Raw genomic sequence first — 144179 nt, 5'->3', positions numbered from 1 at the left:
AACAAACTGATAACGATCAGTTAAATAAGACCTGATCCAAGAGTGGGCTGTTCCCTTAACTTCAGAGACATTTTCTAGTCTATCAGGTGTGCTTTTATTCAGTCTTTTAAACATTTTAAACAGTCACCTGCAGAGTATGTAAATGCACTTCTCTCTTTTAATAACAATGTGATGGAGCAGAAGAATTGTGGACATTTTGTAATCGGTATCAGTTGTTTAGGCTGATGTTTTTTATGCTGCAGCACACATAATGACCCAAAAAAACATGGTCAAACACTGACATTCCATTGTATAAGAAACTTACTGTTATCTAGCAAAATCTTCAGGCAAACTGACTGTTTTTAGCTTTGTTTTTGTTAAACTGACTCCTTAAACATGGTCTTTACAGGCAGACACCTAAGCAAGGTGAGAGAAATCTAAATAATCGTTTCCAAGTAATTTTGATGAAATATTTACAGTACCATTACTACGAATGAGTAAGTGTGTCCAAACTTTTGCATACTGGTACTGTATACAACAGTTAGTTCCAGTCCGCTAATTTGTTTGGTTGAGTGGCATTCCAAGAGTGCTTACATTTCCTATAACTGCATTGAGATATTTCACGGTAGGCATTACCCCAAACATCTGTGCTCACCAGTTAAAAATTCCATGTTCTAGACTGAAACCGTTACTACAATAGTGTTAGTGACATCAGGCGATATGGTAAATGACAAGCTTGTCAGTTGAAGATGGCAAAGAATAGGGATGTCAATTTTACCAGAAGCACCTTTAACAGGAATGTACAAAAACAGTGTGAGTTAGCTAGCCATCTAGCTAATGTGCTGTAAAGTGAGTGTGGCTTCTTCAGGATTCATTTCCTCTAGCAGAGCAAAAATAAACAGAACATTTGACCAAATATTGTCTGAAATGTCAGTTACTTGATATTAATTTCTTGTTTTTGGAACTGTTATATTAAATTAATATTGAACTCACAACTATGCACATATTCTGAATATTCCAATGCACATGAACATTCCAATACTAGTATTCAGTTGAACTCACTGCTCAAAATAACCCAGAAACCAGAGATGGTTTTGCCCGGATATTTCAAGCTATGACCCATATACTGTATGATGAAATCCATGTTGGGTAATCTGCAATCACAGCAATGTCAGATAAAATCTCCAGATATCCTCCAGATATGATCCAGATTCTTGCAAGGATTATTTTTTAATAATAATAATAATAATAATAGGGGGCACGGTGGTGTAGTGGTTAGCACTGTTGCCTCACAGCAAGAAGGTTCTGGGTTCAAGCCCAGTGGCCGACAGGGGTCTTTCTGTTTTGAAAGACGTTCTCCCCATGTCTGCATTGGTTTCCTCCGGGTGCTCCGGTTTCCCCCGCAGTCCAAAGACATGCAGGTTAGGCTAATTGGTGGCTCTAAATTGACAGTAGGTGTGAATGTGTGTGTGTGAATGGTTGTTTGTCTTTAGGTGTCAGCCCTGTGATGATTTGGTAACTTGTCCAGGGTGTACCCCGCCTTTCACCCATAGTCAGCTGGGATAGGCTCCAGCTTGCCCGTGACCCTGCACAAGATAAGTGGTTATGGATGGATGGAGGATGATGATGATCATAATGATGATGATGATAATAATCTCTGGATTCTTGAGGGACGGCACAGTGGTGTAGTGATTAGCACTGTCACCTCACAGCAAGCAGGTCCTGGGTTTGAGCCCAGCGGCCGGCAAGGGCCTTTCTGTGCCGAGTTTGCATGTTCTCCCCGTGTCTGCGTGGGTTTCTTCCTGGTGCTCCAGTCTCCCCCACAGTCCAAAAACATGCAGGTTAGGCTAATTGGTGGCTCTAAATTGATCATAGGTGTGAATGTGAGTGTGAATGGTTGTTTGTATCTGTGTCAGTCCTGCAATGACCTGGCGACTTGTCCAGGGTGTACCCCACCTCTCGCCCATAGTCAGCTGGGATAGGCTCCAGCTTGCCCGCGACCCTGTACAGGATAAGTGGCTACAGATAATGGATGGATGGATGCTTGAGGCTTTGGCACAATGACTGCACTCTTCCTCATATGATAATTTTTTGTTGATTGTTCCTCACTGACATCTTGCTGAAAGTAGGTAATTGTAAAATTAGATGGAACAATTCATTTTGTATGTTTTCCTGATCTTTAATTATTACAGACAGTTATCACCTGGTTGAGTGTATTAGACACAGTTATGTTGGTGTTTATATTGCCATGATGAAAGCCTTCTACAGAGGAGATTATTTTGCCACAAAATACACTGATCAGACCAGCATAGCATGGATATACATTCCTGCATGACCAACATTCCTGTTCTTGGCTGGCAGGAGTGGAACCCAATGTGGTCTTCTGCTGTTGCATGCTGAGATGCTTTTCTGATCACCACTGTTGTAAAGAGTTGCTATGATTTGCTATATCCTTCCTGGCAGCTCAGACCAATATGGCCATTTTCCTCTAACCTATCAACAAGGCACTTTTTTCCACCCACAGAACTGTCATTCACTCAATGTTTTTTTTTTTTCACACTGTGGCAGCAAAGGTGTGGGCAAGCATCAGCTGCGAATGAGGAGTCAGGAGTTACACTTGTGTCTAATTACTGGCTGTCTTTTCGGGGAGAGTGGGGTAAAATGAGTAATTTTTTGCATGTTTCATCATTGCAATGTGTGTGAAAAGTTTTATTATGCAATCTTCACATCAAACAAAAATTCAAATTCTTCTCTATCTTCTGTAGCCAAAAACTTCCAGATAACTCATATGGTTTAAGATATATACTCCCTTCAAAAAAGTTGGTCTTGTGGCACAACTTGCCCCTTGTGCAGGATAAGTTGAGCATAGGTGTGGGTAAGTTGAGGCATAATACATATTCAAAGAAGAAACCTTTTATTTCCTTTTAACGATGTAGGATTATACTACCCAGATAAAATTCAGCTCAAACAAGATCAAACGAGGTCACACCACTAACTTTATAACTTTTTTTTTATAAACAGTTGAACATTTCTACTCAATATTCCTTGCTGAAGGGCTACTAGACAGGTAGGCCTATGTAACATATTTCCCTGTATAAGTCTGTAAAATGGTAGAAAAAAGTAATTTAAACTAAGGTATTCCTTTTTAACCACTAAGGTAAACTAAGGTATTACATTAAACTAATGCAGCCCATGGATTCAGTATCGCACTGTTTCAAGTTGCAGGGGAAGATCAGACTGGTAACATAAAAACTTTTTTTCCTGAGAAACAGTCGAACAATATTGCTTAACCAAGTCTGTAAAATAGTAAACCAATGGAATTTAAACTAAGGTCGTTGTCTTATTAAGATAAGGCATTACACTAAAAAGGTATTTATTCAATATTCCACTGTTTCAAGTTGCAGGGGAAGACAAATTGCCTCTCTCTTCTTGCAGTCCCTCCCACAGAGGAAGGTTGTGGCAATTTCTTCACAACATCCTCTATTGGAATCATAGCCTCATCCCTTTCTTTGAATGTAAATGTAGGCCTCTTGTCAGGCCCATGAGTGGTATGGCTCCTTTGAAGGAACTGTGCTTCAAGCTCAATGTGGTCAAGCTTTTCCACCAAACCGATGTAATGATTTTTTTTTCCCCAGCGAATTTGGCTACCACAAAATCACCAACATTCAATGTTAGGTCCTCTTCATCATTGGTAAGGTCAAGGCTGTCATCAGAACTGTCATTTAACACAACATTTCCAGTGCTTTCCTCTGAACTACTGGGTTCAGGGATCTTCTTTCTTGCTGGCTTGCTTGCTCCTTGCTTTCTCACTTTGAATTTCTTGTTTTGACTTTGACCTACTTCCCTTTCTAGTTCTTCCTTTTCCGGGTTGTCCATCAATATCCTTGTTCTAACCCTCTTTTTTGCTTTGCTTTTGTTGCTGGTGCTTTGGGCAGGGGAATGATGGTCTCAGGAGACCTATAGCCACTGGAATGTTGTGAGTGTCATCAGAATTAGTGCGAGAGGGTGACTGGAGCTGTGTGACCGAGAGGGGAAGTACAGGCGCTGGCTCCTAAAAGCTAAGGTTTGCAGATATGGCTGGTTCCTCAGGGTCAGGGCTTGCCGATGTGCCTGGATCCTCAAGGTTAGGTCTGTCTGTCACCTCAGATGGCTCAAAATCATCATCAGTCAGTATGTTTACATGCACATCCAAATCGAGCTGCTGTCGGTAATCGAGCAAAGGGTCCCAGCAGGGGTGCCAGAGAAATCCAATCCTACATGCATACTGTGAAATCGAGCTACTGAGTGAGGTGCATTGTGCACCCGAGCCACAGGTGGCGCTACACGCCCCATCGTGTTGGTACACTTCCGGTTGTCATCATGAAGAAGAGCTATTCAAGGGTATAAACAAAGGGACTACAGGCGGAAATTAGCATGTACTGCTTTAACCTGGTACAGACATCTGTCCTTACCACAAGGATAATGTTTTGTACACTGTCCCTTTTAAAAATAAAATAAACTCTAAACTCTAAGAAGAGTGTTTGTAGTTTGTATGTACGAACAGAAGTGTTCCTAATAAAGTGGGCGGCTAAGGTGACGTGTCATGCCGACCGAGGCTGTTGTGTTTCCCGCTTGTGGTCTCGTCACTCGTCACTTCCGGAAGGGGCAGTGCTGAAGTAAGTAGATCGAATACATAGCTCGGTAAGGTTTACATGCACTAAGTAGCTTGGCAGAAATCACATAATCTAGGTCGTGTAGCTCGATTGCGAGAAATCAAGTTCGGTTCAATTTCAGCCTAGCTAAGGTGTTTACATGCCATTTAGAACTTCGATTTCAGACGAGCAACGGCAGAAATTCGATTTTCTCTATGTGCATGTAAACGCACTGAGTGAATTTATTCCTGTCGTAGGGGAAGATTCCTGTTGATTCAAACCTGGATAAGATAAGTGGCTCAACTTGCCCCAAGCCTAATGGCTCATCTTCCCCCGCAACTGCCATCTTTGAAATGCCTCTCAAAGATAAGTAGGCTAACATTCGTGATTTTCTTTCACCCTCTTATTATACCTTGGAAGAGCACCTATTACTTTGTATTGCACCTGAATTTTGATCTATTCCAGTTTTCTCAAAAAAAGGTTAACTCTGGACACAAACAGTCGGAGAGCAAAAAATCACATATTTACACATATTTTACTTACCACATTTTCCATGTGCTGCCCTTCTCCACAGGCTGTTAGAAATGATCCTCTCTTCCTAAAAATGCAGTCCCATGATTAAATTTGTGTACCGTTTCCTAGAAATAAGGGGTGGCTCATCTTACCCTTATGCTCATCTTACCCCGTTCTCCCCTAATGTGTCTCTCTGTGTGTCTTTCAAATGACCAGTAAAGAGAGAGTGAGCTGTGTTCTGCAACCTGTGTGTGCACATCTGTTTTCGTCACTGAAAAGTGAGCATTAAAAATGAAGTGCCCCTTGAATTGTCATGCCTGTTCCCAGTCCCTCATTCTCCCACCTCAGGGAATTGTTACACACACAACATTCTGTGTAAACTCCAGAGAGTGTTGTGCGTGAAAACCGCAGGAGATCAGCAGTTTCGGAAAGACTCAAACCAGTCCATCTGGCACCAACACCCATGTCACAGTGAAAGTCACAGAGATCACAATTTTGCTCATTCTGATTTTTGATGTGAACATTAACTGAAGCTCTCGATTTGTAGCTGCATGATTTTATGCATTGTGCTGCTGTCAAAGGATTGGCTGATTAGAGAACTGCATAGAACAGCAGGTGGATGGGTGTTCCTAATAAAGTGGCTGGTGAGTGTGTGTGTGTGTGTGTGTGTGTGTGTGTATCATGAATTATATATTATACATACATACACACACTTTGTTTTGGTAATGTGATATTTATTTATTTATTTTTAAGTCTCTAGACACAAGTTTTGTGCCACGGGAACATTGGACAGCACCATCTCCGTTTCTGTAGCCCTCGACCTCACGCCTGTTACATAACTAGGGTTACGGGGGGGGTAGTCCTCTGGTAATCGTGGTAACAGGCCAAAAATATAATACTTTAATACAAAGAACCCCAAATGTTTTTGGCCAAGCAGCCCAAATAGACATAAGTCAATGAATTGATCAATTAATCAGTCAGTCAGTGATTTCTCAACTCATACTGGTCAGAAGGTTGGCAGTTCAAGCCCCAGCAACCGCCAGCCACCACTGTTAAGCCTTTGAGCAAGGCTCTTAACTCTATCTGTTCCTTTATCATTCTGATTCCAGCTTCCTAACAAGCTGGAATACCGGTATGTAGGGTGGGAATTAATAAATAATCACTGTGCTGTAATGTGTAGTCTATGTGACAAAGGCTTCATCTATGTATTGCTAACTGTATTGTTTTAAATATGATGAACTTTAATATTGCAAAGTTTGGACAGTCAGCACATTAGGAATCATCTTATCAGTTTAGGAAATGATTTGTATGAATAAAGCTGGACAATGAAGTGAGTAATGATTCTTGTCTGTCCGAACAGCCTGGTCAGCCTAACCCTTGCAGATTGAAGAAATAATAAGGGTTTTTTTTTTCACTGAAGTGTTCTTGGCTTGTCCATTTTTGAGGAAGTGCAGCCCAGAATATGAAGATGAAATTTACACCTGTGCACCTATTAAACGCTGCTGTAAAATATTAGAAATGGTCAAGCAAAAAGCTTTGGGCAAAAGAGGAAGTGTTCAGTACTGAAGTGATAAATCAAAATCTAATTATATTAAATGAGATACCTTATACCTTTTTCATTTTTTTATATTATTCCCTAAGATGCAAGCTGTTTTACTGGGAGGATTGTTTTTTTTCCTCATGGCATTTTAGCATGGTATGACAGCATGAGAAAGCAGAACTATATATTTTTAAATGTATAATAATAATAATAATAATAATTATTATTATTATTATTATTATTATTATCACATCACACACACATCACATTATCTCTAGCCGCTTTATCCTTCTACAGGGTCGCAGGCAAGCTGGAGCCTATCCCAGCTGACTACGGGCGAAAGGCGGGGTACACCCTGGACAAGTCGCCAGGTCATCACAGGACTGACACATAGACACAGACAACCATTCACACTCACACCTACGGTCAATTTAGAGTCACCAGTTAACCTAACCTGCATGTCTTTGGACTGTGGGGGAAACCGGAGCACCCGGAGGAAACCCACGCGGACATGGGGAGAACATGCAAACTCCACACAGAAAGGCCCTCGCCGGCCCCGGGGCTCGAACCCAGGACCTTCTTGCTGTGAGGCGACAGCGCTAACCACTACACCACCGTGCCGCCTATTATTATTATTATTAATTAATTTATTTTTTAAATTATTATTATTTTAATTTTCACACAAGCATGTCAGGGACAGAGGTGGATAAAGTATCCAGCTTCTTTACTTAAGTCAAAGTACAGATCCTACTTGTCAAATGTCACTCCGATACTAGTGAAAGTTGTACAGTCAAATTTTTACTTAAGTTAAAGGACTGAAGTACTTTCTTTTAAAAATACTTAAGTATTAAAAGTACATTTTCTGTCAATGCATCATTGTATTATTGCCACAATGCTTACAATACCTAATGCCATTACCAAAGACAGAAATGTGAATTCACAAAATGAACGCATGCTGTGCAATCATGGTGATTTAACGTTAAGCTAGCTAGTCAGTGAAGCTCCTCCTGACATGCTAGCAAACGCTTTTCAAACTTGAAATCATACTGGGTAGCTAATGCAACTAGAAAAGAGAGATTTCTACATTCTGTTTATTTGGCAAGATTATGCTAAACATATTTCTGAAAGGACTTCAGATAAGTTAACATTATTCAGGTTAGCATAACTCCATTTTTACATGCTGACTAACAGTGTCCAAGTTAACTAGCTATGTGTTAACGTTAGCCGTGGACAAGGCTACGGCAACTTGGCGGGCAAATCCATTGAAAGTCATTTGATTAACCAGACTGCATAGCTATTGCAACATTATCACTAGCTCTAAAAACACAGACAACTTCATTGCAAGCTTTCTCTTGGAATAAGACATTTACATACCTGAATATGCTCCCGCAGGTTGGATGGCAAGTATTTGTAGGCCGTGATGTGGTTCGTTTTCAGCAAAGAAAGCAAACATTTAAAACAAAATGAATCTTTAATCCTTCCAGAAAACTGAAACATGGGTTCTAGCTATAGCCCTGAGTGCGTGCATTCCCCAGAAGAACCGCCTCCTTTCATTCTGCCATCAACTGATCGTGTTTAAATAAAGCTGCTGAGAAATCACTGATCTTGATTTTATCCAGTCTATGGATGTGACGTGACCCTAGTGATTACTGATGGACTGTCTCAGTGTCACCTGTGAAAGGAACATCACATTTTAGAAGAGAAAAGAAAAAAACATTCACTTTCAAAGCTGCTTCATAGTAATGAGGACCTTGATAGAAATGTAGTAGAGTGAAAAGTACAATATTTGTCTTTCAAATGTAGTGAAGTTAAAGTCATAAGTTTCCAAAAAAAAAAACACTCAAGTAAAGCACAGATACTCAAAAAATGGACTTAAAGGTCATAGGCAATGGTCGGAGATGAAACGTAGAATATCAACTTTATTGTCTAGAAGAACGACGCAAAAAGCGAATTCAATCTTCCTAATGTCTAATTTGCACCCTAAAATTGAACAAAACGGTTAAAATATACTGTTTTGCTCAATTTCCGAAGGTTTGTTTACATCTCACTTATGCACACTTTCACCGCCAGGGGACCGTCATCGTGATGTCATTTAAGCCAAACAGACTGGGAGCAGCTCTGTGTTTACTTGCTAACCGAGCACATGTGTACGGACTTTGGTCGTGAGAGGTTGTGTAAAATGTCTGAAAGCGATAGCGATTTTGAAGTAGGAACTCTCCAAATTGAATATCGAGAGCTGAAACCATATATGTATGAACCTATGGCCATTGTGAAGCAATCGGTGAATGTGGCTCACTGGTTTGACCATCCGGCCTCGGAATCGGACAGCGACTCTGATCACGGTGACCCCGGACCTCAACAAGACTCACGCCCAAACGATTTATCCTGGTAGTTATGATAAATTCCTACTTTTGTCATAATACTAAATAAAAGCCCTTTTGAAGAATAATTAAACCGCCCTCCCTAGTGGATATAGGTAACGATTACTTAACAGTGTGCCAGTAGTCCACATTAGCCTGTCATCCGCGGCATTACACTACCATATGTATAGCCTACTCTAATGCCGCTTTTCCACTACAAACGCGGCTGAGCCGTGCCGTGCCGAGTCGAGCTGAGTCGAGCTGAGCAGGGCTGTTGGAGTTGCATTTCGACTACAACCGCGCTGAACCGTGCTGGCTGGAAGTGGGTGGACACATTGGGTGGAGTTAGTGAAAGTGGGTGGACGTCACGTGATGTCGTTAAGCAGCGCAAACAGTGACATCAGTGACAGTGGCGGAACAAGTCAGAGCCGGGCCGGGGGCGGGGCAAATGACCGGGCCCTTTATTAAAGCTTATCATCACATCATTTTAGGCTACAAAATGTCCGCAACTGCGGTGTTTACCAATTTCAACACTACCGGGTGCAACTATATGTTATTTAGTACATCAAGTCCTTCAAACGAACATGTAACTCAGAAACAAAAAACATTAGGATACTGTACATGGCTCATAATAAAACATCAATAGCCTATACTGCGCACATTATTTGAAGGGCATACAAATGAGCGCTCAGAGTGGTGACAGGAAGAGTCAGAAATAAAAGGAGGGCGGTGCAAACCTCACTGAATGCACTGTGTTTACCAATTTCAACACTACGGGGTGCAACTATGTTATTTTGTACATCAAGTCCTTCAAATGAACATGTAACTCAGAAACAAAAAAACATTAGGCGACATACTGTACATGGCTCATAATAAAACATCAATAGCCTACTGCGCGCATTATTTGAAGGGCATACGACGAGCCTTGCGCTCCGCGAACTCGTCCACGATGCTCTGTATGTCACTGATTCAGTGATCTTTTAAGCGGTAGTCTCACGACCCGGATAGTAAACAATAAACATGGAGGACATGGAGTCGTTAGTGTTGCTGGTCTTGGTGCTGTGGCTTGTTGTCACCGACAACGCCAACAGATACTGGCAAGAGCGTATAGATGAGGCGAGGTGCATAAGGCTTCAGAAATTCTCGTAATTCGTAATTCTTCTTCTTCCGGGTTTGCGGTGTTTACAGATCCCAGCGCGCTCGCGGGGCGTGTGTGGGCATGTGAGGACACTCCTCCTCACCAATCAGTGCACAGGGGAGTGTCTGCTCACGCCCCCAACCTCACTCGGCACGGCTTGGCTCGCTTCAGCCCCACTCCAAAACGGTGCGAGTTTTAGGGGCTAAGCAGGGCTGAAACGAGCTGAGTCGTGCTGGTTTTTGGTAGTCGAAACGCGAGCCGTGTCGGGCTGAAGTGAGCTGAAGCGAGCTGAAGTGAGCTGAAAAAGGGTAGTGGAAAAGGGCCATAAGAGAGGAACTATCCCTTTGTCTCATTTCCACAATGATTGTACAGGATCCCTCAGGTTTCCTGACTTGTCAATTGCAAGCAAAAGTAAAAATGTTTACCTCCAATCTTTTCCTTTTTGCTTGAGTGTTGCTCGTCCATTTCTTCTTTGACTGCTTGATTTTGTTTCACATGCACAATCCACTCTCTCCACCTCATCTCCTCTTTTGGAAAAAGCCAACCCACTCGCTCCGCCTCTTCTTCTTTTTCGGAAAAAGCCAACCCACTCGCTCCACCTCTTCTCCTTTTTCAGAAAAAGCCAACCCACTCGCTCCACCTCTTCTCCTTTTTCGGAAAAAGCCAATCCTCTCACTCCGTCTCTTCTCCTCTTCCAGAAAAAGCCAATCCACTCTCTCTGCCTCTTCTCCTCTCTTGGAAAAAGGTAAAAAACTTCTTCCTGAACCGGTCCTGTTGTTACAGTTCACTGCACAACAATAAGGCATGGCTTTTCTTTGGAAATTCCTGAACGCATGTCTGCACTCAAGTTGAACGGCAATGCAAGTAAATGGAAGTGGACTCAACTCAAGCAGTTTATTTGTCTTGAATGACGTCATGCGCCGAGTGATCACGAAAATCACCGAACAGAAATTCGCCATGATCTGCGCTAACGTATTTTAATTAGTACTTATGAACAATACTTCTTGGGACCAGAAGAAAATTACAGAGGTTTTTTTTTAACATATAAAGTTTCAAATGTGCATAAATTGAAAACCTTTGCCTATGAGATTTAAGTACAGTACTCAAGTAAATGTACTTCGTTACTTTCCACCTCTGGTCAGGGAATAATATTAAATAATTTAAAAGTGCATGGTATGTCCCTTTTAACACTGTCAATCAATTTTACAATAGGCAACAATAAAAACTGCCACAGTCTCAAACCATATGAGAAATACTGTTTTTGAACTGAATTGTCTCTTGGAAGAATGAACATGTAGACATCTGTCCAATCTTGATGAAAAGCTTTGTTTTTGCTGTCCACATTTCTCTGTTTTAAGTATGCCTTTTGAAATTGCTTCTCTCTGACGATTTCTCCGACTGCTGACTCTTGTCTCACCCCTTTGTGTGTATTTCGGTCACTGGTTCAAGTCCTTGACTTGAGAACTTCACAGATGATTTACAATGCATACAAGGGGTCTGTGAATTTCCTGTGCTGCTAAAGCAGTGATGTAAAAGCAAGGAAAGCTGTGTTGTTAATGTGTCCTGAATAATTTATTGGTTATAAATCCAGGTGCAGATAAGACTGCATCTGGGTCTGGACCTGGACCACAGTCCACCGATTATTGTCCTTGGCCCAACACCCATTCTCTCATTTTAGTCTTACATTATTTAAGATCAAGTTCTTCCAACAGACAGACATTCAACTAACAAAGTAATAATGTTAACAGTTTTGTCAATCCTGCAGTCAATAATGGCAATAATTTCTAGAAAATTAACATACATCTACGACCTCAGTGTTAGCTCGTGCTAAACGGCCAAAGAAACACATAGCCAGGCTTGTAGTACTCGAGTCCAGGACTTGGACTCGAGTCCGACTCGTGCCCTAATTTTAAACACTCGTGACTCGACTTGGACTTGAGCACTAATTTCTCGGACTTGGACTCAGACTTGTGCATTAACTGCATTAGGACTCGTAAACTGGAGACAAGGACTCTGATTTTTTTTCTTTATTTTTGTAAGATATTTATATCCACATCAATTTTTGGACTAATTTCGTGCAAGAGTGTCACACCTGCATGCCTTGGCACGTGCATCAGATAGACTCTCAGGCACATTCCGGACAGCGCACGTGCCAAGCAGACTCTCTCACTCATGCCATAAATGACTTGCACCCGCACAGGATTAAGGCACAATCAGCACACGTATATAAAAACACACTTACTTTGTGAAGTATTGAGTTGCATTGCTGACACATTGCAGAGCCTTATTTCCTTGTTTGGTTTCCTGATTCCTGATTTCCTGTTTCTCATCTTTGATTCTGCCGAGTCTACAATAGCCTGTTTGTTCCTCGCTTGACCTATTGCCTGTTTCACAGTTTTATGATTTTGCCTACTGTTCTGGATTGTTTACCTGTCTTCACTTGTATTAATTAACACATCTTCTGCACTTACATCCGTCTCCCAACCATCTCTGACAGAATACTTCGCACTCCCTGACAAAGAGAATGCACATTCACCTGTTCATACGTCATGTTCAGGAACAAACTAATGTTAATGGCGCTGTAACAGCCACCGTCAAATGTTGCGGTTGGAGTCTTGTTCTTGGACTCGACTCTTATCAATAGTGGACTCGACTTGAAATTTTTTTAATGACTTGGACTTGACACGGACTTGAACACTGGGGACTCAAGACTGGACTCGGACTCGAGGTTTAGTGACTCAACTCCAACACATTGCATATATATATATATATATATATATATATATATATATATGACTGAAAACAAAATTGTTCCTAAGAGAGAGCTCAATCCCAACTGACAGTGGAAAAACTGCAGATGAGGAAAATGGAAGTGTGTGTGTGTGTGTGTGTATATATATATATATATATATATATATATATATATACACACACTTCCATTTCCCTCATCTGCAGTTTTTCCACTGTCAGTTGGGATTGAGCTCTCTCTTAGGAACAATTTTGTTTTCAGTCCTCCATTGTACTGGCCCAGGTTGGTAAAATAGTCAGAGTGGTTAGCACACATGAACAGGTCTTTGCCAACTGTTGCTGGGATGTTGCCATTACAAATAAAATCAATCCTCTTAGCTCTTCTATTCTTTGAGGTTAGGGGTTGAGGTAACAATATATACTGCTCTGTGCAGTCAACAACAGAGCGGTTCTTGTGCTTAGCACACTTAGACATAATGTCAGTGGATCTGCTGCTTGCAGGAAAATAAATGGCACACCTTCACGAAAAACAAGAACTGATAAAAAAGTTTTTCTTCTTCTTCTTCACAGTATGTCTCCTTTAAGACTGACCTGACAGAACACACACACACAAAATGTAGAAGGCATTATTATGGCTAATATACCATTAGATTCAGCTGTGTACAGAATAAACTACCAGCTATAAAAGTGTGTAATTAATCTGTAACTGACTGAATGTTACAAATGTCCTGTTTAACCAGCACTGTTGCTACATTATGTCTACATCAAAAAAAAAAAAAAAAAAAATGCAGGAATTGCATGATGAAGTTGTATCAGCATGAACCAAAATTTTGAATGATATACACTCACTGAACACTTTATTAGGAACACCTCTACACCTACTCATTCATTCAATCATCTAATCAGCCAATCATGTTGCAACACTGCAATGCATAAAATCATGTAGATACAGGGTGGCAGCTTTGGTTAATGTTCACATCAACCATGAGAATGGGAAAAAAAAAGTGATCTCAGCAATTTTGACCATGGCAGAATTGTTGGTGCCAGATAGGCTGGTTTGAGAACTGTTTGAGTATTGTCACTGATCATGTGCATCCCTTCATGGCCACAATGGATCAGTCTTCTACAGGCTACTATCAGCATGATAATGCACCATGAAGCAATGCGAAAGTCATCTCAAACTTGTTTCATGAACATGACAATGGTCTGTCCAGTCACTGGATCTGAACACCTTTGTGATGTGATAGAATGGGAGTTGCACAGCATGAAAGTGCATCAAAAAAATTTGCAGGAATTGCATGATGAAGTCATATCAGCATGAACCAAAATTATCAAAGGGATGTTTCTAACATCTTGTGGAATCCATGCTACAGTGGTGCTTGAAAGTTTGTGAACCCTTTAGAATTTTCTATATTTCTGCATAAATATGACCTAAAACATCATCAGATTTTCACACAAGTCCTAAAAGTAGATAAAGAGAACCCAGTTAAACAAATGAGACAAAAATATTATACTTGGTCATTTATTTATTGAGGAAAATGATCCAGTATTACATATCTGTGAGTGGCAAAAGTATGTGAACCTCTAGGATTAGCAGTTAATTTGAAGGTGAAATTAGAGTCAGGTGTTATCAATCAATGGGATGACAATCAGGTGTGAGTGGGCACCCTGTTTTATTTAAAGAACAGGGATCTATCAAAGTCTGATCTACACAACACATGTTTGTGGAAGTGTATCATGGCACGAACAAAGGAGATTTCTGAGGACCTCAGAAAAAGCGTTGTTGATGCTCATCAGGCTGGAAAAGGTTACAAAACCATCTCGAAAGAGTTTGGACTCCACCAGTCCACAGTCAGACAGATTGTGTACAAATGGAGGAAATTCAAGACCATTGTTACCCTCCCCAGGAGTGGTCGACCAACAAAGATCACTCCGAGAGCAAGGCGTGTAATAGTCGGCGAGGTCACAAAGGACCCCAGGGTAACTTCTAAGCAACTGAAGGCCTCTCTCACATTGGCTAATGTTAATGTTCATGAGTCCACCATCAGGAGAACACTGAACAACAATGATGTGCATGGCAGGGTTGCAAGGAGAAAGCCACTGCTCTCCAAAAAGAACATTGCTGCTCATCTGCAGTTTGCTAAAGATCACGTGGACAAGCCAAAAGGCTATTGGAAAAATTTTTGTGGACGGATGAGACCAAAATAAAACTTTTTGGTTTAAACGAGAAGTGTTATGTTTGGAGAAAGGAAAAGACTGCATTCCAGCATAAGAACCTTATCCCATCTGTGAAACATGGTGGTGGCAGTATCATGGTTTGGGCCTGTTTTGCTTCATCTGGGCCAGGACGGCTTGCCATCATTGATGGAACAATGAATTCTGAATTATACCAGCAAATTCTGAAGGAAAATGTCAGGACATCTGTCCATGAACTGAATCTCAAGAGAAGGTGGGTCATGCAGTAAGACAACGACCCTAAGCACACAAGTCATTCTACCAAGGAATGGTTAAAGAAGAATAAAGTTAATGTTTTGGAATGGCCAAGTCAAAGTCCTGACCTTAATCCAATGGAAATGTTGTGGAAGGACCTGAAGCAAGCAGTTCATGTGAGGAAACCCACCAACATCCCAGAGTTGAAGCTGTTCTGTATGGAGGAATGGGTTAAAATTCCTCCAAGCCGGTGTGCAGGACTGATCAACAGTTACCGGAAACGTTTAGTTGCAGTTATTGCTGCACAAGGGGGTCACACCAGATACTGAAACCAAGGTTCACATACTTTTGCTACTCACAGATATGTAATATTGGATCATTTTCCTCAATAAATAAATGACCAAGTATAATATTTTTGTCTCATTTGTTTAACTGGGTTCTCTTTATCTACTTTTAGGACTTGTGTGAAAATCTGATGATGTTTTAGTTTATATTTATGCAGAAATATAGAAAATTCTAAAGGGTTCACAAACTTTCAAGCACCACTGTACATAGAATTTAGGGTGTTTTTAGAGCAACAAGAGGCCCTACGCTGTGTACTCTCTAGCCTGGGTTTAGCCAGGCTCTATTTAGTTGTACTTTATCATCTCATTTGTATGGGTGAATTGTTTTCCTTGGCTGTTTGTTGAGTGTTGGTACTTCAACAGAATATTACATTAAGCACTATTCTGTCACTTGTTCAGCTGGCAATAGAACTTTCTTGTCCAGAAGTTCAGCACTTCTTGTACTTTTCGCACTTGTTGTACGACGCTCTGGATAAGAGTGTCTGCTAAATGCCATGTAATGCAATGTGTCATGTCATGTAATTTGACCATTCCTCCAGGTAAGAAGTAAACCATTGCCATGCTGTGAGATGAATTTCAAGACTCATAAGGATGAACAAAAGAGTGTTGTGATTAACTGTGTTGAATGCTGTTGAGATGAATGAGGACTGTTGAGTATTTCCTGTTGAGTATTTGTTGACTGTTGAGTATTTCCTCATGTTAATAATTTGCCATGTCAAAACAAGTGAATTTTTCCTCCTTCTTTCGATGTGAAGAGAGGTAAGTAATTTATTATATATTTTTTTCCCTCAAAGTTGCATTTTGTGGCTTCGAAGCTAAGTTTTAGTGTGCTGTTTCTAGAACCCAACATCAAGAAAACATGGACGAAGCAGCAATAATGGAAGAGCTGGTTTCTAAGCTACCTAAAACTAGCAATGGTAATTATTTTTTGTTACATAATGTACTCAGGCTGCCAGTCAGTGTGTGACCCCTCCTTTGAAAATCCTAGCTACGCCCCTGTTGAGATACTGGTGACCACCATTATTCCAATATATTCCCTCAATTGGTGTTTTGATGATGTTTTTGAAATGCACCATTCCAACATCCCCCATCTGGGAGATTGGGTTGAGGTCGAGTGAGTGTAAAATTTATAGCATATGATTAACATATGATTTACATCATTTTCATGCCCATCAAACCATTCAGTAAACCCTGTGGATGTGGCTGGGGTCATCCTGGAAGAGCACTTCATGTGTCATAACATTTCATTCTAAGGATCAAATTGATCCAAACCATGACAGCAAATTGGCCACTACTGTCAAATCCTATATTATTTCACCAAATTTCAAAAGTATATTTTTGTGAAAACAGCATATGCTGCAGAAGCATTAACTTCCTCGTATGTTGGTTATTGGCTTGACATACAGTATACAGTGCCTTGCAAAAGTATTCATACCCCTTGAACTTTTTCACATTTTTCCACCTTACAACCACGAACTTAAAAGTTTTTTATTGAGATTTTATGTGATAGACCAACACAGAGTAGCACATAATTGTGAAGTAAAACAAAAATGATAAATGGTCTTCAAAATTTTAAACAAATAAAAATCTGAAAAATGTGGTGTGCATTAGTATTCAGCCCCCTGTCCTCTGATACCCCTAAATACAATCCAGTGCAATCAATTGCCTTCAGAAGCCATCTAATTAGTTAATAGAGTCCTATTGTGTGTAGTTTACTCTCAGCATAAATACACTTGTTCTGTGAAGGCCTCAGTGGTTTGTTAGAGAACACTGAAGAACAAACAACATCATGAAGACCAAATAACTCACCAGACAAGTCAGGAATAAAGTTCTGGAGAAGTTTAAAGCAGGCTTAGGTTATAAAAAAATATCCCAAGCTCTGAACATCTCAAGAAGCACTGTTCAATCCATCATTCAAAAATGGAAAAAGTATGGCACAACTGCAAACCTACCAAGACATGGCGGTCCACCTAAACTGACAGAGCGAGCAAGGAGAGCACTGGTCAGAGAAGCAGCCAAGAGGCCCATGATCACTCTGGAGGAGCTGCAGAAATCCACAGCTCAGGTGGGAGAATCTGTGCACAGGACAACTATAAGTCGTACACTCCACAAATCTGGCCTTTTTGGAAGAGTGGCAAGAAGAAAGCCATTGTTGAAAGACAGGCATAAGAAGCCATGTAGGGGACACAGCAAACATGTGGAAGAAGGTGCTTTGGTCAGATGAGACCAAAGTTGAACTTTTTGGCCTAAATGCAAAGCACTATGTGTGGCAGAAAACTAACACTGCTCATCACCCTGCACACACCATCCCCACTGTGAAACATGGTGGTGGCAGTATCATGCTATGGGGATGCTTTTCTTCAGCAGGGACAGGGAAGCTGGTCAGAGTTGATGGGAAGATGGATGGAGCTAAATACAGGGCAATCCTGGAAGAAAACCTGTTGGAGGCTGCAAAAGACTTGAGACTGGGAAGGAGATTCACCTTCCAGCAAGACAATGACCCTAAACATACAGCCAGAGCTACAATGGAATGGTTTAGATCAAAGAATATTCATGTGTTAGAATGTCCCAGTCAAAGTCTAGACCTAAATCCTATTGAGCATCTGCGGCAAGACTTGAAAATTGCTGTTCACAGACACTCTCCATCCAATCTGGCTGAGCTTGAGCTATTTTGCAAAGAAGAATGGGCAAAAATTTCAGTGTCTAGATGTGCAAAGCTGGTAGAGACATACCACAAAATACTTGCAGCTGTAATTGCAGCAAAAGGTGGCTCTACAAAGTATTGATGCAGGGGGGCTGAATACTAATGTACATCACATTTTTCAGATTTTTATTTGTTGAAAATTTTGAAGACCATTTATCATTTTCATTTCACTTCACAATTATGTGCTACTCTGTGTTGGTCTATCACATAAAATCTCAATAAAAAACTTTTAAGTTCATGGTTGTAAGGTGGAAAAATGTGAAAAAGTTCAAGGGGTATGCATACTTTTGCAAGGCACTGTATCTAACTCAGCTCAGCCAACTTAAAAAAAAAAAAGACTGATTCAAAGATGAAATATCAAGCAATTTGAAAATGTTTTTCCTTCTGCATCTTTATGACTCTGTTTAACTCCCTTTGCCTGTGTGGAGTGCTACCTCATTCTCCTTACCACTTTACAATGAAGATGGATGACAACAGACCATTAGTGTGCTTGCTCTAAAAAAGTAATCACCAGCTGTCAATCCTCTGCTGGAACCCAGTGATGGTAAATCACTCACCCCCCACCCCCAGCCAATTTAATCCTCCCACAGTTAAGTTGAGTCTGCATTCACTAGTAAAGCAACACTACTCTCTCTCTCTCTCTCTCTCTGATTATGGATCAGCCAGAGGCAGTGTTCACACTGTAACATGAAGGACTCAGGAGAGTCATCAAGATCCAAAGGTGGAGGTTTATTGAGCTTTCAGCAAGATCACAGTCAGAATCCATAGTCATCATCAGGAAACAGATAGACAAAGCCATTGAAAAGCTAAATTTGCTAGCTTTTGACAAAAGGGTTAAATGAAAAACAAGGAGCTTAGTGGGGAAAAAAAAAAAAAAAACAGCTATGATCTACATTGCAGCTTCAGGAAATGCTTTCCAGTGGACAGGGTTGTGATGAATCTGAAGACTCTCCCATATCCCAGGAACACAGGGGGAAACTCAGGAATAGACCTGAGATGGAACACCAATACATCACGAGGCACCATGCACTCACATACAGTGGTCCTTGAAAGGTTGTGAATCCTTTAGAATTTTCTGTATTTCTGCATAAATATGACCTAAAACATCATCAGATTTTCACACAAGTCCTAAAAGTAGATAAAGAGAACCCAGTTAAACAAATGAGACAAATATTATACTTGGTCATTTATTTATTGAGGAAAATGATCCAATATTACATATCTGTGAGTGGCAAAATTATGTGAGCCTCTGCTATCAGGATCTGATATGACCCCCTTGTGCAGCAATAACGGCAACTAAACATTTCCGATAACTGTTGATCAGTCCTGCACACCGGCTTGGAGGAATTTTAGCCCATTCCCCCGTACAGAACAGCTTCAACTCTGGGATGTTGGTGGGTTTCCTCACATGAACTGCTCACTTCAGGTCCTTCCACTACATTTCGATTGGATTAAGGTCAGGACTTTGACTTGGCCATTCCAAAACATTAACTTTATTCTTCTTTAACCATTCTTTGGTAGAACGACTTGTGTGCTTAGGGTCGTTGTCTTGCTGCATGACCCACCTTCTCTTGAGATTCATTTCATGGACCAATGTCCTGACATTTTCCTTTAGAATTCACTGGTATAATTCAGAATTCATTGTTCCATAAATGATGGCAAGCCATCCTGGCCAGATGCAGCAAAACAGGCCCAAACTATGATACTACTACCACCATGTTTCACAGATGGGATCAGGTTCTTATGTTGGAATGCAGCGTTTTCCTTTCTCCAAACATAATGCTTCTCATTTAAACCAAAAGTTCTATTTTGGTTTCATCCGTCCACAAAACATTTTTCCAATAGCCTTCTGGCTTGTCCACATGATCTTTAGTAAACTGCAGATGAGCAGCAATGTTCTTTTTGGAGAGCAGTGGCTTTCTCCTTGCAACCCTGCCATGCACACCATTGTTGTTCAGTGTTCTCCTGATGGTGGACTCATGAACATTAACATTAGCCAATGTGAGAGAGGCCTTCAGTTGCTTAGAAGTTACCCTGGGGTCCTTTGTGACCCCGCCGACTATTACACGCCTTGCTCTTGGAGTGATCTTTGTTGGTTGACCACTCCTGGGGAGGGTAACAATGGTCTTGAATTTCCTCCATTTGTACACAATCTGTCTGACTGTGGATTGGTGGAGTCCAAACTCTTTAGAGATGGTTTTGTAACCTTTTCCAGCCTGATGAGCATCAACAACACTTTTTCTGAGGTCCTCAGAAATCTCCTTTGTTCGTGCCATGATACACTTCCACAAACATGTGTTGTGAAGATCAGACTTTGATAGATCCCTGTTCTTTAAATAAAACAGGGTGCCCACTCACACCTGATTGTTATCCCATTTATTGAAAACACCTGACTCTAATTTCACCTTCAAATTAACTGCTAATCCTAGAGGTTCACATACTTTTGCCACTCACAGATATGCAATATTAGATCATTTTCCTCAATAAATAAATTATCAAGTATACTATTTTTTGTCTCATTTGTTTAACTCGATTCTCTTTATCTACTTGTAGGACTTGTGTGAACATCTGATGTTTTAGGTCATATTTATGGAGAAATATAGTAAATTCTAAAGGGTTCACAAACTTTCAAGCACCACTGTACATACCAAGGGGTGATTTAGATTCACCAGTATTTTATAATCACCATGTTAGAGACAGAACAGAGTGTATCTTGCAATCCAAAGGACATCTGTCAAGGAGACAACACAAAGTTGAAAAGAGGGTAGGGGAGAGAAAATGAGTGTGTGAGTGTGAGAGACAGACAGATGGACACATAGCAGAGAGAGAGAGAGATAGAGAAAGAGAAAAAGACTCTGATGGCAATGAATCATGCATGACTCAAAGCTTGACTCTCTTTGCAGTAAGTTTTCAGTGCTGCTGGATATCAAGTTGAGATTTTATATTTCAATTTTATTGAAAGGCCCAAAATATAACTGGTATTTAAATATTGCTTATTTTACCATGAATATAGCAAACAAATAATAAAGGCTCCTGTCTACCAGTTCGTGTCCTGTGAACCTCACACTGAATTTGTCACACTTAAGAGTTTTTGACACAAAATTATCAAATACACAACATGTGTTTAACTAGCCTTAATGCTAATGGCAAGACTGCAATAAATATTTTATTGATTTGCTTTTTTTCATTTATTTCAGTCTATAATTTGAGTAATGGCTCTCCTTTCAAAGTGGGCTCATCAACCAATAAACAAACAAATAAATAAATAGAAATGAATGAGAGAACTGGATATTTTTCCCCAATCATCAAATGTCCAGTTTTAGTGAGTTTGTGCCCTCTCTAGCCTCAGATTGTGATTCTTGGCTGACAGAAGATGAACAAAGTGGTACCCGATGTGGTCTTTGGCTGCTGCAATCTAACCCCCTCAAGGTTTGGTGTTTTGTGTGTTATGATATTAATTTTTAAAGAGTGATTATTTGAGTCCGGCAAGTGGCCTAGTGGTTGGCGTGTCCGACTCTCGATCGTGAGTTCTACTCATGGTTGGGTCATAGCATAGACCATCATGGGTCATTCCATGCCAAATCAACAAGAGGTTATGCTCGACCATCTCAGATTTCAATGAAATTTGGAGGGCTCAGAGATACTATTAAAAGAAGTTAATCCCCAAAACTTGAGCTTCCTATCACCAATAGTTTCAGAGATACAGGCATTTGAATTTTTTGAATTTTTTGTTTTTTGCTCAAAACATACATATTTCAAAGTGCAATATAATCTTTATTATGCAAGATAGAAACCTAAAATTTTGCAGAGAGACTCAATGTCTTGTACTACAAGCTACAACTTAGAATTTCAATGGTCATTGTATATTAGATGGTGATTTTAACAAGGAAATTAAAAAGACAAATTTGCATTTTTTGCATTTTTAACTCATTCTGGAAGCTTGCCTGTAACAGTAATGCTTAAACTAAGAATGTTATTCAAATCTACACAGAAATATCTACCAATTTCAGTTTTACCAAGTCTCCACTATTCCTAGTTTATCTGTAATAGGGTTTTGAAATTTGCCGATTTCTAAAACATGCCATTTTCAGTAGCAATAAATCCAATGTGGGATAGCAGTTAGGAACTTGTAATTTTTTTTTCAGTAATCCCCAAGACCCATATTTTATATTTCCAAATTTTTGTTCTGTGTCTCTCAAGTATTTTTAAACTACAGGGGTTTAAAAAATCCATTTTCACCAAATTCGAATTTTTGATATATTTTCAAATAACTGATATTTGAGGGTTAATAAATGCTTCAATAAGGCTCAAGTAGGTTAGGAGACATGTTTCTTCCTCAATTTTAAATAAAATTTCAATTAATGCTCAGTATTAATTATTTGTAAATTGATTTTAATCTAAGACTGTGTAACATTAGCAATCAATGACCAGCTATTGTGTACCAGTCAACAGCCAGCCTTATCAATATCAACACAGCACAATAGGTGACCTTTGATATCAGAACAGGTGGCTCATATCTTATAGTTTTAGAGTCTGTAAACTGCATACATGTTCAGATAACATTATATTGCTTGGATTATATTAAATACATTGTAATACAGAGCACTGAGAAAATTTACCAATGCTATTAACTGAAAGTGTTTCTTTGCAAGGATTGGATATTTTGAATAGTTGACTAGGGAATTTAATTGTAGTTGCTTTCAATTTGAGATCAGTATAAATGAGTTTGTTCTTAGACATCTAGAAATGGCTGAACTTCCTCCCTGTTCTATAGGAATTGGACTAAAGAAAGATTCTGACTGCCATAAACTAACATACAACAGAAACTGTAAGTTAAGTGACTTATATGAAAAATGACTGACTTCTTTAGTTTTTATATCTATATTTACTGAAAAATGTGAAATGTTCATATATTATTTAGCTTATTTCAAAATGATAATATTTTTAAAACCATATTTCTGTGACATGAACACAAGTAAAATGTTTCCTTATCTATACAAATCATTTAGTTGTATTTATCAGTCCTTAATCATCAATAAAATGGAAATAATATCAAAAATTCGAATTTGGAAAAATGGATTTTTTAAACCCCTGTAGCTCAGAAATACTTGAGAGACACAGAACAAAAACTTGGAAATATAAAATATGGGTCTAGGAGATTACTGAAAAAAATTTACAAGTTCCTAACTGCTATCCCACATTGGAATCCATGCTACTGAAAATGGCATGTTTTAGAAAATCGGCGAATTTCAAAACCCTATTACAGACAAACTAGGAATAGTGGAGACTTGGTAAAACTGAAATTGGTAGATATTTCTGTGTAGATTTGAATAACATTCTTAGTTTAAGCATTAATGTCACAGGCAAGCTTCCAGAATGAGTTAAAAATGCAAAAAATGCAAATTTGTCTTTAATTTCCTTGTTAAGATCACCATCTAATATACAATCACCATTGAAATTCTAAGTTGAAGCTTGTAGTACAGGACATTGAGTCTCTCTGTGCAAAATTTTAGGTTTCTATCTTGCATAATAAAGATTATATTACACTTTGAAATATGTATGTTTTGAGCAAAATGCAAAAAAATAAAAAGAATTCAAATGCCTGTATCTCTGAAACAGTTGGAGATAGGAAGCTCAAATTTTGGGGATTAACTTCTTTTAATAGTATCTCTGAGCCCTCCAAATTTCATTGAAATCTGAGATGGTCGAGCATAAATTTGTCAGATATTTGTTGATTTGGCATGGAATGACCCTCATTAAAATGGTGCCTACTGCCATCTGGCAAGGCATGCTGCAATACAGATGCGAGTGGGGAGTCAAACCCTTGTGGTTACCAGAGGACTAGCCCCCCACTGTAACCCTAGCTTTCTATGTAATATAGGCAAGAGGCCGAGGGCTACGAAACGGAGATTGGCACTGCCAAACGTGTCATGTATGGTGCGGGAAGGACTTTGACTTTTGATTAAGTTAACATGTCCTTCTTGTTGGCTTGACCCAATCTTGCCATTCTGCTCTGACATCTCTCATCAGCAAGGAATTTAGGCATTTCCACCCACAGAACTGTTGCTCACTTGATGTTTTTTGTTTGTTTGTTTTTTGCACCATTCTGAGTAAACTCGAGAGAATGTTGAGCATGAAAATCCAAGGAGATCAGAAGTTATAGAAAAACTCAAACTCGTCTGTGTGACACCAACAATCGTGCACTGTCCAACTCTTGGACATATATATGTCCGGGATTGATGCCTTTTTCATGCGTTGATAATCAGAACATTTTCCTGATGATTATCTGTTTTCAGGTAGAAATAATTAGGTGTAAATAAATCAACAAACCCTTAATTATCTAAATTGCAAAGGCTTATCTGTATCCAGTGCCGTATAAAGAAGCAACACTAGATAGAGGCTCATTGTCCTGAGGTTGGCAAGATAACTTCATAATAACTATTCAAGACCTATAGATTTTATATCACCTCCTTGTGGTCTCCTAAAGCTATTTTTTTCAGACTACATTAAATGGAAAGCCAAATGAATTTATTGGAAAGCACACATAGTAGGTGTCTAATTTACATGTCAGCTAATTTTTCATATATTTATACCTCAAAAATATATTGATAAAACAATGTATCTATCTATCTATCTATCTATCTATCTATCTATCTATCATAGATAGATAGATAGATAGATAGATAGATAGATAGATAGATAGATAGATTCTTGATATTTTACAACATCCCTGGCAACAGTTCTAACTTTCAAAACTGCTCAAGCTTTTGTCCCCAAATGTCTGCTAATACCAACACAAGAAATCATGAAGTTGATTTTAAGTGCACAACTCTTAGCCTTAATAAAATGAATATAACGAGGTCAACTGTCTTTGATAATAATGCCATGAATAAATATGCCTTGGTAAATATTCATATTTTCTGACATGAACAGATGGCTGTTTCATTAACAACAGCAACATTGCTCTGACGCTCATGTAAACTAAACAGAGGTGGGTAGAGTAGCCAAAAATTGTACTCAAGTAAGAGTATTGTTACTTTAGAATAATATTACTCAAGTAAAAGTAAAAAGTAGTCGTCCAATTAATTACTTGAGTAAGAGTAAAAAGTACTAAGTGAAAAAACTACTCAAGTACTGAGTAACTGCTGAGTAATTGATCAGGATATCATAACAGGCAGAGATTTCATATATATTTCACACAAACTGTGTGTGTGTAGTTCTGTGTATTAACAATAACAAGAAGCTCAAGGCAGTCTGCACATAAACCATAACACTGTGTGCACGCGTGCATGTTCACTCCATGAAGTAACTGTTCAGCTTTAACAGCAGCTGAACATCACACGTAATATCTCCTCGTACGAAAAAGACTGGAAATAATCCTGTAAGATGCGATCAATGATGTTAATCCTTTCATCTCCCAAAAAGTTGTTTACTGGCTCCATCTCGCAGAGGAGTTAGCAAGTGGAAGTAACAAGCAAAAAGGTTGCTAACTAGCTGCCAGTGCCCAGCTTGGCTGGGTGGTGGTGGGGATTGCTAGCAAGCGGTCAAGCTAACAAGCTAATTCCCTTCCTTTTGTGAACAAGCACTTGTAGACAAATAATAAAACAAATCTCACAGAAAAAAAATCACCTAAAGTCTTCACAAATCCCTCTAATCCACAACAAATACAGTAGCTTGAAAAATGGAGATTTCACAAACGATATGTTACGCGTTTTCACTGTTTCCCACAGACCAGGTAGCAATTTGTGGTGCTCCACTGTGCGGATGAGGGAATCGTGCACGGTGGTGTCGTGGCAGTCGGTGGAGTCGGTCATTGGGGTGTATGCAAAGTGTTTACACCGGGCGGTGTTCAAACACACAGTATTTTTCTTCAGAGTCACCTGCTGGGACTATTTTAAAGCTACAAGAAGCATTTGAGATTATTCAGTTCAATCTAAATTCTTTTAAAGTTCTTTAAGAGAAGACAGCTAAAACAATTTTTACCAGAACCCTGCCTGGTTTCATTCCTCGACCCAACTTTACATTACAGGGCAGGCTATAGTTTGCTGGGCTTGATGTTGGTGGAAAACCTGTCTTTTGAATTTATGAAAATTACTCACCAAAATTGAAGTTAAAGTTTAGCTTTTACTAGAGCTGCACCGATTGCAGTTTTTTGGGCCGATTCCGATTTTCCATGGAGTGTGACCTGCCGATACCGATTTTGGCCGATTCCAATTTCATTTTTTCAAACCACTTCACAGCACACACAAAGACTATTTTCTTTTTATCTTTTCTTTAATAGAACATTCTGCCAGATTTTCAGTAATAAATTTTCAACACCTCAAAAGGTTGAAAACAAACAAAAAGACATTGCTCTTTGTAAAATCTTTCTTCATGTTTGGTATTAACATATTAATTCCTGACATAGGAAATTCACACAAACATTTCTTTTCCCATCCAATATCTGGCACAAAAACAACTTCCCCCTCATATATTATTTGCCAACTGCTATGGAACACACTTTCATAAGCCTATTTAGATCTGAAAACTTATGCCTTATAGAACAACCCATTACTTCATTCAGTATCAAAATACAAAAATAATTTCCAGTCATACTTATACCACAGCCATTCTATCATATTTGTCAAATGTGTATTTGTAGAGTAATTTCCAGTGGAATCAAGTGCAACCAAGGTTGTAAAACAAACAAAAAGAATTTTCTCTCTCTCCCTCTCTCTTTGTACAAATCTAACTAGATGTTTGGTAACGTATTAATTCCTGTAATGGGAAATTCACACAACCACAAACATTTTCTTCTTTTCACATCCAATATCTGGCACAAAAAAAAAAATCACTATATTTGGATATATAATATATCCAAATATAGTGAATTTTTTTGTTGTTAACGGCGTGCGCGCCAGAGCTCGTTAGGCGCGCAGGACTGACACTGTTCTGCGCAAGCGCAACACAATCGCACTAGAAAGAATGTTCAAGCTGCCAGTGTAGCTGCAGTCTTTTTTTAGTTGCGAATTACGAGTATTTCCACTTTCATCTCTATGTGATACACAAGTTTTGATCGGCAGAAAATCGGCATATTTTAATTTTGACCGGCCGGTCGCCGGTCACGGCCGATCACGTGAAAATCAGCCGATTCCGATCAGCAGCCGGTCAATCGGTGCATCTCTGGTTTTTACCTTAGTTTTTTGCCTTTTTGGTGGCAATCTTTCAATCATTCTTTAGTTGACATTCAAGGAATAGATTGCAAAAAACAAGCTGGAGGTTTTTATTTTAAATATTGAACTCAACACTTACCTCAACCAATACTAAAATGAAATCAATAGTCTAATGTAAGAAAATAATAATAAAATAAAATATCATAATCAGATGTAAGAAACCATTTAAGGTAACACCAAGGCAACTAACAATAATGAAAAAGCATTACCCTAATTGGTGCAAAGCCTGCATGCCCTATCAGAACATTTAATTCTGCGTGGCTTCCTGAAAAAAAAAAAAAAATCAAGTGCCCTATCGTAAGGGAAGTCATTGCTGAAGTGGGATAAACGGGATAATGCAATAAGGCCGGTTCCTCGCGGCAAGCTGCTACTGTATGCATCAAAATTGGTTTATAGCCTGACTCAGGGATGTCCGTTTCCTGTAAGCCAAGAAGGCTATGATAAAGCTCATCACGAGCATGACGTAGGCTACCTTTTAAAATAAGGGGTCAGAAGGCGAATCGGGAAGGCTGCGTTATTTTTAATTAAGCTGGGCATACACTGTGCGATTTTTTTTCAATCGCGGTATTCAGCTGCTGTTCACACTGTACGAGTGAATCGCAGGGGTAAACAGCACGCAGCTTACGATTCCTGTTCTCACACTATACGATCCGATGCTCGGATCCGATACTCAGGATTTCAAACAGGTTTGATTTTCATCCGATCGATCGGGAGGAGGTCGTGAGGTGTTAATCGCTTGTCGTTACCCCATGTATACTACATGATCTGAGACGCACGATTGAGCCAAAACTCGGCCTGATCTTCAAATTAGTCACACGAGTGAAAATAGTGTCAAAATCGGGCCAAAAATCGCACAGTGTATGCCCAGCTATAGCCTAACAGGTCTACTTGCAGTCCGGGTATATGCGCAATGGCAGGCCTGTGGACACGTCTCTCTCTCTCTCTCTGTGTGTGGGTGTGTGCGTGAACAAGAAGAAAGAGCACTATGAATGAACAGAACGATACGCTTCAGAATATATATATTTTTCAAAATCGCGAGTCTGATTGTGTGGCGATAGGAATCCATTGTGTGGTGCTGCGCAACACAATGGTCTATGTATGGGAAACCCTGGTTTTGTTATTTAGCAAGTTTTCACCAGTTTTCCATTCCCAGTTTTTGACCAGAGCCGTGTACAACTGTAACGCTGTTGAGGAGCTGACATTAGGCGAGCAACCTTATTTTCATGAGCATTTTTTGGTTTCACATCAATAAAAAGTGATTGTTAGGAAGATTTTTTTTGTAGTTTTATTTCTTGGTTCTCTGGTGTGTGTGTGTGTGTGTGTGTGTGTGTGTGTGTGTTATCTTGCCGTCTGAGGCCGCAGTGCATCAATACATTTCGACAAAACAATGTATTTTACAGTTATTTATGATGTTATAACAGGGCTAACGTCTGCCTACGAAGACAGCCAAAAGCACATAGCCTACTTACCACAATGTGTTTCCTCAAATTCGACGTTGAGTTTTTATAAGCTGAAACGTCCACTGGTTTGGGGAGACACATGTGACACCGCATAACATAACTATTAGTTTTTGTTGTTTGGAGCATGAACATGGTTTGTATGTGTGGCCAGGGGTGTGCCTCTTCGGCTTGATGAGAAACGCTGGCCGCTGTCTCTGCCATTTTTCTTCTGCTTCCGGGCTCTTTTCCACCTGGGCCCTGTACTATGAACGGAGGTCAACCTACCCAGAAGTAACCCAGGGTTCCCCCGCTAAACCGGGGTTGACAAAACCTGGTTATCTTGTTTGGGGTTAAACGGTACTACGACGCCAGTTATGAAGTTGATTTGTTGAACCTGTGTTAACCTAATCAGGGTTAATGCGCGTTCACGTTAAAGGGGAGGTTATCAGCACAAATCACCACTGTTCACAATGGCACGGTCGCCGTACTTCACGGAGGAAGAATGCGCTGTCATAATGCAAAGCTACGAGGAGTTCAAAACAACATTAAGAGCAAAATCTAACACAGCGGCTGCCAATAAGGAGCGGCAAGCATGTTGGCAACGAATTGCCGATCGGGTAAATGCGTAAGTACATTCTCCCTTCTACATGTTCCAGAACAGAAGTATAGGATGAGAGAAAGCTTCATGATCAATCACAAGTCACAGAAAATGGTCCTTCAACGTGGCCCCAGTCATATATAGCTTGTTTAATGTCCGAAAAATCCTGAATAAAATTTGGCATGGTAAATTCATGGAGTAGCCTACTTAAGCTGATATGTGCACAGAGTCACATGAATTAGGATGACTGACTGTTCAGTCCCTTTGACTAAGTTGGTGTATGTCCTGTGAACATTTCAGAGGCAACAGCAGTGCCAAACGCACCTGGCAACAGGTGAAAATGAAATATAAAAACATCATTCATAATGGTGTGTGTGTGTGCGCGCGCGTGCAAGCAAGCATGCATTTGCCTTTTATTTATTCAAGTTTTATCTGTTTGCCTAATAGTTCAAATTGTTTTGTATATAGTTTATAATGTTGTTGTGTGATATTAATGATAATATTGTGGGAAAACTACTTTGCATGGACGTTCATTTAATTTATTCTATCGTCATTTTGTTTGTTCTATTTTTGTGTATTTTATTTATTTATCTGTTTGTCTAGTTGTATCTATTTTTCTAATAATAATATTTTTTTGCATTAATAGTTTGTTTTTTCCTATTAAAATAATCTTATGTTCTTGTTATAACTTTATCTATTTATCTGACTGTTTAGTTGTATCTATTTTTGTTACAATTTCAATATTTTTAATATAGAAAGTTTGTTTTTTTTCTATTAAAATGTTCTTGTGTGATAACTAGTTCTTGTGTTATATTTATTGTAGTTGTATCTATTTTGTATCTCAGACTTAAATATTTTTGTAAAACAAGTGTTTTTCTATAAAATATTCTTGCGTTCTTGATAACTATGTTCTTGAGAGGGTTCTTTTTTTTTTTTACAGAAAAGCTGTTCTGCATGGGCATTCATTGAAGCCCTCATTGTTTTTTAATGGTTATTTATGAGCGTTTAGGGGTTACAATAATGTAAGTCTAGGTTGCTTTATATAAAAGGTATGTCCAGAAATATTGATGTCACTGTCTAAGCAGAGGGATCTGGCTTCTTTAGACGCTGTCTTCTTAAAACTGAATAAATATTTAAAAAGAGCCAAATGAGCCAGTCTTTTGAACGGCTCTTTTCAAAGAACGGATCACAAAGATGCGGATCCCATCAAAGATCCATAAATCCCATCTCTAATCTGTGCTCTGATATCGCACGGGTCATCCAGGTATGCTGGCATTGTCTCTAGAGGAAATGTCAGTGGAGAGGTGGTGTTTAAAAAGGGTGTGGTTAATCGGAAACCTTGGGTTAACCAAGAACATAACCTGAGACGAGCAGGTTTGAGATGCAGCGTAAATTGCCATGGCAGCATACCTCGGTTTGAACATAGCCAACTTTAGTAGTATGGGTTAATCGGGAAGTTACGCTGCATGTGATCAAGTTACTCTCGAAGTTACCCTGGTAAGCCAGAAAACCCGCTTCGCAGTACAGGGCCCTGGACTGCTCTTGCCGCAGGAATTTTGTGTGCGGGCGCGCGCGGCGACTTGGCTCTGTTTGATTGGCGAAACGGAGTTAAACCATAGCTCCTCCCACTATGGCTCTGGCTGCTACATTTGATCGGTGAGATGCGGTCATGTGACAGAGCCTCTGCTGGAAGTCTCGACAAAACATAAACAAACAGATCACGCATCGCACAGATCAATAAAAATAAAATAGCGAGTAACGAGCAGAATATAGCCCAATGTAATAGAGTAAAAGTACCGCTTCTTCTTCACAAATATACTCAAGTAAAAGTAAAAAGTATCCTGCATTAAAACTACTCTTACAAGTACAATTCATCCAAAAAGTTAATCAAGTAAATGTAACGGAGTAAATGTAGCGCGTTACTACCCACCTCTGAAACTAAACGTACCTGTCTGAGTGTCTTATGAAGTTTGATGGAGTCAATCCTGTGTCTTTAATTTTCTTCCCACATTCTATATACACAACAATCCTCCTGTTCCCACAAGGTCCAGGTAATCATGGAAAAATTTCTTGCTCACAAGTTATTAACAAGTCCATGTCAAGTCAGGAGTCATAAAGGATGAGTTGCAAGTCAAGTCTGATGTCTATATTTATGTGACTTTAATGTGACACAGACTTGAGTTGCCCATCTGTGGTTCACACTTGCACAAGTACTATGATTTTTGAAGTATATTAATAAATGTTTGTAATTGTAACATCAGGAATGATCACCTTTTTACACACACACACACACACACACACACAGGACTGTGCAAAAGTTGTAGGCACTCTATTTTTTTCATACAAACTTTGTTATTGATTTCTATTTTATGACTTCTACATTATCCAGTCAGTACAAAAACATTTTAAAAGTTCCAAACATTCATTTTCCAGCACACAATTCAATGTTAAGGGGAAAATAAAGTTTGTATCTCTCAGTAACAGCACAGAAAAGCAATGTTCAGAGTGGCATTCAAATATCGCCGCTCCGGATTACATTTCTCAAACGCCACAGTGCCCCGCCTCTCCTGAATTCTAGAAGCACATCTATTCTGCATCATAAGACTAAGTAAAGCTCTACTGAAGCTCTGCAAACACTCACCTCTGTGCGAAGTATTGTTCTGTGTCCCTGTGCCTGATAATACCGAGCATTATCATTCATTACTCTGCCTGACTTTGAGTACTTTTGACTCTTGTAATGGCAGGCTCATTTACGATCACATAATGAGGGAGACAACAACAAAAGTAAGTTTTAAGAAATTTATTTAAACAACAAAAACCATGTCTAGGGATAAAATACAGGAGTGAGGTTATGCGTGAGTGGATACAAATAAAGAAGGTCAGTATATAAGATTGTGTTCAAAATAACAAAAGAATGAGGCACAAGGAAAAAGAATAAGAGCTGAAGACAGAGAGAGAGAACAAGCAAGTAGTGCCAGTCAAGACAGAGAGAGAAAGAGCCTAGTGAGGCCATAGGCGCCAGCTCCTTTATAGCCCCAGCTGACATTACAGGTGTACCTAATTAGATAATCAGGTACCAGGACCCAGCCCTGCCCATGCACTGACAATGCTGGGCCTGAAGGGGGCATAGCTGGGCGTAACACTCTCGCTTAAGTTTATTTTGAATGATGACTACTTGCCTGCCCTCTGATATACTGTTTGCAAATTGATTTAACCTTGTCTAACCCTAATCATGTCTTTCACCTTGCAATTTGGATTAGGACTACAGTTTGCGATGCACACATTCTCCCCTATGCCTGCATCTGTAAGTGCCTGCACCCTGACAGGATACATTGACTCAATGGATGCAGCAGAGGAAGCCAAGCAAACAGCTCTCAATGTGTAGGGGCATTTGTTGGGAGAACATCAACAGATGTTGACTGAAGTGAATACTCGTATGTCTCAACTTATTGATGTTGTCTCACAGGCCCTCCTGACACGTCTGGGTTCTTCCACAAATGCAGCCACCATGGTGCCTTGACCTGAGAAATATTCCGGGGAGGTTTCCAAGTGCAAGGGTTTCCTTCTTCAGTGCTCATTGTATTTTTCAACCCTCACCAGCATGACTGAAGAGCAGAAGGTTGCTCAATTCATTAACCTCCTCACCAGCAAGGCTATGAAATGGGCTAGCGCAGTCTAGGAATGTGGCGATGAACACACTGCCTCCGATGATCGCTTTGTGAAAATGTTTAAACGAGTCTTTGGCCATCAGCCTGAAGGAGTAGAGGTTGGGAAGAGACTGTTCATGATCTGATAGGAGAGAGGACAGTAGCAGAATACGCCCTAGAATTCTGCAAGGTAGCAGCTGGAAGCATCTGGAACGAACCAGCATTGAAAACAGTGTTCTGGCAGGGATTAAACCATGAAGTGCTCACTGAACTGATGTGTCATGATGAACAATTCATGCTTGACTCACTTATGGATCTGGCTACGAAGTTGGATCATCTGCTTCAAAACCAGCCTTCAAGCTGGCACTCTCCAGCCATCTCTGCGTCTCCACAGTCCCCAACACCTATGGAGATCTCCCATGCCTGCACTCTACATTCTGAATGAGAGAGGAGACATCACAAGAAGTTATATTTTTACTGTGGGGAGCCTGGTCACCTGCTTGCTACTTGTCCTGTCTGACCACCCAAGCCTAGACGAGAGGGTGCCCATTAAGCTGAAGCCAGTTCCACTAGCCTGGTGAGTCAAAAACCTATTACATGCATTACTTCAAAATTCACATGCTGCTGAAACTACCAGACTTGATCCATGTCCTTTCTGCCCTCATAGACTCAGGGGCAGAAAGCAACTTCATCAGTCTTGTGACCATCCAAAGGCTCAACCTACCCACCGAGAAACTCCAACAACCTGTGAGACTACAGGCCATCGACAGTGGTCCCACTGGGGAGAGACTGGTCACCACTTGCACTCTCACACTTAACATTCAGGTCAGTGCCCTTCATATTGAGAGCATTGTTCTGTTTGTCACTCGCACAGCTCATCATGCATTGAATTTCCCTGGCTCCAAACCCATGACCCCTTAATATTGTGGCAGAACAGAGAAATCGTCTCCTTCTTGTTTTCAACAATGCCTGCAGCTCCTGTACATTTCTGTGGCATCCATGTCCATCGAAAGTCCTGCACCTGAAGGAATAGAGCAGGGGTGTCCAAACTGATCCATAAAGGGCCGTGTGGCTGCAGGTTTTCATTCCAGCCTTGCAGCAGCACACCTGACTTGGCTCATTCAATCAACTGAACTGTCTTCACACAGTCAAATACTTGCAGCCACACCCACCCTTGATTAAAGGGTGGGTGTGTCAGTTGATTGAATAAGCCAAATCAGGTGTGCTGCTGCATGGCTGGAATGAAAACCTGCAGCCACACGGCCCTTTATGGATCAGTTTGGACACCCCTGGAATAGAGCATATCCCTGCCTGCTACCATGACCTGAGAGAGGTCTTCAGCAAAGGTAAAGCCAGTGACCTCCCTCCATACTGACCCTATAACTGCACAATTGACCTTCTCCCTGGCACCTGTATGCACCACCATGCAACTGTATCTATCCACTCTCCATCACAGAGCAGGTGATGATGGAGGAGTATGTTCAGGAAACTTTACAACAAGGGTACATTTGTCCTTCCACTTTTCTGGCATCTGCAACCTTCTTCATAGAGAAGAAAGGAGGAGGCCTCTACCCTTGCAAAGATTACCATGGCCTAAACCAGATCACAGTCAAACATCCTTATTCATTTCCTGTAGTGCCCTCTGCTCTAGAACAACCTGGGTCCACCAGTGTGTTCACTAAACTTGACCTTCTCACTGCTTATAACCTCATCAGAATCCATGAAAGCGATGAGTGGAAGACCACCTTTAGCACAACGTCGGGTCACTTTGAATATTAGGTCATGCCTTATGGCCTCTCTTGCAGTCCAAGCATTTTCCCATACCTGATCAATGATGTCCTGAGAGACATGGTGGGTAAATGTCGTAGCATATCTCGATGATATTCTAATCTACTCCCCTGACCAAGATTCACACCTAGAACATGTCAAAAACAGTACTAAGCTGGCTCCTCAAGAATCATTTATATATCAAAGCAGAAAAATGTGAATTTCATGTTCACCAGATTTCATTTCTTGGGGATGTGATCAGTACAGAAGGTGTCAGCATGGACAATAACAAGGTATCAACAGTTACTTCCTGGCCAACTCCCACAACAAATCAAGGAACTACATTTTTTGGGCTTCGCAAATTTCTATCATTGATTCATCAGAAACATCAGCTCCATAGCATCACCTCTCACAGCCCTGCTAAAGAAAGGTCCCAAGCATTTGCAATGGAACTAGGCCGCCAAGGAAGCCTTTAAGCATCAAAAAACTGCCTTCACTTTAGCCCCCATTCTGCAACATCCTGACCCAAGCATCCCGTTCATGGTGGAGGTCAACACATCAGAAACATAGGTAGGAGGAGTGCTATCGCAACGCTCTGGAGAAAGACCCAAACTACATCCTGTTGTCTTTTAAAAATTAATTAATTTATTAATTTATTTATTTTACTGTTTGAATATATTTCATGACAACGTGTACAGTGTGGCAAGACAATTCACTGAAATATAAAGAGTTTTCTACAAAGCCAAAGATACAATGTGTTGAACACAAGTCTATCTTTCAAATGCAAATCATTGCTTCTAGCACATTTGGACTCATAAACATGTTGAGTCAAAACTGGAGTAGGCATATAACTTTCTTTGTGCCAAGGTTCCTTTCTTCTTGTTGCTGCTGCTGTTGTTGTCAGTTCTTATCATGAAAAAAATGATGAGTTTTAGTGAAGCTGAACATTTTTTTTTCTAAGCCCTTTCTGAAATGTATGAATTTCGACATTTAATTTTCAGTCTAGTTATGCTTGTACAGTATTACGCAGAAACATGATTGCTATTATGACATACAGAGCTGCCATTTATCTAATTCCTAGTTACAGGCTTTTTGAAATCTCTGAATTGACAGTTCTGATGTCACGTTATAAAAAGTAAACACAACTGAAAAATAGCAACTGCTTTCACAGTTAAAGGCAGAGTAATAGGATTTAACTCAATTTAAATCTTTACCAATAGCATCCACATGGACTGAACTGGAAATTGTAATCACGCTAGGGACAATAGACTATTGATTATCTCCTAAACACTAAAAGCTATAAACTGGATCATCCAATTAAAGTGAAAACAAAAGGGACAAGATGCTAATGTATAGATTAGTCAATAGATTATCTATTAAACACCAAGAGCTATGAACTGGACTATCCAATTAAATTGAAAACAAAAGGGATGAATTGATCATCTGTATGGGTCTGGGTATATTGTATTCAATCATTTTTCATGTAAAATTAAAACAATTGGAACACAATGAAACAGGCTTTTAAGTTTGATTTCTTTTCCTTGGTACACACTAAAACAGGAAATTATCTCTTGAATTGGATATAATTATTGAAAAGAATACATTATTGAATCATTTTTATTTGTTTCTTCCCATTTCATGACCATGAGTTGGCCTAGTGGTTAGCATGTCAGCCTCTCGATCACGAGTTGCATTCGGGTCATACCAAAGGCCGTCATAATAATGGTACCTACTGCCATCTGGTGAGGCACACCACAATACAGATGCGAGTTGGGAGTCAAAATCTTGCGGTTACCAGAGAACTAGCCCTCCACTATAACTCTAGCTATGTAATAGGTGAGAGGCTGAAGGTTATGGAGATCAGCAACACCCAAAGGCCTGGTTAGTACTGGGACAGGAGACTGCCTGGGAATACCAGGTCCTGGCACAGGAGGGACTTTGATCTGTTTCATTACACAAAGTCTGTTAGGGTCTAACCCAGTCTGAACGGTCCTTATTTCTCGAGACCCCCGATGCCTTCGTGCCCCTCGGATCCGGGACGGAGATACTGCGAAAGAAACAGACCAGGAAAACCAGAAAGGTTTCACAGCCAGTTTATTCACAGTCACTTCGTCGAAATGAAAACATTTTTGAAAACATTTTATAGCATCCATTTATCTCTGTGTTTATGTTTTGTCTACATATGTAGTGTGTGTGTGTGTGTGTGTGTGTGTGTGTGTGTGTGTGTGTGTAATGTGTCTGTGTGTGAGCGTGTGTGTGTGTGTGTGTGCGCGTCTGTGTAGGAATGTGTGTGTGTTATGTGAGCCTATGACATCAGCTATGTTCGTCTCCTCACTTGCGTGCAATTGAGGGGGCCTTGATATGGAAATAATAATAATAATAATCTCCATCAGTGTGTGTGTATAAATCTTGGATCAATCATAATATAATAACATATTTCTTATCATATGACATGATAGCAAGGTACAGACAGATTTTAAAGGTCTCTGCCGATGTACACCCCTTCAGGTCAGATATAACATAGGCCATGGAATTTTTAAACACAGATAATATGTCTAGTCTACGAAGTCTATTCAAAGAAGGTCAAATACATCAGAAATTAATGAGTTTACACAGAAAAGGATCTAATAGCTAACATATTAAAACCATAATTTCTTAACACATGAATGTGTGCTAAGTCAGTAAATTACATCTTGATTTCATCAATATATAGTAAGACCATCATAAGCAAAATAACAAATAACAATATGTCTTTAACAATGTTAAAACAAAGAATGTTATAAGAAAGCAAACAAAAAAATAAGAACAAACTTAAACAAGAAAGTCATAGGAAACATAAGAAAAATGAGAATATGTCTGGCAAACCAACTAACAGGATTCAGAATTAAACTCATAACAAAAACCAAAAACTAAATTAGTTTAATGCTTTTAAACTAAAAACCTTAGAATCATAAAGTCTTACCAACCCTAAATTATATTCTGTAATTATAAAACTAACTTAAAACTATGAAACTAACATTAATCACTAAATGCAGCTTTAATTCTACCATTACAGATTCAGATTCAATGTTAAAGTGTGTGTGGGTCGATCTGACATCAAAACAGACCTTGGCGGATCTTTCAGACACATCTCTGATCAAAAATACACATTTCATATCAAAATAAACAAAAGGTTCCCAAACAATGTCCAGCCGAGACATAAGGTCATTTCAACTAATAATATAATTTTGTCACAAAATAATTTGCTAACTTCTTGGCCAAGAATTAATACTTATATAAACCTACATATAATAAAACCTAACAAAGTCTACAAATCACATATTCAGCAATTATATCATAAGGTGCGATGTAGTGTAATTATAGTTTCCTAAGATTAGGGATTAGGTAAGGATTAGGGATACTGTTTTATATAAAATGAGATGTAGTGGTACTGGATTCTTGGTACCCAAGACATTACACAAACATTATCTATGAAACATCAAGAGCTGTTAACTGGACTGTCTAAATAAAGTGAGAAAAACAAATGGACAATCGTCTCTGGTGTGTGTAAATTATTGACCCTCACAAAAAAAAAATTCTCGAAGTATTGTTTAAAATGTATTTATAGGCAAATCGATGAGTCACATAAAAGGACGCTGACATACAGCACTGTGCAAAAGTCTTAGCCACCCTATTTTTAAATTGTGTGGCTTCTGTTTAATTGAGTCAACACGTAATTTTAGATTTTCACCCCAATTTTCAAACAAAAAAATAAATCTTGCAGAAAAATCTTTGTATGCCAATAAAGAAACATATTATCTAATCAACCACATTTTTACCTGCAAAACCAGAACAAAGTGTGACAGTCAAAGCCTCCAGATGAACTGAAGCTTCTTCGAGATGCTCAGTAAAACATTTCAGCCAATATTCTAATAAAAAAAAAGGCAGTGTTGCCCAGGCTTGTAGTACTCAAGTCCAGGACTTGGAATTGAGTCTGAGTTGTGCCCTAATTTTAAGGACTCGTGACTTGACTTGGACTTGAGTACTGATGACACGGACTTGGACTCAGACTTGTGCATTAACTGCATTCGGACTCGTAAATTGGAGACGAGGACTCTGATTTTTCTTAATATTTTTGTCACATGCCATGATAATTTGGCATAAGGTATACTGTATCTACATACATTTTTGTACTAATTTCATGCAAGATTGTCACACCTACATGCCTTGGCATGTGCATCAGATAGACTCTTGGGTGCACTCCGGACAGCGCATGTGCCAAGCAAACGCTCATGTGTGCACCATATATGACTCTCACCTACACAGGATTAAGGCGCAATCAGTGTGCCAATATAAAAACTGTGAAAACACACTTACTTTGCTAAGTATTGAGTTGCGTTGCTGACACATTACCGAGCCTTATTTCCTTTTTTTGTTTCCTGAGCCCTGATTTCCTGTTTCTCATCTTTGATTCTGCCGAGTCTCCAATAGCCTGTTTGTGCCTTGCTCGACCTATTGCTTTTGTTTACGATTTTGCCTGCCATTCTGGATTGTTTACCTGTCTTTACTTGTATTAATAAACACAATTTCTGCACTTACATCCATTTCCCAACCATTTCTGACAGAATACTTCGCACTCCCTGACAAAGAGAATGCACATTCACCTGTTCATACATCATGTTCAGGAACAAACTAATGTTAATGGGGCTGAAACAGACACTGTCAAATGGTGTGGTTGGAGTCTTGTTCTCAGATTCACTCAGACTCGGATCAATAGTGGACTCGACTCGGACTTGACTTGAATTTTTTTTAATGAATTGGACTTGGCTCAGACTTGAACACTGGGGACTCAAGTCTGGACTCGGACTTGAGGTTGAGTGACTCAACTACAACACTGGTGTTGCCACACCAAATGTAGATTATTTTTTAGTTTATTATTGTTTACTGCTTAATATAGTCTTTTTTTTTTAATATAGAAAGCATTCAGTCATTTTGAAGGCATCTTTACTTTGCAGCATTTCTTTATACATGCATAAGACTTTTGCACAGTATTACAGATGATTGATTTTGATCTTTGCCTCCAATGGACTATCCAAATAAAGTGTTACTTGCACTATCTGTCTGCATTAGAACAAAGCAAGGACAAATATTAAAATGTGATTGAGCTGCTAGCTATCTTGGTCTGAATAACTGAGTGTTTTGCTCATATGTTATTCCGAGTTGTGAGGATATTCCATTGACTTAAATATTAATGCATTAATTCTTAATGCACCTAAACCTAACTTGAACAATGACTTCAGTAACCAAATGTAAATCTGTTGACTGTTTTAAATAAAAGCTACAGTCTTTTTAAAATTGTCTTATTCTATCAGCAGATAACTTTACTTTGCTAGAAATAAGCAAACATATCTATGACTTTTCTATTTACAAGAAAAACTGAGATATTCTCTGAGATTGTAAAGTCATAAATCTGCAAGAAAGAAGTCACAAATTAATGACAAAAAAATCACAACTTCATGAGAAACAAAACTCTTTCTGTGTGTGTGTGTGTGTGTGTGTGTATATATATATATATATATATATATATATATATATATATATAAAATTCCAGTCTCTTTACAACAGTCTGTAAATGTCTGGGGACTGAGGAGACAAGCTGCTCAAGTTTAGGGATAGGAATGTGTAACAGTTCTCACGAAGGGGTGGAGCACAGAGGACGGCAGGACAGAGATCAGGTTGAAACTACGGTTTTTATTGCCACACTTTTCCATGAACAAATTCGAATCTAGACACACACCAACACACAACCGGCATCTGGTTCCGGGATGAGCCCTCTGCTCTCTGCTCTCCCTCTTTAAATAGGGCGTGGTCACTGGGAAGACACACACAAACACAGGTTAATTGACAACAGGTGTAGTGATTCTGCCACTTACCTTCCCTGACTCCACCCTCCTGTCACAGACCGGCGCTTGGCCATGCCTCCGCTGCCACAGAATGTTAACCCATTCTTGTCTAATGTAGGATTCTAGTTGCTCAACTGTCTTAGGTCTTTTTTGTCGTATCTTCCGTTTTATGATGCGCCAAATGTTTTCTATGAGTGAAAGATCTGGACTGCAGGCTGGCCAGTTCAGTACCCAGACCCTTCTACGCAGCCATGATGCTGTGATTGATGCAGTATGTGGTTTGGCATTGTCATGTTGGAAAATGCAAGGTCTTCCCTGAAAGAGACGTTGTCTGGATGGGAGCATATGTTGCTCTAGAACCTGGATATACCTTTCAGCATTGATGGTGTCTTTCCAGATGTGTAAGCTGCCCATGCCACATGCACTAATGCAACCCCATACCATCAGAGATGCAGGCTTCTGAACTGAGCACTGATAACAACTTGGGTCGTCCTTCTCCTCTTTAGTCCGAATGACACGGCGTCCCTGATTTCCATAAAGAACTTCAAATTTTGATTTGTCTGACCACAGAACAGTTTTCCACTTTGCCACAGTCCATTTTATATGAGCCTTGGCCCAGAGAAGACGTCTGCACTTCTGGATCATGTTTAGATACAGCTTCTTCTTTGAACTATAGAGTTTTAGCTGGCAACGGTGGAAGGCACAGTGAATTGTGTTCACAGATAATGTTCTCTGGAAATATTCCTGAGCCCTTTTTGTGATTTCCAATACAGAAGCATGCCTGTATGTGATGCAGTGCCGTCTAAGGGCCCGAAGATCACGGGCACCCAGTATGGTTTTCCGGCCTTGACCCTTACGCACAGAGATTCTTCCAGATTCTCTGAATCTTTTGATGATATTATGCACTGTAGATGATGATATGTTCAAACTCTTTGCAATTTTACACTGTCGAACTCCTTTCTGATATTGCTCCACTATTTGTCGGTGCAGAATTAGGGGGCTTGGTGATCCTCTTCCCATCTTTACTTCTGAGAGCCGCTGCCACTCCAAGATGCTCTTTTTATACCCAGTCATGTTAATGACCTATTGCCAATTGACCTAATTTGTTGCAATTTGGTCCTCCAGCTGTTCCTTTTTTGTACCTTTAACTTTTCCAGCCTCTTATTGCCCCTGTCCCAACTTTTTTGAGATGTGTTGCTGTCATGAAATTTCAAATGAGCCAATATTTGGCATGAAATTTCAAAATGTCTCACTTTCGACATTTGATATGTTGTCTGTGTTCTATTGTGAATACAATATCAGTTTTTGAGATTTGTAAGTTATTGCATTCCGTTTTTATTTACAATTTGTACTTTGTCCCAACTTTTTTGGAATCGGGGTTGTACAATTATAACATTAATATTATTAATAATAATTTGCTTGAGAAATGCATAATATAACATGCCATGCCCTTTCAATTTCTAGTGTGTATCTCAAAAAAAAAAAAAAAAAGATTTGGAAGACCTTCAGAATAAGCACCCCACACCTAAATTTATAGAAGTATCCCTCCATTATCTGTAGCCACTTATCCTGTACAGGGTCACAGGCAAGCTGGAGCCTATCCCATTTGACTATGAGAGTGAGGGTGAGAGGTGGGGTACAGCCTGGACAAGTCGCCAGGTCATTGCAGGGCTGACACATCAAGACAAAACAACCATTCACACTCACATTCACACCTACAGTCAATTTAGGGCCACCAATTAACCTAACCTGCATGTCTTTGGACTGTGGGGGAAACCAGAGCATTCAGAGGAAACCCACGCAGACATGGGGAGAACATGCAAACTCCACACAGAAAGGCCCTTGTCAGCTGCTGGGCTCAAACCCAGGACCTTCTTGCTGTGAGATGACAGTGCTAACCACTACACCACTGTGCTGCCTATAGAAGTAACCAATTAAATTCAATTTTATTTGTACTTTCCTTGTAACAGTGATCGTTGTCATAAGGCAGCTTTCCAGAAGGAGAAGTCGTCATATATTATTACTGCTTTGATATGATCCTGGTTACAATTTTGTTCCATAACTAATCACATACTACACCACATAACACTCATTAACTGAAAACAGCAGGTCTGCTGATCCTTTCAGACAGGCTATCGGATGCACACAGAGCTCAGCACAGGCAAATTGAGTGCAGTACAGCTAGTGTGCCATATTTCACATCCAGACACCGTGAACTGGCTGCCAAATTCAGCTGGAGGCGTCTAGAAGCTTGTTTGTTTGATCTGCTGACCTTTGGGGCACCCAGGATATGTGCCAGGGCTAGGTGACATATTGATGATAACAATGCCCTGCTCTGAGTCCAGCTCATTTCAATCCTGTCCATTAGTGCCCTCATTTATGTGCCACAATCTGTTGTAGTAATTCCTTAATCGCTTTACTGACTTTCCCCGACTAATCCTTTTGTCTACTCCGGTGGACACGCTGATGGCTAATAAACACATTATATATTATTAGATATTTTGTATTTTGCATAATGTTGGATTTATTTATTTGCTTGTTTAGGAAAAGTGAAATAGTTTTCCTGTGCATTTCAAGGACATGTTTTATATTCAAGCAGATTTTAAGGCAATCATTTAGCAAGAGCTGACTGCTGTTAAGACACAAATTAATCTCATCTCATTATCTCTAGCCACTTTATCCTGTTCTACAGGGTCGCAGGCAAGCTGGAGCCTATCCCAGCTGACTACAGGCGAAAGCCAGGGTACACCCTGGACAAGTCGCCAGGTCATCACAGGGCTGACACATAGACACAGACAACCATTCACACTCACATTCACACCTTTGGTCAATTTAGAGTCACCAGTTAACCTAACCTGCATGTCTTTGGATTGTAGGGGAAACCGGAGTACCCGGAGGAAACCCACGCGGACATGGGGAGAACATGCAAACTCCGCACAGAAAGGCCTTCGCCAGCCACGGGGCTCGAACCTGGACCTTCTTGCTGTGAGGCGACAGCGCTAACCACTACACCATTGTGCCGCTACACAAATTAATATTGGTTTGAAAAGCAAATACTGCTCTACTAAATATCCAGGAATGTCAAGGGATTTATTATTAGCTGAGATGCCAAAAAAAAAAAGTTTGCGGGTATCAAAGAAGAGATTCTTAGATTTACATGAAACATGGTTAAGGTATGTGTGGCACGGTGGTGTAGTGGTTAGCACTGTCACCTCACAGCAAGAAGGTTCTGGGTTTGAGCCCAGTGGCCGGTGAGGGCCTTTCTGTGTGAAGTTTGCATGTTCTCCCCGTGCCTGTGTGGGTTTTCTCCGGGTGCTCCAGTTTCCCCCACAGTCCAAAGACATGCAGGTTAGGCTAAACGTTGACTCTAAATTGACCGTAGGTGTGAATGTGAGTGTGAATGGCTGTTTGTCTCTATGTGTCAGCCCTGTGATGATCTGGCCACTTGTCCAGGGTGTACCCCACCTCTCACCCATAGTCAGCTGGGATAAGCTCCAGCTTACCCGGGACCCTGCGCAGGATAAGCAGTTACGGATAATGGATGGATGGATGGTTAAGGTACAGTATTTATACGGAGAGCCTGTTATACACTATAGCAGTCAACATTAAAAAAAAAAAAAAGATAATTTTGGGAAGTTTTGTGTCCTATTTTTTATTGTTTGGTATTTTGTCCCATTTTTGAAAAGGCAAAAGCATATTATTCAAACTGTGACAACAATAATAACAATAATCATAACTTTGTACCAAAGGGTACTCTGTTTTCTGTGCAAATAATAAATTATAAGTCTTGAGTTAAAAAAAAAGTGTGAGAGAGAATGTTTACCACATCAAAAGGCTTTTTTTCTTGACTTTCTTCTCCCCTTTATGCATTCAGGTTCCTACAGGGGGAGAGAGTCTAATGTAATGCCTGTAACTGATAACTGTGGCAAGCAGGCTGGGATTTGATATATTTATTTATTTTCCTTTGAATAACTTGCATTTATTCATGTATAATGCTTTTTGTATTTTGCTTTTAATAAAGGGATGCAACCAAACACAAATACACAGTTAAGATTTGGACCAAACAGATCATGTATTCTACAGATAGCCCAGGAAGGGAGGCAGGCAGGGCAAGGCAAGGCAAGACACCTGGCCAAGACTAGGAGTGTCCATCGGACAACTAGGGTAAGAAAGAAAGAAAAGTTCGGCAATTACTGACAATATTATGTCAAAATGCGAGGCAATAACTGGTCAGGGTAAAGTTGGTTTAAATTTCATGAATAGTTTATCTATATTTTGGGAAATAGCATCAAGTGTATTCATTAGAAAATACTGAAGGTAAACAAACAAAAAGAAGAACAAAAATGAACAGCCCCATTGCACCCTTACTTTAATAGAGCATGAAGGATAGTGTAGCAAACAGCTGTATATGAGGCTATGCATGTAATATACTGTATGAGGACTGTATGAGGGCTATGTAAGAAAATAAATAGAAACTTGAGAGAGAGTGAGAGAGAGAGAGAGAGAGAGAGAGAGATTTTTTGTGACAACTCTTACCTTATCCCTAGGTGTAAGTAATGCTGTATGTTGTTTTGAGCTGCAATAATTTTACAGTTCCACGTCTCCAGCTTTCCAAACAGACATAAACAGGATGCGAGGATGTCCTTGCAGGGTCAGAGAAATCATTAAAGTGCCCATCGGTGATAATATTAGTTGTGGATGCAAGCTATGGGTCAATAAGATTTTATGATTCATTAAAGCTGATATACTGTACCATAAACTAACAAGCCATTAGCTTTACAACTCTTTGCCACTTGAATTATATCTGTTCTGAAAAGCATCAGTTAAAAAAAAAAAACCTTCATCGAGAAAATAAACACATCCTGCTTAAATTTCAAAGATATTTATATTTCAGTAAATTCTCCCTGGAAACCACATTTGAATTGTGAATTGAGTTCTCAATATGCTGGAAGAAAGACAAGAAATACACGTTCAGATTATAAAAAAAAACACAAAGCTTTTATTTGCTCTGTGGAATTGCCACAGTCATTAAATTATAATGAAAGTTATGTGAAATTAAATTATTCTCATTTACAGTGGATATAAAAAGTGTACACACCCTGTTAAAATGATAGGTTTTTCTGATGTAAAAAAAAAGAGACCATGATAAATAATTTCAAAACTTTTCCCACCTTTAATATGACCTATAACCTGTACAATTCAGTTGAAAAACAAACAAATCTGTTGGGGGGAAAACATTTCATCTCATCTCATTATCTCTAGCCACTTTATCCTGTTCTACAGGGTCGCAGGCAAGCTGGAGCCTATCCCAGCTGACTACGGGCGAAAGGCGGGGTACACCCTGGACAAGTCGCCAGGTCATCACAGGGCTGACACATAGACACAGACAACCATTCACACCTACGGTCAATTTAGAGTCACCAGTTAACCTAACCTGCATGTCTTTGGACTGTGGGGGAAACCGGAGCACCCAGAGGAAACCCACGCGGACACAGGGAGAACATGCAAACTCCACACAGAAAGGCCCTCGCCGGCCATGGGGCTCGAGCCCAGACCTTCTTGCTGTGAGATGACAGCGCTAACCACTACACCACCGTGCCGCCGGGCTTCCAAAGCATCGAAGGGATCTCATTGTTGAAAGGTATCAGTCAGGAGAAGGGTACAAATAATTTCCACAGCATTAGATATACCATAGAGCACAGTGAAGACAGTCATCAAAAAGTGGAGAAAATATGGGACAACAGTGACATTACCGAGAACTGGATGTCCCTCCAAAATTGATGAAAAGACAAAACAAAAACTGGTCAGGGAGGCTGCCAAGAGGCCTACAGCAATACTGAAGGAGCTGCAGGAATTGCTTGCAAGTACTGGTTGTGCACTACATGTGAAAACAATCTCCCGTATTCTCTGTATGTCTGGACTATGGGGTAAGGTCAAAGAAAAACATCCAGGCCTGGCTAAATTTTGCAAAAAATACATTAAAGTGCTGATGACACGTTTTTGACATCTTTGGTGATGTTTTATAACATAAAAAGTAATTCCCGATGATCCATATATTAATTCACAAAGGCGCCTATTTTACAAGTTATGATAAAAAACGCGGCTATTTGGGCAAATTTGACGGGGCTGCAGCACCCAGGAGACGAAAGAGGAGGAGGAGCTATATGACGTCAGCGAAAGAACCTTCCTCCTAACTTACCAGTTTGTTGTTGATGCGACAGGTGTTCAGTTTGTCATTATTAGTATTATTATTATACATTTTATATATATATATATATATATATATATATATATATATATATATATATATATATATATATAAGTTATTATGCCTTCGTGTTGTGTTGTCAGCTTTTGCTCCAAAACCTACAAGGATGGGGTAAGTTTTTTCAAGTTTCCCAGAGATCCCGAGCTGCATGCGAAGTGGGTGAAGCAAGTCAGGCGCACTTGTGACAAGTGGGACCCCTCACCAACATCCGTCCTGTGCTCTGAACACTTCGATTTGGATTGTTTTGACACCCTTCCCAGCTTAAAAGAATCTCTTGGGTGTTCAGTTCATCACAAACGTGTGTTACTACCATCAGCAGTGCCTACACAGTGTTGCCAGATTGGGAGGTTTCCCGCCCAGTTGAGCAGTTTCAAGTGCATTTTGGTGGGTTTTGAACATATTTTGGGCTGGAAAAAGTCAGCAGTATCTGTTGCCAGATACTGCTGAAGTTTTCCAGCCCAAAATATGTTCAAAACCCACCAAAATGCACTTGAAACCGCCCAACTGGGCGGGATTCCTCCCAATCTGGCAACACTGCCAGTATTCCGGAGGGGGTCTACTAGTAGCTATGCCAGATCCAAAGACAGTCCTCCTGTCAGAACATGTGTTGTGAAACGACATAAGATAAAGGTACGTAGAGCTATAGATTCTACATGATAATCATAAATGTAATCATAAAGTCGGCGTGATATCAGTCATGTATTTGCTTGTGAAAGCCTGTGGCTTTCATGTAACTGCCGCCTAGCAACGAGAGGCAAAGGGTAAAGAGGGTAGGCTATCATAGATTCTATTCGGAAGAGATCAACACAATTCTAGACTCCCAGAAGAGGAAGAGCTAGCACTAGAAAGTTCACCGGCGTTTTCATGTGCCATTTCCATTGAGTAGAACCAGAGTAGAACAGCCAGTGAACCGCAGCATGTTCTTCCGCTGATGACGTCACAACATGGCCACAAGCCACGGACCCAGTTTTCTTGCGCTGTGCAATTAAAAGTTGGATATTTGCGTAACAACAGCTTCTTTTCACGTAATTATAACAGAAATCTAACATTTTTGCCATGTTGTATAGTTTATTTAAGAAATTGCATAGAGTCATGTTCATGTCATCAGCCCTTTAACTCTCCCAAAAGCCTGTGGGAAAATATGTTATGGTCTGATGAAACAAAGGTTGAACTTTTTGGTCACAATTCCAAGAGGTATGTTTGGTGCAAAAACAACACTGCACATCACCAAAAGAACACCATACCCACAGTGAAGCATGGTGGTGGCAGCGTCATGTTTTGGGGTTGTTTTTCTTTAGCTGGAACAGGGACTTTGGTCAAGGTGGAGGGAATTATGAACAGTTCTAAATACCAGTCAATTTTGGCCCAAAACCTTCAGATGTCTGCTAGAAAGCTGAAGATAAAGAGGAATTTCATCTTTCAGCATGACAATTGGGGCTTTTCCACTACCAACGCGGCTGAGTTGGGCTGAGCCGTGCGGTGCTGAGTTGGGCTGAGTCGAGCTGAGTGGGGCTGTTGGGGTTGCATTTCGACTACAACCGCGCTGAACCGTGCTGGCTGGAAGTGGGTGGACACATTGGGTGGAGTTAGCAAAAGTGGGTGGACGTCACATGATGTCGTTAGGCGGCGCAAACAGTAACATCAGTGACCTTTTAAGTGGTAGTCTCATGACCCGGATAGTAAACAATAAACTGGCTGGCCTTTCCTCGCTTGGGTTGGTCTTCCATCTTCTAGTTTTCTGAACTTCTTCTTCTTCTTTGTTGTAATTCTTCTTCTTCCGGGTTTACGGTGTTTACAGATCCCAGCGTGCTCGTGGGGCATGTGTGGGCATGTGAGGACACTCCTCCTCACCAATCAGTGCACAGGGGAGTGTCTCCTCACGCCCCTAGCCCCACTCGGCTCGGTTGAGCTCACTTCAGCCCCACTCCAAAACCGTGCGAGTTTTGGGTGCTGAGTAAGGCTGAAGTGAGCTCAGTCGTGCTGCTCTGAGGTAGTCAAAACGCGAGCCGTGATGGGCTGAAGTGAGCTGAAGTGAGCTGAAAAAGGGTAGTGGAAAAGGCCCATAAATGACCCCAAAAATGTTTTGGAATGGCCCAGCCAGAGCCCAGCCCTAAGTCCAATTGAAAATCTGTGGCGTGGCCTGAAGAGGGCTGTGCACAAGATATGCCCTTGCAATCTGACAGATTTGGAGTGCTTTTGCAAGGAAGAGTGGGTAAATATTGCCAAGTCTAGATCTAGCAGGCTGATAGACTCCTACCCAAAAAGACTGAATGCTGTAATTAAATCAAAAGCCGCTTCAACAAAGTATTAGTTTAAGGGTGTGCACACTTATGCAACCAGCTTGCATGTTTTTTTTCTTTTATTATTATTTATTTTTTAGGTTTTCCCCCCAAACAGGCTTTTTTGTTTTTCAATTGAATTGTACAGGTTATAGGTCACATTTAAAGATGGGAAAAGTTTTGAAATTATTTATCGTGATGTCATTTTTTTTTACATCAGAAAACCCTATCATTTAAATGGGGTGTGTACACTTTTTATATCCACTCTCTAGGATGCCATAAAAAATGCCAAAAATAAAGTCAAAGATTTCAATATGGAATGAAGTTGCAATATTTTATGAAAAACGTATTAATATTTGGATATTTGTCTGTAAATGCGCTCAGTTGACCAGGTCATCGTAAACCATACGTGCTAAAGAAGGCAACTGGACTTGCTTGAAATCCTTGAAGATGTATTGCCTCTCATCCGAAAGGCTACTTCAGTTTTGTCTGATTAGTGGGGAGTTCCAGGTATTTATCCTCTAGTGGACTAAAAGCAACCCTCAGGAGAGTTGTTGAGGTCACATGGGTCATTGACCTTCTCAGTCATCCTGTAGGTTGTTAGGGTCCCTGGAGGCCAGGAGTGAACTGTGTTATCATTCTAGAGGGTGGTTACAGTGATCTTTGGGTCATTGGCTCTCTGTGCCATCATATGAGCCATTGAAGTCAGCTGAGTCTTGGTGTGGCTTTGTATTCAGTTTTCTGGGAAGTGTGCCAAGAACTGTATTGTAGGTGGCTGATAAGTGGTGTCTCAGGCTACATCCACACGACAACGGCAACGAGATGTTATTTAAAAATATATCGCGTCCAAATGGGCAACGATCAGTAAAATATCAGGTCCATATGGCAACGCAACGCTTGCTGAAAACGATGCAATACACATGCCACACCTCTAGGGGCGCTGTAAGACGGTCCCTTCAGAGACACCAGAACAATAGAAGAAGTAAGGACGCATGTGCATAAACTATTATGCGCGAGACTTCATATTAGCCACAAAGTCAGAAAAATCTGTTCGTAAAATTACATTATAATGACCAAATACAATGAAAAGTATTTTTCCAGTCTCACCTGTGAAAGGTAATCCCATGTGATCTCGTTTGGACAGCAAACCTGTTGGTACAGTTAAACGCAGCTAATCTTTATTCTCCGCTTTGACCTATCCAATATGGCGGCGAGGATGACGTATGATTCTACACGGAAGGCGGCGTCTTTAATGGTCCGGAATAAATTGAATGATACATGTTGATGGATTAATTTGCTCCTCTACGCCCTTTTTGAGGAATGTATTGTCGGACTTAAACCCACATCTGAAGAGGTGAGATCGCTCCTTTTTTTCCCTATTTTTGCTGGCGGGATTGACTCTGCCCTAAGGGCAGAGTCTCTCTCCCTCTCTCTCTCACTTTGCACCATTACACAATAAATATTCACAGTGAAAATATTTTGTAAGCGCGTTTCATGAACCAAGTTATAGGATTTGTTGACAACTCGCATCGCAATGAGAAGATCATTGGCACTACTGGTGTTAAGAATCAGACCATTTCATAAATGAATATTTTGCTGTAGAGCTGCAGTGTTTGTACAATTGCATGTTTTTGCTTCACTATTACTGTCACTATTCTGCTTCTTGCATTACTACTGTGAACTAACACTGAACATAATAATAATAATAATAATAATAATAATAATAATAATAATAATATCCAAGCTCGTGTTTCACTCTCACTAGTGCTCTGTAAGGCTTTTTCCTGGTGATATCCTGGTGATATTCGTTACACTTCTACCCGGCGTGAAGCACTCACAGTCATGTGGTTGTGACGTCATCGTAAACAAATCCGTTCTACTCATCCAGACGACTTCACAACGGCAATGTTGCCAGATCTTTCCACTCTGGAACCCGTTCTCAAAAAGATTGCGTTTTGGGCACCCAAAACACCGGTGCCGTGTGGACGCCAGGCCTAAACGATAAGCAGTTGTATCAGAGTCACCTGAATCCGTTGCCGTGTGGACAGGGCCTCAGACCACCCCCTCTGTTCAGTGATAGTTGTTCCAGGTTGACAGAGATGGCTTCTTTTACTCCTCTTTCAAACAACTGGTCTTCTCTGGCTAAAATGTGTACATTGCAGTCCTGAAACAAGTTTCCTTTGTTATTGAGATGAAGGTAGACTGCAGAGTCCTGGCCTGAGGAACTGGCTCTCCTGTGTTGAGCCATGTGCTTGTGAAGCAGTTGTTTAATTTCCCCAATGTCCAGGTCAGTGCATTCCTCACTGCACTGAATTGCGTACACTACGTTGTCCTGTTTGTGTCTGGGTATTCTGTCCTTAAGGTTGACCAATTTCTGCCTCAGAGTATTACTTGGTCTGAAGTGTACAGAGTTGTTGTGTTTGTAGAAGATCCTCCTGAGTTTCTCAGATAGTCCAGAAATGTAGGGAATGACAATGTTCCTGAGTTTGTTGCTGTTTTCTTCCCTGTCTGTAATGTTTCTTTTCCTGGTCTTGACGAAAGCTCAGTTGGGATACCCTCACTTCTGAAGTGCTTCCTTGATGTGTTTTTGCTCCTTTTCTTTTCCCTCTACAGTTGTAGGAATGTTCTGAGCCCTGTGATGTAAGGTCCTAATGACCTCCAATTTGTGTTCCAAACACACCTTTGTAGGGCGGTACGGTGGTGTAGTGGTTAGCGCTGTCGCCTCACAGCAAGAAGGTCCTGGGTTCGAGCCCTGGGGCCGGCGAGGGCCTTTCTGTGTGGAGTTTGCATGTTCTCCCCGTGTCCGCGTGGGTTTCCTCCGGGTGCTCCGGTTTCCCCCACAGTCCAAAGACATGCAGGTTAGGTTAACTGGTGACTCTAAATTGACCGTAGGTGTGAATGTGAGTGTGAATGGTTGTCTGTGTCTATGTGTCAGCCCTGTGATGACCTGGCGACTTGTCCAGGGTGTACCCCGCCTTTCGCCCGTAGTCAGCTGGGATAGGCTCCAGCTTGCCTGCGACCCTGTAGAAGGATAAAGCGGCTAGAGATAATGAGATGAGATGAGACACACCTTTGTGAAGTATCGTTCTGCTCTCAGTACATACCAAGCCTTGTATCTTTCTGACTGCCAATTCTGATTCTGACCCTCGCTACTTTCTTTTCATTTCTCGCTCTTTGTCTTTCCTGCACTACATTGTTTACCTATCGCTCGACCCTCACTAGTTTACTGATTCTGATTCCTGCTTCTCGATTTGTCTTTGATGACTTTCTGCATTCTCTCTTCGTCCTCGCATACATCTGTAAGTGCCTGCATCCTCACAGTTTGTAAGCCGTGATATCTGCCAATGTGAGTTTGAAATATAAAGTAGCAATACATTAACATTTGCAGAAAAAAATAAATAAAATAAAATAAAAAAAGTTTTCTACACATGTTGTGTTCACTTCAAAAAGTCAACAATATTGATTTATCCATCCATTATCTGTAGCCGTGTGTCCTGTACAGGGTCATGAGCAAGCTGGAGCCTATCCCAGCTGACTATGGGCGAGAGTCAGGGTACACCCTGGACAAGTTGCCAGGTCATCACACAGCTAAAACATCTAGACAAATAACCATTCACACTCATGGTCAATTTAGAGCCACCAGTTAGCCTAACCTGGATGTCTTTGGGGGAAATTGGAGCACCCGGAGGAAACCCATGCAGACAACATGCAAACTCCACACAGAAAGGCCCTCGTTGGCCACTGGGTTCAAACCCAGGACCTTCTTCCTGTGAGGTGACAGCGTTAACCGGTACACCACCGTGCATCCCTTATTTATTTATTCATTCATTTATGGCTGGTGTGTACAAACTTTTGCATACAACTGTAACAATTCATTAAGAAATAAAAAAACAGACAGAAGGCTTCAAGACTGAGCATACACAGGTGATTTTGATACTGATTTTTAAAATTTATTTATGTATTAGTTAATAAAAAATTGTTAAATTACTGTATAATAAGAATAGCAAAAACAAAATGAATAATCTTAATTAAAGGTTTACTACATTTCTGGATGATACTTCTCAGAATGCACTGCAGCCTACAAATATGTCCACCATGGATTACATCACCCATGCGTCATGTTCACAGTCGCTGAAACTCTCACTGAGCACACCTATTCACAATCGCATCCAAGCACTATTTAAGGACTCCATACCCCTTTTGGCGGTACGGTGGTGTAGTGGTTAGCACTGTCACCTCACAGCAAGAAGGTTCTGGGTTTGAACCCAGTGGCTGCCGAGGGCCTTTCTGTGCGGATGTTGCATGTTCTGTCTGTGTGGGTTTCCTCCCACAGTCCAAAGATATGCAGGTTAGGCTAATTGGTGGTTCTAAATTGACAGTTGTTGTGTCTCTTTGTGTGTCAGCCCTGTGATGAGCTGGTGACTTGTTCAGGGTATACCCTGCCTCTTGCTCAGGGTCAGCTGGGATAGGCTCCAGCTTGACCCCTGCAACCCTGCATGGGATAAGTGGTTACAGATCAAACAATACCCCTATTTGACCAACAGGAAATGGGTTCTGATCTGGTTTGCACACCAAATTTTGAACTGCTCGGAGCCTTTCAAAAAAAAAAAAATCCCAGTACAAACCATGACAACATCAGTGGGTGTGTCAGTAGTTTGGAGAGGAAGCAGAGCACAGCAGTGGAAAGTGCAATGGAAAAGGATACATCTTCAGAAAAAAATGGAATGAAGCAAATATCTGCAATAACAAAACAAACTCGCAGATAATCAGTGCACTCTGCATTCTTGTTACTACTGTTTACTCCTGTTGTGTTGGGTGGCATGGTGGTGTAGTGGTTAGCACAATTGCCTCACAGCAAGAAGGTTCTGGGTTCGAACCCAGTGGCTGGTGAGGGCCTTTCTGTGTAGAGTTTGCATGTTCTCCCCATGTCTGCATGGGTTTCCTCTGGGTTTCCCCCACATTCCAAAGACATGCAGTTAACCTTGGGCTGAGGTGCCCTTGAGCAAGGTACCTGACCCCTGATTGCTCCCTGGGCACTCTGGTGTGGCTGCCCACTGCTATGAGCATCTGTTCACTGCTTCAGATGGGTTAAATGCAGAGGATGAATTTCACTGTACTTGAAGTGTGCATGTGACAAATAATGGTTTCTTCTTCTTGAACAACACCCTCCATTCATGACACATTCTTTATTACAATGGTTCCGCTCAAACCTGCACAGCAAATTCAGAAGTGTTAAATTTTGGGTGTTAGTGAAATTTGAGCAAAAGTAGAGTTAATTTTACTTGACCATTATATTTGACTTCAGTTGATAAGTAGTTGGTGTCAAAATCGGGTGTAAAAACAAAGCGTCACTAAATCAAACCTGTCAGTGTAATTGTATAAATACTAACTCTGAACTTCTAACTCTCAACTCCGGTCCTGGGCTTTACACTTGAAGTGTTCATGTCACCCCGCCCACTGCATAGACACACATCGATTGGCTGAAGCCAGAAGCTCTATGCGCGCTTCACCGACTGCTGCATGAGGGCCCGTGCTAATGACCTGCGTTTGGTAAGTAAATGAAGTATTATCGGTTAATGTTATGTTTTATATTTATTGGTCTTCTTATACCTGGTGGTTTTGCAATGGTAAGCCACTGTAATTTTAATTTATGTCGCCCTACTCTTACTAGACACCCTAAGACTAATGCGGTTAGCTAGTCTCTCTTTCAATTTTTGACTAGTATTGAATGACTTTCAAAAAACAGTCTTTTTAAAGATGGTCAAAATAACTTATGATGCATTAGCTCTTTTAGGAGTTGTTAGCTAGCGTGCTACAGAGGAACTACAGCAAACCTGAGACCTGAGTGAACAATGAGTAACTAATTTCTACAATTTTTGGCAAAATTTAGATCGGTTTTGGTGAAATATCCTGGCAAGAATTGTCAGTAACTACTATTTCATCCACTTTCTCGTGATAACAAATTAATTTACTTTGTTTTTTCGAGCTGTTGAGTTCTTTATATCGTCATCTTGAGAACTCATATGAATTATGATCTTGGTGTAACAAGAGTAACATAGTCCCTTTGGGGAATAGAGCAGAGTCCGTAAGGTGTGTGGTCAAGCGAGAGTGAGCGAGTGGCTCTCCTGTATCATTTTACTGCTGTTGCAAGCCAAAGTCTCGTTATCCCCAAATTGTGAGAAAATTATCCCGTTATCGTGAGAAAGATGAAGAATAAAAATGTATGAATACATGACTGCTTCGGGCTTCCGGAAGTAACAGTTATGACAGTGAAATTTAATGGCTTGAATCACCCAGTAATGACTAGCTTTTCCCCTGTAGTGGCAATACAGCACATTGTCTTTTTAGAAGGTCACATGGATAAATAGTAAAATATTCACTGTACAAAACACATTTTAAAAAAGTGTGTGTGACTGCAGAGTTTGATATTAAGTTAAAAAATTAATCTTCAGAGACTTGCAGTGGTCTCTTGATTCAGGTACATTCAAAGTTTGCTTATTGTTGATAATATTTGAGCTCTAAAGTGTTTGTGTTTTAAGTAATATTGATATTAATGTTGATATTGAACAACGCAGGTTGAGGTATTGAACAGGTAATATACCTGCATTTGTTTTCTGCATTGTTCACATACATTTTGTTAAGAGTTATGTATTATTTTGTGTGACACCTTTAAACCAGGGGTGTCCAAACTGATCCATGAAGGGCCGTGTGGCTGCAGGTTTTCATTCCAGCCATGCAGCAGTACACCTGACTTGGCTCATTCAATCAACTGAACTGTCTTCACACAGTCAAATACTTGCAGCCACACCCACCCTTGATTAAAGGGTGGGTGTGTCAGTTGATTGAATAAGCCAAATCAGGTGTGCTGCTGCATGGCTGGAATGAAAACCTGCAGCTATACGGCCCTGGATCAGTTTGGACACCCCTGCCTTAAACTTTTAGATTCTCTGAATGACATAAATGATGAATATGAAATATATTTCTGTGTCTAAAGCTCTTAAAAATACAGTTGGATTAACAGCCTCTGGCATTTCTAGTGATAAGATACTGTTATTTTAGAAGCTAAGTGTTATTTTTTTTATTTTGATTACAGTGGAGATAAGTTGTACAATAAGCTACCCTCTCTTTTTAATTTACTAAATTCATACAGAAAATGCTGGCAAAGGTGGAATATGGAGGAGTCACAAAGTATATCAAAGTTCCACAAAGAGATGGAAACTTTGATTTCAGCCAGTTTCTTCAAGGTTTGTCTCCTCATATTATTATTATTATTATTATTATTATTGTTGTTATTTTCATTGTTGCTGTATGTACACTGCGTCTCTTGTGTTTTTCAGGTTGGGGGCACAAAGATAAATTTATAATACAAAATAACATGGTTGATTATATAGCTTAATCTAATTTCTTTATTTCTTCCAGTAACCGAAAAATTTAGTCTGCAGGATCAACTTGTAACTGACGGTGTTCTCAGCTTGACTGACACATCAGATACTGAGGTTGATGCAGACATATTTGATGAGCTTATCAAATCAGGGGTGCATAACTTCAAGGTTGGATACCGCCAACACCCAGTATCAGGTAAGGTCATATTGTAATGATATTTTTCCACTAATCATTAAAATATATATATTTTTAATTTATTCCTCTGTCCACCAATTTCAGATATTGCTGTTTTGGTTGAATCTGAGTCAGAATCATCTGTACAGCCAGACCCATTGGCATTTCCAGCATCAATTCTTGTCCACTCAGTATCGCCAGCTTCACTGCAAGACTTTTCAACAACATCACCATCTTCTTCCTGTTCATCTGACTCTACTATTATCCTCTCAACCACAAGGAACAAGAAGAGGGCCATGATCGCAATGAAGCAAAACAGGTAAACCTTGAAGCCATCTAGTAGTAGATAAGTAGAACTTGAACTATTATAATTCAAACTTGTACCAGTTTGATGTAATGATGAAACTAAATTTAACAAAATGGTTGTCAATACAAAATTAATTTTAAAGCATTAAGTTGATAGTTAAATAAATGTCTTTTCAGAAGGTTCAAAGTGTTCTGAGCACAAATCCAAAGGGTGAAGAAATCTTAAGAGAGTACACCAAAAATAAAACGCTGTCAGATGCAACATGCAAACAAATGGTCAACATTCTGGTCACAGAAATTATAGAATCATATGGGTAAGAAATCATTAAATGAAATTACAAAAGAAAACCGAACTGGACACAAATGTAATTACCGGTAATATTTTGTTTCAAAAGGAGGATTCCACCAAGAAGTGTGCGGTCCAGCTATGCATTAGGGGTCGTGACCCTTTTTTTCCTTATCTCAGAGATCCTTACTCAAAACATGGATATGTAAGTTTTAATGTGTCTTTGAAGACCGAAAATATGTTGTAGTGCTTCTATTAGACAATATTTTTGACACAACCGTAATATCAGCTAATAATAGCTTTAAAATGAACATTTTTGTCGATATGACATGATGCTTCAGCTATGCCCAAATACTCAACTAAGTGCTCAATGCAATAGTAATGCTATGTCCGTAACCAAAGTTGAAGTATTGTGCATCCCTACTTTGTTAGTAATGTGTGTGCATGCGTTACCAGGAACACTTCTATGATGCTGAGGCAAATTCTGGCTATTTTGCCTGGAGACTCAAGACAGTCCAACGCAACACCTTTGATAGCCTTCGTGGGAATTCAAGGCCTAATTTCCAGGACAGCCCAACAATCCAACGAGAATCTCTGGTAACTGGTGAACAGCTCTTTGGTGAGGAATGCAGGGGGGCTCTCTCTATAATGAGGCACTCAACAGATCCAGCCCTGGTTGAAGAGAAGATGAGAGCCACTTTTGCATACAGACAGAAGCTGGTTCATGACCAGGATGCAGCTGGTTCATGACCAGGATGCAACAGCTTCAGTGTTGGAGGTCTTCCCTCGCTTTCTTGACATACCTGGACTGGTAAGGATATGTAGAGATGATTACTAGTATTAGAAATTACTTAAACTGATTCCTTCTTGGTGAAAAATGTACTTTTAAATGGTGTTGTGCCTCTGTCTAAAGATTGAACAGGATTTTTCCATGATGTTTGGGAACCATGTCTCTGCAAAGTTTCTGGAAAAATGGCCTTCATATTTCAAGCCGAAAATCATTGCAGAATGCCAGAGTCTTCCCTCAAGTCCTCATGTTGATGAGCTGCTGACAGCTTTTGACCTTGAGGCAGAGAATGAGTATGGTAACTATGAAGTTTTTCTGTATCCAAAATACAATCCATTGTCAAGTCCAACAGGGAACAGTAGACAAACTAGATAAATGAAATAATTGATTTAAGTTAACTTTTGTTGATGTTCTTTGTCAGATATTTGTCTCCTAGGCTGGGATGGTGATATGTCGGCTATCCTGTTGCTGTTGCATCTCCTGCCCCCTACATCAAGAGGCCAGAAAAAAAAAAAACACCAAAGATAAACTCAGCACAGGCAGCCGACCATCATCTCAGATTTCTTAAGGTAAGTACCATGAGCTTTTTGTCCTACCACCAAGGTTTCCACAGTCGAGAAATTCCCATAAGAGTTATGGAATTGCAAAAATAGTTTTCCAGGCATGGTAATGGTTTGGAATTCACAGAATGTTTTGGAAAAGCTCTGAATGTACATGCTATTTATTTCCTCCTCCTTTCTTCATTTTTTTTCTCATCTTTTTCCTCTCATCTTGCTGCTTATCTAGTATGTTATGCTAATTATATGCATGAATGTGTCATTCAAACTTCAGGCAGGAGCCAGCCTCACTACCTTCCTGGAGAAAGTTGGTGCGAGACAGCCTTTCCTCCTCTGCATCGGAGAGCGAAAGAAGAAAATCCAAAGGTTCTGCATTGTTGTGGACCAGAAAGCCATCCCGTGCAAGGCTCAGACCTCAGTTGCTGCTTTTGATGTGCTTTTCAAAGCTCACTATGTCTTCAGTCTGTCTTATGATGCAGCGCTTTCCGCATTCTACACTTTCCTACAAACAACTGTTTACAACATTGATGTTGGAAATGCAAAGGAACCCCTACGAATCAAGGAACTGCGAGCACGACTACTGCAAGAGCATTAAAATGAAACCAGTTCAGAAAGGTTGGAGTACAGTTAGAAAAACTGTCTGATTATGTTCACGTTTTTTTTTTTTTTGTAAAATGCACCACAAAAATTGTTCAGTCCTTTTGTCAACATTTAAAATTTCAGCATGGACTATATCCAGCTAAAAACCTTCGTTTGAAATGTGGAGAGCAAGGATGTCCATCTTTTTGTATGTACAATGGCTTCAGAAAGCACTTGAACACTGTTCATAAAGATTAACCAGTCAGTTCTAACCAGGATGTGGCCATACAAAGGCATTTTGAGTTTGAATTTTCTAGTGATCAGCCAACAACCTCTGCTGCATTCATGTTACAGGTTCCCCCTATTATGCGGCAGAACTCAATTGAAAGAATGGGCGGTTCAATTGTTGCACACTTACAAGCATCTGGTATTTCTCAAGGTACTGTCCAAACAATAGTTTGTTCAGTGGAGGAAGTTAGTGATGTTCAATGTCAAGTACGAGAAGCAGTTCTCCAAACGTTTTCTTCTGAAACCAAAAAGTCAGAAATTCATGAGAAATTAGAGCACAGTTTAAATCAATTAGGTAATCCTTTTTCAACATTTAACACAGAGAGGAAGAGGCAAAACTATTTTGAAGAAACATGGGAAATAGTTGAGCCTAAAGAGTTTGTCCTTGGTGTGAGAATGGATACACCTAGAGATAGAACTACAGGTGCATATAGTCAAATTCCTGTTACAGACAAGTACATGTATGTCCCTATTTTATGTAGATTGAAATCCATTTTGAAAAACAGTGAGATCAGAGAGTGCTTCTTACAAGATAAACAATGTGAAAATGGGATATACAAAGACATTAATGATGGATCATATTATCAAAACCATCCTCTTTTCTCAAAACAGAGGCATGATCTACAGATTTTGCTGTATTATGATAATTTTGAAACAGCTAACCCTTTGGGTTCTAAGAAGGGGATCCACAAACTCGGTTGTGTTTATTTTACACTAAAAAATCTCCCACCTAAGGTGAACTCTGTACTCATGAATGTGCATCTTGCAACTCTGTTCTATACACAAGATTTAAAAACCTATGGTTTCGAAGAAATACTAAAGCCTCTAATTGACGATTTGAACATTTTAGAAACAACAGGGGGTGGCACGGTGGTGTAGTGGTTAGCGCTGTCGCCTCACAGCAAGAAGGTCCTGGGTTCGAGCCCCGGGGTCGGTGAGGGCCTTTCTGTGCAGAGTTTGCATGTTGTCCGCGTGGGTTTCCTCTGGGTGCTCCGGTTTCTCCCACAGTCCAAAGACATGCAGGTTAGGTTAACTGGTGACTCTAAATTGACCGTAGGTGTGAGTGTGAATGGTTGTCTGTGTCTATGTGTCAGCCCTGTGATGACCTGGCGACTTGTCCAGGGTGTACCCCGCCTTTCGCCCGTAGCCAGCTGGGATAGGTTCCAGCTTGCCTGCGACCCTGTAGAAGGATAAAGCGGCTAGAGATAATGAGATGAGATGAGAAACAACAGGAATTCACCTTCATTTATTGATGAAACATTGTTTGGCTCTGTAATACAGATCACAGGAGATAATCTTGCTTTAAATGGTTTGCTAGGTTTTGTTGAATCTTTCAGTGCAGCACACTGCTGTAGGTTCTGTCTAACAAATAAGGAAGACATTCAGTCTGTATTTACTGAGGATGACCCTGGACTAATTCTATGCTCCAAAGAGCTTTATATTGAGCATTGTAATGCATTAAGTGAAGATCCTTCTCTACCTGTTGTTTATGGTGTTAAAAAAACTTGTTTATTGACTACATTACAGTATTTTCACAGCACTGATAATTTCACTGTAGAAAAATGCATGATTTGTTAGAGGGTATCGTGCAGTACGAGTTGAAGCTATTTTTTCAGTACCTGATCAAAAATGGATACATATCTGTGAACACATTGTTAGACAGAATATACAGTTTTAATTATGGTCATCTGGAACATAAAAACAAACCAAGTGGCTTAAAAATTGATGATAACAGCAAGCACTTAGGTTTAAATGCCATTCAGTCATGGTGTATTCTCTGAAATACCCCACTTATCTTTGGTGATGTGGTTGAAAGAAACAACAATCACTGGAACTTCGTTCTCCTCTTGATCCAAATTGTTGATATAGTATTTTCCCCTGTCCTTACTGATGGCATGATATGCTACCTAAAACATTTGATTTTTGACCACCATAACATGTTCAAAACATTCACTACGTTTACATGCACATAGAGAGAATCGAATTTCTGCCGTTGCTCGACTGAAATCAAAGTTCAAAATGCCATGTATACACCTTAATTCGGCTGAAATTGAACCGAACTTGATTTCTCGGAATCGAGCTACACGACCTAGTTTATGCGATTTCTGCCGAGCTACTTTGTGCATGTATACCCTATCGAGCTAGTTGTCGAGCTACTTCCGGGAGTGACGAGACCACAAGCGGGAAACACAACAGCCTCGGTCGGCATGACAACAGTAGTAGCGAGCAGCAGAAGAGGTCAGGAGGAACAAACGAAGAAGAGAAAATGGCGATGTAGAGCTCTCTGAAGTGTGGGTGGAGCACAGAGGATGGCAGGACAAAGCTTCTGGTACTAAAAGGCTTTTTATTGTCAGACTTTTCAGTTTAACAGCCTACTTTTATTCTTGAGAGAAGTGCGTGCGCGCGCTGTGTTCTAGTCCCGGGATGAGCTCTCCCCTCTGCCTCCTTAAATAGGGCGCGGTTACTGGGAAGACACACAAACACAGGTTAATTACCGTCAGGTGTACCGTCATTCTGCCACTCACCTTCCCTGGCTCCGCCCTCCTGTCACAGACCGGCGCTTGACCACGCCCCCACTGCCACAGGCAAGCAGAAACATGCACTTCTGGAGCAATGAGGAGACAGAGTTCATGCTCATTCAGCTTAAGGAGTTGAATATATTAAAATTCATGGACGGGAGAAAAACGCGCAATGGAGAACACGGAACTGATAACTTTGTTTACACTCTTGAATAGCTCTTCTTCATGACGACAACCGGAAGTGTACCAACACGATGGGGCGTGTAGCGCCACCTGTGGCTCGGGTGCACAATGCACCTCACACAATAGCCCGATTTCATTGTGTGCATGTAGGATTGGATTTCTCTGGCACCCTGCTGGGACCTTCAGCTCGATTACCGACAGCAGCTCGATTTGGATGTGCATGTAAACGTAGTCATTGTTCCCTGATAAGAAATTGATTCCCAACCACCACTTAATGATACATTATCCACGGTGTATTAAAGAAATTGGCCCTCTTATACATATGTGGTGTATGAGATTTGAAGCGAAACACAATTTTTTTAAAAAGTCTGTTAAAAATTTTAAAAATCTTACAAAATCTCTTGTGAAGCAACACCAGCTTCAACTGGCATTCTACTATGAAAATTATCATTTTAAGCGGTTTCAGATTGGTCCTTTGAAAATGAAAAGCATTGATAGCTTGGAAGGTGGAGAATTACTCCGTCAAACATTACATTTAGATCCATTTTCAAATGTTTCAACTGCAAGATGGGTCAGAAATTATGGCACTGAGTATCAGATTGATTTGTTTGTATGCACTGGAACATCCAATGACCTACCTGTATTCAACAAAATCTGTAACATAATATTACATGAACAGCGTGCTTTAATAATAGCCTCTACTGTTGATACACTTTATTTTGATGAATACTTTCATGCATACTGTATACAGGAACAAAGTAATGAACATGCTTTGATTTTTGTTGACCAGCTGACTTACTTTAGACCATTTCAGAAGCAATATTCTAATGAGAGTGAAAGGACATATATTGTTCCATATTGTTACATTTTTTAATGTGACTTCATTTTTTGGGGGTGCAAATGTTGAAAATAAATTAATTGTAAAACACAAAATATGTCCACCTTTATTTCAGCAAACTTTAATTTGAAAATCATTTCCAGGAAGAGCTGTATTTACACATTTTAAGTGTTATGGGGCTAACACTTTTATAGTCAACAAATGATCCTCTGAGAGAGTTAATGTCTAACACTACATATCAGTGTTGAGAAAAACTAACACTGGATGTTGTTAATAAGTGTTAACTTTTAACTCCAAAAAGAGTGAAAAATGACACCAAATTAGTGTTAAGGTACCAACACTGCAAAAAGAGTTAAATTAACACCCATATGGACCCATATAGACACTTTAAAAGTGTTGAAATTAAATCTGACAGTGTTAATTTGGGTATGCGGATTTTGCTGTGTGATGAAAACATGGGTTGATTTGTTAGCTGGCACCAAGGTTCAAAGAATCCTGAATGGAACTAGTTCAAGAACCTGTTCCCTGTTGGTTACAGTTCACATGGACTTGTATGTGTAAAACACAGGCATTGTCCATTGCATGTGCATCTGACTTTGCTAAGCCCTTTGTTCTAAGTTTTGATATTCTTTTTTTTTTAATATATTTTTTTGGATTCTGCCCAAGTTCATGAAATCACTAATCTGCATTCATTACCTGACCTGACATGAACAATTTTATAATAAATTGTTCACAAGTCAGTTAAAATATGTTTTGTTTTATCATAAGTCTGATGATTCATAGAATATTGTTGAAGCTAAAATATGAACATTTTAATGTTCTGTGCAACAATTTTCAAATGAAATATAATTTAGTGTCTGCCTGTATGGACACATCCATATCATACAGTAAAATTAAAACAGCCGGGAAACATCACTGATGAATTTGGTTAATACTTTCCTTCTATACTTCTTTCCCTACCTTGGGAGGTAGATGCTTTCTCCTGAGCAAGAGATGAGGAAATCAGGAAGTGCAAATCACAAGCACCCAATGACTTTTTTTTTTCTATAACAGAATCTTACGTTTCTTGTGGGAACTTTTTTTTTTTTTGCAACATTAATAATTTATTCTTACAATATTCTGACTTTATTGTTTTTTTCTCATATTACAATTTGTCTCAGACTATTACAGCTTTATTCATTAAATATTTCAGTATATTTTATTTCTCGTCATGTATCTCTTTTTTTCAAAATTGTGCAGATTTTTTGAGTGTTACTAAAATGTTGTAGATTTTTATCTGCCATTAAAAAATGAATAAATAATATAATTCAATGATCCTTTTATCTAAGGATAAGTTTGTTGGCAAACTCATAAATGTTAGCCTGCTTATACTGTGTTCTTACTATTTCCTCTTTTTTCATTCATCTCCTTTTCCATCTAAATATGAAGTCAATTGATTTCAAGTTTCATTCAAACCATTATGGATTAATCTCTCTATTGCCATCCTCATAGTTGAGGGTTGGTGATCAGGAAAACTATCAACTAGCTTCCCTGAATTCTCTTGGGTGATTATAGCACACCAGAGGGACCCAAACCTTCATTGGGTGGCAGGTACACATACACACCAATGGACAATTTAGAGTCGCTAATTGACCCTATCCACATGTCTTTGGACTGTGAGACAAAACCAGAGCACCCAGAGGAAACCCGCACTGACAAAACTCCACAGAGAAAGCCCCCTGTCGGCCACTGGGCTCAAACTCAGAACCTTCTTGCTGTGAGGCAGCAGTGCTAACCACTACACCACCATGCCACCCCATAGCCTCAGTCATTTTAAACAATATGGGATTAGTTTCAGGTTGTTGATATTTCGTAGCTAATCTCTCGCACATGAACTTGTCTCATTTTCACTTTATTTGGGTAGTTCAGTTTCTCGGTCTTGATGCTTAACAGATGATCTGTACATTATCAACTCATCTTAAGTGCTATCCTAATTTCAAATTTGGTTCACATATAGACTCGTTTTTGATAGATTTTATTACCTGTACTTGAGAATCAATCATTTGATTTATGATGGTCTAAACCAGGTTGTAGAATATTTAAAATGGACAGTGTCTTATTACAGAGATCCATCCATCTATTAGACTTGCCACTGATGTGCACACATACAGTGATGCTTGAAAGTTTGTGAACCCTTTAGAATTTTCTATATTTCTGCATAAATATGACCTAAAACATCATCAGATTTTCACACAAGTCCTAAAAGTAGATAAAGAGAACCCAATTAAACAAATGAGACAAAATATTGTACTTGGTCATTTATTTATTGAGGAAAATGATCCAATATTACATATCTGTGTGTGGCAAAAGTATGTGAACCTCAAGGATTAGCAGTTAATTTGAAGTTGAAATTAGAGTCAGGTGTTTTCAATCTATGGGATGACAATTAGGTGTGAGTGGGCACCCTGTTTTATTTAAAGAACAGGGATCTATCAAAGTCTGATCTTCACAAAACAGGTTTGTGGAAGTGTATCATGGCACAAACAAAGGAGTTTTCTGAGGTCCTCAGAAAGTGTTGTTGACGCTCATCAGGCTGGAAAAGGTTACAAAACCATCTCTAAAGAGTTTGGACTCCACAAATCCACAGTCAGATAGATTGTGTACAAATGGAGGAAATTCAAGACCATTGTTACCCTCCCCAGGAGTGGTTGACCAACAAAGATCACTCGAAGAGCAAGGTGTGTAATAGTCGGTGAGGTCACAAAGGACCCCAGAGTAACTTCTAAGCAACTGAAGGCCTCTCTCACACTGGCTAATGTTAATGTTCATGAGTCCACCATCAGGAGAACACTGAACAACAGTGGTGTGCATGGCAGGGTTGCAAGGAGAAAGCCACTGCTCTCCAAAAAGAACATCGCTGCTCATCTGCAGTTTGCTAAGGATCACGTGGACAAGCCAGAAGGCTATTGGAAAAATGTTTTGTGGACGGATGAGACCAAAATAGAATTTTTGGTTTAAATGAGAAGCATTATGTTTGGAGAAAGGAAAACACTGCATTCCAGCATAAGAACCTTATCCCATCTGTGAAACATGGTGGTGGTAGTATCATGGTTTGGGCCTGTTTTGCTGCATCTGGGCCAGGACAGCCTGCCATCATTAATGGAACAATTAATTCTAAGTTATACCAGCAAATTCTAAAGGAAAATGTCAGGACATCTGTCCATGAACTGAATCTCAAGAGAAGGTGGGTCATGCAGCAAGACAATGACCCTAAGCACACAAGTCATTCTACCAAAGAGTGGTTAAAGAAGAATAAAGTTAATGTTTTGGAATGACCAAGTCAAAGTCATGACCTTAATCCAATCAAAATGTTGTGGAAGGACCTGAAGTGAGCAGTTCATGTGAGGAAACCCACCAGCATCCCAGAGTTGAAGCTGTTCTGTTTGGAGGAATGGGCTAAAATTCCTCCAAGCCGGTGTGCAGGACTGATCAACAGTTAATGGAAACACTTAGGTGCAGTTATTGCTGCACACCAGATACTGTAAGCAAAGGTTCATATACTTTTGCCACCCACAGATATGTAATATTGGATCATTTTCATCAATAAATAAATGACCAAGTATAATATTTTTGTCTCATTTGTTTAACTGGGTTCTCTTGATCTATTTTTAGGACTCATGTCAAAATCTGATGATGTCTTTTTATGCAGAAATATAGAAAATTCTAAAGGGTTCACAAACTTTCAAGCACCACTGTAATACTGCTTAGATTGCAGAGAATTCAGTACTTCCTGTTGATAAAAGAAGGTAAATTATAACCTCAGTAAAGCCTTTGTATGGAATTCCCATTTGATTTGACTGAGATTCCAAACACAATCATTGCATTCCATGCTAAACCACAAAGAGACTGAAGAAACAGTCTTGCTAAATCCCACTGGGTATTTTCGATACTGTCAGTAGTGCTCAGCTGACACTCAAATTCATATTATTCACCCCTGGTGCAGAGTAACGGATTATTAAAGGTCATAAAACTGCTGGGATCTGTCATCACTGTCAGCACCTCTTTGTATTTCTTCTATAGTGAGGTCACTGAGGTCCAATCCCTCAGCCATGTCCTGCGCAGGCGCACTGCAGGTAACATCAAATGATCACGTGAAAATCAATAGCTGTCAGCAGGTCTCGTCTCCAACAGCTCTTTGTTCTTCACAGGCGCTTAGTGATAGAAAAAAGAGCAACACATCAGAAGGCTAAGCTTCCCCGTCATCTGGCTCTCAAAGCACATGCAGGCACAGCACTTCATGACACTGTAATGGACCTCATTCCAAACACTGCGTACAGCAGTGAGCACCAGGGCCAAGTCGTGGCCTTTCAGAGCAAAGGTTGCACTCATTAGGTTACTGGCTTGGGAACTATGTGAGGATTTGCCTTGATGAATTGAGCAAGTCTCTGTAGAACCTTCGCAGGTGGTGGGATGTAATTGGAAGAACAGATGTTTAATAGGAGAACTAAATGTGAGAAATGACACTGAGACTTTAGAAATATTGAAGAGATTCTTCAATGTATGACAGAAAGAAATCATTATAAATCAATAACTGAGATGGAGAATTACAAGTCTGCTCGAAATCATTGTGTCTCCTTCATAAAAAATGCCAAAAGTACATACTATGTAAGGAACTTAAACAATGGCAAAACCAACTCAAATGAACTCTGGAGACATTTGCATGAGTTTGCATCCAAAGATACCAAAACAGTTCTGTAATATCTTGAAGTTAATAATAATACCATTACAGATCCTAAGCAGATTGGTGAGTGTTTCAATGACTATTTTTCTTCTATTGTGGACCGTTTATTATATTTCAAATCAGCATTCTATGCCCAACTTTGAGAAACTGAAAGAATTTGTCAACTTAACCCTCGTCTTGTGTTCGTTTTCTATCACCATGCCCGGTGTTCATGGGTCGGTTTCGACCCGTCTTTTAAATCAGCTAAAAAAGTCACAAGTAACAATGATTTGTCACCATTTTTTTTCCTGATGTCTTGACTACTCTTTTAGGCTTCCATTTAGATGGAAATATTAGTTTTATTATTTTTTTGTCAAAGGTTTAAGGTTATTGTTTTCTGTGTACACCCCTTTATTACAGTAGGAAAAAATTAAAAAGTAACCTCTTAAGTGTAATACAAATAATTAAAAAGATTTATTGTTACCTGGCTGTTACTGTGGGGTATTAGAACATGTCTTGAAAAACAATTTTTTTTCATGTGTTTTTATTTTTGATTTTATTTACAATAGTTACATCTATGGTGTTCGCGTCGTTTTCGACCCATATATAATTACCACTGAGAAACAGGAACAACAGAATCTTTTTCAGTGAATGAACTTTAATGTGACCATAACATGAAACAAAGAACAATGAAAATGAACAAGTCATGGCACAACATATAGATTTGTAAGGTCAAACAAACCCCTAATAATCCACCAAATCAAACCGATAAGGCCTACACTCATTTGTGTGCCTAAAAATATCTCTCTCTCTCTCTCTCTCTCTCTGTGTGTGTTTGTGTGTGTGTGTGTCTAGTGCCTTCAGAAAAGATCTCTTAAACCAAGAGCGGAATGGGGTGTATACAGATGAGGTGAATACTGCATAGTCATTATTGAATTGTTATTTAGCTCTCTATGATTAACATTGTCCAAACATTTTACATATGCCTAAACATTACTATAATAAAAAGCCCTGGATAACAAAAGGGTTGCAAAATGAATGAAAAAATAAAAACAAACTTTATAGAGACTTCATAAAATCTAGAACAGATACAGATGCAAAACAATACAAGAAATACAAAAATAAGTTCACCAACATATTGAGACAAGCGAAAAAGGAATATTATAATAAAATTTTACTAGTAAATAAAAACAACATTAAGGGTACATGGAATATACTGAACAATGTAGTAAGGAACAAATTGGGATCAACAGATCTACCCAACCATTTTATAAAGGGCAATAAGGTGATTAAAAACATAAATTAAGTGGTTAATGAATTTAATTCTTTTTTTGTGAATGTTGGGCAAATGAAATTACAAAAAAAAATGTGGACAAACAAGTGTCTGGAAAGGAGAAAATAAAGTGATGCAATGTTTCTCGGTGAAGTGAATAAAAATCAAATCATTTCTGTGGCAGCTAAATCAAAAAGTAAGACATCTACTGATAGTGATGGAATTGATATGAAAATAGTAAAAATGACCATTGATTGTATAGTTAAACCACTATATTATGTTTACAATCTTTCATTTAAAACTGGTGTTTTTCTGGATAGGATGAAAATGGCAAAGGTCATACCACTTTTTAAAGCATGAGACAAGCACTACTTTAATAATTACAGACCACTATCATTGCTTTCACAATTTTCAAAAGTGCTAGAAAAATTGTTTCTTCAAAAATTAGATAGTTTTATCGAAAATAATGACTGATTGAGTGAGAGTCAATATGGTTTTCGGACAAAACGGTCTACAACTCTAGCAATAATTAATATAATAGAAGAATTCACAATAGCTATTGACAAAAAGAAATATACAATAGGGGTATTCATTGATTTAAAGAAAGCATTCGATACAATAGATCATTCTATTTTAATTTCAAAGTTGAATGCCTATGGTGTGAGAGGAGTTATCCTTAACTGGTTAACCAGCTATTTACAGAACAGACAACAATATGTGCATTTTGCTGGTAATACTTCAGAATGTTTGACAATTGAATGTGGAGTTCCACAAGGTTCTGTTTTGGGGCCTAAACTCTTTATTTTATATATAAATGACATTTGTGAAGTCTCAAATTTATTCAAGTTTGTCTTGTTTGCAGATGACACAAATTTCTTTTGTTCTGGAGATAATTTAAAATCATTATCTGAAAGTATTGAAAATGAAATGGTTCAACTTAAGTCTTGGTTTGATGAAAATAAGTTACAGTATCATTAAAATGTGAAAAAAAAATTATGTTTTTTGCAAATAAAAGAAAGGATGAAGTTGCATTATCTATTAATGTAGTTAACATTGAGAAAGTATCTGAGTTTAGGTTTCTAGGAGTTATAATGGATGAAAAATTGACATGGAAATATCATATGTTAAACAAAAGGTGTCAAAGATTTAAAGTGTTGTACAGATATTTTTCAGTTTAAAAAATGTATAAAGAGAGACAAATGAGACAATATGCACATAAAATTTACAACTTTTGAACAAAGTCAAGTATGTTTTGGATTGTAAAACAATGAGAATGTTGTACTGCTCACTTAAATTGCCTTATTTTAGTTATTGTGTAGAAGTATGGGGTAACACATACATAAGAAATATAATGCCATTGGTTTTAATGCAGAAAAGAGCAATTCGAATAATTCACAAAGTTGAGTTTAGAGAACATACCAATATATTATTTATTAAGTCAGGGTTATTGAAATTTAAAGAGATAATCGAACTGCAGACATTATTAGTAATGTTTAAAGCCAAGAACAGAATATTGCCAGAGAACATGCAGAAGTTGTTTGTGTTTACCTCAGAAGATGAAAATCATAGAAGGAGATTTGATTTTAAGCATCAAGTTGCTCGCACCACTTTAAAACAAATGTGTATTTCTGTTGTTGGCGTAAAACTTTGGAATTCTCAACAGAATGATTTAAAGTGTTGTACAGATATTTTTCAGTTTTAAAAAATGTATAAAGAGAGACAAATGAGACAATATGCACATTAAATTTACAACCCCGATTCCAAAAAGTTTGGACAGAGTACAAACTGTAAATAAAAATGGAATGCAATGATGTGGAAGTTTCATATTTTATTCAGAATAGAACGTAGATGACATATCGAATGTTTAAACTGAGAAAATGTATCATTTAAAGAGAAAAATAGGTGATTTTAAATTTCATGACAACAACACATCTCAAAAAAATTGGGACAAGGCCATGTTTAAATCAAATCAAATCAAGTTTATTTGTACAGCGCTTTTAACAATAAACATTGTCGCAAAGCAGCTTTACAGAATTTGAACGACTTAAAACATGAGCTAATTTTATCCCTAATCTATCCCCAATGAGCAAGCCTGTGGCGATGGTGGCAAGGAAAAACTCCCTCAGACGACATGAGGAAGAAACCTCGAGAGGAACCAGACTCAAAAGGGAACCCATCCTCATTTGGGCAACAACAGACAGCCTGACTATAATATTAACAGTTTTAACAGGTATAACCCTCAACTGTCCTCATGGGGCCGTCCTTCACAGGAGTGGGGCGATAAAACTCCGACCAGACACAGGGCACCAGGATGGATCAAGCAGGTCCGAGGGGCAGAAGAGGCCAGCATCTCAATCCCAGGATCAACATGTAACTCAGAGGGACAGATGGGGGGGGGGGGAGAAAGAAAACACGTTGTTAGGTATGCCCTAAAAATGACAAGTATTAAATCTGTGTGGTAGGCTCGCAGAGACGAGAGTCTTTACATCAGGCATAACACACAATGGCATGTTAATATGGTAAAATATATCATGACCTGCTCTGGCTGGATGCTTGATTGGGTGATGGGAGCACACTCCTCAGCAATGATGAGATGCAGATGGGACCCTTAGGGCTGGCCAAGACAATTCAGTTACATTTCACCGGGTCTGGGACATGCGACAGAAGTCTGACAGCCGATTCCCTGCAGGCTACGATAGCCAGTCGAGGTCTCCACCAAAAGATTTCCTGTTGACTCCATGTAACTCAGAGGGACAGATTTGGGGTGGGGGGGAGGGAAAGAAAACACAGGTGGTTAGGTATGCCCAATGTCACCTGAATAAGTAGGAACAGTATACATATTGCACCGAGTACAAGCAGGGACTCCGGCAACTAACTATGACAGCATAACTAAAAGGAGAGAGCCAGAAGGTAACACAGGCATGAGGGAGCCCCGGGACATAAAGCAGCCAGCCACTACACCATCAACAAACTCGAGTGAGCAAGCAAGTGGGGACTGACAGCATCCATACATCCCAGTTTACCAAAACACTCTATGTCTGAGGACCCTCCAGATCTACTCATTTACCTCATAAACACCATTAACAAAAGGCTTGACTAAACAGATATGTTTTCAGCCTAGACTAGTTTAACACTGTGAGACATCCCCTTTTCTCTTTACAACAGTCTGTAAACGTCTGGGGACTGAGGAGACAAGTTGCTCAAGTTTAGGGATAGGAATGTTAACCCATTCTTATCTAATGTAGGATTCTAGTTGCTCAACTGTCTTAGGTCTTTTTTTGTCGTATCTTCCATTTTATGATGCGCCAAATGTTTTCTATGGGTGAAAGATCTGGACTGCAGGCTGGCCAGTTCAGTACCCGGCCCCTTCTTCTACACAGCCATGATGGTGTAATTGATGCAGTATGTGGTTTTGCATTGTCATGTTGGAAAATGCAAGGTCTTCCCTGAAAGAGACGTCGTCTGGATGGGAGCATATGTTGCTCTAGAACCTGGATATACCTTTCAGCATTGATGGTGTCTTTCCAGGTGTGTAAGCTGCCCATGCCACACGCACTAATGCAACCCCATACCATCAGAGATGCAGGCTTCTGAACTAAGCGCTGATAACAGCTTGGGTCGTCCTTCTCCTCTAGTCCGAATGACATGGCGTCCCTGATTTCCATAAAGAACTTCAAATTTTGATTCATCTGACCACAGAACAGTTTTCCACTTTGCCACAGTCCATTTTAAATGAACCTTGGCCCAGAGAAGACATCTGCGCTTCTGGATCATGTTTAGATACGGCTTCTTCTTTGAACTATAGAGTTTTAGCTGGCAACGGCGGATGGCATGGTGAATTGTGTTCACAGATAATGTTCTCTGGAAATATTCCTGAGCCCATTTTGTGATTTCCAATACAGAAGCATGCCTGTATGTGATGCAGTGCCGTCTAAGGGCCCGAAGATCGCGGGCACCCAGTATGGTTTTCCGACCTTGACCCTTACGCACAGAGATTCTTCCAGATTCTCTGAATCTTTTGATGATATTATGCACTGTAGATGATGATATGTTCAAACTCTTTGCAATTTTACACTGTCGAACTCCTTTCTGATATTGCTCCACTATTTGTCGGTGCGGAATTAGGGGGATTGGTGATCCTCTTCCCATCTTTACTTCTGAGAGCCGCTGCCACTTCAAGATGCTCTTTTTATACCCAGTCATGTTAATGACCTATTGCCAATTGACCTAATGAGCTGCAGTTTGGTCCTCCAGCTGTTCCTTTTTTGTACCTTTAACTTTTCCAGCCTCTTATTGCACCTGTCCCAACTTTTTTGAGATGTGTTGCTGTCATGAAATTTCAAATGAGCCAGTATTTGGCATGAAATTTCAAAATGTCTCACTTTCAATATTTGACATGTTGTCTATGTTCTATTGTGAATACAATATCGGTTTTTGAGATTTGTAAGTTATTGCATTCCGTTTTTATTTACAATTTGTACTTTGTCCCAACTTTTTTGGAATCAGGGTTGTAACTGGATGTTAATTTTATTTGTTATGAGCTCGTAAAATTGTATTTTTATGGGTTATTTTTTGTTTTATGTTGTTGGCATCAAATGTAGATGATCATTTTTATTGTTTTGATCTTACAAATTTTTGTTTTTATTGGTTATTTTTTCCTTTAAGTTGTTGGTATATGTAGGTCATGGTGTAGTTAACTGATATGTGGTGTAGGTAATTGGAATTTACAGACCATCTAAGATTCTTTGTTTTACTAAGGGGCAGAGAAAAATAAGAATTATATTCTTCTTGCTGCTCCTTTCCAATCATGAAAAGAGTCACTTTGATATATGTATCTTGAATTATGTTCTAATTCAATACTGTATATTGTGCATTTTCATGAAAGGAATGAATAAAAGTAAGTAAGTAAGTATAATGTTTGTCTTAAAAAAAGATGTGTGTTTGATGAGGGTAGCAGACCATGATTAACTGAGCTTACAGTTACATTTGTAGCCCTGAACAAAATATATGTAGCTACATACAATTCGGGTAGAACGGTAGTGTAGTGGTTAGCACTTTCGCCTCACAGCAAGAAGGTTCTGGGTTTGAGCCCAGTGGCTGACAGGGGATTTTCTGTGTGGAGTTTGCATGTTCTCCCTGTGTCTGTGTGGGTTTCCTTTGGGTGCTCCAGTTTTCCCCACAGTCCAAAGTCATGCAGGTTAGGCTAATTCGTAGCTCTAAATTGACCGTAGGTGTGAATGGTTGAGAGGAGAAAACCTCTATAATAATCCAGTAGAAGGCAATGGGAAACTACGACTGCAATGTCCCCTAGAAACTCTGATGGACATCAAAGCCGGACCTGTCATCAGGCAGAACGGTAAAGAAGAAGATGTACAGTTCAGTCTATTTGTAGTTTGGTTACAGGTGGCATGGTAGTGCAGCAGGTACAGTAGTGTTGCTGCCTCAGAGCTCACCAGGATAATGCAGTTACCGAAGATGAATGAATGAGTTTAGGGGGTCATTTCACCGAGAAATCTTCCTGGAAGACCGAGCTGCAATCTCGGAGCGTGGCTTGGTCACCGCAGGTCGTACGCAGTCGATGGTTGACCGAGGGTTGGTCACGCCTTGGTCTTCCGTGGTTGCACGTGGTCGAGGAATGGTCTCCCCGACAAAGAGATTGTAGCTCGTTTTTTTGACATGTCAAAAAACTGAGCCTCGACCTAAAAGTCACACAGAGAGCGTCGAAAGAGTGAACAAGGTCGAGGAAAGGATGCATTGGTCGAGAGACAATCGAGGCTAGAATGGGGATGAGCGATGCTCAGTCTTCTCGAGTGAGAACTGATTGCGCACATGGTTGTGCTGCTCGGCCCATCCTCAACACTCACTCGATCCGTGCGATCTAGCTTCACTCTTTTGTGATCAAGCCTCGCTCCGCGCAACCTGTCCCAGACCTTCCCTAGACCCATACGCTCCCTATTCTTCCCATGAGCACGATTGGATTCTAAAGAGGATTAAGGTGCGACCTACTTCAACCAATAAAGATCGACCATCGCTTAAGTTGTGACCTACCTTCGCCTAATCCTATTAAAGCTACGCGTACTGAATGTCATATACCGTATTTTCGGGACTATACGTCGCTCCGGAGTTTAAGTCGCATCAGCCAAAAAATGCATTATGAAGACGAAAAAAACATATATACGTCGCACCGGACTATAAGTCGCACTTTTTTGAAGGGTTATTCTATCCATAGAATCTGTGATTCTATCTGATAAGCGGCGCGTGGTTACTGCGCGACTGCATTGTTTATTTAATAAACGAACAGCTGAGCAGTGACAACGCGCCCTTTGCCCTGTAAGTAGCCTAGTCTGATTATTTTAAATATCTACTACTATCTTTAATACTATCACTATCGTTATTACTAATAGCCTATATTATTATTATTATAACTAATATTAGTAACCTATTACTGATGCATTAATCAGTTTGCTTTTAGAATATTTTTACCGGTAGGGCTTATTATCGCCCCATGGCTCTTTCATCTTTGTTATTAAAGCTGTAGTCATCATCGAGGAGTGTCATTCTTCATTTTTGTCGAATTGTATTTCATCAAATCAAGAGGCCAAGTAGGCTATAGGTATATCATCTCCAAAGACAGGTACGGTACCTAGTAAAAACAACCGTCTAGTGAAAAAAAACAACAACAACCGCTCAGAGAAAAAAACAGGCAGAAAGTGCGCCTGCCAGTTAATGTCATATCAGATAAAAACATTAAACGTTATTCAGACCATTAACACCATAACATCAGAGACGAAGAATAAAGTTCATCTTGGAAGGAGAGTTATTTTTAAAAATGCAAAACAAAATTATTTATAATAGCCCAGAGAAAAACTGGCTGAATATGTACCATAACATGAAGTTATTCAATAGCCTATAGGCCTAAAATCAGGGCTTAATTTGAGCCGGAACATGACGGAACAAGATCCGGAACCTCCGTTCTCGGATCCGGCAGCTATTTTCATTTCATTCGGTGTTCCGGCAGCTATTTAAATGGATCGGATCACCTCAGTGACCATCACAAAGGGAAAAAAAATCAAATAAATTAAATAAGTAAATAAAAATTTGTTTAGTGTTCGGTTTTGATTTTGTTATCTGTTGTTGATTTCTCTCCTATGACATCCACAAAATCTATGCGAAAGGGGAAGAGGGAGGGACATGGGGTGTATATAGGGTGACCACCTGTCCCACATAGCGCGTGCGCGTACAGCATTTGAAGCCGAATTTATGCGTCCCGCAAATTCAGAACGTGTCCCGCATAATCGATGCTTACTGAGGGGGATGTCGCTCTCCCCGGGCCACCCAGGCAGCCAAACGAATATTACTTGACATTTCAGCACACCACCGTCGCCACTATAGACTGTAGAACAAAACCACACACACACCCCTCACAACTGACTGGTTGTTGTCAACTTTTTGTTGTTGCCATGACACCGCACTAGGGTGACCACCTGTCCCGCATAGCGCGTGCGCGTACAGCATTTGAAGCCGAATTTATGCGTCCCGCAAATTCAGAACGTGTCCCGCATAATCGATGCTTACTGAGGGGGATGTCGCTCTCCCCGGGCCACCCAGGCAGCCAAACGAATATTACTTGACATTTCAGCACACCACCGTCGCCACTATAGACTGTAGAACAAAACCACACACACACCCCTCACAACTGACTGGTTGTTGTCAACTTTTTGTTGTTGCCATGACACCGCACTCACGTGCACAGACAGTAACGAGGGACGCAGGTGCAACGCATGCATTGCTTTCATATTAAAAAATGGAGAAAGGTACCGGGGAGATGGCAGGTGAGGCACCACCACCTCCAGTTAAAAAGAGAAGGTGTATGTACAGGAAAGAGTGGGAAAATGAATATTTGTGGCTGAAAGGGGTTGAGGGGGATACCGAGAGGGCTTTTTGTGACCTTTGCAAAACATCTTTCTCAATCGGACATGGCGGGGAATACGATGTGAAACGACACAGGCTCGCGGAGACTCACAAGGAACGTGTGCAACAGAAAGAAACGTCTTTCCTCCGACCTAAAAACGACTCTCTAGCTGACAAAGTGACTGCGGTTGTGAGTTAAGAGACTTTTTTTCTACTGTTTCTGTGGTGCTGAGCCACTACAATTCCTGTTAATCCACTGAAAACTAAATGGAGACTTGTCACTATTCCTGCTGTTCTGCTGCACTGCAAAGCCTCAGACTCAATATTATATTATGATTGATTTAATGTGAACGAATTCTCTCATTATCTCTAGCCGCTTTATCCTTCTACAGGGTCGCAGGCAAGCTGGAGCCTATCCCAGCTGACTACGGGCGAAAGGCGGGGTGCACCCTGGACAAGTCTCCAGGTCATCACAGGGCTGACACATAGACACAGACAACCATTCACACCTACGGTCAATTTAGAGTCACCAGTTAACCTAACCTGCATGTCTTTGGACTGTGGGGAAAACCGGAGCACCCGGAGGAAACCCACGCGGAGAACATGCAAACTCCACACAGAAAGGCCCTCGCTGGCCCCGGGGCTCGAAACCAGGACCTTCTTGCTGTGAGGCGACAGCGCTAACCACTACACCACCGTGCTGCCAGTGAATGAATTGTAATGGAAAATAAATAAAATTGAGTAGCTTCAGTAAATCATAAGTGGAAGTGTGTCTGTCAAGTCATTGAATGGTCAAAATATTATGTTTATTTAAAAAAAAAACACATTTGGTGGCCTGTTCATGACCATACATCACCAATAACAGCAGAATAGGGTATTATTGATATACCATGTAAGGTAGTATGTGCTAGAAATGGGTAAACCACTATCTGTGAGTCTTCCAGCGGCCGGCGCGGCACAGTGGGGGCGGCGTCCCACATTGTCCCTCAAAAACATACCCCTTGCCCCCCCTTGGGCTTATTAGCAGGTGGTCACCCTAGGTGTATACTTCCGCTCAATAGAACACCGGGTTTTTTGTAGCCGTTAGCTTGCGCTGTGGAAAAAATGGCAAAAAACCAAGAAAGCTTACTAAAATTTTTAAAATGAATTCTCCAACTTGTTTTGTAAATCCTTTATTTCTTAACTATTACTTGAATTGATTGCACTTATGTTTGCTGGCACTGCTTTTAATGAGCAGGAGAAAAACAGGGAGGGCTTGGAACATGACCACCGGTCGGAATTGAACCCAGGTCCCCGGATATATGGTATGGCGCCTTACCCACCTGAGCTACAAAGTCCCACTTACACTGCTTTTACCCTACTTAAATCCTTAAAATTAGTCATTTAACTCATGTCTTGTGTGAGCTGATCTCCAATGGTGAAATAAACCGGTTGTGATATGAGTACAGGCTGTTATTTTAGAAGATAAATTTAATATATAATTTAATATATAGTCTAATAAAAAATATTTTATAACATAATATCACAACATATTACTGTCTGTAACTCATCTCATCATCTCTAGCCGCTTTATCCTTCTACAGGGTCGCAGACAAGCTGGAGCCTATCCCAGCTGACTACGGGCGAAAAGCGGGGTACACCTTGGACAAGTCGCCAGGTCATCACAGGGCTGACACATAGACAACCATTCACACTCACGGTCAATTTAGAGTCACCAGTTAACCTAACCTGCATGTCTTTGGACTGTGGGGGAAACTGGAGCACCCGGAGGAAACCCATGCGGACACAGAGAGAACATGCAAACTCCGCACAGAAAGGCCCTCGCCGGCCCCGGGGCTCGAACCCAGGACCTTCTTGCTGTGAGGCGACAGCGCTAACCACTACACCACCGTGCCGCCCCTGTCTGTAACTGTTCGTCACTAAAGTGTTTTCTAAGATCATAATGTCTGATATTATTATTTTTTACACACACAATAAGCGCGTGTGCGTAAAGTTATAGTAAACCACCCCCCACCTTTTTTTTTTTTTTTGAGTCGCCGGACCCACCCACCTCCTGCGTTCTGGGACCTCCCACTTCATAAATTAAGCACTGCCTAAAATCATTACATAACTTATTTAAATAACTATAGGCCTATCATTAATAATAAAACACAGGTCAATCAAGTTTATCAAGCTGACGATTTCACTCCAAATCAGCAAATCCATTGAATTCCTCATCCTCGGTGTCACTTCTGAACAACTCTGCCAACTCCAGCGGCAGACGAAGCGCCGTTTCCTCTTCTTCTGCGTGGCTGTCGTCAGACTCGGCATCAGCTCCAGTTATTCCGCGGTGAAAAAAAAAAAAACATATATACGTCGCACCGGAGTATAAGTCGCATGGCCAGCCGAACCATGAAAAAAAGTGCGACTTATAGTCCGAAAAATACGGTAAATAGGGCACATTAAGCATAACCAGAGAGTCTTGCTGCAGTTGCAGGGCATGGTGCTCAGGGGTGAAAGTAAGCTGGTCCTGGCCGGTCCGGCGTACCATTAAAAGATTTGGCCATCCTGGAAAGAAAAATATACTGTCTCTGAAAAAAAAAATTTAAAAACTAAAAAAAAAAAAATTAACCAGACCTTGTGCTATAACGTGCGCAGCTGGTAATCAAAGTGTTTTAGCAGACAGACATTAGTTGCAAAGTCTCCCAAATAAAAAGGCATATAAAAAAACATGTTAAGGTTTCATGATAGACTATTTAAAAATTACTTTGATCAGAATTCGTAAATCGAGTGGAAGTTGGGGCAAAGATTCTAGATTACTGTCTGGTTGGAGCGAGCAGAGTAACTAGGCTACCAATGCATGGCAGGCGCACTGAGAACACATGCACTTACTGTAGAACGCACACATTTTCTCAAACGTTCAAGCCTCTTTGGAATTTATTTTAAGTGTTTTACCTAAAAACCTTCACTTTTCTGTTCTGTTACACTGTTCTGTGTCCAATGTCCAAAATGAAAAGTTAGTTTTCAGCTGATCAGCTAAAAAAAAGTTATTAAATTGTGTTGTTGAAATGATGTGTTTGCAATTTATTTATAATCAAAAACTGATACAGGTGGATGAAAGAGTGATAGTGTGATAAAAAAGTACTATACTTGTACTACTGAGTGATAAGAAGTCCTAGTGAATGCTTGATAAGTAGACAATAATAAATAATTAGGTGTATGACTAAAAATGATAGTGCCGGCAAGAAATAAAAGTTACTTTCACCCCTGATGGTGCTGTAATAACATAGCATGATGCAGAGCGATTGGGTCCATGTTGTCCCTTCGGAGGCTGGTCAAAAACTGATGGTCGGCCACCGATCGCTGGGCCTTTTTATATGGTTGCAGTGGGTCTCATGCAAATCCGGGCAACCGTGACAAATTTGCGTATAGCTCAGGCGAGAATCTGTCTAGAAAAGCTTGAGAATTGAGTGTATAGAGCGAGGCTAGAATGTTTATATCGCAGGCTAAATCGTATTGATCGAGGGTATGTTGCAACTCGTACATAGCTAGATCGGCCAAGATTGAGCCTTGATCGGCTGAGGTCGCGCACTTGCGAAGATAGATTGCCGAGAGATTGATGCTATGTCACAGATTGGTCGAACAGAACGAGCCTTGGTCGTGTTAAGATCGCATCAGATCGAGTGGATAGATGCAAGTAGAGCATATGTAAAGCATCTACAGAGCATATAGGATGCAGGTAGAGCGTATACATCGAAGGTCGAACGAGATGACATCGAACATAGAGCGTACACAGAAAATAATGGATTTAGGTCGCATGGATTTTGCCCATGACTACGGGAAAACATAGCTGAGATTGTGGTCGCGTGCGATTTTTCCAGATCGTACTCGGTGAAATGAGCCCCTTGGCTGCATTCATTCTCCTTCCATGGTTGATGATCTCTTGCCAGTTACCAAATTTATGAATTGTTATCTTATTTTCTTCCAATTTAGTCTGTTGCAATTCCACCCCATAAGTTATTTCTCTGCTAATGTATGGGGATGAGAGAGAACTCCCCCCCGAGACATGTGAAGCCACTGGATCTTTACCTCTGCGACCTTTGTTGGAGGGAGTTATGTTTTCATCTCCATTTCTTTATTCCCAACATAACTCAAAAAATAGTGAACAGATTTTGATCAACCAAGTGCCCTTCTTGTTACCTCCAACTTTGTAGGAGGAACTTGTGTTTTTGCCTCTGTTTGTTTCTTTGTATGCCTTTTCAAAACATAATTCAAAAAGTAGTGAATGGATTTTCATGAAATTCTGAGGAAAGATGAGCCATAGACCAAGGAATATTTGATTAGATTTTGATGAGAATCCAGACATGTATACAATTCCAAGACTTTTTTTTTGTCTGTTCCCAACATAACTCAAAAAGTAGCAAACAGCTTTTGATGAAATTTCATGTTCAGTTGTAGCATTATCCTAGGATCAAGTGATTTGATTTTTGATGTTGATGATATGTGGCTTGGGCAGCACGGTGGTGTAGCGGTTAGCACTGTCGCTTCACAGCAAGAAGGTCCGGGTTCAAGCCCTGTGGGCGGCGAGGGCCTTTCTTTGCGGAGTTTGCATGTTCTCCCCATGTCCGCGTGGGTTTCCTCCCTGACCTGGCGACTTGTCCATGGTGTACCCCGCCTTTCGCCTGTAGTCAGCTGGAATGGGCTCCAGCTTGCCTGCAACCCTGTAGAACAGGATAAAGCGGCTAGAGATGATGAGATATGTGGCTTTGCAGAGGTACATAGTCAACTGAGTACCCTTTTGCAATGTCATAGGGTATCTGAACACACTTTAGTTGAGAATTACAGTTGATTGAACCTGGTTGAAACTAGAGGCATGCATAAGGACTTAGCTCCTGTGGGACAGAACAAAAACGTAATTATGAGCAAGAAGTTTTTACTTTCATATGAGCTAGAGTGATTAGTCAGATAAAAGGTCACAGGACATAGAATGAATGTTCAGTACCACATGGCACATCAACAGAGTTCCTTCATTCATAATTGCATGGTTAGGGTCACTGGATTTAATTAGGCTACTAGTTTGTTGATGTCTTTTGGCAATTAAAGGAAAATCCTCCCAGGCATACAGTGCCATGCAAAAGTATTCATACCCCTTGAACTTTTTCACATTTTTCTACCTTACAACCACGACCTTAAAAGTTTTTTATTGGGATTTTATGTGATAGACCAACACAGAGTAGCACATAATTGTGAAGTGAAACGAAAATGATAAATGGTCTTTAAAATTTTAAACAAATAAAAATCTGAAAAATGTGGTGTGCATAAGTATTCAGCGCCCTGTACTCTGATACCTCTAAATACAATCCAGTGCAATCAATTGCCTTCAGAAGTCATCTAATTAGTTAATAGAGTCCTACTGTGCATAATTTACTCTCAACATCAATACACTTGTTCTATGAAGGCCTCAGTGGTTTGTTAGAGAACACTGAAGAACAAACAGCATCATGAAGACCAAAGAACTCACCAGACAGGTCAGGGATAAAGTTCTGGAGAAGTTTAAAGCAGGGTTAGGTTATAAAAAAATATCCCAAGCTCTGAACATCTCAAGAAGCACTGTTCAATCCATCATTCAAAAATGGAAAAAGTATGGCACAACTGCAAACCTACCAAGACATGGCCGTCCACCTAAACTGACAGAGCAAGCAAGGAGAGCACTGGTCAGAGAAGCAGCCAAGAGGCCCATGATCACTCTGGAGGAGCGGCAGAAATCCACAGCTCAGGTGGGAGAATCTGTGCACAGGACAACTATAAGTCGTACACTCCACAAATCTGGCCTTTTTGGAAGAGTGGCAGGAAGAAAGCCATTGTTGAAAGACAGGCATAAGAAATGTAGGGGACACAGCAAACATGTGGAAGAAGGTGCTTTGGTCAGATGAGACCAAAGTTGAACTTTTTGGCCTAAATGCAAAGCGCTATGTGTGGCAGAAAACTAACACTGCTCATCACCCTGCACACACCATCCCCACTGTGAAACATGGTGGTGGCAGTATCATGCTATGGGGATGCTTTTCTTCAGCAGGGACAGGGAAGCTGGTCAGAGTTGATGGGAAGATGGATGGAGCTAAATACAGGGCAATCCTGGAAGAAAACCTGTTGGAGGCTGCAAAAGACTTGAGACTGGGAAGGAGATTCACCTTCCAGCAAGACAATGACCCTAAACATACAGCCAGAGCTACAGTGGAATGGTTTAGATCAAAGAATATTCATGTGTTAGAATGGCCCAGTCAAAGTCCAGACCTAAATCCCATTGAGCATCTGTGGCAAGACTTGAAAATTGCTGTTCACAGACACTCTCCATCCAATCTGGCTGAGCTTGAGCTATTTTGCAAAGAAGAATGGGCAAAAATTTCAGTGTCTAGATGTGCAAAGCTGGTAGAGACATACCACAAAAGACTTGCAGCTGTAATTGCAGCAAAAGGTGGCTCTACAAAGTATTGATGCAGGGGGGCTGAATACTAATGCACATCACATTTTTCAGATTTTTATTTGTTTGAAATTTTAAAGACCATTTATCATTTTCGTTTCACTTCACAATTATGTGCTACTCTGTGTTGGTCTATCACATAAAATCTCAATAAAAAACTTTTAAGTTTGTGGTTGTAAGGTGGAAAAATGTGAAAAAGTTCAAGGGGTATGAATACTTTTGCATGGCACTGTATCTTTAGTTGAGACCAACTATCAAATCAAGGTATGGACCTCTTGATTCACAGACATTATATTTAATAAATTAACAAACAGACAAACAAACAACCCCATCTCACTGATGATAGGAGGACTTGTATACGTATATACTCTTATAATGACAGACTCTTGCTTACTACTATAAACTCAGAGTGAAACTTGGCAAGGTGGAAACTTTTTGTTTCTTTAGCTTCCTCCAATTTCATAAAACTTGAAAGTAAACCTTTGGCCTCTGTGTCTCCACGGCTCCGTCAGACATGATGAAACACCCTGAAACGGTATAGAGGTTCACAGAGGTTCACAGTGCAATGTGCAATGAGTGATAAAGACCTAGCTGACCTAGACTTGGATAGCATTGTCCCAGTAGCACTCCGTTGTACTCATTCAGTCATATGTACTTTATGTATGTCTCAGTGGAGGAGAAAGCTGACTAGTTACTTTTAGTAAAGACTCAGGAAGATGGTTGTGCTTCCTGCTTTTAATCAACCACCAAGAAAGATATACCTAAAATATACAGGTACACTGAATAGTTTTAAACACATGATTTTCCTTTTGTGAGTGCAAAATTACTGCTTTTTTTAAACAAAAGAGTAGTTTCAAAATAATAAGCATAATTATAATTATATCGTGATGCCTACCCTGGAGATAATTAACAGTTATTCCATGAAATCGAGTCATACATGAGCTGATAGCCATGTACAGCTATAAGCCATGTATGACGAGATTGAGTAGAATAACTGTTTTTGTCTATCCACATTCACTGGCTTTTGATAAACAGCATTTTTTTTTTGCAGTTTTGATAAATAAACACACACACACACACACACACACACACACACACACACACACACACACATATGACAAAATCATTTCTACTTAGAATGGAAACAAACCGATTCAATGACCGTAGCAATTTTTGAAACATGCTATAATGATAATTCATGAAAATTAAAAAAAGATACATTCTTATCATCAAATATGTTTATTTCATATTTTGTTGCTTTTTTTGTATTTTTTAGGGTTTTGTTTTCGAGTAGAGTTATTATTTTGTCTTCAGTTGGTTCAGCAAAATACTCCACCATTTTGTTTGTCTCTACTCACAGTATCTGAGCTGATATCCTTGTAGTAGAGTAGCCAATCAGAGCATGTGATTGCTCATATCCAGTGAATGTGGATAGAATAATATACTGTATACTGTAGGTCAGCGGCATGGTGGTGCAGTTGGTGAGCACTGTCACCTCACAGCAAGAAGGTTCTGGGTTCAAGCCCAATGGCTGACGGGGGCCTTTCTGTGTGGAGTTTGCATGTTCTCCCCGTGTCTGTGTGGGTTTTCTCTGGGTGCTCCGGTTTCTCCCACAGTCCAAAGACATATGGTTAGGTTAACTGGCTACTCTAAATTGTCCATAGGTGTGAGTGTGTGAATGATTGTGAGGAGAAAACCTCTATAATAATCCAGTAGAAGGCAGCAGGAAACCACTACTGTAATTCTTCCCTAGATACTTTGATGGCTGAAGCCGTCAGAGCGGTCACGTCACTGCAGTGATATGCCAGATAGATGCTGTAGATCTAATAAGGTTGGTGACACTTGTAGAATTATCTTGATTTACTCCTCCATGTTGAGTATGTTCAGCTCCATTGTATTCTTATCATTGTTCATGTTCACTTACCCTTTTCAATTTAGATCACAGGTTGTCAGTTGGGCGCAAATCCAGAGACTGAGGTTGTCATTACAGAGCAGGTATGTACTGAACAGGTATATATTGTTTGATTCATTGTCTTGTTGAATGCTCTGTTTATGGCCAAGTCCAAACCTCCTGAATGAGGCAACCTGGCTTGAGGATAAAATATCCTGTCACTTAGTGAAATTCATGATGCCATCTACCTTCACAGCTACAAAACAGCCCTAAAACATCAGTGATCCACAACCATTACACTGAGTTTCAAGTGCTTTTTGCTTTTTTTGTATACAATTGGCCCCCAAATCAAAAGTTTGATTTTGATCTTTGACAACACTGCACAATACCAATTGTAATTCTAACGATGCTCACAAAAGGTCAGGTAATGGATTTTCTGAGCTGCTCTCAGGAAGGGCTTACTGTTATGAAAGTGGAGTTTCACAGTTGATTTTGACAACCATGGGAACAAGCTTCAGTTTCAAAGGTGTGATCTTCAGGCTCTTTTTCCTTCCTTCAACATCTTTCTCACTGTGTGGGTGGACAGTGTGCTGTACTCATGGGCCCAATGCCTAGCAATTTTTCCAACTATTTGAGACGTGGAACTTTTGTTTTGGCTGTAATTGTAATTTCAGCCTTAATTCACTCTATCAGAATTCCAGATGGTCCAACATTTACTGTGGAACTCCACAAGTCTGGTTCCTCCTTAGAAGCAATAATCAAACACCTGAAAGTACCATGAACATCTTTACAAACAAGTGTATGCAAATATAAAAATCTGGGGACCAAAAAGACACTGAATCTTTCCGAAAGGAGACACAAATTATCTCCCAGGGATGAACAAACTTTGGTCTAAAAGGGTTACCTGAACCCCAAGACAGCAACAAAGGAACCAGTGAAGGACTTAAAGGAATCAGGTACCAAAGTATGTCCATACACTTACCATTAAGAGAGTCCTTCATTGCCATGATTTAAAAGGCTGTTACACAACAAAGAAGCCCCTACTCCAAGATGAGCACAAAAAAAGCCAGACTGAAGTTTGCAGATCACCAGGACAAAGATCTAGCTTTTTGGAGAGATATTCTCTGGTCAGATGAAAGAAAAAAATACAACAACAACCCTGTTTGGCCATAACGATGGTGTGGTGGTTAGTGCTTTCGCCTCACAGCAAGAAGGTTCTGGGTTTGAGCCCAGCGGCCGACGGGGGCCTTTCGGTGTGGAGTGTGCATGTTCTCCCCATGTCTGCATGGGTTTACTCCAGGAGCTCTGGTTTCCCCCACAGTCCAAAAACATGTGGTTAGGTTAACATGGGGCAGCCATGGCCTGAGGTTGGACTGAAGTGCCCTTGAGCAAGGCACCTAACCCACAACTGCTCCCTGGGTGCTGTTGCATAGCTGCCCACTGCTCTGGGTATGTATGTGTGCTCATTGCTCACTTGTGTTTGCGTGTGTGTTCACTGCTTCAGATGGGTTAAATGCAGAGGAGGAATTTCACTGTGCTTAAGTCTGGGCTTGAGTGTACGTGTGACAAATAAAAGCTTCTTGACTTCTCTTCTTCTCTCTCTTCTCATGATCAGCACACTGTATTGTGGAAAAAGGGTGAGGCTTTTACTTTAACTGTGAAGCATGGGAGTGGCAGCATCATGTTGTTGGGATGTTTTGCTGGAAAATGGACTGGTGCACTTCAGAAAATAATGACATCATGAGGAGGAAGGCCCATATAGGATTACTGAAGTTAGACATGCTTGCAAGTAATGGGATGAGACACACGCTTTGTTGTCAGTACTGTATATCTGATTTTTCTTTGTCATAATGTAAGGGTCCATTGTTTGATTAATATGTGAGGTGGGTGGGGGTATGCTTTGTTCATAATTTTTTTTTTGGCTGGGCTCCCACCCACATAATCACATCATCAGTTTTTCTTTGCCAAATCAGACACAAAGTACACCACCACTCTTGCCAGAGCAGGTAGTGGTTAGGTGCCTTGCTCAAGGGCACTTCAGCCAGTCCTGCTGGTCCAGGGAATCAAACCAGTGACCTATTGGTCCCAAAGCTGTTTTTCTAACCATTAGGCCCTAGCTTCCACAAATAAAGTTACTTATTAGCTCATCCAGCTGACAGGCAGTGAGCTTATGCCATCATGTGTTGTCCATCATCCGTCCGTTGTTTGTCGTCCGTCCACATTTCACAAAAATCAGTTCTTCAACAATTTTTATTCTTTTTGGCAGAAATATAGGCCTGCCTGGGGTGCATATAGCTTCTACCCAAAATTTGCATAATTGCAATTAATAATGAAGATATGGAGTAATTAAGCCCTAATGAGCAGTTTCCACACAAATCACTTCTTCTCCTCAATTCTTCACCAATTTTTATTCTTTGTAGCATGAAGGTAGGAGTATCTAGGGTGCATATAAATTTTACTCAGATTTGCTTAATTACAATTATTAATTAAGTTATGGACTAATTAAGTCTTAATGAGCAGTTCAACAAAAATCGCTTCTTCTCCATCAATTCCTTGCCGTTTTGGATTCTTTCTGGCAAATAGGTAGATATTCCTAAGGTGTATATAGCTTCTATTTATAGCATGCATATACCATACATAGCTTGCAACATTTATTGCGCAAGGTGGCCCACTTTAGATCATTCCTTCTGGACTAGACAGGGCCAGAGTGAGCTACACTGTCATTGATGGTCTCATTGTTAATAAAGCTTTAAAAAAGAAATACTGAAGCAAAACCTCAACATTAGCCAGTTAAAAGTTAGTCATAATTGGGTCTTCCAGCAGGACAATGATCCAAAGCATACCTCTAAAACTGTAACAACATAGCTTAAAGATAACAAAGTGAAATTCTTGGCATGACCATCACAAAGCCATGACCTGAATCCCATAGAAAATCCCATAAAAAAGTCCTCCAAGTCCTCCCACTCTTCCAATGCTAGAGGGCATAAAGTGGATTGTACATGTCATATTTATACCCCAGAGAAATGGCATAATGAACAGAGTTCTTGGTGAGTGAAAAAACAAAAACAAATCAATTTCCAAAAACTTCTGAAACAACTCCATCTTTAATGCTCTCTACCATCCTACCCACTGCTAGCATCACTACACAATAGCCTCCAGAGACTCCTCAAGACCTTTAAGATACATGTCTCTGTTGCTTCTGAAACAGTAATGAATAAAGTCCGTGTTCATATGACAGCTGCAAGTTCCAAAGCCAGGTGAAAGAGATGGAAGGCCTGGGGTGTTTTCCTTTTTTTGATCCAATGAACTGAGAAAGAAAGTGAGACTGGTTAGCTTAATTTAACAATAAAATTCTGTTTTTGGAGTGGAGTGGGACTCAGGCAGGACACAAATCCCACTGAATGACAGCAAAGAAAAGACAGGCCAGCTTCCAGCGGCCTGCAGGAACATGATGGAAATGCAAAGAACATGCCTCCAAAACTATCTTTGGCTGGCTGCCACGCAAGATAATTGTTTTTTTGTTTACCAGTCATTGCTTAATAAATCAGTTTAATCTATGCACTTTCCTGAAATATAATTTAGAGAGTGATGCATGGAATAGTGGAAAAGCATATGAGAATACATATGATTTATATTGTCACAAATGCATTAAAGGGATAAGGGAAAGAAATAAATATGTGCAGAGTTTTGATTCTGGTTTGAGGCAGTTTCATGAAACTTTTGCTTTACCACAATGGATTTAAATGTTATCTTTGCTTGGACTATTTCAGTGCTGTTTCTTTGCTGTAATTGGATTTCAATAGATTTTGAAATTCTAGCTCTGCAGTGCTTGTAAAAAAAGAAAGCACTTTTTTGTGTTGTTTTTTTTTCATACTCTGAGCCAAAGTCACACTAATGGTCTTCGCCCCATCCACCCAAAAGCATAGTAGACCATGTTTTCCATCAACTAGTGGACTAGTTTATCTAAGTTTGGATTGATGACGGTATTAATGTCACTGCCGATTATAATTGGGGAGTCCAGGAAGTTTGTCAAATGTGTGATGTTATGGTATACTGATGGGTTGTCAGTGCTTGATCGAAATATATTTGCTTTAGCTATTAGATTGTTGCTGATAGAGATGTTTATTATACAGTTGTGCTTGAAAGTTTGTGAACCCTTTAGAATTTTCTATATTTCTACATAAATATGACCTAAAAAAATCATCCAATTTTCACACAAGTCCTAAAAGTAGATAAAGAGAACACAGTTAAACAAATGAGACAAAAATATTATGCTTGGTCATTTATTTATTGAGGAAAATGATCCAATATTACATATCTGTAAGTGGCAAAAGTACGTGAACCTTTGCTTTTTGTATCTGGTGTGACCCCCTTGTACAGCAATAACTGCAACTAAACGTTTCTGTTAACTGTTGATCAGTCCTGCACACCAGCTTGGAGGAATTTTAGCCCATTCCTCCATACAGAACAGCTTCAGCACTGGGACGTTGATGGGTTTCCTCACATGAACTGCTCGCTTCAGGTCCTTCCACAACATTTCAATTGAATTAAGGTCAGTACTTTGACTTGGCCATTCCAAAACATTAACTTTATTCTTCTTTAACCATTCTTTGGTAGAATGACTCGTGTGCTTAAGGTTGTTGTCTTGCTGCATAACCCACCTTCTCTTGAGATTCAGTTCATGGACAGATGTCCTGACATTTTCCTTTAGAATTCGCTGGTATAATTCAGAATTCATTGTTCCATCAATAATGGCAAGCCGTCCTGGCCCAGATGCAGCAAAACAGACCCAAACCATGACACTACCACTAACATGTTTCACAGATGGGATAAGGAATGCAGGAATGCAGTGTTTTCCTTTCTCCAAACATAATGCTTCTCATTTAAACCAAAAAGGTCTATTTTGGTCTCATTCGTCCACAAAACATTTTTCCAATGGCCTTCTGACTTGTCCACGTGATCTTTAGCAAACTGCAGATGAGCAGCAATGTTCTTTTTGGAGAGCAGTGGCTTTCTCCTTGCAACCCTGCCATGCACACCATTGTTGTTCAGTGTTCTCCTGATGGTGGACTCATGAACATTGACATTAGCCAATGTGAGAGAGGCCTTCAGTTGCTTAGAAGTTACCCTGGGGTCCTTTGTGACCTCACCGACTACAACCCCAATTCCAAAAAAGTTGGGACAAAGTACAAATTGTAAATAAAAACGGAATGCAATGATGTGGAAGTTTCAAAATTCCATATTTTATTCAGAATAGAACATAGATGACATATCAATTGTTTAAACTGAGAAAATGTATCATTTAAAGAGAAAAATTAGGTGATTTTAAATTTCATGACAACAACACATCTCAAAAAAGTTGGGACAACACCATGTTTACCACTGTGAGACATCCCCTTTTCTCTTTACAACAGTCTGTAAACATCTGGGGACTGAGGAGACAAGTTGCTCAAGTTTAGGAATAGGAATGTTAACCCATTCTTGTCTAATGTAGGATTCTAGTTGCCCAACTGTCTTAGGTCTTTTTTGTCGTATCTTCCGTTTTATGATGCGCCAAATGTTTTCTATGGGTGAAAGATCTGGACTGCAGGCTGGCCAGTTCAGTATCCAGACCCTTCTTCTACGCAGCCATGATGCTGTAATTGATGCAGTATGTGGTTTGGCATTGTCATGTTGGAAAATGCAAGGTCTTCCCTGAAAGAGACGTCGTCTGGATGGGAGCATATGTTGCTCTAGAACCTGGATATACCTTTCAGCATTGATGGTGTCTTTCCAGATGTGTAAGCTGCCCATGCCACATGCACTAATGCAACCCCATACCATCAGAGATGCAGGCTTCTGAACTGAGTGCTGATAACAACTTGGGTCGTCCTTCTCCTCTTTAGTCCAAATGATACGGCGTCCCTGATTTCCATAAAGAACTTCAAATTTTGATTCATCTGACCACAGAACAGTTTTCCACTTTGCCACAGTCCATTTTAAATGAGCCTTGGCCCAGAGAAGATGTCTGCGCTTCTGGGTCATGTTTAGGTACGGCTTCTTCTTTGAACTATAGAGTTTTAGCTGGCAACAGCGGATGGCACGGTGAATTGTGTTCACAGATAATGTTCTCTGGAAATTATTCCTGAGCCCATTTTGTGATTTCCAATACAGAAGCATGCCTGTATGTGATGCAGTGCCGTATAAAGGCCTGAAGATCACGGGCACCAGGTATGGTTTTCCGGCCTTGACCCTTATGCACAGAGATTCTTCCAGATTCTCTGAATATTTTGATGATATTATGCACTGTAGATGATGATATGTTCAAACTCTTTGCAATTTTACACTGTCGAACTCCTTTCTGATATTGCTCCACTATTTGTCGGCGTGGGCGGCACGGTGGTGTAGTGGTTAGCGCTGTCGCCTCACAGTAAGAAGGTCCGGGTTCGAGCCCCGTGGCCGGCGAGGGCCTTTCTGTGTGGAGTTTGCATGTTCTCCCCGTGTCTGCATGGGTTTCCTCCGGGTGCTCCAGTTTCCCCCACAGTCCAAAGACATGCAGGTTAGGTTAACTGGTGACTCTAAATTGACCATAGGTGTGAGTGTGAATGGTTATCTGTGTCTATGTGTCAGCCCTGTGATGACCTGGCGACTTGTCCAGGGTGTACCCCGCCTTTCGCCTGTAATCAGCTGGGATAGGCTCCAGCTTGCCTGCGACCCTGTAGAACAGGATAAAGCAGCTAGAGATAATGAGATGAGATGAGATTTGTTGGCATAGAATTAGGGGGATTGGTGATCCTCTTCCCATCTTTACTTCTGAGAGCTGCTGCCACTCCAAGATGCTCTTTTTATACCTAGTCATGTTAATGACTTATTGCCAATTGACCTAATGAGTTGCAATTTAGTCCTCCAGCTGTTCCTTTTTTGTACCTTTAACTTTTCCAGCCTCTTATTGCCCCTGTCCCAACTTTTTTGAGATATGTTGCTGTTATGAAATTTCAAATGAGCCAATATTTGGCATGAAATTTCAAAATGTCTCACTTTTGACATGTTCTATTGTGGATACAATATTAGCTTTTGAGATTTTTAAATTATTGCATTCCATTTTTATTTACAATTTGTACTTTGTCCCAACTTTTTTGGAATCAGGGTTGTATTACACGCCTTGCTCTTGGTTTGATCTTTGTTGGTCAACCACTCCTGGGGAGGGTAATAATGTTCTTGAATTTCCTCCATTTGTACACAATCTGTCTGCCTGTGGATTGGTGGAGTCCAAACTCTTTAGAGATGGTTTTGTAACCTTTTCCAGCCTGATGAGCATCACCAATGCTTTTTCTGAGGTCCTCAGGAATCTCCTTTGTTTGTGCCATGATACATTTCCACAAACGTGTTGTGAAGACCAGACTTTGATAGATCCCTGTTCTTTAAATAAAACAGGGTGCCCACTTACACCTGATTGTCATCCCACTGATTGAAAACACCTGACTTGAATTTCACCTTCAAATTAACTGCTAATCCTTGAGGTTTACATACTTTTGCCACCCACAGATATGTAATATTGGATCATTTTTCTCAATAAATAAATGACCAAGTATAATATTTTTGTCTCATTTGTTTAACTGGGTTCTCTTTATCTACTTTTAGGACTTGTGTGAAAATCTGATGATGTTTAAGGTCATATTTATGCAGAAATATCGAAAATTTTAAAGTTTTCACAAACTTTCAAGCACCACTGTAGGTTCTGCAATAGTGGTATTGTGAGTGAATCTGATCCATACCTCTTTGTTTGGAGTTGTAGTGGGCAGAGAAAGTCGAACTGAATGGTGGGGTATGTAGTTTCTGACAGTTTGATTCAGAGAGATGTGTTTCTTGTCGTAAGCATATTTCTGTGTAGTGTAGTAATAGGCTGTACTGCTACTTTTTTTTGTCTGAGTGCCAGTAGTATGGATGATGTCATGCTTTCGGAAGATTTCTAGTTGGTTTATCAGTGGAGAAGAAGTATTGGTGTGTATTAATGTGTATGTCTGTGAATGTGGACTGAAAATACAATAAGTATTGTTGGGTAGTTAGTTTTGGATGTGAGCACGGTGGTTTATAAGTTGTAACAGTAATAGTTGTAACAGTAGAGTAATAGTTGGTTTAATGCTGGTTTAGAGCTGGTTTCATGAGATGGTTATGATGTGAGGGGTTCTGCAGGGTATATTATAAACTTGTTTTCACTTCATTAAGACCTTCAGCAACCTTCAACCTGTCTGTTTTGTATTCAGTATTGTGCACTTTGAATACTTCATAATTGATCATTACCTCTCTATGCCATATTATGCTGCTTATAAAATGAAAGCAGTTATCCACTGCCTAATAAACCGGTTTCAAAATATGAGCTTCACTATTCCAGGCACTGATTGCATTGATAGCATCTTATTAATGAACGGTCTACTATTTATCACTTTGCCAAGAGCAAAATTACTATTTTGTTTGTTTGTTTTTAAAGTGATATGTTTCAAGGTTAAGAAATACTTTAAAAAAAAGTCGTCTCATCGTACAGTGAGTGTAGTTTTATAAGGAAATGAGTTGTAGGTTTTACTGAGCGTCTTGCAGAACCAGCCACAGTTCTTCTGGACACTTTGACTGTCACACTTGCTTCTTAATTTTTCAGCAAAACCCAGTAGCCTTCATTATGTTTTCTTTTTTAATCTGAAAAGTGTTGTCTTATATAATATGCTGCTGAGATACAAAATGTTTTCCTGTCTTATTTATTTATTTATTTATTTATTTTTGCTGGAAAACAAATGTTTGGAACCCTAAAATGTTTTTGTACTCACTTGATAATGTAGAAGTGATAAAATAGAACTATGTAACAAATATTAATATGTATGGAAAAAATAGGGTGCCAAAGACTTTTGCACAGTAGTTATATATATGAAGAGTTTGGTTCCAAAACGCTATATATCCAATTCCACTGTTTCAAGAAAAAAATCACTTTTTCGGATTACAGGAAGTGATAAAAGGAAAACCACTCTATTCTGTTTTAAAATTTATTGACTAACTCCTTAATGATAATAAACTTCAAAAATGAAATGCAGAACTATTTAATAGCTTTTAACTGAACCAAGTAATTATTTTTTTGTCAAGACACTACATATCCACACCATGGTATTTTCCCCAAAATGCTACATATCCCTTTCTATTTAAAGTGCATGTAACCGTGTTCTTTCATGACAGATTATTTTATTTTGTAGATTTTTTTTTTTAGATTATTTTCTCAAAATAATTCATAATTCAGCGTAAAATTGTCAAATAAATCTGAGAAGTGATGGAGCAATTTCCTACTTCATGGGCGCTGCTATCTTAGAAGACTTCATGCCAATGGCGGCTTCTGATTGGCCAAATGGATATGTCTGGTTTTGAGAAAAATCAGTGATGGCGCTTGTTGCATTTTGGAATGAAAGGCCATAATGCAGTGTGTAAATCAATGGCAGATGTCGTGTTTTGGCAAAAACTGAATATGGTACAAGTAAGATATGATAATTGTTGATAGATTGGTAGCAGGAGTTTCAAGTTTTCAAATTTGGCATTTATCGCTTTTTGGAACCCAACTCTTCATATATAATGACATCACTTCATATTACAAAGCATCTCTTAACAAGGGTACTCCTGTCCATTTTACCATTTTTGTAAAACAAACAGACAACAAAAAAATAACACCGAAAACCAACCCACCTTCATAACCCAAGTTAGTCCACTTTTATGAATTAATGTGTCAAAGCATGCAAAGCATACAAAGCATATCCTGTAATTAGTATATATAACTCAACCTTTCTGTTTTCTTAACCCCTTTGGACACAAGATAAAATGCTATGGAATTTCATGTGTATAGTTGTACATGATATGACTGAAGGGCTTAAATAATTCTGCCAGTGTAAATATTCAACTGGATACAAAAAAAAAAAGAAAAAAAAAAGATGGAAGTGTTTCTTCAGAAGTGATGGGAACTGTAGATAGTTTATCAAAATAAGAATGGAAAGGCTGCCATGTAATGTAAAACTTCTCAGTCAGCCCTCTAAGAGAAAATTTTAACTTTTCCAGTTTAAGGAATGACATTAGATCAGTTTGCCAAGCGTGTTCTACTGGAGACTTGGGTGACTTCCAGCGTAAGACGATACGTCTATGGGCAATCAGAGAGGTAGATGATAAAACATTTAATTTCTGTGTACCAAATTCAGGATAGTTCAGGGGAACCTCAAAAATAGCAATGAGTGGGCTGCAATATCAGTATGTAAGACTTCATACATGATCTTGAAAAAGTTTTTTTTTTCCAAAATCCTGTTATCTTTGAGCATGACTAGAAGGTATGAGCGAGATGAGACAGGATGGAGGCACATCTATTACAGGCCTTACTAGTGCCAGGAAAGTATTTTTCTCATTTGGCTTTGCTTATGTGCATTCTATGTAGCACTTTAAATTGTATTAGATTGAAACGAGCACAGATTGAGGAATGGTTAACTTGTAATTTGGCTTTGTCCCACCAGGAATCCTGAAACTGGACTTCCAGCTCAGCCTCCCACTCTTGTTTGATTTTGATAAGTGGAGAGGGATCAGATTGAAGAATGTAGGTGTATAGCTTAGATGTCCACCCTGTCAGGTTTGTTGGTTTATCTATAATATTTGGTGAGTCTTCAGCGGACAGATGTGGGAATGTACTGCAACAATCCTTAACAAAACTGCGAACCTGGAGAAAGTGGAAAAAATGTTTTTGGGGTAAGTTATACTTGTACTTATGAGACGGACAGACAAAGTAAACAAATGTGCTATTAAAAAGCAGTTCCCGGAATGATATGATGCCTTTATCATTTCAGAGTGTAAATGCAGAGTCAAGTTTGGAAGGTAAAAATTTATGGCAATTGCATAATGGGTCAAAGAGAATAAGACTGTATAATCTGAAGTTCAACACCATGCAGATTAGGTAAAATACCCAGCCACTGGGGTTGTACAAGCCAGTGCATACTTACTGCTGGTCCCATGACTGGATAGATTGGGGAGGGTTGCGTCAGGAAGGGCGTCCGATGTACAACCTATGCCAAATCAAATATGCAGAACAGATCCACCATGGTAACCCCTAACAGGCGCAGCCAGAAGAAGAAGAAGGTGTTTGTGAAACTGTGTCCATATTTTCAAAGTTGACAAAACCAATGGGTTTGATGTGTAGTTTACTGTTGAGATTGGTAAAGGGGAGCATGTCAAGGCAACAAGCGAGAGTGTGTGACAAGAGAGGGACTCCATTTTTGAACTCCTTCTCATATTGCCAGCTGAGTACTTTTTATATATTTGCTGCCCAGTAGGAAAACATAAAATGAGGCAGGCCCAGTCCGCCCTCTCACCTTGCTGCCTGCAGAGCATTTTCTTCATTCTTGCGACCTTTCCTGCCTACAAAAATGGAAGGATAATTTTATCAAGCTGTTTGAAGAATGCCTTTGTCAGAAAGAGAGAAAGGCACTGAAAAAGAAACAAAAAGCTCTGCAAAACATTCATTTTTTGTTTGCTCTCTACCAGCTAATGACAGTGGCAACTCAAACCATTTTTGTAGGTCTGCTTTCACTTTAGTTCATAGCTTGTCAGAAGTGTTTTGATGTAGCCCCTGAAATGAATGGGGAATATTATTCCCTAGTCAATTAAAGCTCTCTGATGAGAGATGGAAGGAGATCTACCCCGTGTGAGCTGTTTGGCTCAAGAATTTATTGGGAAACACACTGTTTTTTGGAAATTGATTGTACAGCCTGAAAAAGCACCAAAGTCATGTAGAACTTGAGTTATTCTATTGCCACAGATGACAGAGTCTGTTATATCGAGAAAAAGATCATCTGAGATCTGATGTTCTACATTTCACTGCCTTATACCCTGCAGATGTGTTGATGTTTTCAGCTTTATGGCAAGGGGTTCAGTGACTAGTGCGAACAACAATGGTGACAGTGGACAGCCTTGACGGGTTCTGCAGGACAGTAGAAAGTATGTTGAGAACTGACAATTTGTGTAGACACAAGCCTGAGGTGATGTATAAATCAGATGCACCCAAGAGATGAATTTCTTACCGAACCCAAATTTTCCCAGCAATTTAAAGAAGTACCCCTATTCCAACCTGTCAAAGGCTTTTTCCATGTCTTCAGAAAGTAGTACTTCAGGCTTCCTTGCTTTAAACAGAGCAAAGATAATATTTTGAAGATGGTATATATTTGAGAATAAATTATGTCCTCTGATGAAGCCAGTCTGGTCTTCAAAAATTATTTAGGGGAGGCATGTTTCTCACCTTCTTGCCAGGACTTTTACATCAAAAGAGAAATTGGTCTAGAGGAGCTGCATTCTGCAGGATTTGTTATCCTTTTTAAGAATAACTGAAATAAAGGCATCCTCCTTACCATCCTCCTGGGCACCTTCCTTGGGATGTTTTCTGGGCACGTCCAACTGGGAGGAGACCTCGGGGTAGACCCAGAATATGCTGGAGAGATTATATATCTCAGCTGGCCTGGGAGCACCTTGAGATCCCCCAGAAGGAACTGGAAAGCATTGCTGGGGAGAGGGATGCCTGGAATACCCTCCTTAGCCTGTTGCCACCGTGACCCAACCTCACATAAGCAGAAAAAAAATTGATGGATGGATAGATGGATGGATGAAATAGAGACTTCTGTTAAAGTTTTTGTTCACGTTCCTGTTGATAGAGATTGATTAAACATGTCTAGTGATAATGGAGCTAACTGTATTGAGAATTGTTTTATAAAACTCTGACGGGAACCTGTTGGGTCCAGGTGTTTTGCCACTATTCATTTCCTAGATGTGATCATATATTTCTCCCAGGGTTATTGATTGTTCTAGTGATGTCACTGTTAGTATGTCAATACTTGATATGTCTACTGTATGCTCTTTAAGAATGTATCCATGTTTGAGTCGGGGGTGGGGGGGTTCAGATGTATAAAGTTGAGAGTAGTATGATTGAAAGGTGGCATTGATTTTCAGGGAACATGTTAGAAGATGGGGCGTCACAGTGGTGTAGTGGTTAGCGCTGTCGCCTCACAGCAAGAAGGTCTGGGTTCAAGCCCCATGGCCGACGAGGGCCTTTCTGTGCAGAGTTTGCATGTTCTCCCCGTGTCTGCGTGGGTTTCCTCCAGGTGCTCCAGTTTTCCCCACAGTCCAAAGACATGCAGGTTAGGTTAACTAGTGACTCTAAGGCCAAGTTTACATTAGACCGTATCTGTCTCATTTTCTTCGCAGATGCACTGTCCGTTTACATTAAACCGCCTGGAAATGCCGGGAAACGGGAATCCGCCAGCGTCCACGTATTCAATCCAGATCGTGTCAGCTCCGGTGTTGTGTAAACATTGAGATACGCGGATACGCTGTGCTGAGCTCTAGCTGGCATCGTCATTGGACAACGTCACTGTGACATCCACCTTCCTGATTCGCTGGCGTTGGTCATGTGACACGACTGCTGAAAAACGGCGCGGACTTCCGCCTTGTATCACCTTTCATTAAAGAGTATAAAAGTATGAAAATACTGCAAATACTGCCCATTGTGTAGTTATGATTGTCTTTAGGCTTGCCATCCTTCCACTTGCAAGTGGTAAGTGATATGCGCTGGGATCACACACACAGCGGCTCAGTCCCGAATCACAGCTTGTGCACTTCACTCGCGCGCTGTGTGAGCTGCGCAGGGCCGGAGTGGGCACCCTCCAGAGGGCACTCGCTGTTCAGGGCGGAGTGATTTGGAGCGCAGGATGCCTGCGGAGCCGAGCGTATCCGTGTATTGGTGTTGCTGTGTGCACTCAAATCGTGTATTGGTGTTGCTGTGTGCACACTAATCGTTTTAAAAACATTAATCTGATGATCCGCTGATACGGTCTAATGTAAACATGGGCTAAATTGACCGTACCATAGGTGTGAATGTGAGTGTGAATGGTTGTCTGTGTCTATGTGTCAGCCCTGTGATGACCTGGCGACTTGTCCAGGGTGTACCCCGCCTTTCGCCCGTAGTCAGCTGGGATAGGCTCCAGCTTGCCTGCAACCCTGTAGAACAGGATAAAGCGGCTAGAGATAATGAGATGAGATGAGATGAGATGTTAGAAGACCATTTAATTGATCATAGATCTGACGGATATGTCATGATGCTTCTTGATGTCTGAGCTAAAGATCCAGCAGATGACTGGCTTTGTCACTATAGTCATAGAGTGTCTCTTTTGATCTCAGTACAGTTTGTTCTGCCTTCTCTGTAGAAGAGAGATCAAACTGAGCTTGGAGGTTAACTTTTTGTTGGTACAACTTTAGGGTGGGATTTATTGCACATTGCTGATCAATATCAGATATTTTATCAATTACAGTGTCTTGTAAAAGTATTCATCCCACTTGGCATTTGTCCTATTTTGTCACATTACAAGCTGGAATTAAAATGGATTTTTTTGGGGTTAGCACCATTCAATTTACACAACATGCCTACCACTTCAAAAGTGAAAATTGTTGTTTTATTGTGAAACAAGCAATAATGAAGATGAAAAAAACAGAAATTGGGAGTGTGCATAGGTATTTACCCCTCCCCCAAAGTCAATACTTTGCAGAGACACCTTTTGCTGGAATTACAGCTGCAAGTCTCTTGGGGTATGTCTCTATTAGCTTAGCGCATCAAGCCAGTGGGGTTTTTGCCCATTCCTCAAGGAAAAACTGCTCCAACTCCTTCAAGTTAGATGGCTTGTGTTGGTGTACAGCAATCTTCAAGTTATGCCACAGATTCTCAATTGGATTGAGGTCTGGGCTTTGATTAGGCCATTCCAAGACATTTAAATGTTCCCCTTCAACCCTCTGGGGTCTGAGGGTATTTTCTGGCACTTTTATGACTTTGGTATGCTCTGATTTTGTTGTCAATTTCAACAGATCTAAGCAGTATTTTCAAAGTCATATGACTTTTTTTGTATTCAGCACAAGTTCAGCTACAATAATATCTGTGTAGTACGTATGTCATGATTGTACTTAAAAAAACAGAGAAAAGAAGATGTTGTAAAAAGCAGTTTTAGAACTGTGTTGGAATGTGTGTGGGGAAAAAAAAAGACCTTACCTCCTGTGACGAACCATTTTGATCACTTGAGGTGATTCTGTTCAGTCTTAGGAATGTATTAAGCACAAAAAATTAAATCTGCTACATTTATTTGAACAATTAACTGGCCATCAACATATTTATGTCCTATTGTTTTGGGATAAAGGGTTGGCAGTGGGAGTGGCAGAGGGAGGGTAAGAAGGGTAAACATTTCCATTCTGTTCAATGAGAAGTGTGAAAACCTCTCCCACTGCCAACTCTTAATCCCATCAGGTCAACTCTTAATCTCATTTGGTTTAAGTCACAATGGGTAAGGTAATGTTTTTTTTTTTTCACACATTGCAACACAGTTCTAAAACTGCTTTTTACAACAGCTTAATTTATCTGGTATTTTACTTTACTTTGGTATTTCACTCTATTCAGTGTGTCTTGAAATGAACTCTTGTACTATTTTATTCACTTCAGAGCCACAACCAACTCTGTTACTCTGCTACAGAATTACTCTCTAATTTTTCTCCCACTCCAAATCCAAATTTTACTCTCTAAACTCAAAGTAGAGCAAAATTCACTATTTTTGAGGAAAATACTTTTAACTCTGGAAAAATTGTTAAGTAATTTTTCCTGTGTATGCACTACAGCACACACATATCAACTAATCTGCTCATAATAAATAGAAGAAATATTTGCATTTACTCAAGTTGATCTTTGGCTGGATCGAGTCAAAATAAAAAAAAAAAGAGGCACCGCTCATCATCAGTGTCAAAGTTTTCAAGATTGATTTGAATCGCTGTCCTGACTCTTCTGACGCGCATAAAATCCATGTGCCATCTCGCAACAAGTTTTACCTCCAAATAGCCTAAACTATGTCTGACAGAGTTTTATCCTGTTTACTGTGGGCATTCGCACCACAAAAGAGAAACCAGTCGAAAGTGAAAGTGTGAATGTTCCATTACCATGTGAACAATCATTATGTCGTTACCATGTGAACAGTCATTAATGAATGTATAAGTGGGCGCGCAGCACTCCGAATCCAGTGTGACTGAGTAAGGTGACAAGTTTTATGTTTCATCTAATTTAGGTAATTTAAACACTATAATATTATTTGGCAGTGGGCACATAGGAAAGTGTAAAGGCAATATATTTGTCAATATGTTTATCATGCTTTTATGATAAAAAACTCATGAAGATATTTATTTAAATGCATGACTTACTCATTCTAAAACTGCCGAGCTTTCCCGGAGAAGCTCTCAACCCCAGAGGGTTAAACCACTCCAGTGTAGATTTAGCAGTGTGTTTAGGGTCACTGTCCTACTGCAATGTGAACCTTCATCTCAGTCTCAAACCTCTGGCTAGCTCAAAAAAGTTTTCCTCCAGAATTGTCCTGTATTTAGTGCCATCCATCTTCCCTTCAATCCTGACCAGCTTTCTTGTCCCTGCAGCAGAAAAATATCCCCACAGCATGACGCTGCCACCACCATGCTTCACTGTCAGAATTATGTTCTCAGGGTGTTGGGTTTGTGCCACACATGGCATTTTCCATGATGGCCAAAAAGATCAATTTTAGTTTCATTTGACCACAGAATCTTCTTCCATGTGTTTGGGGAGTCTGCCACATGCTGTCGGGCAAACTCCAAGTGTGTTTTCTTAAGCAATAACTTTTTTTTTTTTTTCTGGCCACTCTTCCATAAAGCCCTGCTCTGTGGAGTGTATGACTTAAAGTGGTCCTATGGACAGATACTTCCATCTCTGGTGTGGATATTTGCAGCTCCTTCAGTGTTATCTTTGGTGTCTTTGTTGCATCTCTGATTAATGCCCTCCTTGCCCAGTCTGTGAGTTTTGGTGGGCGGCCTTCTCCTGCCAGGTTAATAGAAGTGAGATATTCTTTCCATTTTGCTGTAATTGATTTAATTGTGCTCCCTGGGATATTCAAAGTTTTGGATATTTTTTCTAACCCAACCCTGATCTATACTTCTCCACAACTCTGACATGTTTGGCATGCTTCTTGGTTTTCATGTTGCTTGCTTAGTAGTGTTGCAGAATCAGGGTGCTTCCAGAACAGGTTGATTGATACAGACATCATATGACAGATCATGTGACACTTTGATTGCACACAGGTGGCTCTTAATCAACTAATTATGTGACTTATGAAGTGAATTGGTTGGACCAGCTTCTATTTAGGGGTTTCATATGAAAGGCAAGGCAAGGCAAGTTTATTTATATAGCACATTTCATACACAATGGCAGTTCAATGTGCTTTACAGAAGTAAAAACAAAAACAGTAAACAATAGAGAAATAAAATTACATAAAATAATTTTATCTTTATTCTAAAATAATTAATTAAAAGAATTAAAAGAAAATAATAAGAATTAAACAATAGTAGAAATAAAATATTAAAATGCCAAAAAGAAAAAGGAGAAAAAGAAAGAGAAAGAGAAAAAAAAACCTAGCAGAATAAAATAGAATAAAGTTAAAATAAATTTAAAACATGCAGAGAAAAAGATTATAAAAAATGTAAAAATATTAATTATTTAACAGAAAGCATCTGAAAACAGCTTGGTCTTTAACCTAGATTTGAAGCTGCCAACAGCAGGAGCATTTTTAATGTCCTCTGGCAGTTGGTTCCATAGCTGTACTGCATAGTAGCTAAAAGCTGCTTCACCACACTTTGTTTTAACAACTGGTTTTAATAGTAAATTTTTCTGTTGCGATCTGGTAGATCTGATTGGGTTAGGCCACTGCAACATATCAGAGAGGTAATTGGGCCCTGTACCATTTAGAGATTTGTACACCAGCAGCAGTGCTTTAAAGTCAATTCTGTAGCTTACTGGAAGCCAGTGAAGGGACCTTAGAATTGGAGTAATGTGCTCTGTTCTTTTTGTTCATGTGAGAACCCTAGCCGCTGCATTTTGAACCAGCTGAAGTCGTTTGATGGTCTTTTTTGGCAGGCCTGTGAAAAGGCCATTGCAGTAATCAACCCTACTAGAGATGAAGGCATGTATTAGTTTTTCCAGATCATGTTTTGACATAAGTCCTCTTAGTTTGGAAATGTTTTTTAGGTGATAAAATGCTGTTTTAGTGATTGCTTTCATGTGACTGTCAAAGTTTAGCTCGCTGTCAATGAAAACACCAAGATTTTTAACCATTTCTTTAGTTTTAATCCCTTTTGTGTCAAGAATAGTGGTAATCCTGAGTCTTTCATCTTTTTTCCAAATAGAATTATTTCTGTTTTATCTGTGTTCAGCTGAAGAAAATTTTGTGACATCCAGCTATTGATTTGATCGATACACTGGTAGAGACATTCAAGGGGGGCATAATCATTTGGTGATAGAGCAAAATAAATTTGGGTATCATCTGCATAGCAGTGATACAAAATTGAATTTTTATTGATAATTTGCCCAAGTGGGAGCATATAAAGGTTGAAAAGTAATGGTCCAAGAATCGACCCCTGGGGGACACCACAGGTCAAGGGCATTGACGTTGAGGAACAATTTCCCAGGGTAACAAAGAAGCTTCTATCTTTTAAGTATGATTTTAACCAATTGATAACTTTACCAGTCAATCCAACCCAGTGTTCAAGTCGATATAGCAGTATGTTGTGATCAACAGTATCAAAAGCTGCACTGAGGTCCAGTAATACCAGGACCGATGTTTTGCCTGCATCAGTATTAAGACGTATGTCATTTATAACTTTAATCAGCGCTGTTTCAGTACTATGATTGGCACGAAATCCTGACTGAAAATTATCAAAACGGCTGTTTGATATCAAGAAGGCAGTTAATTGATTGAAGACAATTTTTTCCAGGATTTTCCCGATAAATGGTAGATTTGATATTGGCCTGTAATTATTTAACACTGAAGGATCCAAATTATTTTTTTTAAGAAGGGGCTTTACAACAGCTTTTTTTTAGGGACACAGGAACAACACCAGTCTCCAAGGATGTATTTATAATTTGAAGCACATCTGTAATTATAAGATGAAGAACAGACTTAAAAAAGTTGGTGGGCAGAATGTCCAGTTCAGATGTTGAGGAACTGAGATTTTGTACAGTTTTTTCAAGAGTCTCATAATCAATTAAACAAAATTCTGACATTGTGTTAAAGTTATCTATCTGTGTCATTGGTGATTGCAGTTTTTCAATTTTTTGCAACTGAGATATATTATGAGAAATATTCTGCCGTATTTTATCAATTTTACCTTTGAAGAAAGATGCAAACTCATTGCATTTATTAACTGAGAGAAGTTCAGGTGCTAATTGTGGTGGGGGATTAGTTAGCTTCTCTACTGTTGAAAATAGCACACGGGCATTGTTCATATTCCTGCTGATGATATTGGAGAAGAAAGACTGTCTTGCTTTACGAATTTCATAATTATAATTACAAAGCATCTCTTTATGGATTTGATAATGGATGTGAAGTTTAGATTTGCGCCATTTTCTTTCAGTCTTTCTACATTCTCTCTTTAGCAGTTTAACAGCCGGGTACTGCTTCCATGGTGCTTTCTGCTTATCATTGATTCTTTTGATTTTGAATGGAGCAATATCATCCATAATTTGGGTCATATTTAAATTAAAAAATTCCAGTAAATCATCTACAGAGTCTGACATTTTGGTTGAGTTCTGAGAGAGAGCTTGCTTAAAAAGAGCACATTAAAAAGAGAGAAAGGGGGTGAATACCTATGCACACTCCAGATTTATGTTTATTTATTTATTTTTCCATGTTAATTATTATTTGTGTCACAGTAAAACAACAATTTGCACCTTTAAAGTGGTATGCATGTTGTGTAAATCAGATGGTGCTAAAACCCCCCAAAATCAATTTTAATGCAACAAAACCAGACAAACACAAAGAGGGATGAATACTTTTGCAAGACAACGTGGATACTACTACTAATAATAATAATAAGTAAATCAGGGCGGCACGGTGGTGTAGTGGTTAGCGCTATCGCCTCACAGCAAGAAGGTCCGGGTTCGAGCCCCGTGGCCGGCGAGGGCCTTTCTGTGTGGAGTTTGCATATTGTCCGCGTGGGTTTCCTCCAGGTGCTCCGGTTTCCCCCACAGTCCAAAGACATGCAGGTTAGGTTAACTGGTGACTCTAAATTGACCATGTGTGAATGGTTGTCTGGGTCTATGTTTCAGCCCTGTCTATGTTTCAACCTGGCGACTTGTCCAGGGTGTACCCCGCCTTTCGCCTGTAGTCAGCTGGGATAGGCTCCAGCTTGCCTGCGACCCTGTAGAACAGGATAAATCGGCTACAGATGATGAGATAAGTAAATCAATATACAGCATTGTATATTTATAAAACACACACAACCTGTAAGTAAACACTAGTATTTACATAAAAACTTGATGTAATATGAAGAAGGTTAACTTGCAATTATAATAAAAGTAGTAGCAAAGATAAAAATTCTGACTAATGGCCACAGCCATCGTAAATAGACATCATGGATCACTAACCAGTAACAAAACAGCAAATACACACAGTCAGAGGAAAAGTGTTGAGGGTGTTGCTTCCACTTTCATCAATACTTACTCCAACAACATTTCCTTCATTATTTAATTATTTCATAGATATATACATGAGTACATTATGGGCAACTTTTTGAGCCAAGGCTAAATTTTAAACTTGTAATTTTTAAAGTATCTGTCGTGATGTGAACTTGACTTACAGGTACTCTCTCTGCAGAACCATTTTCTAAATTCATAGAAGAAATGAAAGTGTATTTGCTATTCCTTTGTTCCAACTCAACATATCAAGTCTTCATCCATGAAGATAGTTTTGAGTCAGTGAATTTGTGTGGGAGTTTGAATGAGACAGCTTAAGTCTCGCGCTTATAGCTGCTTTGAAAAGCCTTCCTATAATGCATTCTTCTAACTGAGTTCTGTGGTGTATGTGTCTGCACTCCATCTTAAATGGGCAATATCTATTTGTTTATTCACTCTGAAGTGGCTGACAAAGTACTTCTCAGGCATGACAACTTTACAATCTCTCTTCCAGCAGATTCCATTTGGCTAAATGCATTATGTTGCTATATTTATCCTGAACTGCACAATTTTTTGCATGGTTTAACTAAAATCTACTCGATCTGCATGTCCTTGAACAAGCATCTTACATTTATTTATGGATGGATCGTGTAATACTGTAAAATGCCAAGCTGCTGAACAAGGTGCACTGTCTGAACATTTATGATATAACCATTCAAAATTAACCCCATCACGCCAAATCCATTAACAGTGGGTCTAGGCAAAAACACCCCTGTTGTGGAAATGCCAATCTCGATGTTTTTTTCTTTTTAAACCAGCCTCTTTTCATGTCAGGACTTTTCTCTTAGCAGTGTGGGAAAGGAAGGAGAACCATTGAGTTCAGCTCTATTTAGAAGCCTCTCAGGCTGGCTGACTGTCTGAATAGGGGGCCGCTTTGACTCGGTTCAACTCAACCTGCCATTCCTTTTCAGAGCTGCTGCTTTTGTGATAAAACCTGAGAGACTTGCTATGATTCACTTTTGATGACGAGTAATATTTTTAACCCACCCCCTCCCCCACATATTTTTTTCTTTTACACACACACACACACACACACATATATATACACAAAACACCCTCCACAATTATTGGCACCCCTTGTTAAGATGTGTTCTTAGGGTTCTAATAAATTCATTTTTTTTTTAAATAATATAGGACAACAATGCAAAAAAAGAGGAAAATCCAACCTTTAATTCAAGTGCATTTATTCAGTGGGGAAAAAAATCCCACATTAAGAAATAATTATTTTACATGGAATCATGTGTGCCACAATTATTGGCACCCCTGATGTTAATACTTTGTACAACCCCCTTTTGCCAACAAGACAGCACTTAATCTTCTCCAATAACATTTCACAATAGAAGAATATAGAGAGAGGGATCTTCGACCATTCCTCTTTGCACAATCTCTCTAAATCGTCCAGAGTCCTGGGTCCTCTCCTATGCACTCTCCTCTTCAGCTCCCCCCACAGGTTTTCAATTGGGTTGAGGTCTGGGGACTGAGATGGCCATGGGAAAAGCTTGATTTTTGTGTCTGTTGAACCATTTTTGTGTAGATTTGACCACATGTTTAGGGTCATTATCTTGCTGAAAGACCCAGTGACGACCCATCTTCAGCAGAGGCAGATTTTGATTTAAAATGTCCTGGTATTTCAAAGAGTTCATGATGCCATGCACCCTAACAAGGTTCCCGGGGCCTTTGGAAGAGAAACAGGCCCACAGCATCACCGATCCTCCCCCATACTTTACAGTGGGCATGAGGTGCTTTTCCGCATATTCATCTTTTGTGTTATGCCAGACCAACTTAGAGTGTTTGTTGCCAAAAAGCTCTATCTTGGTCTCATCTGACCAAAGCACACAGTCCCAGTTGAAGTCCCAGTACTGCTTAGTGAACTCCAGACATTTACGTTTATGCTTGTACGTGAGAAAAGGCTTTTTCCGTGCATGCCTCCCAAACAGCTTGTTGGCATGTAGATAGCGCCTGATGGTTGTTGAGACTTTGTGACCCCAAGATGCTACTCTTTGATGCAATTCTCGAACAGTGAGCTTTGGAGAAGTTTTTACTTCTCTTACCATCCTCCTCACTGTGCGTGGTGACAAGATAAACTTGCATCCTAGTCCAGGCTTGTTTGCCACTGTTCCAGTTGTTTTAAATTTCTTGATGATTCCTCTGACTGTAGATATGGGCAGGTGTAGGTGAGTGGCGATTTTTTTGTAGCCATTGCCTGACTTATGAAGGTCAACACACATCCACGTTGAAGAGTGGATAAGAGAAATAGGCCTCTGTGTCGCATCATATTTATACCCCAGGGAAACAGGATGTGATGAATTACTAATTAAAGGTTCCTAGATACTATGATCAACTTTATAAACTACAGTAGAAATGACAGAAATGCTTTAATTACATTTATTTTCTTGGAATTGTTATGGTGCCAATAATTGTGGAACAGGTGATTTTATGAAAAATAATTATTTCTTAGTCAGGGATTTTTAATTTTTTTTAATTCACTTGAAATAAAGGTTACATTTTTCTACAATTTTCAGTGTGAGATTATGCTTCTGCAATAAAAATTGAATCTATTTTAAGCAGGGCTTTGAACCAGAATTTTTTTCCTATTGGTTCGTTCCGAACAGAAACGGAATTTTAACGTTTCCGGTTTTGGGTTCCACCATTAAATAGACGTTCCTGAACCGGTTAGAACAAAAAAATTTCGTTCCCAGAACGGTTAATTACGTTCCCTGTCAGCTGTTTAACAAATGGCTATAAAATTATGTCTCTGTCTCATCCGGCTTAAGCCAAATGTAGGCTAATTCTATTACAACCTTCATTAAATAAGACAAGAAATAATTCAAAACAATTATTATTTCAAATGTTGGCGATTTGGATTCTCAGTATGTCTTCCCATCTACACAAACAGAAAAAGTGCCAAAAATGAAAGATAATTCGTTTAGTGTGTTACCAAAGGCTAGTCAGGCCCTATAGAGGGCTACCGCATGACGTCACCGCGCCGCGAGATTTTGTTAGGCGCCATATTGGAAGACCAAGTACACATCTATGCAAGTACATACAGACATAAAACAAACTACACCTGAAATGTAGCCAGGGCCGGTTCTGCCCTAATCTGGACCCGGGTGCAACATCGCGCAACCCCCCCCCAAAAAAAACAAAACAAAACACCAGTCTAAATCAGGACAACCATCACATAACTATAACTATAAACATTTTATATCAACTATTTTAACTAAATGGGCCATAATAAATAAGCCTGCAGGCAGCCACGGCGGGCTGCCTCAGAAAAGTAACCATTTGTCCTACCTTAAAACTCGTTTTGCATTTTCTGCCTCCTTTTTTGTATTTTCGACCCTCCGTTTATTTTCTTTCCTTTTCTGAAAACCCAATTTGTGTCCAGACATTTTGTTCTGCTACCAACGAACTAACTTGTCAGGTCTCGTCTCTTGAGCCCGCGATGATTCCCGTGGGAAGAGCAACAACTGATACATTTTTACAAACAGCCAATAGGGAGGTTGCATCGTTCAGGCTCTTCTTTGCTTAGACGCTCAGTAATTCACTTATTATCACATGGAGACGTGATAGCAGTCCACCTTCCCGCTCTCTCCATTCAGTCAGCGAACGTCACACAGGAAGTGAACCCCAGCAGGTCATAGAAACTTGCGCAGGAGAAGAATGGCTATTTTATTTGTAGGCTATGGAAACTTTGAGGAACGAAATAAAAACCGGTATTAACCGGTTACCATTATTTTTAATAAGCGTTTCTGTTCCGGAACATAAAAAATAATAAAGTTTCTGGTTTCGTTTCTGTTCCATGTGAAATAGAAAAAGTTCCCGGTTTTCGTTTTCGTTCCTTGAACCGGTTCAAAGCCCTGATTTTAAGGCTTTTAACACATCTTAATGAGGGGTGCCAATAATTGTGGAGGGCACTGTGTGTGTGTGTGTGGGTCAGGGCTTTACATTAACTTTTTTTGCTTACCGGCCATTGTGGCTAGTGGTTTTCCCGAGTCACTAGCCATTCAGCCTTTTCACTAGCCACAATTTTGTTGCCAGGAAATCGCAGTTTTTTCTTCACCATGATACATTAAAGTTTGGAAGATCTAGATTTAATTATGAATGGCAGCGTATAATGTATCTCGACAGGAGCACTCAAGTATTCAGTGCTGTTAAGGTAGCTCCCTATATGAAAACATGCAACCAATTCAGACAAAAATATAAACAGAGTATTCTGTTTATTGAACTCAAATTCAAGCCCCTTACAATATGAAATATCATATAATATGAAAAATAACATTCAGTACAACTGAACTGATTTTAATATTAAAAGTCCAATTCAAAACATTTATCATTGAAAAACATTTGATGTTTTGATATGCACATATTATGTGTATGAAGTATTATGCATATTATGTATTGTCTATTAATTGTGTGTGTGTGTGAACATGTGTAGAGGGAGACATTAAATGTCCTCATTACATTCATCATCAGATGAGTCTGAATGGTCCATGAGAAATGGTCTTCCTGACCCGAGGCTTCCAGCAGGCCATAAGTTGATAGCTGGGGTGGGATCAACTTCTTCACAATCACGTGAACGTTTCTAAACAGCAGCTCCATCCTCTCCAGCTCAGCTGACTTCATGACAGCCAGGGACTGAAAGCAATGCTGTCCTGTAGTGAACCAGCCATCTTCGCCTGTTTTGATGTTATAGTACCGATGTGTGCATTTGACTTTTCGTGGTCCTTTAAAGTTTCGAGTTTAAAATTACTGGTGCCTGTCTTTGCCATACTTTCTACAGTCATCGCAGTACAGGGTATTTTCGGTTTTGCTATGAACTAGCCAATCTCGCCCGAACTTCCACTTGTCATTCAACTGTCCTATCTTCCTATAAGCATCTTGTTCATCTCCATGGCCGTAGCCAGCTATGAGGCCACTGAGGCCCGGACCTCAGTCATTTTTAAGAGCTGAAAATAGATTTGTACGCTAAATATTCAACTGGATAAAAAAATGAAGAATAACATGAAAACGTCTCTGTAAAAAGTGCATTGTTAAACGCTAATTCTGTCTTCTGTGTCTGTTTCGTGCACGCGGCTCTGAGACCAAGAACACAAAAGCGAATAAGCGCGTGACTCGGGGGAGGAACGCAGTGCAGGAGACACGGGGTTTCCATGGTAACCATCAGCGCACTTTCATCAAGCTGTTCAATTTACATTTTTGAAGCAGTGCAGTTGTAGCCTACCTTGCAGATGCGCAGCTTGTGAACAGGCAAGGCAGGCAACTGCTTGGGGCCCCCTGGCCCAGGGGCCCCCTGAGATTCAGGGCCCAAGGGCTTACTTATTTTGTTTTTTATTGTTCTTTACCATTGTATTTTCACATTTGAAATTTAAAAAACTTTGGTTTCATACAGGGGCGGCACGGTGGTGTAGTGGTTAGCGCTGTCGCCTCACAGCAAGAAGGTCCTGGGTTCGTGCCCCGGGGCCGGCGAGGGCCTTTCTGTGCGGAGTTTGCATGTTGTCTGTGTGGGTTTTCTCCGGGTGCTCCGGTTTCCCCCACAGTCCAAAGACATGCAGGTTAGGTTAACTGGTGACTCTAAATTGACCGTGAGTGTGGATGGTTGTCTATGTGTCAGCCCTGTGATGACCTGGTGACTTGTCCAGGGTGTACCACGCCTTTTGCCCGTAGTCAGCTGGGATAGGCTCCAGCTTGCCTGCAACCCTGTAGAAGGATAAAGCGGCTAGAGATAATGAATGGTTTCATACATTTTTCGTTGGTGTCAGATTATTTATAACATGCACTACCGTTCAAAAGTTTGGGGTCACCCAGACAATTTTGTGTTTTCCATGAAAAGTCACACTTTTATTTACCACCATAAGTTGTAAAATAAATAGAAAATATAGTCAAGACATTTTTCTGGCCATTTTGAGCATTTAATCGACCCAACAAATGTGATGCTCCAGAAACTCAATCTGCTCAAAGGAAGGTCAGTTTTATAGCTTCTCTAAAGAGCTAAACTGTTTTCAGCTGTGCTAACACGCTTGTACAAGGGTTTTCTCATCATCCATTAGCCTTCTGAGGCAATGAGCAAACACATTGTACCATTAGAACACTGGAGTGATAGTTGCTGGAAATGGGCCTCTATACACTTATGTAGATATTGCACCAAAAACCAGACATTTGCAGCTAGAATAGTCATTTACCACATTAGCAATGTATAGAGTGTATTTCTGATTAGTTTAAAGTGATCTTCATTGAAAAGAACAGTGCTTTTCTTTCAAAAATAAGGAAATTTCAAAGTGACCCCAAACTTTTGAACGGTAGTGTGTGTGTACACTGAGTGCAGAATTATTAGGCAAGTTGTATTTTTGAGGATTAGTTTTATTATTGAACAACAACTATGTTCTCAATCAACCAAAAAGACTCATAAATATCAAAGCTGAATATGTATGGAAGTTAGAGTGGGGCGTTTTTAGTTTTGGCCATTTTAGGAGAATATGTATGTGTTCAGGTAACTTTCACTGTGCAGAATTATTAGGCAACTTAATAAAAAACAAATATGTAGCCATTTCACTTATTTATTTTCACCAGGTACACTGATATGACAACTCCAGATTTGCAAATAAACATATCTGACATTCAAACACAAAACAAAAACAAATCAGTGACCAATATAGCCACCCTTCTTCATGAGGACACTCAAAAGCCTTCCATCCATAGATTCTGTCAATTTCTTTATCTGTTCACAACCAACATTGTGTGCAGCAGCAACCACGGCCTCCCAGATGCTGTTCAGAGAGGTGTACTGTTTTCCCTCTTTGTAGACCTCACGTTTTATAATGGACCACAGGTTCTCTATGGGGTTTAGGTCAGGTGAACAAGGGGGCCATGTCATTATTTTTTCACCTTTCAGACCTTTACTGGCTAGCCAAGCAGTGGAGTATTTGGATGCATGAGATGGAGCATTATCCTGCATGAAAATCATGTACTTCTTGAAAGATGCTGACTTTTTCCTATACCACTGTTTGAAGAAGGTTTCTTCCAGGAACTGGCAGTAGGTCTGGGAGTTGAGTTTGAGTCCATCCTCAACTCGAAAAGGTCCAACAAGCTCGTCTTTGATGATACCAGCCCATAGCAGTACTCCACCTCCATCTTGCTGGCATCTGAGTCGGAGTGGAGCTCTGTGCCCATTACTGATCCAGCCACAGGCCCATCCATCTGGCCCATCAAGAGTCACTCTCATCTCATCAGACCACAGCACCTTAGAAAAATCAGTCTTAAGATATTTCTTGGCCCAGTCTTGACGTTTTATCTTGTGTGCCTTACTCAGTGGTGGTCGTTTTTCAGCCTTCCTTACCTTGGCCATGTCCCTCAGTATTGCACACCTTGTACTCTTTGACACTCCAGGAATGTTGCAACTCTGGAATATGGCAGAACTGGATGCTAATGGCTGCTTGTTAGCTTCACGCTTGATTTTCCGCAGATCATGTGCAGTTATTTTGCGCCTTTTTTTTTCCACACGCTTCTTTCGACCCTGTTGACTATTTGCAATGAAACGCTTGATTGTTCGGTGATCATGTTTCAACATCTTCACAATTTCAAGAGTGCTGCATCCGTCTGCAAGACATCTCACAATTTTAGACTTTTCAAAGTCTGTCAGATCTCTCTTTTGACCCATTTTGCCAGAGGAAAAGAGGTTGCCTAATAATTATGCACACCTGATATAGGGTGTTGATGTCATTAGACCACACCCCCTCTCATTACACAGATGCACAGCACCTGATATACTTAATTGGTAGTAGGCTTTCAAGCCTAAACAGCTTGGAGTGGGACAACATGCATTAAAAGGATGTTGTGGTCAAAATACTCACTTGCCTAATAATTCTGCACTCAGTGTATATATATATATATATATATATATATATATAAAATCTCATCTCATTATCTCTAGCCGCTTTATCCTTCTACAGGGTCGCAGGCAAGCTGGAGCCTATCCCAGCTGACTACGGGCGAAAGGCGGGGTACACCCTGGACAAGTCACCAGGTCATCACTGGGCTGACACATAGACACAGACAACCATTCACACTCACATTCACACCTACGGTCAATTTAGAGTCACCAGTTAACCTAACCTGCATGTCTTTGGACTGTGGGGGAAACCGGAGCACCCGGAGGAAACCCACGCGGACACGGGGAGAACATGCAAACTCCACACAGAAAGACCCTCGCCGGCCACGGGACTCGAACCCGGACCTTCTTGCTGTGAGGTGACAGCGCTAACCACTACACCACCGTGCCGCCATGTGTGCATATATATATATATATATATATATATATATATATATAAAATCTCATCTCATTATCTCTAGCCTCTTTCTTTTTTTTTTTTACCCGTCCCAGTGTTCTTGTCAACTCTGTGAACTCTGTTATAAAACCGCATAAAATCCACAAAGACTTAATAATACGCATGACACCTGCACCAAGAGATGTCACGTCCTCTGGAGGAAAACTTCAGAAAGGCAGTGAGGTATGTTCTGTTTCTTCTCTCATTAATTTGAACAAAATGTTGAGGATACACCAGCAGTAGATTAATTATTCGTCAAATCTGTTATTGTGATATTAGAGTGACTCTCTCACACTTTTTTTGTTTGTTTAAACAATAATATGATTAAAATCTATAAAATTCTGTTTTTATACATGTCATGTGGGAACTAATTTGTTGTTAGCATGTGAAGTTAAGACAAAATGATGGGAAATGTCAACTCTGTTGTTGTCAGTTCTATTAATGGATTGCCCAGGTAAATGATAATAGAGTTGACAATGATGAACAGAGTCAACACTTGAAATGTACCCGCAATTATAGAATGGGCCATGTGTGTGTATACTGTGTATATATATATATATATATATATATATATATATATATATATATATATATATATATATAAAGCAAATTTTTACTTTTAAGCCCTCTCTAATTGCTTATGTATACTTTTAAACATGTTCTTTCTATCTCCAAACCCTGTGGAATGATATGCCAATGACATCCAAACTGCATCTTGGGATGAGAGCATGATACATCGCTTGCTGTCCTGATCCAAGATGCTCGTGCAATAGTCAAGACTGACAGACAAAATGTGCCAATTTTACGAAAGGTGCAGCTGAGGAAACGACTAGTATAATTCAAAATCGGATAAGTCGCCAGCCTTTACAATATTACACAAATTATGTAAATTTATTCATGTCATGAAACACACAAATAATAATAAAAAAAAATTCAGACCACAATTTTCCATAATGCTAAACTGCTGCAGTGGTAAAATTACCAAATTCCAGTTTGAACCTGTGGCTTTTTGTTGTTGTTTTTTTTTTTTTTTTTTTTTTTTGAATAAATTGCAAGTCTGCTCAGTCAACACTCAGTTTTTGTCAGCTCAGTCAATTAAATTATCACACATATTTTGGCTCTTAGGAGTTTCTTGTTTCTCTTAATTATTCACACATTTTAAATGAATCATATCACCTTTTAAATGTTATGTTAGTCAGTGTTGAATTATTGCATTTTTAGTTGGGTAGACTCACAAATTTTGTGTTGAATCTCCATAATGGCAGGCAGGCAAGCTGGAGCGTATCCCAGCTGACTACAGGCGAAAGGCGGGGTACACCCTGGACAAGTCGCCAGGTCATCACAGGGCTGACATATATGCCGCTTTTCCACTACAAACGCGGCTGAGCCGTGCCGTGCCGAGTCGAGCTGAGTCGGGCTGAGCGGGGCTGTTGGAGTTGCATTTCGACTACAACCGCGCTGAACCGTGCTGGCTGGAAGTGGGTGGACACATTGGGTGGAGTTAGCGAAAGTGGGTGGACGTCACGTGATGTCGTTAAGCAGCGCAAACAGTGACATCAGTGACAGTGGCGGAACAAGTCAGAGCCGGGCCGGGGGCGGGGCAAATGACCGGGCCCTTTATTAAAGCTTATCATAACATCATTTTAGGCTACAAAATGTCCGCAACTGCGGTGTTTACCAATTTCAACACTACGGGGTGCAACTATGTTATTTAGTACATCAAGTCCTTCAAACGAACATGTAACTCAGAAACAAAAAACATTAGGATACTGTACATGGCTCATAATAAAACATCAATAGCCTATACTGCGCACATTATTTGAAGGGCATACGAATGAGCGCTCAGAGGTTGCAACGGTGACAGGAAGAGTCAGAAATAAAAGGAGGGCGGTGCAAACCTCACTGAATGCACTGTGTTTACCAATTTCAACACTACAGGGTGCAACCATGTTATTTTGTACATTAAGTCCTTCAAACGAACATGTAACTCAGAAACAAAAAAACATTAGGTGACATACTGTACATGGCTCATAATAAAACATCAATAGCCTACTGCGCGCATTATTTGAAGGGCATACGACGAGCCTTGCGCTCCGCGAACTCGTCCACGATGCTCTGTATGTCACTGATTCAGTGATCTTTTAAGCGGTAGTCTCACGACCCGGAGAGTAAACAATAAACATGGAGGACATGGAGTCGTTAGTGTTGCTGGTCTTGGTGCTGTGGCTTGTTGTCACCGACAACGCGGACAGATACTGGCAAGAGCGTATAGATGAGGCGAGGCGCATAAGGCTTCAGAAATTCTCGTAATTCGTAATTATTCTCCTTCCGGGTTTGCGGTGTTTACAGATCCCAGCGCGCTCGCGGGGCGTGTGTGGGCATGTGAGGACACTCCTCCTCACCAATCAGTGCACAGGGGAGTGTCTGCTCACGCCCCCAACCTCACTCGGCACGGCTTGACTCGCTTCAGCCCCACTCCAAAACGGTGCGAGTTTTCGGGGCTAAGCAGGGCTGAAACGAGCTGAGTCGTGCTGGTTTTTGGTAGTCGAAACGCGAGCCGTGTCGGGCTGAAGTGAGCTGAAGTGAGCTGAAGTGAGCTGAAAAAGGGTAGTGGAAAAGGGCCAATAGACACAGACAACCATTCACATTCACACCTACGGTCAATTTAGAGTCTCCAGTTAACCTAATCTGCATGTCTTTGGACTGTGGGGGAAACCGGAGCACCCGGAGGAAACCCACGCGGACACGGGGAGAACATGCAAACTCCGCACAGAAAGGGCCTCGTCGGCCTGGACCTTCTTGTTGTGAGGTGACAGCGCTAACCACTACACCACTGTGCCGCCCCTATAAAACAGCATGATTTTTTTTCTTTATTTAGTTGTACTTTCTCAGCTCATATGTATGGTTGAATTGTTTTCCTTGGCTGTTTGTTGAGTGTTGGTACTTCAACAGAATATTACACTAAGCGCTATTCTGTCATTTGTTTACTTGGGATGAGAACTTTCTTTTCCAGAAGTTCAGCACTTCTTATACCTGACTTTTGCACTTGCTGTACATCACTCTGGATAAAAGCATCTGCTAAATGCCATGTGATGTAATGGAATCATATTTCTTTCTTCTAGTATTGTCCTGGTAAGTATTTTAGTTATTTGTATGCATAATATGATGTCCATGTTTTTACCCCAAAACTGTGTTTTGTCTGTTCGGACATTATCTGTTTTGTCCCATATCTGAAGAATCATTGAAACCCATTATGTGCATGTTTTTGTTTGTTTTGTATTGATTGACCCCTGTAGTAAAAAAAAAAAAGGGGGAATCATAATTAGTGACATGGTGGTGTAGTGAGCACCAGTAGGAAACCCACGCAGACACAGGGGTTCGACCACAGTGGTGTAGTGGTTAGCACTGTTGCCTCACAGCAAGAAGGTTCTGGGTTTGAGCTCAATGGCCAACGGGGGCCTTTCTGTGTGGAGTTTGCATGTTCTCCCCGTGTCTGTGTGGGTTTCCTCCGGGTGCTCTGGTTTCCCCCACAGTACAAATACATGCAGGTTAGGCGAATTGGTGGCTCTAAATTGACTGTAGGTGTGAGTGTGAATGGTTGTTTGTCTTGATGTGTCAGCCCTGTGATGACCTGGCAACTTGTCCAGGGTGTACCCTGACACTTGCCCATAGTCAGCTGGGATAGGCTCCAGCTTGCCTGCAACCTTGTACCAGATAAGTATTTACAGATGATGGATAGGTGGATGGATGGATTGTAATCAATTATGTTTGACTGCTTTCTTTAACTGTTTCCTGAGATGTCACTCAGTGCGTTTACATGCACATAGAGAAAATCGAATTTCTGCAGTAGCTCGACTGAAATCGAAGTTCTAAATGCCATGGAAACACCTTAGCTCGGCTGAAATCGAACCGAACTGGATTTCTCGTAATCGAGCTACGCGACCTAGATTATGTGATTGTAGCCGAGCTACTTAGTGCATGTAAACCCTATTGAGCTACGTAGTCGAGCTACTTACTTCAGCACTGCCCCTTCCGGAAGTGACGAGTGACGAGACCACAAGTGGGAAACACAACAGCCTCGCTCGGCATGAAAACAGTAGTAGAAATGTGCACTTCTGGAGCAATGAGGAGATAGAGTTCATGCTCATTCAGCTTAAGGAGTTGAATATATATATATATATATATATATATATATATATATATATATATATATATACTATGTTGCTGTCCTCGTCGTCGTTCTTCTTGTGAACACGGAACTGATAACTTTGTTTATACTTTTGAATAGCTCTTCTTCATGATGACAACTGGAAGTGTCCCAACACGATGGGATGTGTAGCACCACCTGTGGCTTGGGTGCACAATGTACCTCACACAATAGCTCGATTTCCTTGTGTGCATGTAGGATTGGATTTCTCTGGCACCCCTGCTGGGACCCTTAGCTCGATTACCGACAGTAGCTCGATTTGGATGTGCATGTAAACGCACTGATTGTTGCAGTCAGCCTTTGGAAATTTGGACTAACAGGTAACAGCTCTCTATGTTATTGTTTTGTTTCTTTGAAAACAGATGTGTTTCGAAATATTTTTTGTTCATCAAAGTTTGATTGTGTTACTGTTCACGTTGAATGATGGCATGCTTGGAGTGTATGGATCTGGCCAACAGGATGAGAGACAATTTGCAGTAACCATATCTTTTATATCTGTATATTTATCAGGTCATTAAAAGGCAGTGTTGTTGATCATTGAATGGAATTTTTTTTTTTCTGGCAATAATGCCTTTTTGCTTGCATTTTTCAAACAAAATGCACTGTGGATCTGAGTGATGTATTTCCTGATATTTGATGATGTCACTCCCAGTGTTTTCCCACTGACTAGATGCTAGGGTGACCACCTGCTCATAAGCCCAAGGGGGGGCAAGGAGTATGTTTTTGAGGGACAATGTGGGACGCCGCCCCCACTGCGCCGCGCCGGCCGCTGGAAGACTCACAGATAGTGGTTTACCCATTTCTAGCACATACTACCTTACATGGTATATCAATAATACCCTATTCTGCTGTTATTGGTGATGTATGGTCATGAACAGGCCACCAAATGTGTTTTTTTTTAAATAAACATAATATTTTGACCATTCAATGACTTGACAGACACGCTTCCACTTATGATTTACTGAAGCTACTCAATTTTATTTATTTTCCATTACAATACATTCACTGGTGGCACGGTGGTGTAGTGGTTAGCGCTGTCGCCTCACAGCAAGAAGGTCCTGGGTTCGAGCCCCGGGGCCGCCGAGGGCCTTTCTGTGTGGAGTTTGCATGTTCTCCCCGTGTCCGCGTGGGTTTCCTCCGGGTGCTCCGGTTTTCCCCACAGTCCAAAGACATGCAGGTTAGGTTAACTGGTGACTCTAAATTGACCGTAGGTGTGAATGGTTGTCTGTGTCTATGTGTCAGCCCTGTGATGACCTGGCGACTTGTCCAGGGTGCACCCCACCTTTCGCCCGTAGTCAGCTGGGATAGGCTCCAGCTTGCCTGCGACCCTGTAGAAGGATAAAGCGGCTAGAGATAATGAGAATGAGAGAATTCATTCACTTTAAATCAATCATAATATAATATTGAGTCTGAGGCTTTGCAGTGCAGCAGAACAGCAGGAATAGTGACAAGTCTCCATTTAGTTTTCAGTGGATTAACAGGAATTGTAGTGGCTCAGCACCACAGAAACAGTAGAAAAAAAGTCTCTTAACTCACAACCGCAGTCACTTTGTCAGCTAGAGAGTCGTTTTTAGGTCAGAGGAAAGACGTTTCTTTCTGTTGCACACGTTTCTTGTGAGTCTCCGCGAGCCTGTGTCGTTTCACATCGTATTCCCCGCCATATCCGATTGAGAAAGATGTTTTGCAAAGGTCACAAAAAGCCATCTCGGTATCCCCCTCAACCCCTTTCAGCCACAAATATTCATTTTCCCACTCTTTCCTGTACATACACCTTCTCTTTTTAACTGGAGGTGGCGGTGCCTCACCTGCCATCTCCCCGGTACCTTTCTCCATTTTTTAATATGAAAGCAATGCATGCGTTGCACCTGCGTCCCTCGTTACTGTCTGTGCACGTGAGTGCGGTGTCATGGCAACAACAAAAAGTTGACAACAACCAGTCAGTTGTGAGGGGTGTGTGTGTGGTTTTGTTCTACAGTCTATAGTGGCGACGGTGGTGTGCTGAAATGTCAAGTAATATTCGTTTGGCTGCCTGGGTGGCCCGGGGAGAGCGACATCCCCCTCAGTAAGCATCGATTATGCGGGACACGTTCTGAATTTGCAGGACGCATAAATTCGGCTTCAAATGCTGTACGCGCACGCGCTATGCAGGACAGGTGGTCACCCTACTAGATGCATGTTGTCAAAATGGCGGACCTGGTTCAAACTTAACATTATTTTGACGAAGGTTTTTTCTTTTTTTTTTTTTCTGGATGTGTCCGTATCATATAAAGAACATGGCACAGTTGCACAAAGATATAAAGTTTATCTTCTCATGTTGAAAAAATATATCAGTCATTCTCTTCGCTCACTCATGAAATATATTCACCTATTCGATGATAAACTTCACATCTTTGTGCAACCGTGTAATGCCCTATATATATATATATATATATATATATATATATATATATATATAAAACATTCACACTCCACATTTCAAACTTCACATCTCACGCATTTCAATTTACATCTCACACGTCAAGCTTCACTTTACGCTTCACTTTTCACACTTTACACCATCCTCTTTGGAAAATGGTAAGTTGTAACCAGATAACCTTCTGAATATGACTATGTTGATTTGCAAATTTGATCATCAGTGTTCACATGATGGAAATACTGGTATTTTGTAGTTGTAATATTCAGTAAGACAAGTCGCCTCTTGTGTGCTCAGGAGAGCTAAAGCCTTGGACAAGATGATTTAACATAAAAGCAGAAGATACAGTACAATAAGTAATATCTCTAGACCTGTTGATTCAGAGAAATGTATTTATTTCATAAGTTGGCCTGAGTATGTACCTGTTAATTTCTTTTTGTAGTTCTCTAAAATCCAGTGCCGTTTCTTTCTTCAGTTCTGTCCTCAAGCACGGCAATCCTACCCCCTGTCCTATGCCATCCTGCCACCACAATTCTACCCCCTGTCCCACCAAAGACTACACTGTGAAAAGTCTTTTGCATTTGTTTTATTTTTATGCCTGTATTCCTGATAATGATCAGTCCTTCTGATTCTTTCTTTTGATTTTTATCATCTCATATCATACCATGACTTTCCATTTGTTAAGCAGCAGCAATTTCCAGTGGCCACACCTGCTGCATTTTATTGTCAAGATGGCCAGATGTGCAGTAAAGACCATTTAAACTTTCTTTTTTTGTTAACAAGAAATAAAGTCCTGTAAACTTTTATATTGGGCTGTAATGTTTTGGGCCAGGCTATGAGATGTTACTTGATTAACCTGATGTTGGTGGGTTTTCTTGTTTCAGCTAGAGTGGATTATCCCACTCCACAGCCTCCCCAGCATGCTCAGCCACGTCTGGCAGAATGCAAGCATACACTGGAAAGAAATCAAAAAAGCACTACAGTAAAATCATCCAACATCCTCATAATGGCGTCTTTACATATTAACTCCAGCTGTTTCACACCTCTAGACTTCCATGGATTGTATTTGTTCATTTCTTGGTGCTCCTCTTTATCTCTAGGAGCTTCACAGTTTAACTCTGGTGTTTACCTTGTATTTTCTACAGATTAGTGTTCAAGACCCCAGTACTGATGGCCGAGATATCATCATGGGTGATGTTTTAGGAGAAAGAGCTACAGCTCCCCTGACACCAACTCCTGGAAGAAGAAGAAGCCTTTATTTGTCACATGCACACTCAAGCAGAGTGAAATTCATCCTATCCATTTAACCCATCTGAAGTAGTGAACACACACGTGCACATACACACACACACACACACACACACACGCAAGTGAGCAATGGGCACACACACATACCCAGAGCAGTGGGCAGCTATGCTACAGCACCTGGGGAGCAGTTGGGGGTTAGGTGCCTTGCTCAAGGGCACTTCAGCCCAAGGCCACCCCATGTTAACCTAACCACATGTCTTTGGACTGTGGGGGAAACTGGAGCACCCAGAGGAAACCCACACAGACACGGGGACCTTTTTGAACCCAGAACCTTCTTGCTGTGAGGCGACAGTGCGAATCACTACACCACCATGCCGCTAAGATTAGTGCTCTTGCTTTTATCCACACTGGCTCAGTTTTAAACCAGGACTCCAAAAGACAAAATTTAGTTAATAACAGCAGAGGATTATTTCACAAGACAATAAATTCACTTTCTTCTCCTTTTTTTGTCTCAGTGTGAAGATGAAAGTGTTGATGATGGCTGAATGAACACTCCTCAGGCTCATGCCACTGATGTGCTCACAATCAGTAATCAAGATTAAAATCGATCTCCATTTTCTGCTGTTGATTCTTTTGCACATTCTTTAATGCTGTAATGTTTTCTGTCTTAAAAGTCCATTTTATCTCCTTCTTGTCTTGCATTTTGTCCAGATCAACATGTAGCACCAGTACCATCAGCACCAGCTGAGTCCAAGCCTGAGCCTCAACCCACCGAGATATCACGCGCACGTCTGCTGCCTGAAATAATGGGCATTGACAAGCCTTCATCCTCCAGACGCCCAAGTCCAAAGGGACTCACATGGGGAGAAATAATGGACAATGTAGACCCACTGCCTTCCTGACCCCCAACTCCTACATTACTCCCTTTGGGAGAAATAATGGATGAAGCAGATGCTGAGCTGGAGGAGGTACAAAAGGAGCAGGGGCAGGCAAAAGGAGCAGGTTGAGGAGGAGAAGGAGAAGGGTATAGCAGTCAGGAAGCAGAAGAAACAGCAGCTTGAGGAGCCAAACAATCATGGTGAGGTACAGCAGTCAAGTCTGTCTGTAGATCAGAGATCTGAGAGGACATGCGTTTGTGTCCATATATGGACATGGGGTGTATCTCTGAGTTTGCATGTGAATGGAAATGGTAGCATGTCTTTTAGCAACTTCGGAAGTTGAGAAAAATCAAAATGTCAATCTGTATGTACATGCTAAGAGACATGACTAATCATGAGTCTGACATTGTTGAAGGTCTAAATCTGATTATCATGGCAGTTTTACTCAGAGTCCAGTGCTGCTTTTTGACATTTATGTTTATGCTTTTGGACCAGGTCTTTCACAGCTGTGTTATGCTGTTACACATTTTTAGCTTTTTGGTTGGTTTAATTAACACACTGGATGCTGACTTTGCCCTTTGTTCTGTACACTGTTAGAAACAGGGGTACAGTAGGAGTCAATTTCTGTCCCCCAAGGTAGAATCTACACAAAGGGCCCAGTCCCACTACAACTATGGCTATACCTCTACCTGAATTTAATTCCAGTCTGGAGCAGTCACACCACAGCTATAATCCTGACTATAATATTGGTTGGTCCTGACACTCAGGTAAACAAATGCCTGCAATTGAGGAATGGTCATGGAAGGTTTTTTATTTTTTTTTCCAAGTAGTAGCACATTATTCCTGGTAATAATACACAGCTTGGACTTCAAAACAACCCATACACACTTTCCAGTGGTTGATAAAATACAGATAGGTCAGGGACTACGGAAATATAATAAAAAAGCATATAAAATAAGGAGTGGTTACAGATATGAATATGGATGCATCACAGATGCTAATAATTTACAGATTGGTCATGGATGTTTCAGGATATTACAGATTGATTACTAATTTCATACGGATGAAGCATCATGGATAAAAAATTAAAGTCTCAAACAATCAAATGTTTGGGCTGCTGAAGTTCATAATTAAAATATCTTACCTGCATTTATATGTTTATTAATTTCGATTGATATTTCATGGAAAATCACATATCCGTGAATAAAAGATCCATGCTTTGTATTATATTTTTTATTTTCCAAGAATCCGGATTCCGTGACTTCATGATGCAACAATGATGTACAAAGATGCCCAGGGAAAATAGCACATGCTCAGACAACATCACATGTAAACAGTTATCTGATTGGTCAGATGTTTTATCGGATCAGGTCCAGACCTGGAAAAATCGCTCCAGAAGCAATCTCACTGAGACGGATAAACCCAGGCCTGGGCTATAGGTATCGTTATCGGTACTGTCCCAGTGTCAAGCCACTGTACCCCTAAAGGTACAATAATGTACTTTATTTTCTGAGAGTGCAGGGAGTCAAACTCCTCATACAGAGCATTGACAACAGCGTGGATTCCAGGCATCCGTACAACAAATTCCTCCCATTTGGAAACATCATCAATGCAAAGGTCAGGTACTAATCCCTACATTTTCTTGCTTTCCCCTGACATCAAAACCACTGTGCGCTTGCAGCACAAGGACACGAGTGTGGAGTGCCGTGTTTATTTTATACATTGTATTTTGTATAGTTGCTCCCTGAAATTACATTTAACACAGAAGACATACATATGGACTATGGGGAGGTGCAATACCAGCACCCTGACAGAAACATACCATACAGTGTTTTGCAAAAGTATTCATCCCCCTTTGTGTTTGTCCTGTTTTGTCAAATTACAAGCTGGAATTAAAATGAATTGTTGGAGGGTTAACACCATTTGACTTACACAACATGCCTACCATTTTAAAGTGAAAATTGTTGTTTTATTATGACACAAACAATAATTAAGATGAAAAAACCCATAAGGAGAGTGCATAGGTATTTACCCTCAAAGTCAATACTTTGTAGAGCCACATTTTGCTGCAATTACAGCTGCAAGTCTCTTGGGGTATGTGTCTATTAGCTTAGCACATCTAGCCACTGGGATTTTTGCTCATTCCTCAAGGCAAAACTGCTCCAACTCCTTCAAGTTAGATGGCTTGTGTTGGTGTACAGCAATATTCAAGTTATGACACAGATTCTCAATTGGATTGAGGTCTGGGCTTTAACTAGGCCATTCCAAGACATTTAAATGTTTCCCCTTTAAACCACTCCAGTGTAGCTTTAGCAGTTTGTTTCAGATCACTGTCCTGCTGGAACATGAACCTTTGTCCCAGTCTCAAACCTCTGACTGACTCAAACAGGTTTTCCTCCAGAATTACCCTGTATTTAGTGCCATCCATTTTTCCTTCAATCCTGACCAGCTTTCCTGTCCCTGCAGATGAAAAACATACCCACAGCATGATGCTGCCACCACCATGCTTCACTGTTGGTATGGTGCTCTCAGGGTGTTGGGTTTGTGCCACACCCCATGCACATTCCCCATGATGGCCAAAAAGATCTATTTTAGTCTCATTTGACCAGAGAATCATCTTCCATGTGTTTGGGGAGTCTGACACACGCTGTTGGGCAAACTCCAAATGTGTTTTCTTAAGCAATGGCTTTTTTTCTGGTCACTCTTCCATAAAGCCCCACTCTGTGGAGTGTACAGCTTAAAGTGGTCCTATGGACAGATACTCCCATCTCTGCTGTGGATCTTTGCAGTTCCTTCTCTGTTATCTTTGGTATTTTTGTTGCATCTCTGATTAATGCCCTCCTTGCCCAGTCTGTGAGTTTTGGTGGGCAGCCTTCTCTTGTCAGGTTTGTAGTGGTGACATATTCTTTCCATTTTGCTATAATGGATCTAATGGTGCTCCCTGGGATATTCAAAGTTTGGGATTTTTTTTATAACCCAACCCTGATCTATACTTCTTCACAACTTTGTCTATGACCCATTTGGAGTGCTCCTTGGTTCTCCTGTTACTTGCTTAGTAGTGTTGCAGAGTCAGGGTCCTTCAGAACAGGTTGATTTATACAGACATTATGTGACAGATCATGTGACACTTCGATTGCACACAGGTGGAGCTTAATCAACAAGATGGCTATGAATGAAATGAACAGGAAGATGTTGGGCTAGAAGCCGTTGTCCATGGCTCTGTCAAAAAGCCGTGAGGAGCACCAGTCTTACAAGGGTCAGAGAGAACAGGAGACCAGGAACTGCCTTCCTTCCGTTCAGGTCTTTGCAAAACCAGAACATGGACAAACAGAGGGTCCCGCCTCAGCAGGAGTCACAGCCATCCTTGTAATGTCTTACAGAATGGGTCTTGTTGTTCATTACCTCAGGAACTTTCTACTAAACAAAGCACATATTGAGTGAACACATTTGAATGCGGGCGGCACAGTGGTGTAGTGGTTAGCGCTGTCGCCTCACAGCAAGAAGGTCTGGGTTCGAGCCCCGTGGCCGGCGAGGGCCTTTCTGTGCGGAGTTTGCATGTTCTCCCCATGTCCGCGTGGGTTTGCTCCGGTTTCCCCCACAGTCCAAAGACATGCAGGTTAGGTTAACTGGTGACTCTAAATTGACCGTAGGTGTGAATGGTTGTCTATGTGTCAGCCCTGTGATGACCTGGCGACTTGTCCAGGGTGTACCCCGCCTTTCGCCCGTAGTCACCTGGGATAGGCTCCAGCTTGCCTGCGACCCTGTAGAAGGATAAAGCGGCTAGAGATAATGAGAGAGAGAGAGAGATGACATTTGAATGCAATAATATGATCTAGAATAGTGCAATGGTAATATTATATACCATGATAAAAGTTTTGCTGATTACTGTTTTATAAAAATATCAAATATCTGCACACTCCAACTAAACACACACTGTATACCTGTGAAATACACACACACAAACACATAGAGTGTAGAATAACTCTGCTTTTCTCTTTCAGGTCGTCCCTCTGTCCCCTCAACCAGTCATGATTGGAAAATAAGCAGGGCTCTCAAGTCTCACGCATTGAGTGTGAGACACATGCATTTCAAGCAGTTCACACACTCACATGCCACACCTTGTATCTCTCACGCACAGAAATTACTAAGACACCGCACGCCAAGGCGCACCGCTATTTTTTAACTGTGGCTGAAGAGCAGGCATCAAGTGGTTTCCCGCAGAGTTCAGAAATAGCTTGCCACACGCCGATCAATAAATTGAGAAATGTAGCTACCCAACAGCCAATCAAAAAATAGCATTGTTGTTGTCGCGGTGAACGCCCTTTTTGACAGCTGGTATGCACGTGCGTTAATTACTCACCTGCGCGCAATCAAGGAGAACAAAGCGACACGCTGACTTCCTGCTCGGGTGCGAGGACTGAACAGCAATAGACTGCTGCAGCACGAAATACAAACTCGATCACTTGCCGAGCATTTTGTGAAGCTGTGTAGAAGTTTTACCATTGTTAAAATCTGAACAGACAGCCGGTAAGCTCGCGGTTATTTTTATTTTGTTGTGAATGCGAGGAAATTGTTGCGCTGACGGGGCATTGAGATGCGGGGAAAATGTTTGTGTTTGTAGTGTCTTAAGGTTCAAATATTCACATGGTGCTTTGTGTAATTGTTGGCTGGTAAGGGTTATTGCAATTTGCTTTTTTGGTCCGGTAAAAGGTGTGGCAACTTGCTTGGTCTCATGTTTGAAATGGCCCAATTTAGATGTGGTTTGATGCGTGGGCTTTATTGTGCTGAATCCTTGGGTGCCAGTGAAGACATGGTTTAAAAGCATGTATCTTTTTCTACTTGCATACAGTGCATGTTTAAAACAAACTGAAAGTATTTAATTGCTAAAATGTTCATGGTGGATATGCTTTGTAAATATGTAGGTTGGCTTGTTACTTGGTAACTCATTTATTGGGTTTAGTAACTTGCTTAATTCATTATGGCCCCCATGGTTAAAATGTATTTTAATATTTTGATGCATTTACATTGAAACAATTCATTCAAAATCTGTCTTAAGTTAAATTAAATTCTATTTTCACATGTATTTAATCTTAAGCTTTTATAATCATTTTTTGTGCAACTGCTTTTATAAAAAGAAGAAAAACTGTGCAAATTGGTAAATGGATGGTGTTTGTCTTTTAAGGATTTTCACCTGCAAAGGAAAAAGATGGAACAAAGGTCTGGTTTGAGTGAATTCCAGTTTTAATGTTCAGCATTGGTATTACCCTTCAAGTGTGGGATAAGCACAGCAAAGGAGCAAAACACTTGACAGTTGTATCCGGGTAAAATTTACGTGAACTTTCCGAAGAAGACGATGTGGTGAAGTGCAGACGGACACACATTGGAGGACACGGGAGCGCCATATTTGATGAGTAGCCTACAGTACAGTAAATCATCTCATCATATGATTTTGTATTTCCTGAATGAAATTAGTACTTGCATCACAAAAATTGAGAGCTGATGTTGGGGAATATTGTCTCCAGCTAATAATGTTAACTATCAGTTTGCCCAGAGTCTGTGAGCTTGTCTAGCCACTTCAATCTTGAATCCTTGCTAATTTCAACAGCTATTTTTGACACCTGTTTTTAGTCCTAGTGTTGCATACTTGAATGAAAACTCAGTGTGATTTTTTAAATCTCTTCCTTTACTGGGTACTTGCCAAACTGCAAAATACACAGATATAGTAGTACATTGTTACGCGCTTCTGTTTACATGTTGCCCTTGACAGAACTCTCTTCTCAATCATGGCTGTTAAAATGGCAGGCCTGGAACCACTGTGTTTCAAGTGGGAGCCCCCTACCCCCATATTGAAGGCCTCTAAATCTGCCACTAACACAACACACAACACCAATCATAACCCCTCCATCCCCCTGTGTGCCGCCGCCGACACCCCTCACCAGCACCACCCCTGCCCTTCCCGACAAATCTCACTCTGAACTGACTTCAAAACTTGAGAGCCCTGGAAATAGGAAATAGATGAAAAAAATAAACATCTCAAATGAAAAATGCTGCAGAAATGTTCTGGCTCTTTATCATAGAAAATAAATGTTTGTGCAAATGACTCACACAGCAACAGCAGTAAAATTGCGGCACTGTAAGTCTACTTGAATAATCAACTGTCAATTTCCACCTCAATAAAATGTCATTTTAATGAGACATTAAACACAAAATGCCATTAAAACCAAATTTATTAACAGAGATTAGTGATAAATGAGTGATGTTGATGTTGTAACAGTAAACTGCTCGGAGAGCACAGCATATTCAGGGGGAACAATACACATGAGATTTTAAAGTGTGAGTGTGTGCTGCATCTATTTAACTTGCAAATCTACCATGTCAGAACCTGAGCCTCCAGACTGGTGAAGCCCATGCCCACCAAATATGACATAATTAAAGTGCTGAAGTAGTAGAACGAGACCTTCAATAAAGGTGTAGGTCACTTCAGCCCCATCTAGTCCAGAAGGAACGATCTAAAGTGGACCACCTTGCACAATAAATGGTGCAAGCTATATACACTACAGTGGTGCTTGAAAGTTTGTGAACCCTTTTGGATTTTCTATATTTCTGCATAAATATGACCTAAAAAATCATCAGATTTTCACACAATTCCTAAAAGTAGATTAAGAGAACCCAGTTAAACAAATCCGACAAAAATATTATATTTGATCATTTGTTTATTGAGGAAAATTATCCAATATTACAGATCTGTGAGTGGCAAAAGTATGTGAACCTTTGCTTTCAATATCCGATGTAACCCCTTTGTGCAGCAATAACTGCAACTAAATGTTTCTGGTAAGTGTTGATCAGTCCTGGACACTGGCTTGGAGGAATTTTAGCCCATTCCTCCATACAGAACAGCTTCAACTCTGGGATGTTGGTGGGTTTCCTCACATGAACTGCTCGCTTCAGGTCCTTCCACAACATTTCGATTGGATTGAGGTCAGGACTTTGACATGGCCATTCCAAAACATTAAATTTATTCTTCTTTAACCATTCTTTGGTAGAAAAACTTGTGTGCTTAGGGTCGTTGTCTTGCTGCATGGCCCACCTTCTCTTGAGATTCAGTTCATGGACAGATGTCCTGACATTTCCCTTTAGAATTTGCTGGTATAATTCAGAATGCATAGTTTCATCAATGATGGCAAGCCATCCTGGCCCAGATGCAGCAAAACAGGCCCAAACCATGATACTACCACCATGTTTCACAGATGGGATAAGGTTCTTATGCTGGAATGCAGTGTTTTCCTTTCTCCAAACATAACGCTTCTCATTTAAACCAAAAAGTTCTATTTTGGTCTCATCCATCCACAAAACCTTTTTTCCAATAGCCTTCTGGGTTGTCCATGTGATTTTTAGCCAACTGCAGACGAGCAGCAATGTTCTTTTTGGAGAGCAGTGGCTTTCTCCTTGCAACCCTGCCATGCACACCATTGTTGTTCAGTGTTCCGATGGTGGACTCATGAACACTGACATTAGCCAATATGAGAGAGGCCTTCAGCTGCTTAGAAGTGACCCTGGGGTCCTTTGTGACCTCGCCGACTATTACACGCCTTGCTCTTGGAGTGATCTTTGTTGGTCGACCACTCCTGGGGAGGGTAACAATGGTCTTGGATTTCCTCCCTTTGTACAACAATGTGTCTGACTGTGGATTGGTGGAGTCCAAACTCTTTAGAGATGGTTTTGTAACCTTTTCCAGCCTGATGAGCATCAACAACGCTTTTTCTGAGGTCCTCAGAAATCTCCTTTGTTTGTGCCATGATACACTTCCACAAACGTATTGTGAAGATCAGACTTTGATAGATCCCTGTTCTTTAAATAAAACAGGGTGCCCTCTCACACCTGATTGTCATTCCATTGATTGAAAACACCTGATTCTAATTTCACCTTCAAATTAACTGCAAATCCTAGAGGTTCACATACTTTTCCCACTCACAGATATGTAATATTGGATCATTTTCCTCAATAAATAAATGGCCAAGTATGATATTTTTTGTCTCATTTTTTAACTGGGTTCTCTTTATCTACTTTTAGGACTTGTGTGAAAATCAGATAATGTTTAAGGTCATATTTATGCAGAAATATCAAAAATTCTAAAGGGTTCACAAACTTTCAAGCACCACTGTGTATACAAGCTATATATAGAAGCTATATACCTCCTAGGAATACCTACCTATTTGCCAGAAAGAATCCAAAACGGGAGGAATTGACTAAGAAGTGATTTTTTTTTTTTTTTGTTGAACTGCTCATTAAGGCCTAATTAGTCCATAACTTCATTCATAATTTCAATTAAGCAAATCTGGGTAGAACTTATATGCACCCTAGGTACCCCTACCTTCATGCCAGAAAGAATCAAAATTGGTGAAGAATTGAGGGAGAAGAAATGATTTATGTGGAAACTGCTCGTTAGGGCTTAATTACTCTATATCTTCATTATTAATTGCAATTATGCAAATTTAGCTTGAACTCATATACACCCCAGGCAGCCCCACCTTCCTGCCAAAAAGCATTAGTCAGTGAAGAGTTGAGGGAGAAGAAGAGATTTTCATGAAATGTGCACAATGTCAGACCGACGACAGATGAAGGACGGACGACAGATGACGGACGGACGATGGACAACAAATGATGGCATAAGCCTGTTGTCAGGATGAGCTAATAATGGATGCTTATGTAATGGGGACTGGTTCAGATGCAGGCTCGAACCCCAGTCGTTGCTGCTAAAGAAAGCAGTGCTACCGAATGCTAATCACTGCTCCAGGAACTGAGACTGGAGCAGTGAACCCAAGTGCAGAACCAACTAAACACTGATGTGCACAAGATGCGAACTAGGGGATAGGACCTAAGAAGCCTTGGAAAGCAAACTGAGGGAAGAACACCTCCAAAGATGGGGGGGGAAAGGATCACTCCACACAAGACTGGAACATGGGGCTAGAGGATTGAGAGACCAACATTCAGCCCAGTGAATGACCAAGCCAGCAAAAATAAAGCACTGGGAGTGGCCGTCCTTAGATTTAGCAAGGAGTCTGGGGTCCTACCCCAGAAAATTTCACAATTTTTCAACACATTTCCTGAAATTGTACACAATTAGGGGTGGGTAGAGTAAACAAAAAACATACTCAAGTAAAATTATTGTTACAGAAAAAAAAATAATAATAATATTGCCGGGCAGCACGATGGTGTAGTGGTTAGCGCTGTCGCCTCACAACAAGAAGGTCCGGGTTTGAGCCCCGTGGCCGGCGAGGGCCTTTCTGTGTGGAGTTTGAATGTTCTCCCCATGTCCACGTGGGTTTCCTCCAGGTGCTCCAGTTTCCCCCACAGTCCAAAGACATGCAGGTTAGGTTAACTGGTGAGTCTAAATTGACCATAGGTGTGAATGTGAGTGTGAATGGTTGTCTGTGTCTATGTGTCAGCCCTGTGATGACCTGGTGACTTGTCCAGGGTGTACCCCGCCTTTCGCCCATAGTCAGCTGGGATAGGCTCCAGCTTGCCTGCGACCCTGTAGAACAGGATAAAGTGGCTAGAGATAATGAGATGAGATGAGATAATAATAATATTGCCGGGCAGCATGGTGGCGTAGTGTTTAGTGCTGTTGCCTCACAACAAGAAGGTCCGGGTTTGAGCCCCGTGGCCGGTGAGAGCCTTTCTGTGTGGAGTTTGCATGTTCTCCCCGTGTCTGCATGGGTTTCCTCCAGGTGCTCCGGTTTCCCCCACAGTCCAAAGACATGCAGGTAAGGTTAACTGGTGACTCTAAATTGACCGTACCGTAGGTGTGAATGTGAATGGTTGTCTGTGTCTATGTGTCAGCCCTGTGATGACCTGGTGACTTGTCCAGGGTGTACCCCGCCTTTCACCCGTAGTCAGCTGGGATAGGCTCCAGCTTGTCTGCGACCCTGTAGAACAGGATAAAGTGGCTAGAGATAATGAGATGAGATGGGATAATATTGCCTGCCTTGGGCTACTACCTTGTCATGGTAGTGGGCCTTGCATGCCTCGGTGATCCTGAGAGCTATGCTGGTGGGAGCTAATGCTCCTGCTAGGACCACCCAAGCCAGACAGGTCAAAGGTGAGAGGCCAGACAAAGAGTAGTCCAATACCCCATGGCTGAGAAATACCAGGTTGGCACCTGGCAGGGCATAGCCATGTTGCCCTTTATTCTTGGTTGATAACCCTCCTTGAGTCAGTGTCTCAATAAAAATACCAGTTGGTGGTAACCTTCTGTCATGGTCCTGGGGGCATCACCCCGCCAGGACAAGGAACCGTGTAACCTTGTTGAGGTGTGGCAACTTGTTCACACCTGGTATTGTGCATGGGAGACCTGTGACCTTTGAGGGGCTTATGACATGAGGAAGGTACTAATTAGCAGTTCTGGCACTTTTGGCCATGAAGCATATACATAATATGCAACATGCTAGTCCCCAAGCCTGGATAAACAAAGAGGGTTGCCATGACAGGCCCTGCAAGCTAGTGGCATAAAAAGCTTGCTGCACACACAACACATGATCAGCCTCGAAACTCAGGTCCAGGTCACCAGATACGGAATGGAAATGGACAAGAAAGTGGAGGAGGAACTGTTCCTTGACTGGCAGAAATGGAGATGCTTGAGTAAAAGGCTGATCAACTGACAAGCACTGAAGTGCTTATTTTGCGCAGGGTGAGGAAGGGTGAGAAAGGTGGTCACCTTAAAACACACCTCAGTTATGAGTGAAATGTCTCTTGCAAAAAATGTAAATAACAGTGTCAATGGGGCTGGAACCAATGGTGAAGGTCCCTCGCCTGATAGGTGTCTCACTGACGCACAAGGTGGGCCTGATCGTCATCAAACAACAGCAATGAGAAAAAGTGGACCAAAGAGTACTACAAATGTAGTAAGGAGTGTGAACTGCAGGACCCTTGGTCATTTGTTCTGCCCTGCTCCTGTCTGTTAATTCTGATGACAAAAGATCAGTCTGAGTTTGAAGAAATAATAATAATAATAATAATAATATTTACACTAGATGTGAGTCTGTCACTTGTTCATTTGGTACTTGAACTTTCTTGTCTAGAAGTTCAGCACTTCTTGTATCTGACTTTTGCACTTGTACATCACTCTGGATAAGAGTGTCTGCTAAATGCCTGTAATATTATGTGATGTAACATAAATTAAAGCAATTTTGCCACAGGTTAGTTTCAGAAATCTTCCAATCTACCTTGACGGTAAGAACATCTTTTCCATTTTCTCAGACTGCAGAGCCACAGTTTTAAAACTGTTAGGCAAATTGAGATTTCAGTGATTTTAGGCTTAAGGTTTGGGTTAAGGTTAAGGTTTGATTAGAGTGATGATATCACTTCCTGAAGGGTAATACACATGGTGATACATAGAACCATCACCAACGGTTGCTGTCCACATGGCGCAATTGTGTGAATTTACAGGTTCCCATGATGTCCTACTGTGCATGTGTTCAATGCCACTGGCCTGAAACTGCTGTTATGAAATGTTGTGTGAAAAAAAAATAAATTGAATAAACGTTGTGATAAGTGTGTAATGTAACAGTGTAAAAGCAATTTTTCTATTGTCAGCAATACTCAAGTAAGAGTGAAAAGTATTAACTACTTATTAACTGAGTGCGAAATCTTTATGGGAAAATATCAGTCTGATATTTTCCCATAAAGACCAAGCAAGCAAGGTTAATAAGGAATTTATTATATGGTTTTTTTTTTTTTTTTATTTCTCAGATTAAAATAGACAGTCATTATAATGAGGTGTGGTGCTGCTTTCAGTCACGTCATATCTGTAACATAGTTGAGTCACACATGCAGAATAAATGGCTTGCGGTTTCAAAACTGAATTTATTTTTCCACTCAAGTAATACATGACAAATGTTCTGAGAAAGAAAAATCTAATCTAAATTGGTTTCTTTTCAATAAAATGATGCAGGATAATGAGCAGGTTTTTTTTCATTGAAAGCCGGCGCCTTGGAAAGAAAGTCAATGCCTGTTGGCGATTACGGGAAAATTCTGCCCTCCAAGGAACCAATCAGAGTGCATAATTTTACCGGACGCATCTTGTGCCAGATAATAAAACTCTGATAAGTACAATTTATTAGGAAAATTTACTGAAGTACATGTGATGGCATAAACATAATGTGCTATTACCCACCTGTACCCACACAATATGCTCATGGTCACTGCTTGAAATTTTGGGCCCTGTGAAAGAATATAATATTGGGCCTCCTACAAACCTCGACCTCCCACATTGTTTATGATTGCTGTAATTGCTCACAACTCAGCAGCTGAGTTAATTAAGCAAGTCAAATGCAAAAAAAAAAAATATATATATATATATATATATATATATATATAACAAAATGCTGCCAGGCAAAACAAACCTCATCTGGCAGCGCTTATTTTATACCTACAGTATATGTTGATAATGGTAATATTTCTCAGTCATCAGCTGTCAGGTTATAGTCCTATGAAAATCCATGACCTTGAGTTTGACAGTTCAAAGTCATTCAAGGTCAAAGGTCATGGCAGCAAACAAAAGCCCATATGGGTTGTCTCATATGTTGATAATGGCAAACATCTGGGTAAACATTAACCATTTTTAACCATGGTAAACTTTAAGCATTTTAAAGTTATAGCCCTTTGAAAACCCATGACTTTGAGTTTGACCTTTCAGGGTCACTCAAGGTCAAAGCTCATGGTGCCAAATGAAAGCCCATATGGCACTTCCTATAGGTAGATAATGGCAAATATCTGTCTACCATCAACTGTTTTCAAGTTACAGCCCTCTGAAAATCCATGACCTTGAGTTTGACCTTTCAAGGTCACTCAAGGTCAAAAATCATGGTGTCAAATGAAAGGCCATATGGGAGTTCCTGTATGTTCATAAAAGTAAACATCTGTCCAACTGCAACCATTTTTGAGTTGTCATGGAAAATGTTATTTTGACCAAAAGATTGACCTTTCCAGTGACCTTGACCTTCACCCAATTCCCCCAAAATTTAATCAGGTAATCTAGAGACCATTGCCCACCTCATCTCATTATCTCTAGCCGCTTTATCCTGTTCTACAGGGTCGCAGGCAAGCTGGAACCTATCCCAGCTGACTATGGGTGAAAGGCGGGGTACACCCTGGACAAGTCACCAGATCATCACAGGGCTGACACATAGACACAAACAACCATTCATACCTACGGTCAATTTAGAGTCACCAGTTAACCTAACCTACATGTCTTTGGACTGTGGGGGAAACCGGAGCACCTGGAGGAAACCCATGTGGACACAGGGAGAACATGCAAACTCCAAACAGAAAGGCCCTCGCTGGCCACGGGGCTCAAACCCAGACCTTCTTGCTGTGAGGCGACAGCGCTAACCACTACACCACCATGCCGCCCCCATTGCCCACCTACCCTGAAAATTTGAATTCAATTGGAGCAAACGTCTAGATGCTAGATTGTTAACAGACAGACACACACACCATCTACACTGAATACAATACCTTACCCTGCTTACTCCATTGCAGATGAGGTAAAAAAAAAAAGAAAAAAAACCCTTCTCAATTTGGACCATAATGGGCAATGTGTCCATCTGGAGATGATGATGTCATGTCTATCCATAATACTATAAATCCCATAATCACAACAGTTGGACTGATAATGGAGGAGTAGTGCAAGCATCCTTTGTTTGAGGCATATCTGCTCAAACAGGCAGTATGCTTCCATTCGTGTTTGTATCTGCAATTTTTTCTCTAAACTAAGATCCAATAAAAGTATTAAAATGTGTGTAAAATTCCACTAAAGTAAGATCTGGTGAAAATACCAACTATGAATACTTGAAACAGCATGCTAATGTTTGGTCAAGATCCAATAAATTAGGCTTCTTGACAGATAAGAAACAGAAATATTGAGATGACTTGAAAGTCATTAAGGCAAAAATAACTACAATTTATCGAGACATAATGCTTTATGAAGTAGAAAAAGATATATTTTACACTGAACAAGACACACTGAAGTTCAGAGCTTGCATAAATACAACCCCGATTCCAAAAAAGTTGGGACAAAGTACAAATTGTAAATAAAAACGGAATGCAATGATGTGGAAGTTTCAAAATTCCATATTTTATTCAGAATAGAACATAGATGACATATCAAATGTTTAAACTGAGAAAATGTATCATTTAAAGGGAAAAATTAGGTGATTTTAAATTTCATGACAACAACACATCTCAAAAAAGTTGGGACAAGGCCATGTTTCCCACTGTGAGACATCCCCTTTTCTCTTTACAACAGTCTGTAAACGTCTGGGGACTAAGGAGACAAGTTGCTCAAGTTTAGGGATAGGAATGTTAACCCATTCTTGTCTAATGTAGGATTCTAGTTGCTCAACTGTCTTAGGTCTTTTTTTGTCGTATCTTGCATTTTATGATGCGCCAAATGTTTTCTATGGGTGAAAGATCTGGACTGCAGGCTGGCCAGTTCAGTACCCGGACCCTTCTTCTATGCAGCCATGATGCTGTAATTGATGCAGTATGTGGTTTGGCATTGTCATGTTGGAAAATGCAAGGTCTTCCCTGAAAGAGACATCGTCTGGATGGGAGCATATGTTGCTCTAGAACCTGGATATACCTTTCAGCATTGATGGTGTCTTTCCAGATGTGTAAGCTGCCCATGCCACATGCACTAATGCAACCCCATACCATCAGAGATGCAGGCTTCTGAACTGAGCGCTGATAGCAACTTGGGTCATCCTTCTCTTCTTTAGTCCGAATGACACGGCGTCCCTGATTTCCATAAAGAACTTCAAATTTTGATTTGTCTGACCACAGAACAGTTTTCCACTTTGCCACAGTCCATTTTAAATGAGGCTTGGCCCAGAGAAGACATCTGCGCTTCTGGATCATGTTTAGATACGGCTTCTTCTTTGAACTACAGAGCTTTAGCTGGCAACAGCGGATGGCACGGTGAATTGTGTTCACAGATAATGTTCTCTGGAAATATTCCTGAGCCCATTTTGTGATTTCCAATACAGAAGCATGCCTGTATGTGATGCAGTGCCATCTAAGGGCCCGAAGATCACGGGCACCCAGTATGGTTTTCTGACCTTGACCCTTACGCACAGAGATTCTTCCAGATTCTCTGAATCTTTTGATGATATTATGCACTGTAGATGATATGTTCAAACTCTTTGCAATTTTACACTGTCGAACTCCTTTCTGATATTGCTCCACTATTTGTCGGCGCAGAATTAGGGGGATTGGTGATCCTCTTCCCATCTTTACTTCTAAGAGCTGCTGCCCCTCCAAGATGTTCTTTTTATACCCAGTCATGTTAATGACCTATTGCCAATTGACCTAATGAGTTGCAATTTGGTCCTCCAGCTGTTCCTTTTTTGTACCTTTAACTTTTCCAGCCGCTTATTGCCCCTGTCCCAACTTTTTTGAGATGTGTTGCTGTCATGAAATTTCAAATGAGCCAATATTTGGCATGAAATTTCAAAATGTCTCACTTTCGACATTTGATATGTTGTCTATGTTCTATTGTGAATACAATATCAGTTTTTGAGATTTGTAAATTATTGCATTCCATTTTTATTTACAATTTGCACTTTGTCCCAACTTTTTTGGAATCGGGGTTGTATATGTGGGCCGAAAATGAGGTGGTTAAGGCGATACTTAAATCATTTAAACACTTAGTGTTTGTCCATGTCTTACTGAAAATGTCCATTTTCATTTTCAGACCACAAAGTAACAACCTGGTCAGCAGTCATGATAAATGGAGAACGAGCACATTCATAGGCTCATGTTGTGATATCATGATTTAAATAAATAAATAAATAAATAAATAATACATTTTACATCCGAACGTAAACAGTGAAAATTTTAAAAATCCAGTTAGGCGTCTTATTCAGTGCTGACGGGAGCTTGAAGCTTGTACTGCACGTTCAATGAGCAGGTCATTTGACCAAAAAAGCCAGGGCAAAGGTTAACAGATATTGAAACTGGTTTAATAAAGCACTTATGTTTCCCAGCTTGATAAGTGCACTGGGCCTGGGAATTACTCTTTTTGGACATATGATACCAGTCAAAAGTTTGGACACACAAATTCATTCATAGTTTTTTTTTTCTATTTTTTGACTATTTTCCATATTGTAGAACAATACTGAAAACAGCAAAACTTTGAAATAACACATGAAACATATATGGAATTATGTGAAAAGCAAAAATGTTTTATATATATATATATATATATATATATATATATATATATATATGTGTGTGTGTGTGTGTGTGTGTGTATATATATGTATGTATGTATATATATATATATATATATATATATATATATATATATATATATATAAATATATGTGTGTGTGTGTGTTTCATATTTTAGACTCTTCAAACTAGCCACCATTTACCTTGATGTTGCTTTGCACACTCCTGACATTATCTATATGATATATTCTAGAGTGATGACAGAGATGGTCAGCCATTCTAGCTTCATAAGCAGTAGCTGTCTGCCCGGTGATGAGGGATGTGTTGGCTGACGGACGAAGAACTTTCTGGAGCGTTTCATTAAATGGATTTGACAGGGCCTGTCATTATCACTCAAGCATAGAGTGGAGCAGCCTGCCCCATGGGAGACAACGTTCACACTGTGGCTTGTGCTTTAAAATTAGTAAGACAATCCACACTAGAACAGATCATCAGGGCACTAGCTTTTATAGGTAGAGAGAACATGATGGGATTTTTTTTTTCATCCAGTTAATCCATATGTCCACTGAATTCTGAATTATGAGAGGGAAATTATGATGAACTTTGTGTAAGATTAAGTCAAGTCAAGTTTATTTTTATCGTGCTTTTAACAATAGACATTGTTGCAAACCAGCTTTACAGAAAATTACAGACTTTAAACATGAGCTAATTTTATCCCTAATCTACCCCCGGTGAACAAGCCTGTGGCGACAATGGCAAGGAAAAACTTCCTCAGACAACATAAGGAAGAAACCTCGAAAGGAACCAGACTCAAAAGGGAACCCATCCTCATTTGAGTGATAACAGACAACATGATTATAACTTGCTACTATAACAGTGTCCTATATAGTCATAAATTATAACTGTGTAACCAGGAAATTCATGATAGTTTTAACATGAAGTCTGTTTTGTTGAAGTTACAAATTGTTCATTGATAGAAATTTGAGTGCAAAACTGTTCATGACAACTGCAGTCCTAAAGTTAGCAAGTCAACTGTAGTCCTCAGACATAAAAGCATTACTGTAAGTGTCCAGAGCCATCTTCCAAGTGCGACTTTCGACTGTCCATCTGGGGCCATCCTCGACAGGAGCAATGTGATGAGACTCCAGCCAGACGTAGGGCATCAGGGTGGATCAGGCAGGTCCGAGGACAAGGAGAGGTCAGCATCTCGGTCTCAGGATCAACATGTAACTCAGAGGGACAGAAAGAGTGAAGGGGGTGGACACAGGTTGTTAGGTATGCCCAGTGTAATGAGTAAGAACAGTATACTTTTTGCGCTGAGTGCAAGCAGGGACTCTGACAAAACTTACTATGGTAGCATAACTAAAAGGGGAGAGCCAGAAGGTAACACAGATATAAGGGAGCCCTGGGATATACCGTAAAGCAGCCAGCCACTATACCATCAACAAACCCAAGTGAGAGTGGGGGGAGACAGCATCCATACATCCCAGTTTACCAAAACACTCTGTGCCTGAGGGCCCTCCAGCTCTACTCCTTTATGTAAGATGTTGATAAAAGGCTGTAGGCTGTGTTTGCAGACTAAAAACAAAGATGGCGGCTACATTTACATAGTTCACAATAAAATACTGAATTGTATTGGTTTGAAAAACTGAACTTAGACTTCATTTTAAAATAAAATTAATTACTGCTAATTACAGTAGGCACTGCAATTCACTGTAATTCCTGCCAGGCTTACAAAAGCTTCTGTAACAATAATATTCATCATGCTGACATGCATATTTGGAGAACTGACAATCAGTCTTTCTTTACCAAACATGTTCATGGCTTGGGTGGCATGATGGTGTAGTACAGGGGTGTCAAACCTGATCCATAAAGGGCCTTGTGGCTGCAGGTTTTCATTCCAGCCATGCAGCAGCACACCTGACTTGGCTCATTCAATCAACTGAACTGTCTTCACACAGTCAAATACTTGCAGCCACACCCACCCTTGATTAAAGGGTGGGTGTGTCAGTTGATTGAATAAGCCAAATCAGGGTGCTGCTGCATGGCTGGAATGAAAACCTGCAGCCACACGGCCCTTTATGGATCAGGTTTGACACCCCTGGTGTAGTAGTTAGGACTGTCGCCTCATAGCAAGAAGGTTCCGTATTTGAACCTCATGGCCGATGAGGGGCCTTTCTGTGTGGGTTTCCTCTAGGTGCTCTGGTTTCCCCTACAGTCCAAAGACATGCAGTTAGGTTAACTGCCTAGTCTGTCCATTGATCAAGCTTAGAGAGGTATGGGTTCTGCCAAGTTTAAATCCTCAAGAGACACTAATGATGGACTATTAAAATGTCATCAGTGATGCCCCTTGTTGGCTATGGGGAAAGGAAGAAGTTGTTGACAATGGTACCTCCAAAACTCCATAAAAGTTAAAGCTCCCTCCCTCCTGGCTAAATCTTCCAGTAATACAGCTCAGCCACTGCAGGGCATCAACTACAGGGCAAAACACTTATTCTTCCTCCTGTTGTGATGGCAATGTTTTAGTCCTCATTGATAGGTTTGTCTTATTTTTCTTACCTTAATTTATATATTTTTGCTTGTTTCTTTTTTAAAGTTATTACGATGCATTTCACAAAATTGTAATTGATTTGATGTGTGCAATTCAAATAAACAAGCTATTAAAACCTGACAATCTGTTTATATCAAATTACAGGAACCCAATTATAAGATTTTATTTGAACACAATTAAGTAATCCAATAATATGATTTGAAACATCATTTGAGGTTTGGATCAGTGAGTTCATATTAGTCCTTATATGTAAATTTACACAAAGTTAGAAGCTCTAGTGGGATATTAGAGTTTTTCATGAACACCACATTTGTCATGTCACATTTGTCACCTGCTCCTTTGGCTATTTTATGAATAAATATGTTCATATACAGTTCTGCTCAGGGTTTAGAAATAATCTCATACACAGTTTATATTGTATTGTATTGCAAAAGCCTTGCCCTTGACTTATTAGAATCTAACTGCTCAGTCGCACTGTAGATACAATTAATGCAATTGATTGCTCAGTCAGTACATGCCAACAACATTGGTTTCTCTGTTGTACTTTCACAATACATACTTCCATATCAGTGTCATTCTTATGTTGAAATTATGTATATTATAATGCATGATCAGCAGTGGTCCAATGTTGGTCCCTTTCCCCTGACGGCATCGTGGGTGTGTTGCGACAGACAGACTACAGTCAGTAATTGTACATTTACAGTTACCTCTGTTCATTTGCCTGACACTTACAGTTGTGACAGGATACAATTAAGTTGTCGACCCAACAGTGGCAGCTTGGTGGTACTGGGATTTGAAGTCACAACCTTACAGCCAATCCTTAACCACTGAGCTATCACTGCTCTCTTAGTCAGAATGATGTAAAAAGTATGTGACACAATACAGTAGCACATTAGAACTAGACAGGGCTATGTGACGTGAAAATACTGGACATGGTAGTGTTAAATCAGTGCACAATACAATGCAATGCAATACATATATACAATATATGCACCTTCCAGTAAATACGCAGGACAGTGGATGCTAATTAGACAGGACAGCAGCTGAAAAACAGCTAACCTAATCTATGAGACGACAAGCATTAGGGCTTTCAGCATACAATTTTGGAACCCAGTCTGAGCAGAGTGTACAGATGAGATGAGAAAGCCAGACACACTAAAGGACTAAAGCCCTGCTGCATCTGCTGCTCTTTAATAGTGATGAAGTGAACGCTAATTCCCACTGACATTTTGTAGTGTGTTGTATTTTTATCCCCCACTGGCCGAAAGACCCGAAGGGGGTCATGTCGTGGCGATGTCTGTCCGTCCGTCCATCCATCCATCCGTCTGTCTGTCTGTCCATTCTGGGAAGGGTACTCACCTTCTGAAATCAACTCCTCTCACAATTTTTGGAGGAATTTCTCGAAACTTGAGAGGATTCTTTGTTATATGTCAGTAATATGCATATTGCAATTTTGTTCAATTCAGTCACATTTTACCAGAGTTAGGGCCCTTGATTACCAAACTTGTACTTGGACAATTTCATGAAGGTGTGCTTGTCTTCTGAAATGAACTCCTCTCACAATTCTTGGAGGAATTTCATGAAACTTAGCAAAAGGCTTTGTTATATGTTGGTAATATGCATAGTGCAATTTAGTTCAAGTCGGTCGAAATTCTTTTCAGAGTTAGGGCCCTTGATTACCAAACTTGAACTTTGAAAATTTCATGAAAGTGTGCTCATCTTCTGAAATCAACTCTTCTCTCAATTTTTGCAGGAATTTTCCGAAACTTTGCAAAAGGCTTTGCTATATGTCAGTAATGTGCAGGGCTCTCAAGTCTCACGCATTGAGCGTGAGACACACGCATTTGAAGCAATTCACACACTCACACGCCACACCTTGTATCTCTCATGCACAGAAATTACTAAGACACCGCCCACCAAGGTGCACCGCTATTTTTTAACTGTGGACGAAGAGCAGGCATCAAGTGATTTCCCGCAGAGTTCAGAAATAGCTTACCACACGCCGATCAATAAATTGAGAAATATAGCTACCCAACAGCCAATCAAAAAATAGCATTGTTGTTGTCGCGGCGAACGCCCTTTTTGTCAGCCGGTATGCACGCGCGTTAATTACTCACCTGCGCGCAAT

Source organism: Neoarius graeffei, chromosome 8 (assembly GCF_027579695.1).
Source record: "Neoarius graeffei isolate fNeoGra1 chromosome 8, fNeoGra1.pri, whole genome shotgun sequence".
Classification (NCBI taxonomy): domain Eukaryota; kingdom Metazoa; phylum Chordata; class Actinopteri; order Siluriformes; family Ariidae; genus Neoarius; species Neoarius graeffei.
The sequence above is the reverse complement of the archived record's forward strand: the minus strand, read 5'-3'. Positions refer to the sequence as shown.